Here is a 137,815-nt window from a genome sequence, read left to right as displayed (position 1 = left end):
TCCCGTGCCCTGCTCTCCTTCAGCTCCAGCAGGAGGGCGTTTAATGAGGTTTTGCAGCCCCGGTTATGTAGAGCTGGCAGCAGGGGAGGGGACCCAGTAACACACATCCTCAGCTCGCCCCAGGCTGCGCTCGCTGGTGATTCCTGCAAGGCACCGGGCAGGGATGGGGGGGACAGGGACGGTCTGCAGGCATCGCAGAGGTGACCCCATCGCTCAGCACAGGCTGGAGCATCCCCAGAGCCAGGGGACGATCGTTTTTCAGTGCCAGTTGCCCCACTGGTGAAGGAAGTTGTGCCCTCGCCGCTGAGGGATGCGTGAAACCAGAGGTGGCTCCGGTCACAAACCCAGCCCCGGGATGCCCCCCCTGGTCTGGGTCTGGTTTGGGCTGAAACCCCAACATTCAAGCACTTTGTCACTCTGCTTGTTTCATCCTGACAGCGTTCCCAAGCCTGATCTTCCCAAATCCAAGCTGCTGTCGCTTGCGTTTTGCTCTCCTCACCTCCGGCGTGGTGACTCCTCGCTGCTTTGCCCCACGCGTGCTGCAGCTGGAGGCGCACGTCGGCGGCTCGGTCCCCGAGAGCTTGGGTTACAAACGGAAAGCTCGGATGGCCGAGGGCTTACGTGTGCTGGAAACTGCAAGCTAGAGCAAGTCTGCTCCTATCGTCTTGGCTCCCAACCGGGCTGGTTTCACAGAGCCAACGCGATCTTTCCAGGGAAGCTGGGAGGGTGGCTTCGAGGGTTTGGACTCGCAGCCCGAGTCCAGCTCAGTGTTTTAACCCCCCGCCGTCCTTTCAGCTCTCTCCTGGGCAGTACAGTTTGTGTTTTTTGCTCGTGCTGAGCCCCCAGTTGTCACAGGGGCTCTGCCACAAAAGCGCTCAGCGACTCAGCAGGACCTGGAGCTCTTTGTGGCTTCTCCTCTTTTCTTGGTTGGTAGTTGGGAAAATTGCTGCTTGTACGGGCCGAGCCCGTGTTTCGTGTTTTGGTAGTCCCCAGAGGCTTTCCAAAGGTCAGCGTACTGCTTCAGTTCTTCTGTTTCTGTAGCTGGTGTTTTCCCAGTGTCCGTTATAATTTCGTTAATGTGCTTTTCCTGTGCAGATGTTGTCAAGAAAAAAAAAAATAAAATAAAATCACGGAGATCTTGACCTTGCCCTGGCACAGAGTCCAGGGAATGGAAACTCAAACTCAGCCTATATATTTTTTTTTCCTATTCCCCCGCTTCTCTGTTTTCCTTGGAGAAGGAGCGCTGACCATTTTCCACCTCTGTTAAGAGGAACATTTGGGTCCTTCCAGCGCAGCTGGATTGGAAACCCTGTGCCTCCGGAGACCCGCGTGTCTCATCTTTCCCCTCCTCTCCTGGTTGCCTGTACCCACACGCGGTGCCCCTTGGGGAGGCGTTTGGGGTTCCTGGGCAGCTCAGGGGCCCTCAGCACCCTGCTTGTTGCTGCCTGTGGGCTCCCTGCCCCACGTTAACCCCGTTTCTTGCCGCAGGTGCTCCAGTGGGTTCGACCGACACCGCGAGGAGTGGCTGTCCTACGGCTGCGGCCAGCAGGTAAGGCTGGGGCCGGGTGCTGGGAGCGGTGCTGAGCTCCAGGCAGCACCACGGCCACGTCCCAGCTCCAGCAGTGGGCTCTCAGCTCCGCTTGTCCCGTTCTGGATCAGATGGGGCATCCCGAGAGAGACGTAGGCGTTCCCGTTCCAGCAGGGCATCAATGGGGATGTCTCCTCCCTACCCATTGGGGTATCAGTAGGGATGTCTCCTCCCTGGGGCAGCCAAAAGGTGTCCCAGTCACACCAGCACCACTCCTCGCCTTGCTGGTCGGTGCTGGGTGCTCGGAGACCCCCCCCAGGATAACGCCCGGTGCAGCCGGAGCGCTCCGGGATCCTTTTTCTTCGCCTTCTGCAGTGGGACTCTTGCTCCCTCTGAAGCGTGAAGAAATCAGTCCTTGGGATTTTTTTTTTATTTATTAATTTTTCTGTCCTTGTTAGCACAACTGCCTCCACGTTGGATGAACTCCGTTCTTTGTCTCAGCGAGATCAGCTCGAACAAAACATCTGTTTCTGCTTTGGGGCTTTGTTGTTTTGGTTTGCTTTTTTTTTTTTTTTTCTTTTTCTCCCCGCTGAAAACTCATCTTTGTTCCCTGTTTACTGAGAGGGGGCTGAGCGAGGGAAAAGGAGGTCAGCGGCCCGATCCCCGTGTCCTGGGGTGTGAGGGGGTCAGACCGTGGGACCTTGCCATTGCCACCCCCTAACTCAGCGCTCCCCAAACTCTTCCTCCTGCCCTCCAGCCCCTTCCCCTCCAGTTCTGACACCCTCCACCACGTCCCCTTGTCCCACACCGGTATCCGAAGCCCAACCAGCCTTAGGGCTGGGGAGTCCGGACCTTACCGCTGGCACCCTGGTGCTCATGCGGGAGGATTTCTAGGGCCACCAGCCGCTCCGTTTCCCTTTCAGTCCGACGAGAAGAGCTGCGAGGATTTGGCAGAGGACGACCACTACTCGGCCCCCCCCAGCAGCTCGCTCTCACCGCCGGGGGAGGACGTCGCCGCCTCCACCTCCTCGCTCTTCGTTGACGGCCTCACAACAGAAGGTACGGGGTGAACCCCCGTGGCATGGACACCCCATCCCAGGGTTCCTCCATCCTCGTAGAGCCGGGCTACATCCACCCAAATCCCCTAAGGAGGCGTTTGTCCGAGCAAGGGGGAGGGCAGAGGTGGGTGCTGGCGGCGGTGGGATGGGGAAGGAGCAGCCCAGGAGGCGAGACCCCGATGGGGAAAGGGATGGGGCAGCCCCCATGCAGCGTTACGGGTGCGTCGCTGCCTTTTTGTGCTTCGTCAAGGTCTGAGGAGGCGACAGACCAAAGCCTAAGCCCCTGGTGGTTGGGTTCCCAGCACCATAACGGAGGTTAATGCTGCATACGGGGGGGGCTGGCTCACGTTTTTGATGTGCTTGGTTCTCGCTCAGGGCTGGCAGTCGCACAGCAGGGACGTGTGATTGCCCCCTGCTCACGAGCGGTGCTCGTCCCGGCATAGGAAGGCTCCAAATAAAGCCCCGTCCTCCCCCCCGGGACACCCCTGTTCTGAAGCTTGCTAATCCTATTAACGCAGGGCTCGCTCCTCGGGTCCTAGCGGCAGGTATCGCTTCAATTTCGCTGCTTAATAGTCCCCAACGCAAACTGCTAATTAGAATAAATAGAAAGGAACATTAGTAATTGTCCTTCAGCGATGGGAAGGAGCTGGCAGGGGGAACGGAGCGCCTGGCTGACGGGGCTGACTTTGAAAGGAGCAATTAAGGGAAGGGGGAGCGCGACACCACCGCGGAGATTATTTCCCAACTCATCGCCAATTCTTGGAAAAAGAACAAGAGGCTTTCTGTGACGTAGTCAAGCATGAAGTTAATTTGTAATCTTGGAAGGAAACAAACAGCCAGCTGCACCAGGCAGCGAACTTTTAGCTGGAGCAGCGCGGCGAAGGCAGAAGCCAAGTGGAGGCGTGGGTCCACCCCTCGAGGCCATCCCCATGCGTGCTGGGGATGCTCGTGGCCGTGCCAAGTGGCCGTGCCTCGTGGCCGTGCCTCGTGGCCACACCATGGCTGAGCCGAGCCCAGCAGTAACGGATCTGGCTTCGTCTGGACTCTCGAGGGCACAGCGGTGGGGAGCATCAAGACCCAAAGGCTTGTGCAGCACATCCAAGCCTTGTACGAGACATCCTGGTGCTTCTAGAGAGAGATCTAAAAAAAAAAAATGGAATTAAGGAAAAAAAAAAAAAAGGGAATTGGATTTTGGAGTCCCATGGAAGGCATCCACAGGGCAACATCCCCGTAATTTATTGGGGCTGTACTGGCAGCACGTGCTGTCGTCTGAACACGAAGTCATCCCTGACTATCCTGCCTTGCACACCAAGCATATTTAGGCTACTAAAGACTGTTAAAGACGTATCAAGCCTGTTTTCCTCAGATGTTTGTGCTCCTGGTGCCACCTTTGTGAAGGAAGATAAACCACAAGGCACGTGCTTACACCATGGTGCTTTTTTTTTGGGGTGCCTTTCCCTTCCACCATACTCCGAGGCTGAAAACTGGGTAAATGTGTAATTGCTGTGTAAACGCTGTGCCAAGAGGTGTGTGCTGGCAGCGTCCCTGTTACGGAGGGATAAAAGAGGGTGGGAAGCATGGAGAATACTTCAGAAGGCTCCTAACGTTTTTGCTGTTGCTTTCTTGCAGATGACACAAAGCTCAACCAGTACGCAGGGAGCGAAGGTAAGGCCCCGAGCTCCTCTTCAGCTGCTCCCGCTCCGTTCCAGGTGGGAACAGGGCACACTGAAATCAAATGCAGGGGAGAGTTGTGATCAGGTGAAAGTGAGATTGGAAAGATGTAATCAAGATAAGAATCCCACTGTCCTTACCTTAATGCCGTTTCAGGTTGTGAAACGTGAGGGTTGAGCCCAATCTGTCCTGCCCTGATGCTCTTTTTCCGCGTCTCCCACTTTTCTCAGTCATGCCAGGCAAACCACGATGAATTTCTCTCTCCATGCGCCTCCCTTTCTTTGCAATTTTTACATGAGCCCGAAGTCCTTTTGCATTTCTCCAGCTCTGCCAAAAAAGCACTCTGAAACTCAACTCCAAAACGTGTCCTTCCAAGCAACCAGCCAGCATGTAAAGAGTATGGGTCGAGGAAGGGGGTCCCTGCAAGGGGATTATCCAATCTTTCAGACCAGCTATTGGCATGAAAAGGGCTGCTGGAGCCCAGACAACAGCTCTCCGTGCCTCTTGCTCTCTTCCCCTCTTGCTGAGCAGCAGGCTGAGCGCTCAGCCCTGCACGCGGGGCTCTTGGCGCACGGTGCCTCGCTTTTCCTCTCTGTCCTTCCTTTCCCTGAGGTCTCAGCCCGGTTCCAGACCCTGATTCTTTTTGCAGGGGTGGGAAGCAGCCTCCCGGCCAAGGCCGCAGGCACCCCGGTTCACACCGGTACGATCGTGGGGATCGTCCTGGCCGTGTTGCTGATCGCAGCCATCATCCTCGCTGGGATTTACATCAACAGCCACCCCACCTCCAACGCCGCCCTGTTCTTCATCGAGGTGAGCAGAGAACCTTTCCCCAGCCCGTTTTCTCTTCCTCTGCCATCAGCACCAATGCTGCCCTTCCAGAGAAGGGCGATGAACAGCGAGGAGAGGGGATCTGTGATAGATCTCACGTCCAAGTTTCTTTCCGTGCCCCTACAGCCAGAGCCAATCTCCCAATTTCCAGCTGATGATGCTTCAAACTTAGGCTCCCTCCCTCCCACACTGTTTTATTTTGCACTCTTTCATCCCCTCCCTTTCACACCTTGCCTTCTCTCCCCGTACAACGTGAGACATTTCCACCTGCCACCACGAGCAGTTGTACACGGGGGGGGCTCACTTAACGGAGCTCGCTGCCTCTTGGATTGCCCAGCTGGATTTTGTTGACTAAAACTCTCAGATTTTGCTGATGGATGTCATGCCATCACCTACCGCGTAAGGCTCTAAATGGAAGAATTTAATTCTCGGAAGGATGGGGGGTGTCCGACAGCCTCCATCTGCTGCTAAAAGCTCGGTACCTGAGCCCCCGGCAGCGTTTGGTGCTTTTTTCCCAGCTGAGGCCGGGCAGTGCCACTGTCCCCATGCTGCTGGCAGAGGGGAGGCACAGAGGGGACGTGTGGTCACAGAGCCAGCCCGTGCCATCCCCAGCCCCCTTGTTCTGGGGCTGAAGCGAGCTTTTCCTTCACATTTCCCCTTCCACCCCCTTCCCCATCTCAACCCTCCCACTGGGTGAACTCAGCGCAACCGTAACGCGCTCTTTACAGCGCAAAATGATATTTTTTTCCCTTCGTTAACAAAAATCTGAGCTTCCACAAAGCCAGCACTATTTTGGGCTGAGCCACCCGTTACCAGTGGCTCCTGACGGCTCTGTTTGTGTCTCTCTGCCCGCAGCGGCGGCCTCACCGCTGGCCGGCCATGAAGTTCCGCACCCAGGGCCGCCACGCGACGTACGCCGAGGTGGAGGCGGCCGGCCACGAGAAGGAGGGCTTCGTGGAGGCAGAGCAGTGCTGAGCGCTGCCTTCCCCCCCACGGCCTCGCACCGCCCCGTCCCACGCCTTGGGGGTCCTCCGTTACCGCAAAGCCTTTCCCCTCCTGGAAAAGGAAGAGCGAAGTAGAGGGAAGCGAGCGAGTGGAGCACGAGAGGAAGGAGCCGGGGCCATGCGGGGATGGGAGCTGCTGGGATTCCTCACGAGATGGCAGAGCCCGAAGTGGTGTCGGGATTTTGGGGATCTGCCCGGCTCCGGAGCCCTTCACGTGTCGGTAGAAAAGAGCACGGCTCAGTTCTTAGCTTGGCTTGGGTTTTTGTCTCCTGGTTGGGTTTTTTGTCCCCTCTGTGTGGGGCTGAGCTCTCTGCTCCTCCGCCAGGACTCTGGATGTGGGCCACATCTTGGCAGAGCCCCCAATTTTTCCCCTGTTTGCTGCCCCCCGGCTCTGCCAGCACACAGGGAGGTGAGGCTGGGATGGGGCTGGTGGCGGCTGCAGGGCTGTAAGGCTGGCTCGCCAGGGCTCACCTCTGTCCCATCCCCTCTCCCCCAGCTCCCTTTCTCCTTTGCCTTCTTTTTAGGGGCAGTTTAATTTTTATTTTGGCTTCAGGGCTGAGAAGCCTCCTGGCCTCCTCTTCAGCCTGCACCTCCCTGGTTTCCATTCCCTGCCCTCCTCTCCTGTCCCAGCAACTGCTGCTTCTTCCCCCTGCTCCAGGATTAAGGGAAACCCGATGTATTTTAAGGGTAAAAACCCCGCTGAGGATTCACCGTCAGGATGTTTGTGAGCCAGAGGCTCTGATGCACTTTCTCGCATCCAATTAGTTTCCTCAATTACTCACTGCAACCTCTACCCTAAAGGACACAGAGGGTGAAAAAAAATATCTTCGATTCCTTCAAGACACATCTTTGCCGCACAGCTGCTAGTCCAGCAGGCGTGGAGTAGGTTTTAAAGGCAGAGGATGGGGACAGAGCCCGAGCAAAAGCCCCGTTCCCCCATGGGCTACAGCCCGAGGGAAACCCTCCTTCATGGGAGCATCCCATAAATAAAACACAACGGCCTTACATGCCTTGATCCATTGAAAATCTGGAAAATGCTTTGTTAACATCGTAGTATTCAGAGCCTCGAGTCAGTGGATTTTTAATTTTTATTTTTTATTGCGTCTGTGATAGGCCCTGGTCTGCATTGGTAGCGATACTGTGATCCCAGAATCTGACCCTACCTAAGGGCTTCAGCACCAGACCTCTCAGGGTTGTTCTGCTCCTTCTGTGCAATCAAATCCAAGACTAGTCTGCAGAAATGCTTATCCTACTTCCACAGCCCCCAGCCAGAGCAGGACTGGTCCCTAAGCTGAGGACAGATGGTATGAAAAAAGGCAGAGTCCAAAGTCCAGTGTCAGGTAAAGTTTATTCTTTTTTTCCACCCATCAAAAACAGGTGTTGGTTGTATGGGCTTTTTTTTTTTTTTTTTTTTTTTTTTTTTTCCCTCTTGATCCTCAGTTATTTATTCTGATATCATCTTTGGTGCATATTTTATCCACTGGCTGGTTCAGCTGTCACTGGTGGTGATTACTGCCAAAGGCAGGGTCTGTCTAATTAATGTCTTCCTTCTCATCTGCTGAATTTATATAGCCATTAAAGATAAATATGGATGCTTTGTGGCATTTAGACCCCAGATTATACTTTCTCATGTGTAGCCACTAGGGAGGCTTTTGCTGCATCTTATTACGGCGTAAAGGCACCAAAATGCTCTGACAGGGTAAGTCAGACCGAGCTGTGCCAAGCTGTTATGACCCAGACAGTCTCTCCTTAGATGTATTTTGAAGATAAAACTTATCCCCAAATAAAGCTTTCAACTGGAAAGTATTTTTTTTTCTTTTTTTCTCCTGTTTACCTGAAGAGCTCAAAGGAATGCTGTCTTTTTTTTTTTTGCCCTGGATCTGATCTTTGAAACGGTTATAAGCTGGCAAGGACTTTTCTCTGGATTTCAATCTTTTCAAAAAATGGCTTTGTTTTTCCTCTTTTTCTTGACGTGCATACACAATAACAGCAAGATTTTTAGGTACTCCTCTTCTTCTACAGCCCCCAGAAATGCTAGGTAACATCCAACACGTCTGAAACGCTGCAAATTGACAAGAAAACAGACTTTATATAGGAATTGAGCTGTATAAATCACTGCTGCGTTACTACGGCCAGAATCTTAAAAGAATTCAAAACAGGATCAGATCCTCAGGTGGAGGAAAACAACATCCAAGTGCCCTAGCACAGAAATGGCTGAGATGCATACAATATACCACAGGACAGATGCCAAATTTGGAGTGCCTGGAGTCAGAAAGGCTTTTTTATTATTTTTTTTTCCTTTTTTTTTTTTTTTTTCCTTGACACAAAGAAACAAAACAAAGCAGGTTCTTCCGTATTCTGTAGTTGTTCAGTAGATGTTTGTTCTACCTTCTCCTGAGGAGTGTGGTTGGGGGTAGTGTCAGGTTAGCAGCTCCCATTGATCCCCAGGTGAGGTTCGTGCCCCAAGCTGGATCCAGTCTGGATCCCCCAATCCAGGCTGCGTAACTGGGCAGTGCTCAGCTCCCCCTGCCTGCCCTGGAAAAGCAAGGCACTTGTGTCTCAAGGAGGAAGGAAAAATAAAATAAACATGTGTCCTACCTCTCATGAGGCCTGGCTCTGGGCGCAAGAGCTGGGAACAACCTCTTCCACCTTTTCCGTGCTCGTGTCCTTGTAGTGGAAGAGGCGGTCTATTAAATTCCAGAAAACCCAACTGTGGTGGTGCTGATGCCTAGAAGAAAATGAATCAAATGTCCTTACCACCACCAAGAGCTGCTCTGCTGTCAAAGGAAACAGGAGAGCAGCACCAAGCCAAGCACGCCCGGATCACCACTCCTCTCCTACCTGCACAGCTCCGATTTCAGGATGCCGGCTAATCTCGCTAGTCTCAAGGGCCAAAGCAGGAACACGATGGTGACAACTACGCCATAAAAAGGTTTTGGTTTTCTTTTTACTCACGGGGCTTCTCCAGCCACGTCCTGAGGCGTTCCTCTGGATTCCAGGGCTCCCAGCACTGGAGCTTCGAAGCAGACTGTGACGTACCCGTGTCCACGGAGCTGTCTGTTTTATTGCTGTCGTGGGCTGGGGCTGTCAAACACAACCAGCTGCTGCCTCCCAAACATGGTCCCTTGCAGCTCAGGCAAGGCAACTGCTGTCATCGGGCAGAAAACGACGTCGTGGGGGTGTCCTCGGCTGCTCAGCAGCTGTGAAAACACACCAGGGGCTTCGGCACCAAGCCAGGTCCTGCTTCTGCTCCCACTAGAGCTGGGGCATCAGCGCATCAAAAAGTTTTTGGCATCGATGGGAGCAGGACCCAGATCAAAAAAAAATATTCTCCCACTAAGTAAAAGCCTACTTTCCACATACTTGAATTTACAGCACAGTCGGACTGTTTGGGGGGACTACAGGCACTTTAACTGTCTTTTAATGCAATGTATTTACTATGGATAATCTGCATGGAATACAGTCTTAATATTAAAAAAAAAAATCTTCCTTTTTGGACTGCTTTGTTTTCAAAATAAAACCTGCAAAGGATTGCTGGTCATGTTATGCAAACTTCTAAGCACAGTGGGGATTATTTTCACCTTACATGCTTTTAATGGCCATTGTAAGTGTGCACAGATCTTTTTTAAAGCCATCCTTTGCTGGCTCAGTAATAACACATCTTATCAGGAGGTGTTCCCAGGACAGATCCAGGATAAAAAACTAACGTAATTGAGGCTTGAATCAAGACTATAATCTTCTTCTAATTTTATCTGCTCGGCTTATTTAGAATTTTAGCAGGCTTTTTCAATTTGAACAATGAAATTTGTTTTTTCCATTTGACTTTCTGAAAGCAGCTAAGGGTTTGGATCTCTGCCCGAGTCCCAAATTATTCCACACGTGCTCATTCCTGCCTCCTGGTGTAGGCTCCATCACTGTGGTCCGTTAGAAGTATGAACAGGTCAGCATGACAAAGTACCTGAGAGGAGGTTATGAGCCGTAGGAAAAGGCCCCTCTTGCACTTAGCTATGGATATCCAAAGATTAATTCCAGTGAGGGCTGTGATAGCCCCGCTTCCAGCTGTATTGCACCTTGATAAGGGCAGAGCCAGAGCTAAAGGCATCATTTCCTAAGCAACTTTGTCCTTCAGAAGCAAATGTCACCCTTTTTTGCACCCCCCTTTCAATGGCTACGACCATATTGCAGTATTGGTAAAGGAGCAATATATTTGCTGCTCCTCTGCTTTCCTTTCACCTTCCCAAGCCCCTCGCATCCTGATCATCCCCTCCCATCCTGATCATCCCCTCCTCTCCCAGAGTCTTTCCCAGGTCTGGGAGGAATGATGCTACCACAATACAGCTCCAAGTGAATTTAAACATGATCACATAATTCTACCGTCCCAGTTCTACTTATTTTTCTGAGCAGACAAGTAGGAGGTATATAATTAGAATGTATATGATATATATATATGTAAAGCAAATACTTCATAGTGTCTAAATAAGAAAAATGTAAAAAAGTCAGCTTTCATGAACAAGTAGTTTTTATAACAAGCATAATCCCTGAAACAGGTTAAAATAGGCTTTGTGCAAATAAACAAGGGGCTGTGTCCTGGAAATGCAACTGCAACATCAGGTCCACCAGCACGCTGAACGTAATTAATAGCTCTGAAAGCAAGCAGGGAGCAGATTGCTACAAAAGGGCCTGTGGGTGGTGGAAGAAAACCTCAAATAGATGCACTGCTCCGAATCTGCATTTTACAAGTGCTGCAGAATTAAGCTTTAGTTACAACTGGGAACAGGGAATTAGGGCTCCCAAAGTCCTTCCCTGGATCTATGTTAAACGTCTTAATGCCCTGGGTTTCCTCATCTAGAAAGGAGGGGTGGGAGTGATTTCCTTTCTCACACACAAATTGTAAGTCTGCTAATATTTGTAAAATACTTACAGCTGCTCAGGGGAAAGGCGTTTTCAAGGGGAAAAAAAAATAAAAAATACTTGCTTAGGTGACAGCAAGCAGCACACCCGTGTCCATCTCAGAAGCTGGTTGGGTCGTCCCTTACCTCGCACTCAGTGGGAGCTGCGAGTTTGGCGGTCGTGCCGGGCTTTTCATTACCTTTGGGAGAGGATTTTATAGTCTGCACAGAAGACATTTCCCTCTACTGGCTGCAAGAGACAGGTTTTGTTGTGCCCAGCCGTGGCACACCGCTGTTTTCCGTAGCAGAGGCTCACCCTCAGCTGACAGGCTGACTCTGAGGAGGCAGAAAACGCCTGCACGTTCCCATCCAGCTACCCACAAAGGAGTGAAGAAGAACCTGGCTGCCCAATTTATAGGCTGTAAAACATCCAAAGGATGGGCCTTATTTTTTCGCTTCTCTTCCTTTTTACACCTCAGACCCTGATTGTTTACCAAGCAGGTCAGAGCAGGCAGCAGACTGTCTTTTTCCTCAGAAAACCTGACCTACGTTTTGTTGACGCCCCCCCAGTCTGAAGTCAAAGTCACAAAAATCAGGCGGTTTTGTTACCTTTAGAATAAACCTGACAATCTTCAGCACGTGCTGGCGGAAGGCACGTTGAGCCCTTTTCCTCTGCACAAAATATGTAACTAATAGCACACCAGGGCTGCTTTGGTAAAGAAAAAAAGAAAGCCTTTTAAATGCGTTTTGTTTCTTTAAGTAGTGAAAAGAGCAGGTTTGCTATTCTCTTAAGAATAATGGTGGGCTCCGTGCCCCATGGCAAGCTGTGTGCTAGTACCTGCTGGCTGCCTGCTGCTGAGGGTTGGTGCAGCCTCTCCACCTCTCTGTACGAGGTTTTGTAACACCACCGGCACACAGACCCCTAGAACAATAAGCAAACCCACGGGGAGACTCTCTCACCTCTTCCCCTGCTGCTCCCTGACGCAGGTGGGGGTAACTCGAATGCTCTGCAACTCTGAAGAGCATTTGCATCTGATTTCGTGTGAACTTGGGTCTGTGGAGAATCGGGAAGCTTTTATCAAACAGATGTGAGACAGACGGGGTGAGTGGAGGAGGTGTTAAGAAATAATTCCTCTTCCCCTTATTAGGTGTTCCTAACCCAAAAATCTTTCAGGAATTCAGCTTTTTTTTTTTAAACCTCTATAAAATAAAAACAAAATGTTAAGCATGAAGATTAACATGCTGGCATTTGTAGGATTTGGTGTTTAATAAAGTAAATAATAAAATAAACAGTTAATCACCAAGGAGGCTGCCTTCTTGTAAACCTACATGCACATTTCCCCCTCTGCCACAAAAAAAATACTCCATCAGTGATCATTATGCTTTTGTTACATGTTTCACCCAGAAAGGTACCAGATTTCTGCCTCAGTAATGGTAAGGTGGCATCCTTCTGCTCAGTGAAACGCGCGGACTCCGAGGTGGAGCACAGCAGCACTAATTGCACACAGAGAGAGGAGACGATAATTTCATGTGGCAGCGACAGCAAATCTTCGGTGAAGACCAGGCCTAGGTGTGCAAAATGTAATTTTCCAGTATAAGGAGGAAAATTTGGGATTCACAGTCTGATTCTGGGTTAGCAAAAACATCTCTGCTCACTAAGAGCCAGTAAGTAGGGTCTCAGTTTCGCATTTCCAGGGAAAGGACGAGAGCAAACCAGGCTCCCAGCACCGTGCTACAACGATGAAGTGAAGCGAGTTGTCTGAGATGCCCTCCAGACCCCAGGCCAGCACTTTGTAAGGACAAAAGCAAAGGCTGCTCCTGGCTGATCCCATCCCCAGCTTCTTACAGAGCTGCACGAACAGCTGCTACCACAGAGACGTGATTGGAAAGCTCAGTTATTTATCACGGTCAGATCCCCGTGCTTTGATATAAGGCAAACCCAAATACCCAAGGAAGATCAATTGCTGATTCATAAATCATCAGTGAACTTTTCCCTATGGAAACAAGGTTTTTCTTGGTGTTTCTTCGAAGGAATAATAGGGCCTACCAATATGCTCAGCCTGAGCAAACTGATAAGATCATAAAGCAGAGCGGTATTGGCTGCAATAACTTCCTATCTGTTATGAAGCTTCCCATGGCTCAAACGGATAATTATCTCCATGTTGTGCTGACAGGTTCCCATCTGTTTAGGGCTGAATGTTGCATCTTAAAAAGAAACAGAAAGGAATAGCACCAGTTACACTCTGACAGGTTTGCTCAGCTCTTCAGAAAACCCGAGGAACTTGATTTGAGATGCTAATGAATTCTTAGTAATCCACTTTCTTTTTTTGTGCTGGTATCTATTTCCCTGCAAATCCAGAAGATGGAGAAACGCCGAAGACAGGAATAATATAAGGAATACTTCTAGGGAAGGAGCAGACTGGAAAACACAGAGACCAGATCCTCAGCGAGGATTTAGGAACTGCTGAGGAACTACTCTGACTTGAGGGGGACCCTAAATGTCTGGATACACGGAGCACAGACCCGTAACACCTGGGTGTCCTCTGTTGTCTCAGTTTTACATCTCCTTCAGCTCTGGACTCTGCCTCAGAGCTGCCACATAACTTCCAAGCAGCCTTGAGGCAGTCTCTCGGCTCCCTGCTCCAGCTTGGAGAGGCGAGGAGAAAAGGGCAAGTCCTGGCATTAAGCAGAAATGCTCCTCTTCCTCACATGCCCCCGACTAAGACACTTAGGATCCAGAGAGGAACAGGGACACTGGGAAGTTTTGTGTGGTAGTGAAGCCCCTGCCTTTATTTTCTGCAGCCCTGAGCTCAGTAGGATGCCACTTCGTGTTGGTATTGAAGTGAGCACGTGGACGATACAGCACCACAGAACTGCAGCAAGGACCAGAGCAGCCAGGCATTCAAGATATATATATATCTTGATCATTTAGAACATGGAATGTACTAAGTAATTACTTCACAATTTTTTACCTTGTTTGCCTATTTTTTGTTGGATTTTCAATTATCTTTTTTTTTTTTTTTTTTTTTTTTTTTTTCCCCCTATTAATTCCTTCAGCTGCACCTCATCCATATGGCTGCGTTCTGCAAGCAAAATAACATGAAAATTGGACTTTGCATTATCAAAATTCTGATCACTTTCTGAGCAGATCAAGCAGCTCCAGAGGTCTGGGTCAGGCCTCTGGCCGTATACATTCCTGTCCTTCTTAGACCTGTGCCATTCATCAGCCTTTCAGCAGCCCTTAAATAGAACCGCAAAGCAAAGAGGACATTTTATCCGGAGAATTCATTAAAAGGGATGATACAAAACAGAGCCTTAATTCGCTCCATGTCCTTGCACAAGGCATAGTAGAGCTCGCGCTGGATGAGTCAACAACGCCCCCCCCCCCCCATTAATTGTACACTTTTCTCATTTCGTAACGAGCCTTAAACTGCTCTCTTCGAGTATAAATGAAAGACTGCGTCGGAGCTCCTTAACAACATTTCAGAATTTCACTGAAACCTCAGGAGAGGAACACATTTGGCAAATGAGGAAAAATTAGATTTAAACAGAGTAAATACTGACGAAATTTTACTGCCTAAGACTGCATACAAAGTGACATGAAACTTGGAAGCGCTTTGTCTTCTGTGGTTTATTATTATTATTATTTCCATTTTGTAATGTTTACAGTGCAGTAGATGCTGTTCTTATTAGTGCTGGTCCTAGTGGTGCCATTTTTCCACTACTCTCTTTTGAGTCCCACCACATTTGGTGTTTTCTTTTAAAGCCCCAGCTTAATTCAAGAAACCACCAAAAAAAAGTGCCATCTTTCTGTCCATTGCTTAATAGCTTTCTAGTTATTTAGTCAGAATCTCGCCCCTGTGGAGGAAGGGAAAAATCAGAAGACATGAAGAATGTATATTCTAAACTAAAAAGCAAAAAGAACACCTTAAATAATAATATATAAAGCCAGTTTTGGGAGGTTGAACATAGTGGCTTGGCATTACTGTAACGTGCTTCCTGCCCTCAGAGTCTAAAATGTAAGAAGGCTGGCTTGAACGGGATGGGGGGAGCGAGACAGTCCTTCCCATACTCAAAACCCTGGCACCACTGGGGCTGGACAGGGCCCTGGGGGCCTCCCCTTCCCCACCCTGAAGCACAAAATTCTTCCTCTCTTTTCTGTTAAGGTACCCCTAACTAACCGGTCTTCTTTCCTATTTGCACCTAGTTATCCATTTAAATATAGCTGATGATCTTATCACAGGGCTCTTTTTTTTTTTTTTTTTTTTCCTTGAAAATGATGCATGTGTAATGAGTGAAAGCTGTGCTGTTTTAATACCAGTAACGATTTAGATCCTGCTACACGAGCATTGCTGCAGAATTTAATGCCGGGCTGGAGCATGGCTTCGGAGCATTCACGTTTACCCCGTAGCTTCCTATGAGTTTTAGATGCCTGACATGCCTGTGCCCCTCGGAAAATCTCACTAGCAGCTGTCTGCCATCTAAACCCTACATATTTGAAAAGCTGACTCCATCGAAGTCCCGCTCTTGTCATTTAAATGTGCTGCCACCGTTGCTATCATTGGCAGCAGCAGAGCACTCGAGACACAACCGGTATTTTTACCAGACTTACATAACTCTGCTCACACATACAGCGTAGGCAGGGCAAAGATAAATTGGGTGCACAAGACAAGGCCACTTATGCATAGAATAAGCAGTTAGCACTCGAGCAGAACCATTACCATAGTGTATAAAACTCAATTGTACTTTTTTCCTTATTAGCTTTCATCCTGTCATCCCAGAACAGTTTACAAACATTGGCTAGGATTACAGAACCTCAAATAAAAAACACAGCCGTGAGTCACTCATCCAATTTGAAACAAACATGAGATAATACTTTTACCACACAACACAATGTAATTGTCGAAGTTGGTGTCACTGTTACTATAATTAATTATGCCAATCATTAAGTAGTCGGACATATTTATGTAGGTTAGGTCCACCAGTACATGTTTAACACAGGAATCTTGATGTACCCCCACCTCAGGAACCCTTAATTCACTGTCAGGCTCCTGAAAGTTGTTCCAGGGGAAGCGTACTCCATATATGCTCCATTTTCCATTTCCATTACCTGGTCACTAGGTACCAGTGTTTCTAGCGAGATGAACAAGTAGAAAAGTGTGAAAGTCTTTACTCAGGAATCCCTAAAATGCATCTCTCTCCATGGGAACCCTGCAAGGCAAAACAGGAACGCATTCAGGAGGAAGAGGAGGATGATACCTTACTATGTGTGACAGAAATGCTGAAGGAGCTTACGGATGCAGAATGCAACCACTATGGAATTGCATTATTTTTGCACACTTGTCTAATTCACCTTTTCAAGGTGAATATTGCAGTCACGGTTACATCACCGTGGCATTCCCGCTCTCATTGTCGTTAATTTAAGCAGCAGTTAGCAGAGGATGCCATATTGTTATGTTTGGGTTTGACTCTTACTTGGTTTCTATTTCAGTTTTGCTAAGGCAATTTTTTCCTTCAATAAACTTACAGAGAAAAAAAAAAAAAAAAAAAACTGTGAAGAAAAGCCTACTGATGAAAAGTCCTTTAAGGCAGCTGCAGCCCTCTGCTGCCATCGTATGGGAAGTGCCTTAGGAGCAGCAAGAAAACCTCTCCCCAGGGGTTCTGCTACTATCCCCCAAAGCACTAGTTATTTAGAGAGCTGTTTCAGAAGCAGCAGTGAAAAGAAATAATAGTTCTAAAATCAGTTTTGTAGTGAATACGAACTGTTCGCTGCTCCAACTGACAATGGCAGCTCGCTGTATTTTTCCCTGATCATCCAGCACCCAAAACGATGATGCTGTGCCCCTCTCACAGTACAGTGTAACAGCACAGCAATCTGTAACCGCCCGTTGCAGCACAGCTTCCACGAGCAGTGTTTGCAGCTGGTCTTGTGCCATATTTTCATTTTACAGCACTACAGCTTTGCTCCAAGACATGCATTATGGCACCGTGCCTCGGCGCTGTGACATCTCTCTGCAGCATCATTAGTTTGCATGCAGGCTTCATGTCCTGTGTAACAAGCTTGTCCCAGAGCCTGCCTCCTTTGCTTGGGATCGGGTTTTTCCCCAGGAGACAGAGGACTGGGTTTGGTGGCCCTGGCCTCTGATGGGAACAACTTTGCACGGCACTGGGGCTATGCAGTAACACAAGTGAGAGGGAGCTGGGGGTCGGCCTCTTCTCACAGGTAACTGGTGATAGGAGTAGAGGGAATGGCCTCAGGTTGCACCAGGGGAGGTTCAGGTTTGAAATGAGGAGACATTTCTTCTCAGAAACAGCAGTCAGGTGTTGGGACGGGTTGCCCAGGGAGGTGGTGGAGTCACCGTCCCTGGGGGTGTTCAAGGAGAGGTTGGACATGGTGCTTGGGGACAGGGTTTGATGGGTGACATTGGTGGTAGGGGGGCAGTTGGACCAGATGATGTTGGGGGCCTTTTCCAACCCTAACACTTCTGTGATTCTATGATTCTGCAGGCCTCATGTCCCACAGCAGTTGAATATTCATGAGGGGGCATGGCCACATGACAGCCTGATTGAATATTCAAAAGGGGGCAGGGACAATGAGGCGGGAAACGCAAGCCCCGAGCCCGCTGCTTTCTGCTGACAGGGGCAGCAGGGAAAAAGGCGGGAAAGTAATTACTGCAAGCCAATTAGCGCAGTAATTTGTGCTAATAATTCCCACACAGGCAGGAAAGGAGGGATTATTATTAATACTTTTGAAATACAGCTGAAATGAAGTGATGCAGCAATTTGTTCCCTCCAAAACACCTGCTGCTGCAGCCATCGCCCTGTTGATAACCACCGCCCCGCTGATAACCACCACCCCGAAACTGATTCATTTAATGTTTGTTTGCAGTTTCTTTTCAAACTGTCTTCTCGCTGGGTGTACAAACAGTCCATCTCCCGACCAAAACACACAGCCAGAGGTGTGCCCCCGCCTGCGTGTGCATCTTGCTGTGTGCATAACCCTGCCCAGCCCCAGCTTTGAACTCAAGTAAAGGAGGTAGTGATGTTCGCCTTAAACCAGTCATGTTTTAAATATTAAATAAATAAATAAAATTAATTTTGGTGTTTTCTTTTCCCTCCAGGACACGCACAGTGCTCGCTGCAAGCGGCAGGGCCTGCTCACCCACCGCTGCCTGTGTCCCTCTGCCCGCTCCCCTCAGGCAGCCTGGCAGGCGGCCCGGCCCAGGGGTGCGTGTGGGGAAGGAATTTCCGTGAGGTAAAACAGAGCTCATAAAGTCCTGTCTGTGGGTAGGTACGGACTGCGTGGCCTTCTCTATTAACTGGACGTGGGTGTGGAGGTGCAGGTCGCTGTTTTCAGGCAGCTAACCCGCATTTTGGAGGGCAGCACCTGAGAGCGATGCAGGGAGCAGAGGGGAATGCGGCCTAGCGGGGTGCAGGGGGCTTGTCATTTGGCCTAAGGATCCCTCACACAATCTGACACAAAAGCACAGGTAAAAGGCCAAATATGACCCGTTCCATCCACCACTGCCGCCTGAGCAGCCTGGGCTGTGCCAAAAGAATCAGACGTTGGCATTTCCCCTCTGAGGAATTCCCGAAGGGATGAGGCCGAACCAGCAATCCCTCACAACACAGAGATCCCTGTCGCCATCAGCAGCGGGATCTGGGCTCCCTGAACTTTCTCATCACAGTTATTCACGGATCTAGATGTTTATGGGTCTGGTCTGAACTACCAGCTCAGTGTTAGAACCTTCAGCACAAATATAAATAAGTTTCCTGTAAATTGTCCGTGTAGGCCACGGGGTAACAAGTATTTATGTACCCCGTGGCTGTGCTGGGTGCCCTGAGGTTTGTCATTCCTCACTTGAACTTGTAGGTTTTTGTGTGTTTTGACGAGGAAAAACGGAAAATTCCTGTTAATATTTGAAGAGATTCGTTTATGCAGTTTGTGATGAGGAAAGGAAACAGAAATGCTCCAAACCAATCTCCAAAGTAAACAACCTTTTGTAATAAGTGTTTGCCAAATGCTAACACATACTCAGAAAAATACTGATCAGGACAAAAGTGCATCAATTAGCAGGAATTTAGCGACCGCTTAAGGATAAGAAACATTGTATAGAAGATTGGAAGTTGATGCTTTCTGGCTTGTAAACAAATCAGTTTATAGCAACAAATAAGATGACCCTTCCTGGCTAGTGTTATGGGTTCAGCTAGTTAAATATTTAACGTTTACCTTTCAATTTCCAGTCTCGATTAAGCAGTTCTCTAAACAAGTGGTGTCCCAGCAGCAGATGGAGGTGCACAGTCCATTGCACTGTTCTGGCTGAACTCCCTGAGAAATAAAAAACACATTAAGTCAGAGAGGAAGCAAATGGGAGCTTTCAGTAAAGTCTCTAAGCTTTGGCCTATGAAACTTCCTGCTTGTACTCATTTTTATTTACATTAATTTTATCTAGCCCTGCTCTAAGTTACAATAATGGTAGTCAATCCAACTTCAGTCGAGTTGAATAGAAACAGACTGGAATTGGCTGATTACTTCTGAAAACTTCCCTTGTGTTGAAGTATTCCCTCCCCCCTCACACACCATGCAGACCCAAGGCAAGCTTTTCAGAAAACACTTAAAGATGCCATAAATTCTTGTAGTATAGTCCTCTTAAAGACAGTAAGGGAAGCAGAGTAAGAAAGTAACACAGGATTACAATTTATTTCTAAAGTGAGAATCAGAAGTAGGTAGCAGATTTAGCCTATCTTGAACAAAATTTAGTGGTGCCCTGTTTCTATACAGGACTGGTGCTACTTTGCATATTTTACACAAGACCTGGAATTTAAGTTGTTTTGAATCCACAGTTGTATGTATAAAACGTTCACTGACTTTCAGACTGCGCTTTCTTTGCTTTTAAAAGATAAATATTATTACTATTTTTTTTTTCGTATAACTGCGTGTTTATCTATGGGTGATTTCTGGAAAGTTCTTAAAGGATTCTTGAAGGTTACATCAATTTTCTGTCTCTTGCTTAAGTAGCATAAAAGCCAAACGAAACAGTCATTCTAGGAGCAGTCGCATTTGCTCATGAGCAGTGGGAAATTTTAAAGTATAAGCTTCCTTAGCTAACTAGAATAATAACATACCTAAACTAAAAATGCTTCCTCCAAAGTACAACTTTCTAACATTTCAGTGTAAGGAATGCGCTTTATACAGTGCACAAGCACCAGTCAGCCAAACCAGTTTGTGACATGGGTGAGGAAATGCCCCATATTCTTCCAGTTGTCGGTTTAAACAGTGCTTCTATTGTGAATGTGGCGATTTTGTTCAGTGGCATATTAGAGAGGCCTGGCTTGCATGCTTTAGTAATAAATATGAAGGATGTTTGGAACTTGTTTTCTGTAATTTTTGTAAATTTTTAATCTTAGAAACAATGAGGTCTATTCTCCGAGTGTATTTCCCGCTGATAGTAACAGAGATGTTGTAGTGCAGCTTGGACAGATTCCAGTTGTGTTACTACCAGTGCTGCCAGCTCTTGTAATTATACTGCAGCACTCATTCTCTTTGGCATTTTCCCTGAAGCCTCAGCTGCTGGAATCAAAAAATAGTGTGAAAAATCCCAGTTAATTTTTTTAAGATGTACTGAGTCTTATTGTTGTTTGACAACGTGAAGTGTACCTACTCTAGAGACTCAGAAACCAGAAGGTAAATAATAAAAACGTATTTATTGTTCTTTTAAAACTCTTTACTTTTCAGACCTTCATTTGGGGAAAACTTGTGTCACTGAATTTTTTGAGATGATGATGTTGTATCATTTGTATATCACACATGTAGTTGTTATATGAAATTAAGCCATGTTAGGTGCTGCAGGAAAAAGTTTCTCTCTCTATTTTCTCTCCAGAATGAATTGAAGACACTAACAGAACAATGACATCCACTGCAAGGACCAGCTACACCTTGATTCCTAACCAGAAATACAGACGCAGTAACCGTCACTCCAGACAGCACTGCGACATCATGGATACAGATCCCCAATCTCTGTCAACACTTGGATATTTTAAAACATTGCCATTAGAGATATTTCAAATGCTATTGAATTATCTCTCAGGTGAGAATATAATAAGTCCACTAGAAATCTCTCAAATGCTATTGAATTATTTCTCAGGTGAGAATCTAGTAAGAAGGGTATTGTTTCCAATATCTGAAAATTACCATAAAAGTTTTCCATTTAGGAAAATACATTATTATTTTAAATGTTTTACCTTTTAGATAGGAGAGTCATTTTATGTGACTTATTCTCTGAATTTTTATGTATGAAGAACCACATGACCAAAAAATAATTTATAATTGCAGACTATGTGAAGTTCTTTTTGCCCATTATGTGAAAAGTATTCCTTAGATCTATACATTTATAATTTTCACCGTCTGCTGGCAAAGGAGATAAACAGTAACACTTTATTATTGTTATTATTTCTTGACCTATTTCTGAAGTAACATAAAGCTGTTGACTACTAATCAGCATGTTTCTTGCAGTAAAAATTTACATGCATACTGAATTTTGCTTTTTCAGTGAAGGACATCAGCATGCTGTGCATGGTGTCAAAAACCATCAGCAATCGCCTTATTACTTACATCTCAACCCCATCAGGAAACCGAAGGCTGTTACTGCAAGACTTTCATAACATTGAGCTACCTGGCAAGAGAGAAGGATCTTATATATTAGAGCACTACAAATCCCTAGGTGATCCTTTAATGCAAATGGTAACAATTACAGGAGAACCAAACTTGGTTAAAAGGTTTCTTCTGTTATATGCATTGATTGGTAAAATGCTGAGGATATGGCCCAAAACATTTGTGCAGCTCCCTCTAAGATTAAAGTTCCTCCCCCTGTCAAACAGCCTACTCAAATACCATTAAATCGGAGGGGAGTGGTATTGCTTGAAATGACTCCAAAACCTTTTAGTTTTGCAGAAAATAATGTATGTTCTGCCTCATCCATGTTTATTATTTTTTTTCATAGTAAATGGAAAGCAGGGTTTGAGCAGAGGAACTGGATCAGTTCTCAGTAGTAGGTTTTTCCAAATTTAGTTTATTTGGACACCACAACTGGAAACTGCAGCAGAAACCAAGACTCCCAGGCCCCACGCTAGCTAAGGAATTTGGCTGTTCAGACTGCCTTCATGTATCACTTTGGACTAGCTTGCATTCCTCAGTCTGGGAAATGTAGCTGCAGTACTTAAACGCAGTCTAGCTCTAAAATGACCAACAACCATTTCCATCAGAAAACCTGATAGCCTACTGGAGATGTATTGCAGATCACATTCCGCTTCTTAGAAAAGAAGCATGCTCATCATGAAAATGTTATCACAGTTGTCACTGATCAGCATTCCCCTTGGCAGCCATGTATCAGAGTTCAAATGCTGAAATAGGCATGGAGAACACATTCTCCTCTCACTCCTTGCTTATGTGGAAATGCCTGCGCTTTGGCTGTCATGGTATAACTCCTTCTGGACGGAAAGATTCAATTGTTCTCTTTCAGACCTCTTTTGGCACAACATAATAGAAACACAGAGCACAATAGCTTAGGGTTGGTGGTAATGAAGAACACTGTACATCTTCATATTCAAAATTGATTGCTTTCTGCTTTTTACTAATTTTTAAAAGACTGATTCTAACTCATTCAGCCCATCACTCAGAAAAGGAACATTCTTTCTAAAAGGCTGAATTTTTTTTTCACCCACTCACAATAAGCATTAATCAATCAGAAACTAAATTAAACCCTAATTTGATCCATATCAATTAACTGTTATCTAGCTGATTAAAAAACGCTGAGTTTATTTGACAGGGAAATAAAATGGTGCCATGGTTAGATGCAGAATTATAGGTAGAATTATGGTTTGAACTTGACATTAAATAAAGGTATACACAAAGTAGAGGAATACTGTTGCAGTCATTCAGACTATAAAGACATCTTATAAGCAATCCATGTAGGTTTTGGGCTATCTTAAAATAATTTTAGCATTTGTTTTGTTTTTAAAATTAAACCTGATACTTTGAAACTGTTTTTAAAAAAATCTAAGTTGATTCGGTCGTTGTAGTAACCACATATGAAATGATAACTTGTTATTTAAATATAAGTGTGAACCCATCACTGTAGTAGGCCTAGTAATAAAAAACATGACATATTTAGAATATATAGATCATTGGCAATATCTGTCTCATCAGTGGAAGGCTCAAGAAAATGTTTTTCTTAAGAGATCAGTTACAAAATCAATATTTACTTTAAAGCAGGAAAGACTGGACTCAATGGGAAAAAGTCATTCCTGTTCAGAGAGTCTGCACAGAGTCTATGTAATACATAAATCTCACTTAAACTTAGAGGAGTCTGGCTGCACTCTAGCGCATGGTAAAATCTTCCATTACTTGAAATGGGGTCAAAATTTCAGTCATTGTTTAAAATGGACTTGAGTTATAACTGATTGTGGCACTGACCTTCAGCACAGAGGGGATTTTGGTCTATAAAACCAGGGGCAGTACATTTTGCTCAACCCTTTTAACTCAGCATATTTTTTTCCCCAAACTGATGTCTGTATTCCTACTTGCAACGGCATTGTCTTAACAGTTTCAACTGTTCTTCAGGGAGTTCTCTCCAAAGTCTAACCTAGTCAACAGAAAATTGACTTTACTGAGCTTTGGACCATGTCCTAGGCTGATAAATAAATTATGTCTGTCATGGAAGAATGTGAACACACTTCTAAGGAAAGAGTCAATTTAGAACCACGGTAAATGTTTAAAGCACTTTTTGACATTGGAGAAGTCGTGTATTTCTGCAGAGACTGACAGTTCAGGAAGAAAAGTAGCAGCTTTTCTGTGGATTTGTTTGATTAATTAACAAGCTCTCTCTATACATTATCCTGGTAGAAGTTTTTGAAGAGCAAGCTGTTAACCCATTTTTGTAATAGTTTAGAAAAAAAACGCTTTTTAACAAACAGCTGTTCCACACTATAATGAACTCCAGACTTTGACGTCCTAAACACATACCATTTCAGCCCTGTATAGGAAAATAATTTTACCTCTTAGCTATGTTTTACATTAACAGAGTTTAGAATATTTGCTTTTTAGAGCATGTGGTTATGTTGAAAAAATTTTGGAAGCTCAGCTTTCCGTGATGTAAAGGAAAAGCGGATTTCCCTGGGGGACTGTTAAAAGAGGTGCAACAAGCAACATTTATTTCCAACATTTTTAACAGCTGTAACTCTAAAAGCAATATAGTTATTTTAATAGGGATTAGTTGTGACTAATGGGGACTCTAAGACAACATAACAAACAAACAATGCTGTAGGAAGCTTACATACTTCCTGACAGCATTCCTTTTGTCAAAGGTACCCCTGCTACAAAGCATACATCTCTTCTACAAAGCACAGCTTACTGTTACGTGCTACTCTTTTTGCCTCAGCATCTTCTTCTCAGTGGTGAGAAACGCATCACGTGCATGTGATGTGAATGCTTAAGGTAATTCAGAAGTGTACGTGCCGTGTATGTGTACTCATAGTTGTGTGTGTGTTCGTTTTGTTCACAGGATTGTTGCTTAAAAGATGCACACTTCTATTGCCTACAAAAGATAGGCTAAAGTATATACACAAGATACTCTCAGAAGTAAGTTCACATTCCTTTCACTAGAGCTTTGAACTGCCACTTGCATTTCTATAAGGTAATTTTTAGTGGAATTGTCTTTTACTGTCCCTTTGCTGGAGTTTATTAACACAGTATAATGAATTCATTGATTAGAAATCAGTCTCTTAATAATAATAATAATAATAATAAAGCCTAAACCAGCATATTGAACATGAGGCTGTTCTGGGATTTTTTTCTGAGAAGCAATGCTGATTTAAGCAGTTCCTACATCCCCTTCTGCCACTCTATAACAGATCTGTCCCTCTTCCCCCGTCTCAGTTGAGCTCAACAGGTTATTTGTGGTGCTACATGGTGAGTTACATCAGGGAATTGATGGAGGATGAAAATCTGGGGTGGGGAGGAGAGTTGGAGGTGATTCGTTACATCAATCTTAGCCCCAAATCTGCTGTCCCCAAATGTCTCAGCTGGGCTAATAAAAGATCTCACTTCTTCCCCAAAATATTTTCCACCTCATATTCCAAGATCAAATATTAACTTCTCTTCAGTTTGTGGATAACTTGAAATATTGTGGTGGAAGAGCCCAGCTCTGCATAGAAATCTAAGTCTCCTGCAAATAGCATTGCTCTTCTTAGACACCTTTTGGCCACCCATTTGACCCTGGTTTTGAAATTAAAGCTAAGCTCTCACATACGTACTGAACGCGTTGCCTTATAGAACAAGAGAAGGGACTCATTCTGAATGCCCATGATCAGTATTGATGTACACAAGGAGTACTGAGTATCTTCAGTCTCAGGAATTTCCTTATGGTCAGTTACAGTAAGTTACTAATATTCTGTGCTTATAGGTTTCCTGCTTTAAACTTAACGGCTGTCCAAGTCCTTTGCATTGTTTAGGATTACAGTGCTACGGGGTATTTTTACAGGTATGGTATCTTTCTGGAGAGAAGGCAAGTATCACAAATATAAAAGAAAATTAAAGTAGTTTTATAAATTAATTTGTGGTTTTGCAATATATTCAGAAGACTGTTTTAAGGTTTGGGGAGGGGGGAAGGGGTATTTATTCACTCAGTTCTCTGAATTTCCTTTGTGGTTGTTAAAGTTGCTGATTTGACTCTGGAGAATTCCTTGGTCTGGATTTCACTACCAAGCAGTCTGGATTTTGATTAGTGATTTATTATCTAAGAAGACATTGGAGAAGGGGCGCATTTTATTGCACAGCTTCGAATTCACAAACCAAGAGGAGAGATCACTTAGTTTAAAAGTAAAGGATAAGACAATTACTTGTGCCAGGACATTTGTCTTCGTAGCAAATACTATCGTGTACTTTTCCACATAAGATTCAAAAAATAAGATCTTGAGCCTGAATGTGGAACACTGTTAGAGGCTTTTGATTCTTAAGTACGACCTCTGGTACAACGTACAGCACCCCTGTAGCAGATAATGGTTTCCCTACACTCATCAGGGAGATGCTGTGCTGGCAGCCACACTCTAGGTATGCCATCTTGCCTTTCTATTCTTCTGATAAATTGTAGGACAGATTTAATTTATCTAATATGAGAAATTGCATTGTGATCTAAATCTATGGCTCAATCCATCTATTTTCCGCCTTTCTTTTGTAATGTTCAGATCCTAACAGCAGGCTGGGATGAACTGGAGTGTCACCGGGTTTTTAACTTCCTCTGTGAGCTGAGCAATTTACCCCGTAAAGTACAGACAGTTGTCAGCAGCAAACCAGGTAATCATCAAAGCAGACAAAGGTCTTACAAAATCAAACTGCACTGTCATGGAGAAGGCAGAAAATGGAGCTTGATTACTGCAAACAAGATGCATCTAGATTTGAGAACATTTTAGTTCAGCTGAGCCTTTTAATACTGCTCCTTTCCTGACTCATACGTATGTTGTTAGCTCCAGCATTATGCAGAAAGTGGCCCTTTTAAAGTAAATGCTTTGCTTTCATATAGATAAATACATTTTTTTCCCCCACCAGAAGCAAAGCTAAGTGCTTTTGCCTTTGACACATATCCTATAGTGAAGAAAGTTTTCTTGAGATCTTGTGTTTTGTTTTAAATCTTATTATTCCATTATCAAACCAGTGCATAAGTTATATATAGAGAGAACAGCAACATGGACTGGAATGTCTCCTGCTGTACAACACTGCCAGTGAATAAATGGGAAAGCAAAAAAAGATAGAAATGCAGTAAAAAGTTAGGTTTAATATTTCTGAAATACTACAGTGATGTGGCACATGCCTCTCAATAAATTCTTAAGTTAGCTAGCACAGAACCAGGCATTTCTGTGCAACACTTTATACTTGGCCATTCACACACTTCCTCCTATTGCCACTTACTGATGCCATCAAAGAGAAAAGATCAGAGTAACCGAAAAAACACAGCTGAGAGCCCTTGAATGCATACATGAGATGCTGCAGAAAGGTACCAGGGGGTGCATTGACAGAATCTATGGCCTGAATTACTGCAATGTATTCAAAAGAGCCAAACTCAGGAAGTAACAGCTGAGAATTTTATGAACCCCTCAGATGTTCTTGGGCAGCCTTAAGAAATCCCTTCTCTCTCTTCCTATAAAATGTTTATCTGTGTTGTACAAGGCTTAATGGAGCTATATCTACATTCTTTTTCCCCAGGAAGTGCCCGAAAGCTGGAGCTGCGGGTAAGGTTATTCTGTCGTAGTGTCTTGTTGAACCACTGGATTCATCGAAGTGATTCTGCATTTTGGTTGACTCGTATTTTAAAGCCATGGCCAATGGTTAACCAAGCTCGCCTGTTGTATATCATCTTTGGGCCAGTGTCCTCTCTTGACGGTGAGTAGCTTCAGGGATTCATTTTCAAAGTTTGTTCCTTGAGAATGAGATTTCCCTGTAGGATGCAGCATTTCTGAATACCGGACTTTATGCAAATAACCTGTAATTGTATTGCCTAGAAAAAAATACTGCTGGTTAACCAGACCTGACAAATATGTGTGTGCATATATATATGTATGCTTAAGATATATATCCCCTCTGTGTGCACACACACATATATATACACACTCATATACCAAAAAATAAATAAAGTTACAATTCAAGTGAAGAAATGGCACCTCTCTTCCTCTATTCTCCTGCATTTAGGGTAAAGTTAGCTTGAAAGCACCTCAAAGCAGTGTCTGCTTCTCCCAATAAAAGCACCTTTCTCACTTAACTGTTAAACCAGGGTTTCTTTAAATCACTCTGTGTTTCGTGCTGCAACTACTGTCCCTATTAAATGACAGATGGAAAAGAATCTCACTGTCACAAAGGCTGAGTTATGTTACCTGAATTCCCCTCCCCTGACTCTGCTTTAAGGCCCAGTTTAGCACCTTCCTTGCTTAAAAATATTACTTTGTCACTTAATAGCAGTTGTGATTAATATTGCTCAGGACATGTGGTTTGGCAGAAAATGATAGAAGGACCAACAGATGAGACCAGTCTGAAAGGTCTAGCAGATGCAATTAAACTGCTGTATGATACAGAAGCTAGAGAATGGACAGCAGACGATGTTATCAGTCTTGTGGATGAGCTGTCAGGTGTGTTTTTGCCTTTATCATTAATCCATAGGATTATATGCTCATGTCCTCCAAATCTGGCAATAATTGTGTTTCAGACACACGGGTGCCTTGGGAAACTGACTGCAATATTCCTTACAGTAGCTGAGGTGTGACTGGAAAAGTCATTACACTTGGAAGTCAGGCAGTAGCTGGGGAAGAAAGAAACCCAGCACTGGTTGTAAATTCAGGCTTTCCCCATTGTGAAGTATTTTAAGAATCTATGAAGAACCTTAAAATTCAAATCTTTTATAACCATTATGAAGGAAACATTGCCCAGGCTGGGTAAGGCAAACAATATTTGTTCTAATTGAAATTCTACAGAACAATGTTAACGTTTGCACTGAAAGTTTGTTTTGGGTGAGATCATATCACAGAAGCTATTGTGAAGAGCTCTAACTGTAGTGCTAGTAAGAATTGCTTGTGTAACTTCATTGCTCTGTATTTCAGAAAGTACCTCCTCACAAATTCTGGTTAGCTACCAAAGCCAATAATTTATAAATTCACATCTTCCAGAATGGTTTTTAATGGCACTCCTTCCTTTTTAAAAAATAGTAATTTAAAAAAAAAAAAAAGAGAGATTAATAAAATTCTCTCTATTTTATTGCAAAGTTGTTCCCCGGGAGTGGCTCATGGAGAACAATGCTCGGCTTCTTATTCTGAGTGGAAACAACATCTGCTTCACTTTCATGGCCAGCAAAGCTGTGAATGGAAGAGCATTTGAGTTAGCCAGACTTGTGGTCTTCCTGGCTTTGGTGAGTACTACTGAGCAGGGCCTTTTGTCTTTCTACACCCTGATTTGCTTTCTTAGACTTGAAAACTGTGTCGCTATCTATTCATACAAACCATGACTAGTCAAGCAAGAGTCTTCGTTCTCTTTCACCCTCTCCAACACATCTCTGCAAGGTAGCAAGCCTACTCCTGAGGAGAAGTGCCACTAGCAAAAGGCTGAGAAGTTCCTCCATTAGCATGCCAACAATGAAAAACAACCTGCATGTCCTCAAAACAAGCCTTAATTTTCCAGGGCATGCCTGCAACAAATTCAGTCATTCATTAGAATCAATAGTTAATTCTGAGATTTAATCTTGTCTTTTAAATTGTCATACTCATCACAAAGAGCATGTTCTAACATTTCTGGTGTGTGTCAGGTCTGTGAGAAGGATCTGTACTGCATGGACTGGGCAGTAAAAATGATGCAGAAGGTCTGCAAAGTTTTCAGCACTCCAGGGGAGAGAAACAACTTCCTGCAGAGTGTGGAGAACGCCTTTGCTCATATGATCATGGACATGCTACAGGCAGTACTGTCCGGTAAGCCTGCAGGACTTTAGTCAGGAGTTAGCACTGGCCAAGACATCAAGCAACACAGCTGATGTGGCATAACAACCTGCCCTCCATCCCTGTCCTTCCAAGTAGAATGATACTGGAGTGCTTGAAGTTTTTGACATCACATAGCAATCAATCAATTACTGTAATCAGGAAAGGCGTTTGTTTTATCTGCTCTTGTCACCTTAATCACAGTGTGCATCTTTCCAAGGGATGCTAAAAGCATCCCCTGGTGCAGTTTCAAGGCAGGCACTATTTTTAGAAATGAACGTGCAGGCAGCCAGCATGAACACTCACCCACAACTGCTAAAACAGGTAGATACACTTGGGGTGGGGATAAGTTGCAGAGACTCAAACTAAGAGAATCCTACAGCCACAGATGGTGAAACCAACAGTCCTTTAAAAATCCATCCCACCAGAGCACGGGGCCTGAGTCCTTTTGGGCTGCTCTAAACACAGGCTTTGAGCAGCTGCCAGCCAGCCTGTTCAACTCAACGAGCTGCAGTTGCTCCCTGTCCACAGCTTGTCAGCCCTGATAAGAACTCATGACTGATTACGCTGGCAATCTGTACAGCTCAGTTAGGACAGATTTTTGTCTTAATGCACAATTGGTCTTGTCCATCTTTGGACAAACTGATGAAGGAATTTTGGAGAGAGTCTCCTGTGTTATTCCACAGCTGTCCTACCATCAGGTGCAGTAGCTGATGCCTTGTAAATCTAAGCACAAGTTGCTGATTCAGCCTCTGTTTAAAACACTGAAGGAGTAAGATTTAGCTTCAAAGAAGCCATTTAGTTTCACTGACCATTCTTGACTGTTTCTGTTTGTGCTCGTAGGGGATCGTGATGAAGAGGACATCAGCTTTTTGAATTTGTTTCACCTCATAAATGCACAAGCTAACTTCCATAAGGAAATCCTGTACCTGACCATGAGAAGCAACAGCGTTTGATGCTCTGAATTGTACAGACTCTTGCTCTACTCCTGCTGGATGTCTTTTCCCTTTCTTTATTTTATTTTACTTTTTTACGTTTGCATAGCAGTGCCTGGTTATTTCTCTAATTTCTACCCCAGTAAGAGCTGGAGTGACAGCAGGAGAAGCTAGTGGCATACATGTCATAACAGCTGAATGAGCTCATGGAACGTACTGGGGGACTTCTAAGTGTTCAAAGCAGAGTTTCACACGTCAGGCTCCTCTGAGGCTGTGTTCAGACGCGCTGAGGAAGCGGGCTGGGGGCCTTCGGTTTGGGAACATAAACTGCATTCTTTTCCCACTGTGTATGTTTGCATACGCAATAAAAGTAACATGGTTTTCATATTTGATGCACATACACATAATAAAGAATGTTATCTTAGGTCAGAACCAAAAACATTTCGATCTTTTAATTTTGTTTTCTCTTGGGAATCCAAGGAGAAAAAAAAAAGAGACAGACGTAATTAGAGAAGCACAGCTACATTTTTTTCCAGTTTGCCTGGGTCTCTCTCTCACTAACTCTTCCATTCTGTAACAGAAGTGCTCCATAGATTGTACGTTCAGTTTTGGCAGAGAGTTGATTCGTGAAAGCAATTTAACTGTTTTGATTAAGTAGTTTGATTTTTCTTTTCCTTCAAGCTCCAGGTGCCTTTTAACCAATAAAGCGGAAGAAACTTCAAATCCCTCTCCCCGCCTACTGTAGTAACTGAACTGTTAACGTGTATTTGCCTTTCATAGGACCTAGCTAAGCTGAAGACAAGTTAAATAAATACACATAGGCCAAGGTCACCATTTCAGTAAAGTATATAAATGTTTGCTACTTACAAAAACCTTTGATTTTCTGCTATATTGCCTTCAAAACAAGAATACATAATATGTATTAAAACCCACTTAGTTTCCTGTGCATTGCTTACAACATGGTTATTTTCTTCATGTTATCAAATACTCTTCTTCTCCACCTGAACGACTTTCCAGATGTTTTAGCGTTCCTTTAGGACTGGATTTTAGCTGCAGATACCTATGATGAGCTTCTGAAAGCCTGGCTCCAACCGCAGGAAGCAGCTGAAGCGATACCAATTTATCTCTGCTGCCCTCACTTGATTTCGTCAGTAATGAGCTGCCAACAACCCTGTGATGATTTGCTGGGAAGTTTGAACGTTAAAAACTCCTACGACATTTTTTGAATAGACAATTACAGAGAGGATTTGTCTACATTCAGGAGTGGCTACGGGAAGTAAATCTGCTGAGGATCTTTGTGCTGTGCCGGTAGATGGCAGAGGTGAAACCTTTCCCTGAGTGCAGGCGTGCCTGCCAGCAGTTGCTCACAACATCCCTTTTTTCTAGCTGTTTGAAGGTTATGTGGGAGGGCACGCTGCAGTACCACGATTGTGCTGTAGCTACTCACAATTTGTGAAGTGAGCAAAATGCAAGAGTCTTTGTCTGAAACCCTCTCAGTGAACTGAGTGCCCCCAAACTGATCGCTAACGATCTCAAAATCCGAGGGAAAACAGACTTGCAGTGCACGTAGCCAAGAAGCAGCTGAGGCGGAATGCTCCAGCCCAGCTCGTTACCATCCCTCCCCTTGCAAGCAGCACTCGCTACCAATAAATAACCTCAGCAGATGAAATTCGGAATAATGGAGCAGAGCCTTCAGCCGCCGCATCTCCTCGGCCCATTGTGTTTCTCGTGTGTGATGCTGCTCTGCCGTGCAGCGACACAAAGAGCCGCAGGACGGGTGGGGGTTCCCTGTGTCCCTGCTCCTGGGGCCGATAAATTTCAGCCCATCACAAGGAGTGCCATTGTGCGAGCACAGCGATACGGGAAAAGTAAATTCTTTGATTCACTGGCAGCAGGCTGCACAGATGAAATGCCAGCTCTGCCGGCACTAGCTCACTCCTGCAGCAGATCCTCCAGGAATGCGAGTTCTGTGTAGCTGCCAAACATGAATTATTGATGGCTTTATTAGTTATTATTAATCACTGCTCTTTTTCTTACATACACAATAGCTCAGCAAGCGTTTGGCGTTAGCTTCGGATTTCTGCAGCGTTCATACATGCGCCAACGCTTCCACCAGACAAGGACTTTCCTTCCCCACGGATCAAAGCTCAGACCCACCGGAGCAGAGCTTCCCGAACCAGATTTGTCTGAACTGGAAAACGACCCCTGCAGCCTCACCACCTCGTCACCTCCTGCAATTAAACACCGCTGGGCTAAAGGCATCCAGGTGGGGAGCCCCCGGGCCGCACAGCTGGAGCGGTGACAGCGACACTGGAGAACCTGGTGCGTCCTCCTCCGCCGCCGATTTCTAACTGGAGTCAACAGCACCCCGCTGGGATGAGAAGCAAAATTCCCCCTGTGCTGTTGCTGCCCTGGTCAGACTGGGACCGATCCCGACTGCGGCTGGAGCCGTGGACTGGAGGACCAACCGTACCCGCACTGCTCCGGCTGTCCCACGTCTGTCGTGGCCGTCCGTCTGTCCGCAGGCACCTCTCCGGCCCTGCTCAGCCTCACACCTCGCAGAGCAGCTGCTGGTCCCCAGCACCGAGCTGGCTGATGTGGGGCGATCGTTATGCAGAGCTGGCTGGTTCGTAAGGCCCTCCGAGGCGAGCGGAGCGCTCAGAGGAAGAGAAAATTATTGTTCCTGGTTTCACACTCAGCTGAGTTTCCATTCCACGCATTCCTCCTTACTCACTCTCCCTTAATCACTGCAGATGTTGACATCAGATACAGGCTCACGGAGCGGAGCTTAGCGAGAACATGACTTATGTTTGAAGAAATTCCTCCCAGAATATTTCAGGCTTCTGATTTTCGACTATATTTGGTGTGGAGCGAGCAGAAGCCGCTCCAGCATTGCGGGGTGCCTGGGACTGAGGCTGCGGTGCCCAGACCGCCCTGGGAGCCGCAGGCAAAGTCCCCAACCTCGCGTTTCTCTGGGAGTTTTACCAAGAGGAAACCAGCTGGCAGCACCGACCTCATGCAGCGTTCCCGACCCCACAACCCCTCTCCTTTCTGTGGCTCATCCTCCCCAAAGTCTCGCCCACCAGCTCCAGCGCGCCCGTGGGTGCCTGCGCTGGGCCCTGTCCTCTGCCACCCACCCCTGTTGGTGCCGGGGGTGAGGGATGGGGCACTGGCAGCTGTCCCTGCTGGAGGTGTTTCAGGTGTTTATTACTTCCAAGGAAAAAGTGCTCTGGGACAGGCCAGGTCCCCGAAAACCTCATCCTCTAGGAGGCCGACACACACGGCCTACCAAGCGTCTGCGCGTCGTAGATGGCCTGAGGGCAGAGCTCGGTGCGGGGCTTCATAAAAGGACAGGAAAAAATCCTGTGGGTGCCCCGACACCTTCCCAGACCTCCCAAAGCTGGGGAAAATGCAGCTCTGTAATGGTCTTACTGCCCCACCGAGATTTCCATCGGATGAAAAATGTTTCTTTGGTGCACTGAGATGAACGGAGACCTCAGGGAGGTGTGGGGGGCACCCAAGGGAGGCTGAGCCCCCGTGCGGCTGCTCGGGCACCCTCCCGGCTGGGTCAGGGACCCCGATGCCTCCTCTGTGGCTGCCCTCACACCACGATTTTGCCACCTCCTCGTCCTCCCCGCAGGATGCCCGGCACCCCTCCGAGGAGCAGGGTTTGCCCCCCAGGGGCAGTGGGATGCACGTTCCGGCTCAGCACAGACACCACAGGTGCGCTCGCCCCCTCCCGTGTCATTCCTCCTTTTTATTTCATCTCTTTGAATGCTTTCCCCCCCCCCAAAAAAAAAAAAAAAAAAAAAAAGTGATTTCCAAAACAGAACTCAAATCCTGGACCTCGGAAGTGCTCATCCCAAGGGGCTAAGCCACATTGGGGGGGGGGGCAGGACCCTTCGCCTCCCTCCCGGCAGCACCCCTCAGTGGGGCAGCGGGCATGCGGTGTCCCCCCCCCCCCCCCATCTCCCCTCCGTCACCCCCCAGCAGTGCCGACCCCGCGCTGCTCCCTCCTCCGGCGTGGGGAGCCGCTCGCTTGCGAGGGCTGAGGCTTTTCCAGAAGGATCCGAGCGAGCTGAGCCGGGCAGCAGCTGCAGGAGAGAAAGGAGATGCTCGCGTGAGCTGCACCCCGGGACTGGGGGGGCAGCACGAGCGAGCACAGGCAGCAGCAGCCCCCCCCCCACGAGCACAGGGAGCCCCCTGGCTGATTATGGGGGGCACTGGGACCCCCCCAGCTCCTCTACGCTGATGCAACCCGGATAGCTCCTTGCGTCTCCCCAGCGCTGTTCCCTTTCTCCCCCTCGCGGGGACAAAAGCCGCAGGAGGGAAGGGGCCGAGGAGCCCCCGCGGGGCCTTGGAAACCCAACGCCGGTGCCCTGCTGCCAGCACCCAGCAGGGAAAGGCTGCGCTGGGGCCCGGCTGCTGCAGCCAGGCAGGGGGAGCAGGAGCTGACGGCAATAATAAATAAATTATAACCCCCCCCTTCTCCCCCTCAGCCACGTCCCTCCCCAGGAATCAAAGCCTGGCCTGGTGAGTCGCAGACATCTCACCTGCACCGTGGGCTTCTCCCCAGGCTGGTGCCGAGCCCCCTCTCCCCCGGCATCTCTCTAGAGCATGTAGATGATGTAGGAGAGGATCACCAGGCCGACGATGGCGAAAAACATCAGGATGAAAATATCCAGCATGGTGAGCAGGCAGCCGGCAGGGCGGGGGCTGCCGGGGGCTCCCTGCCAGGCGCAGCAGCAGGGGGATGCTCGGCACGGCCGCCACTGCCGCTCGCCCTTCCCCGGCCCCGCTCGGGGTGGAGATGACGCCGAGCTGCCCGAGGTGCTCGCCAGCAGCTGGGGAGGATGAGAAAGGATGAGAAAGGGACGAACGCGCGCGGTCAGATGGGGCTGCAGCCTTGCACGGGTGGAGGAGCGCTCACGCAGCGCGCAGCGGGCTCCCTGGAGGCAGCAGCTGCCTGCAGCAGGGTGGTTTCGCCCCTGCTCGCTGCTGCCCGAACCGCTGCTTCGTTGCTGGGGGTGCCCACAGGAACGTGACCAAAAAGGCCCAGGATTTGGGGGACAGAGCGACGAGGAGCCTCCATCTCCCAGAGCTGATGTCGGTCGCCTGGGACCGCGTTGAGCGCTCAGCTTTTGGAGCCCAGCACCCCCGGGCCAGGAGGCTGTAGCATCCTTGTAGCATCCTTTGCTCTGTGTCCGAACACCCGCGTCGGTGCTGTTTGAAGCGACGTGGCTGTCAGTGAGCAGCAGCAGCAGCCACGGAGCCTTAGTTTTATTCTTTCAGCTAGTGCTGTGGGTGTGCAGAGCATCCTTCACTCACCTTCAAGGGTTTTTTTTCTCCCACCTCCAAGCACCGATGCTGTTCAAAACCCCACCTGGGGAGGATGCAGCCGCTGAGCTGAGCTGTCGCCGGCTGCTCCTGTGCATGGGGCCTGGCGGAGCTGGGGGGGACCCAGTGCCACATCCCCATCCAGGCTCAGCCCTTCCACTCCAGCGGGGGCTTTCCCCTCCGTGGGGAAAGTGCTGGGGCCAGCCTGCAGCCCGCGTGCCTGCAGCTTCCCCAGGAGGGCAGGAGGAGCCCACAGGGGAGCTGTTTGCCCCCAGGTCCGGGCTCTGGGCTGAACCCAAACAGATCCCAGAGCCACGATGTAAGGGGGGCACTCGGCCTCTGATGGCAAGACCCCCAAAAGGGCTGGCATCTCTGCCCCAGGAGGGTTTCTCCCCACTGCCCTGCTTGCAGCTGTGCTTTCCCTGGCAGCAGTAGCCGGGGAATGTCGCCTTTGTGGGTCCCCATTGTGGCTCTGGGTGCTCTCCAGGTGGCATCTGACGGTCCCTGCAATCAGGGAGCCCCCCCAGACACCAAGCACACCCCTGGCCTCAAGAAACTGCACCCAGCGACAGCGGCACCCACCCCAGCCAGGCAGAGACGAGGACCCCGGCACCTGCAGCCCCCAGGCCTCCCCCCCCAAATGTCCTAAGGGGGCAAGAGAATGGGTAGAAAACAGAGAGCAAAGCAACCACAATTAAACTCCGGCACAATCGGCAGGTAAAAATTATACTTTTATTTTTGAGTAAACCAGGAAGGAGAATCAATTGGTCTGTTCCATTTGACAGCTCGCTTAAAAAGGCCAAATCATGTTTTATTCATGGATGCTCAACCCGAGGGGAAGGAGTACACAAGGACAAACCCCAATCAAGCAACGGATCCGGAAGAAAACACGTTCTAAGCTCAGCACCGAGATGCAACCGGGGAAGCAAAGATGGATGAGGTCTATTTTACACATGATGAGAAGCAATTTAGCTTTTAATTTTTTTTTTTTAATCATTTTATTTATTTATTTATTTTAAATACAGGTTTAGGTGCTTTTCAGCTATGAAAAAAGGCAAAAAAGTGCATAAGTTGAGAGAGAAGGCAGAAATCAAGCAGTAAGAGGTTTGTTTCCCATGGCTGGGGGAGAAAGGGGCAGGGCAGGGGCAGGGAGACTTAGGACAATGGTTTCCAGGTAGCATTAAAAAAAGGTCCGTATACCAAAACGGAATCGCCTGTGTTATTATTTGGTCCATTAAAAAACGGTTTATTCACATTGACACTTCCCCCCCCAAAGCTCCCAGACAAGGACGTGATTAAGAACAGGGTGAGCAGGGAGGGACGCGGGCTCCTCCGCTCCCTCTCCCCGACCCTCGGGCTCGCTCGTTTTAGCACCGACCGGGATTCCCATCCCGTTGAACCCACCCCGGCTGCCTCTGGGGTCCCCAAAGGGATGGATGGCAGTGCCAGGAACCCCGGCCACGCTTCTCCTCCCGTCGCAGCCGGCTGGGAAACGAGCCAGGAGCAAGATGCTCGCCTCTCCTGCTGGGGGGCTCTGGCCCCGCTGCGCCCCAAACCCCGTCTCCGGTCACCCCAACCCTGCAACCCGGTGTGCTTTGAGAAAGGGGACCGCAAGCAGGAGGCACGGGGTCCTCTCCCACTCCGTGAGGCCGTCCCCACGGACGTGGCCCCAGACGGAGCCAAGGAATGTCTGAATTTGGCCATTTTGGTCCCTCGGGGCAGGAGCTCCTCGCTCCTCCCTCCCCACGCGCAGGTTTCCAGTTATACCCGTCCCTGCTCAGCCCCGGGACCCCCGCAGCCCAAAGGAGAAGGGGACGGGGATGTGCTTTGAAATTTTGGTCCGTGATGCGATCCCAAGTCAGCGGTGGCCCCAAAAGCCACCACCGCTGGGGACCTGTGAGAGGTGGGGGGCAGTGTGGGGGCTCAGGGTGCCAAATCTCCGCTGAGGGGGGGGGACAGGCACCAGGACGCTCCCCAGCACGGTGGCAGAGGGGGAAGAGCTTCCACGCTCGGCCCAGAAGAAGCACAGGGATGGGGGCTGATCCTGCCACCTCCCCAGACCATCTGCCAGGCGGGTGGGGGGCTCAGGAGGGTCCCAAAAGCCCCGCAGCAGTGAGAGAAAAACAGGAAGGGTCCGACTTGAACCGCAAACGTTCTTCTGGTTCATCCATCCCGGTGTGAGGTGGGGGGATTTGGTCCCAGCAGAGGGTCTGCTGCTCCCTCTGCACCAGCTCCCAGCGACCCGGCTGCTTCCCCCAGCCCTGAACTGCCCGAGCACCGAGGAAGGGGGGTCCCCCGGCTGGCACGGGTGCCCCAGCCCCTCCGGAAGGCTAGAGAAGGGGGGGAGACTGAGGGAGAAGGAAAGCGACGGCCGTTTGGTCTCCTGAGCCCCCACCATCCCCTGCAGACAGTCCCTCAGTCCCGACAGAGCGAGAAGGAAGCTAAAATTGGCAAGAGGAACCAGAGGCGGCTGCAGAAACACAAAAGAAACCGAAATGTCGGCTCCGGCAGGGCACGCTGGAGAAGGGGGTGCTAGGGGGAGAGGGAGAGAGGAAGGGAGGGAGGGAGACGCACACACACACACGCACACACACACACACTGGGGCTGGCAGGGGGGGGCTTGCACGCCCCGTCCCCTCCCGCGGCTCAGATGGCCTCCACGTAGTTGGCGGGGAGCATGCCCGTGTCGCCCGTGCGCTCCACCGTGCCGTACATCCACCCGTCGTCGATCTGCTGCACGTTGATGATGGTGTCGCCGTCCTGGAAGGAGACCTCGTCTTCGTCGGCCGCGTTGTAGTCGTAGACGGCGCGGAAACGCTTCTGTGGGGAGAAGGAGGAGGGTGGGTGGGCACGGGGCTGGCTCCAGGAGGGTCCCACCGAGCACCTCCCCCCCCCCCGGGAGCTGTGCCGGAGCCAGGAGGTCCTCACTGGGCACCAGCGAGGGATGCTGGTGGCAGAAAGAGCCACGGAAAAAGCAAGAACCCGGCACCCACGGGCACTTTCTGAACTGCTCCTCCCCGGCACAGCCTGCGGGCACGGGGAGCAGCTTCCCAGCAGCAACCCCTGACCCTCAGGGGATGGAAAGCGGTGGCGGGGTGGGCGCGGTGGAGCCCTGGGGTGTACTCACCCCCCCTCCAGAAGGAGCGTTGCGCTGCGTGGAGGCTGGTGCCGCGGGCTCCTTGTAGCCGTAGGACTGAGACGACAGCTGCTGCTGCTGCTGCTGGTAGACTGGGAAGGAAGGATTGGAGCCGTCAGCCAGAGCTGTGGCTGGGTGCTGGGCTTCGGGGGGGCACACGAAGCCCCCCAGCGAGGTTGTGCAAGGCTCTAGCGGCCGACAGGGCTGGAGGGGAGCGGAACAGAGCTGCCAACCCTTGGCGGAGCCCTGCGCCCTACCTGGGTTGCTGGGCTGGACGTGATGAGACGGCTGCTGCTGCTGCTCTGCGGGTCTGCGGTAATTGGTGCTTTCCTGGGAGTTCCTGCGCTCCATCTCGGCACCCTCACTGGGGCTGGGGCCCATCCTGCTCCTCTCAAACTCTTCGTGGTACTTTATCTGCAGGGGCAGAAGGGACAGAAGAGGTCAGAGCGCAGCCTGGCCAGCTCTGCAGCGCTGCTCCTGTGCTGGCCTTGGTCCCCCAGTGACTGCAGCAGCTCCCAAAGCTTTTTGGGGCCAAGAGCATCCTTCAGCTGCTCCCAGCTCGCTGCTGTTTGCCTCTGAGGGCAGCACGGCTGGGTCAGCCTGAGCGCAGCGCTCCTCCTCGCCCCGACCAGGACGTGCACCAAGGTCTGAGGAGAGGAGCAGGCGGTCTGAGACCCCCGGAGGCTCCCCCTCTCTGCCCGGAGAAAGGAGCTTTCAGGATCCCCAGGGTGGGATATGTCAAGTTTTCAGGCGTGGGTGAGATTCAGGGCCAGGCTCCCAAGCCCCTACACCGCAGGAGCGTGGAGCTTTAGGAATTTCTCTCCGCACACACCGTGCCAGTTGTGCAAATCCCCAACCCACGGCCAGGTGCAGCCTGTGGCGCTCCTCAGACCTGCTCCCAGGTGGCTCTAACCAAAAACCCCCCAGGCTCTCCCAGTGCAGGAGGCCCAGCAGATCCCACCAGCTGCACCTCACCAAAAAAAAAAAGGAAAGGGTTAACCCACGGGCCTAGGAAACCAATTAATGGCCACGTGTGTTAATGAATACCCTGAATGCACTGCCCTGGAAAGCACCTGGAGCCCATTTGCCTGCTGGTTAAACAGTTACAGAAGGGCACCACGGGCTCCTGGTGCAGGGGGGAGCAAAGCCTGGAGGAGTTGCTCCCTGGGGAAGGGGAACGCTGCAGGGACACCTTTGGGACAGCACCTTCAGAGGCAGGGGCTCAGCCTTTGCACAGCCCCATTTCGAGGTTTCCCGACGTGCAGAGGGTGTCGTAGGGCACCGTGCTGCAGAGACGTTGGTGCTGCTGCCCCTGTGAGCCCTGCTGCTCGCTCACCCTTTGGATTAAAACCCTGCCCGCGGGGCCGGGCTTTGTGCAGGCAGCGGGGCTGTTCCCACGCCTGCGCTAAGTGGGTCACTGCCACCCCAGGCTGGCAGCCAGCAGCCCCTGGGGAAGCAGCTCAGGACGGCTCCGTGGCCGGGAGGGGGCCGAGCAGCCCCCTCGGGGTTCGAAGGGGGGGGTCTGAGGGCAGATAGCACCCTGCAGCTCCCCAGGGAGCGAGCACGGAGCTCGCCAGGGAACTGCACAATGAGATCAAAAGGCGAGGGAATAAACAACCCCCTCCCGCCCCGCCGGGCATTGCTGTGTTTGTGCACGCGTGGGGCTCCTTCGAGCGCGCTCCCTCGTGGGGCGCAGGCACAAAACCTTCCCTCTGTGCCCTGGTGCGAGCCCGGATCCTGCTTCCCCTGGGGGCAGCCAGCAGCTCCCACCATGGCCTTGTCCCCGAGGCAGGCACTTGGTAAGGATGGAGGAGCTCCCCGGGCTGCACCCCAGAGCCGGGGCAAAGGCAGAGCGCACGTCGTGCCCGGGGGGCTGCGGGGAAGGAGGAGGTGGGCTGGGTGCCGGGGCTGGGGGGAGCTCGGTGCCTGCCCCGCTTCCAAGCTCGGTCCCACCGGGTCCTGCTCTGGGCACCGCAGACCCCAAAGGGGGCAGGGAGCTCCTGTGGGGAAACCCAAACCCGAGAGGTTTCTCGTGCTCGGCTGCATCTCCGGGGGCAGGCTTTGAGCGAGGAGCCAGCTCCCAGCCCTGCCTGCTGCTAGGCCGGGTTTTGCAACAGCTCCCGGCGGTTTGATAAGGAACAAACTCGACTTTCACTATCAGGGAAAGGTGAATTAACCCTCGGCACGCTGCTGAAGGCTTCCGAGCTCCCTTGCCGCAACGCCTGCAGTACAGGGCTGAGCTTGGGAAGGGGAGAAGCTCCCAGCCTGAGGCAGCAGCTGCAGGAGCACATCCTCCTCTCCCCATGGCAGCATCCATCCCTCCATCCATCCATGTTCATGTTATCACCTGCCAAAGAACCAGCATCTGGAGGGTGCGGGATGCAGCACAACCTGTGGGGCCAGCTGCCCCCCACCTCGGACACGGGGCTGCTCCTTTCGGAAGGGAGCTGGGTCCCTCGCAGACCCAGGAGGGAGCTCAGCTTCCAGGAGGCCGAGCGAGGACGGAGATGCTGCCCTCAGAAACCCTCCCCCCGTGTCGGCACCAAGGCAGGAGGGTGACAGGAGGGGGACCTGCTGCTCTTTGCCACCAACACGTGAGCAGCCGGGTGGATGCGAAGGGCTTGGTACCTCTTTGGGTACGGCGACAGCCTCAGCCACCAGCTCCAGCCTTCGCAGGATGGAGGAGCTGGGAAATGTGTAAAAGGGATGCACGGAGCCCGGACGAGGCAGGCTTTAAGGTCGACACAGCCCCGTGTGCGTGCGAGCAGCTCCGTGCTCTACCCCCCCCCGTGCAGCTCCCCCCTGGTCTCCTCGGCAGCGGCGCCGGGCACGGAGCTCAGAGGCTACTCACGTTGCTGATCTGATCCTGAGTCTTTTTGATTCTCTGCAGCTCCGGGGTGTCAGCCACCACGCTGAAGCCTTTTCCCTTGTTCTTCTCAAACTCCTCCTTGTAGCGAATCTGGGTGGAACGGAGAAAAAAAAAACAACAGATTTAGCCATGGGGGAAACCCAGCGCACGCAGCAGCTGTGTTCAGCAGGACAGGACCTCACCGTGACCCACGCTCTTCGTGACAAGCAGCAGCTTTCTAGCTGGGCCTCTGGCTTGCTCTGGAGACCCCCTCACGTACCCAGTAAGAGCAAATCGGGGCACTGCCAGGAGCCGAGGCACACCAACAGCTCCCCATGCACCGACTGCTCTGCTTTCTCTTTCAGCAGGGGCCGGGCTGACTTGGATTTACGCCGAATTCCCCCCGTGGCCTCGCAGAGCACAAGTCGCACGGCACGGATCACCTCATCCGTGGCAATCCGCCTGCTTGGGAGCCCCAAGGATTTCGTGAGCTACGCCCATACGAGAGCAGCTCTGTGCCGGGGACGTTCGGCAGCCTCTGGAATAGACCCAGCACGGCTACAGCCGAGGCAGGGTGTGGGGACGGAGGCCAGCAGCACACAAACATCCTCCTTTCTGCCTGCCAGACACTGACGTCAGCATCTCTCCCATCACACCCAGGAGCCGAAAAGTCCCGTTTTTACTTGCTCCCCCCTTTTTTTTATATTTTATATTTATTTTAAACAGCTTTACACATCCTTAGGACCCAGGCTTCCAGCTGTCCTGCGGGACGGAGCCGACGCAGCGCCCCAGCCCCGGGTGTCGCTGCGCCCTCGCCCCACTGCTGCGGAAGCAGAAGCACCTTCTGCGGATGCCCAAACCCAACCGCTGCCTCGATTGCTCTGAAAGGGAAGGAAACGCCGAGCAGCTGCTTGGCCAGCTCCGACCAGCGGCTTTGCTGCCATCCAGCCCCCAGCAGCCGGGTGCTCGGCTCGCCCTGCGCGCCGCGGGTTGTCGCTGGAGCAGAAAGGTCACCTCCGCCTCCGGGGCAGGAGGAACAAACCTCTCGCCACCCGTGCAAGGGGAGCAGAGCAGCCTGGTGCTGTGTGCGTGATGCTGGGCTGAGATGAGGGCGCAGAGCCTGATGGAGAGGGCTGGGAGGGAGCAGAACCGCTGCTCCCCGGGCAAGTGCTGGTCCCAGTAGGGTCAGGCACCGACTGGTGTGTGTGGCCGGCTTCCTGCAAGCCTTCCCGTCCCGCAGGGGGATGGCTGCCTGCCACAGACAGATGGATGGACGGACAGACAGCCGGGAAGCCGGGCTGGCCCCACAAAGGAGTGTGTAGGAGCAGAGCCGAGCCTGCGGGTCAGCCCCGCAGGCACACGTGGCTCCGAGATAAGGCTGGGAGGCAGCGTCATGGGGGAGGCACGATAACGCTGATTTCTTCCCCAAAACGCTGCCACGGAGGCACTGCCCCAAGCCTCGCCGGGTCACATCCCGCTGGGTCTGGGGGCACCTTGCAGGAGAGGCTGCCAAGGGTTTTGTGTCGCCGTCTGCAGAAGCCAAAGGGCCACACCAGCTCCAGAGGGGACGCGCAGTTTCCACCCCTGTGGGGGGCACGGAGCGGGCCCCCACCCGGAGAGGGGGGCAAAACCAGGCAGGAGGCGAGGGAAAAGGAGATGCCAGGGAAAAGGAGACGCCGTGGTTTGTGTTTGGCAGAAGGGCTGGCGGTGGGAGCGGAGAGCTGCGTCCTTCCCACACCCACTGGCTCTGGAAGGAGGCAGAGGTGGCTCGGGGGCCACGGGGAGGCACAGGAACAGCTTTGTCCTGACTGTTTTAACAAGCCTGGTGTGGATAAGGCTTGGTACAGCCCCCCCTGGCCAGCACATGTTGCTGGATGCTTGCTTGCACTGAGGGCTAGCAAAAATCTCCCAAGAGCAGCCCTGGGACACAGGGCCCTCCCTCGTCCTGCCCCAGCCCCTGCTCCAGGGCACCAAACACATCCTTATCCCACAAGCCAGGAGAAATCAAAGCTTTGGAAGCTCGTCAGAGCCTCTGCCCCCGCTTCAGAGCCACAGCAGGGATGGTATGAGCCACGAGTCAGGTTAGATTTCCAGCTCAGAAGTGACGTTAGAAGGCAAAGGTTTAATGAACCGGGCTGCGGTGTCTACCCGGGGAGGATATTAATGAAACCAAGATGCCAAAGCACATCAGAGAGGAACGCAGGAGACTGATTTCAAGGCAGAAGCCTCTGCTGGCTCGAAGCAGCGAGAAGCGGAGAAAAACTTCCCTGGCTGGGGTGAGGAACCCATCTCGAACACGATGAGGTGGGAAGCAGCAGCACCACGGTGCTGAGCACCAGGCACAAGGAGCCAGAGGTTAAGGGAGCTGCTACAGAGCCCGGGGGACCCCCAGAGAGGGGGCAGGAGGGGCGAAGTCATCAGCCCCAGGGGGCTGTGTTTGTCCTTTATCTGTCCTGCTTTTCATCCAGGCTCTTTTTTTTGGGATCTCCGCAGCCTGCCCGTGGGATGCTGTCCCTGCCATCGTGCTGGGGATGCCGCTCAGAGCAGCCCCAACCCCCCAGCCCCCCCAGGAGGGGTCAGTGGGTGCCAGCACCGGCTGCAAACACACAAGCGATGAGCTTTCAGAAAGCCAAGCGAGAGCAAGAAGCTCCAGGCGAGAAGCTAAGCACAAGGCTAAGCACCTCCTTCGATGGGTTCCACGGATTTACCCTCCTAAATCTCACCCCATGCATCCTCCCTGGTTTTCTCCCTGTTTTCCCCCCTCTGTAGCACTCAGGACACGGCAGCCTGGCCCAACAAAGTGATGTACAGGGGGTGCCCGACTGCAGGGGGGAGCCCGATGCTGGTCCCCGGGGCAGGTTAACCCAAGAGCTGGGCTCCGTGCCACCAGGTCCGAGCACTGGGGACAGCACCAGGAGCAGGAGAGGAAAAGCAGGGGTCAGGGGGGAGCCACTGCCCTTCCTGGCTCTGCTGCAGCACGGCCAGGTCCTGCGGGGCCACAGCCACGGCCGGAAAGGAGGGAGGAAGTGCTCAGAAACGGCGATTTTCTGCTGCTCCCTGCCCTTATATGGGCAGCGGCGCTGTCTGCGCCGGGCTGGGCCAGATTTGGGCACCCGCAGGGCGCAGGGATGAGGGGCAGAGGGATCCCCCCTTAGCAGCCTGGCCACGGGTCCTCACCTCGCTCCTGTCCACGCAGAGCACGGCCACGTGTCTGGCATCCTGCTCCCCTCAATCCCTCAAAATCTCGAGCCCAAGTGACCCTGGGTGATGGAGGGAGATAAATGTAAGGGGCCGACCCCTCTGCGGGCTCCTGCTCGCTGCCAGCACCCCGGCTCAGAGCTGCCTTTCATCCAGGGGCTGTATTTAAGAGCCCAGTGACACAGACAGAGCCAGGACCACGAGATTTCCAGACCCACACCCACGCCTCGCCCCATAATAAAACAGGATCCATGCTAACATCCCTGTAGGAGCTAGGGGAAGCCTTCTTGCAGCCCCTCGTGGGTCCCAGCTCAAGCAAATTAAACCAGCGCCCACGTCCCCGTCGCTGCCAGCAGCTCCCCGAGGTGCCAGCCGTGCTGCTGCAGGAAGGAAACGCTGGGGACAGGAGGGGACAGGAGGGGACAGGAGAGCTACCTGCCTCCCACACCCCCGCAGCCTCCACCCTCGGGCAGGAAAAGCTGCCTCCGGAGCTCCCAATTTGAGGAGTTTGAGAGGAGCCACAGAACGGGAACCCTGCAATTTTCTTGCCGCACGTGGGCTGCGAGAGGAGGCTGCAGGCGTAAAAGCTGTCACTTTGGGGACTTATTTAGCTGCAGGAGGTATTATTATCCAGCGTCTGCCAGTGACCGGAACAGAAGACGCCCTCTCGGCACACAAACAGAGGGCACGGGGACGTGCACGAAGCTGCTCCAGCTCCACAAAGCTGTCCTGACACCACCCCGTGCGTGCGGTGGCTCCTCCAGCCCTACCAGGGTGGGACGGGAGCGTTTTGGGTGGATCGAGCTCCTTAGGGAAACCCGCAAGCACAGCAGCTCTGCAGGAAGGGCGAAGCTGCTGGGGAGCAGGGATTTTTTTTTTGCTCCTGCAATCAGAACCCTCTGTGGAGGACACAGCCCCACAAATTTCCTTACCCTAAAGCAGCTCCCAGCCACGGCAGCTCTGCAGGGATGCGATGAGGGCTGAGTTTGGCTGTAAATGCTGGCGTGAAGGCGAGGTGTGGCTGTTCACATAACCCTGACCTCGCTCCACGAGGGATTTTACCGCTACACCTGCCTGCAGAGCCCTTGCCTGCCCCAGCAGCGTTAGCCAGGATGCACTTTTGGGGGGGAATTTGAACCTCTGAGGTGGCATTTGAACCAGCAACCTGCAGCACAAAAGCCTCCCTGTGAGGCTGTCAGCACAGCACAGCCAGCAAGCTCTTCGCAAGCCTCTCCCCGTGTCAGCTAACAGCTCCAGTTCGCAGGGCTGAGCCCTGCTGCCTGCTCTGGAGGGGCTGGAGGTGACCTTTGCTGGTCCTGGAGGGTTTGCCCAGCTCCTGCAGTTACCACCGAGAGGCTGTCAGTGAAAGAGGAGCGGCTGCATTTTAGCTGGAGTGCTTCAAGAAACACAAAAACGTTTGCCTCTTGGAAAATAGGAGACTCCCTTTGTAGGCAGAACAAAGGCAGGGAGGAATTAAGATCTTATCTGGAGTGATTCAGGATCTCTCCTCCCTGGAGGGCTGAGGCAGTTTCCACCTGATTTGTCAGTGCCATCTCCCACTGTCACCTCCGTCCCTGTCCCCATCCCCTCCTCCTGGGCTGCCTGTGCCTGCTGCACAGCCTCCTCTCCCTCCTGCTCACACAAATCGTATTTTCAGCACATCCCCGCATGAGACCAGCACCGAAAAGGTGTGGTGCTGGTGTCTGAGGGGCTCCAACACCCTGCCTGCATCCCAGCCCCTCTGCTGTTCACATGCAGCCAGGTTCCTGAGCCCTGCTCCTGCCTGTGGCTTTGCCAGGCAGGTCGAGGGGAGCAGGGCCAGCAGCTGGCACCTCCTCGAGTGCTCTGGCACCTCCTGCAGCCGTGTCTCAGCCCCTTGGCCCCGTGGCAGTGTCCCCAAGGAGCCCATGCAGAGGGCTGTCCCCGTTACAGCGCTGCCGAGAGCCGTGCTTGGAGCTCTGCTGCACCTCCCACAAGGAACAGCAGTTGCCAAGCTCTTGGGATCTTGAAGTTGGTGTAAAATGTCTGTTCCAGCTCCCTCCTTTAAAAGGGGCCATGCAGACGATGCACTGGAAGCCGCCGTGCTGGTCGGTGTCCTTTTGGTGCTGTGTAGGATGGGGATGCAGCTCCATGGGGGCTCCCCCTGCTCAGGGCACTGTCCCTGGAACCTCCCCTGCTCCTGGGCGGCTGCTCCAGTCGGGCACGGATGTCTGGGTCTCTGCACGGCTCCCCAGACACTTGGTTAACAGGGAAATGGGGTGAATAAGACCCTGCAACAACCTCACGGAGAGGAGAGAAACCTAGTTTTGCTTCCAGCACAGCACGCACCGCAAGGAGCTGAAAGTCCCAGCAAGCTACAGAAAAGCCCCGGCAGTGCAGAGCATGCTCCCGCCCTCCCTGGGGTCTCCTTTAATAAGCAAGAACTAATGAAGAGCCTGAGTTCATTGTAAAAACAGCACTGGATACTCCAGAGCATTTGGTACAGCGTTATCTTGATTGTTACCATGGAAAAGCAGCCGTGTCCCCTTAGCAGCTCCGTGAAGCACAAAGCAAGCCCGGGGCTGAGCTCTGGCTCCCTGCTCGAGCCAAGCCACGTTTGTGCAAGCCAGGAGCTGTTGGGCAACCCGCTCCGAGGAGCAGAGCTTGCCAAAGCAGAGGTTTCAAAACTCGGCGCTGGCTGTGTGGGCACCGCCAGCTCCGGCTGCTAACAGGTGAGGTCCCGATTTCCCCCCTCCTCCAGCAGGAAGCACGCCCGAGCAGTTTGCTTTTTTTTTTTTTTTTCAGCTCCTGGCACTCCCAGGCTAATGGGGAAGAAAGGAAGGTCGCCGTGTCCTTCAGAGCACAGCCGGGAGAGGAACGCGCCGATCCCAGATGTCTGCTCACCCTGAGCCCACCGCCAGGGCAAATCCTGTGCCGTTCACCCTCTGTCCGGACCTTCTGTGGACTGGCACTGCTGGCACACCGAGCTGAGCCAACACGCCTTGCTGACAGCTCTCCGGGCAGTCTTTTTGCCCCTTCCCATTGAAGGAAAAATAATTAAATGGATTCCCAGAACGGTTGCCACATCCTGTGTTCTCCTCAGAGACTGTGACTCAAGCCAGAATTGCCCCCGGATGCGTTTTCTTCCACTGCAGCGCACTCCGAGCACACATCTGCAGCTGTACAACAAAGCTCACCACCACAGCTCAGGACCACGTCGGGTGCTTTGGGCTCAGCCGTGCCCCACGAACGCCAATTCTTGGTGCAGAGAAGTCTCACAAAGAGAGGCCATCCACCAAGGCCGCCTGTCCTGCGCTGATTTTGCCCTTCCAAGGCACAAAACTTCTTCACAGCAGCATCACTCGCAGCTCCCTCCCATATCCTCAGTGCCCTGGAGTAGGCAGGAAAGCAGATTGCTCCTGCGTCCCCCCAAGAGCCGAGCAGCTCCCCCTGCACCACCAGAAGTTATCAGGGTGAGCACCCAGCCCAGAGCCGTGCGTCAGGGCTGGGGACTTCTGCTGACCCAGGGACACCTCGAGGGTACAGAGCAGGACGCGCCTGGACAACACCCCTCTCAGACAGGCTCCTCTCTTCCCTCTGGAGAAAGAGATCTTGGTCTGTGCCAGTCCTTATCCCTTCTATCTGTTTATTTCTGCTTGCCAGCACTTTCCAGCCCTACAACACCTGGGTTTACCTGAAATACTCGCCTACGGAGCCTGTCCAGATGAGGCCATTTGCCATTTCACCTGATTGCGTTGCTGGGTGCCAGGAGGGAAAAAAAAAAAAACAGTGCAAGACATGGACGTGACCAGGAGAGGCAAACCGTGGGCCGGACCCTTCCCACCACCAGGGACGAACGAGAACAGCAAAAGCTCAGACGTGTGAGACACGAGAAGAGGAGCCCAGCCCCAAAATTGCTGTGCAAGGGCGTTGGGGAAGCACCAGCGCGCTCACCTGGCTCTGCAGCTCGCTCTGCTGCTTCAGGCGCAGGTTCTCGGGAGTGTCTGCCACCATGGTGAAGGACTGCTTCGGGTAGTGTCTGGGGAGGGAAAGCAGATCGTTAAAGCAGATCGTTAACCCACGGTGCTCCTGCAGGCCACCTCCACCCCCCCCCGGACCCCACAAGAGCTCCGACACAGGGCCATGGGACAGTGGCGACGCCACCGGGTGTGCTGCCCTGTACCCCAGAGCAGGCACATTTCTCACGATAACTGCAGCTAAAGTCCATCAGCAGCTTTATCAGGGAAAGGGGAAGGGGAGGATTTCCTCCCCTGCAGAGGGGGATGGCTTTCCAGGGCTGTACCCGTCTGGTTTCTGGACAGACCTAGCACATCTCCATCGAAACCTTCAATTTTTCATTAAACAGTCCTCAGGGTAACATCAGACCAAGTAAATGCTACGAACGCCCTGGTTTTACAACAAGACTTTGCTTCTGCTTCACCATTTCTGTCAGAAAGGGTCAGAGGGAGGAGGGTGACTCTTCACTTGCTGATTTTACCCAAGTCTCAGCCACGCAGACCTCACATCACGGCCTGCTGACTGCAGAGCATCACAGCCCCGGCATAAACCATGTCAGCACAACCGTGCCTGTCCCGGGGGCACGGGCTGTGCTTCTTATCTACTCCAGTTCTGCGTGCTCGGGGAACGCTCAGGGCATGCCTGAAATGGGAGCAGGAGGCAGGAGACCTCCGCCGCGGCCTGGCTGCGAGCCCAGCAGCGATTATTCTGAAGTGCCACGGAGCAGTTTCTGAAGAGCAGACACAGCCCTTGCTGCGGACATAAATCAGCAGTTGGAAGAACTCAGGGGCTGGCAGAAAGCAAAATATCTGATCCCAACGCTGGAGGTTGCTACGAGGCCCCTCCGAGCAGACCGGGAACCTTCACGTGGCCACCTCCAGACCCCTGGGAGGTGTGGAAAAAAAAAGCAGGAGGCAAAGCAGTGCTGCAAGAGGGGGTGTTCAGTGGGTGAAATCCCTCGTTAGGCTTGGAAAGAGCCTGGCAGCAGCTATCACTGGACCCTCATGCCTCCGAGAGGCAGCAGTGACAGCAGGATGCTTCGGCACGAGTGTCCTGCTGCTGGTCCTGCCCTTGGGGTGAGGCACACCACAGGATGCCCTCTCCCCACCGTCCTGCCCCATGCACAGCCCACGAGCGGCACGGAGGAAGCTTTACAGCACAGGAACACCCGCAGGATGCTCAGTGCTGGCCGCCCCCATGTCAAGCTCCGTGCACCAAGCCCCCCGGGAAGTGCCCACGGAGGAAACCCGACGCTGAACGGATGGAAACTGCTCTCGTGGGATGGAAAGGAAACCAAAGACGTCCCACGGCAGCACTTAGGGTTTGTAACTCAAGTAGCAGAGAGCAAGGAGGGGGGAAAACGGCCTTCACAAAGGGCCGGAGGTTTCCCTTTTGCACGATTTAAAGCAGGACTCCCGGCGTGGTGGCACAGAAAGGGTTTTAGGAAGCCAGTTCCTAGCACAGCGCCGTGGCTTTGAGGCACAGGCCGCAGCAGCCCTGGGTTGTGTTTACCACAGAGCTGTGTTTCAACCTGGTTTCACTTTCAAACATGCAAGAACTGGGCCAGAATCTCCTGAAAAGGGCAACCGAGCCATCGCCCACCACAGCGGCTCCTTGGGGCAACAGAGGCCTGCGGCTCCTCATGGCGGGGCACGGTGCCTGGCTCCCCACGGGGGTTTGAAGGCTTTTAGCACGGTGCTGACCCCAATCTCAGGGCTGTAACCCAGCCTGGGCAGCCTCCAGGTCCCACATCTCCACCAGCACAGCCCAAGTGGTGCCTGAACCAAGCTCTGCAGGGTTATGGAAGCTCCAGGAGCCACGGCTCCTGCCCCTTTCCAGGCCATGAAACGTTTTGTGGGTCTCAGGCCCTCGGGCTGCACTCCGGGAGCTTGTGTGCTGCAGCGTTAGCAATCAGCTATTTACAGAATCAGCATTAGCACCTCTGTCTGAGGCTAACCAAAATGTGGCCAGCTGAGGGTAAGTTAGCAGAAAGCCGGCTGCAGGGGGAGGAATCTGTCTGAAAACTGCTGGCCTCCGAGCAGGGCAGCAGCAGACACAGCCACAGACCTGCAAGAGCAGCACACACCTCATAAAGCAGCAATGCAGGAAGCTCGAGAATAAAAATAGACTCCTCCTGAGCCTCGCTGAAAAAATAAAGAGAACCCTCCATGTGCACACAGAAACCAAGCAGATGCAGATGTGGTTTGCAGAAAGGGGAAAAGACAACTCAGCAAGCAGCAGCTCGCTGCCTGCCCCCCTCTCCCCAGCCCTGCAGCGTCTGGGATAGCAGGGGACAGACCTGGGCAGCCTCCAAAAACACAGCACCACGGCAGCCCGGCTGTCCTGCCGGCCTCGGCGAGGTCCCAGCCAGCCCCCACTGAGCACCGTGCGGCCGGACCCGTGCCAAGTGAGCCCAAAGCAACCCTAACACAGCCCCCCGCAGACGTCTGGCGACAGGAGAGACCGAAAAGCACAAGAAGCAGCTTTAGACAGCAGATCACCGACTGCTTCGAGGATATACTTTAATCTCTGTTTAGATTAATCTGATTAGAGGGGATATAATACCGTGTGCTGGGGCTCCGTTCCTCACTACTGCTGGGAACTGCCACGGGAAGGCTTCACGCCGGGGTACGGTGTCAGGGCACAGACCTCTCCACGCTGCTTCCCGGGGAAATTTCGGCCTTGAGACTCCAGTAACAATAAAATCTGATCCTCCACGAGGGCCCAGTGCTCACCAGGAGCAACGGACACCGCAGAACCGGGTGTGTTTTCGCCATTTACTTAAGTGCTCACGTGGAAACGGAGCTCTTGCTGTTCTGGCCATCGCTTCTGCTCTCCCAGCAGCTAAAGCAAGCGGCGCGAACATCGGGGTGGGTGCTGCCCGGACCCACCCAAAGGCCCTGCTACGGCCACTGCTCAGAGCTGCACCCACGGACCACATTTTAGAAGCAGCAAATCAACCTCAGACGCGTTGGGACCAAATCCACGCCAGCTGCTGTCTGCTGCTAAGGGATGAGCAGCCTGGGGGGCTGAAAAGGAGGGGGGGGTGCCTGCGTACACGGCACCAGCCTGTGGTTAGCCAGCTCCTTGGCATAAAGGCTGCTGCAGTTGCACCAGTCACTGGGTGTAATGCTTGCAATACCTTGAAGAGATGGCATCGAGGGGAACGGGCCTTGGACCAGGGCACAGAGACAGCAGAAAGCTGGTTTTGTAACCCTACGGTGCTGGGGGAGGCTGCGCTCACCTCGCTGCTGTGGGAAGGAGGAGAGGCAACGAGCAGCAAACCTGCACGTGTGTGCAGTGCTGGGTGCCACCAGGCAGCTGCTGAGGGAGCCAGGGCTTAGTGACCAGCAGTGCCAGCCCCGTAAGGGCACTGTCTGCGCTCACGGGGCACCGGGGGACAGGGAGAGCCTCAGCTCGTTTCACTCCAGTTACTCACGTCCTGCAGCCCTCGCCTGGGTTTCTTGGAAGTCACCGCCTGACTCACACCGAGGTCAAAGAGAACAAAGCCACTTTTTAAGCACGAATGCAGCTAAACCCCTAACGCCCTCCCCGACGGCTAATTCTCCATTTGGCAAACGAGGTCTTGATGCCAGCAGGGCATCGGATCAGCCCCAGATATGCCGTGGGATGGAGCCACAGGCTGTCAGCACCGCCAGACAGTGGCACGGAGCTGCACAGCTCCCATGAAGGGCACACACGGTTCCAGTTGTGCACACCAGCGAGCCCGAGCTGCATTTACGGCTCAGCCACGGCCCGCGAGCTGCGTGCTGGCTGCTGGTGCTGCGAGCCTAAATCATCCCATTCCCATGGCAACCGCATCCGATGCTCCGGGCATGCCAATATCGCTCCGAAGGCGAGTCCGAGCAGCAGCCTCCAGGGCAGGAGGAGGGAAGCCCCAGTCACTGCAAGGGCTGGGCACCAAGTGACACAAATCCATCCCCGCGGAGCTCAGAGAAACCAAAAAGCCACAGCTGTAGGGCAAAAAAAAATAATAAAAAAAAATCAATCTTCTGCAAGACAGCCAACAGTGCTGCTGCTTCTTGCATTTCCAGGAGCGCTGTGCCCACAGCAGTCTGTGCCCTGCTGCAGGGCCTGGGGAGGGAGAGGAAGAGATAGGCACAGCCCGCAAGGACTACACCAGAATGAGGTTTCCTCCTCTGTCAGTGAGATTTTGAGGAACCCTCCTAAGGCTTGGGGCAGCCTTGAGCCCCTACAGACCGCTGTGGTGAGGCAGCAGCGACCTGTCCATGCGAGGCATGGGAAGGAACGCACACGTTGAACCATTTCCCTGAATATTAGGCATCGTTTTTCCCCAAAGCATGGCTCATGAGATCCGCCGGGTAAGGGAAAGGCATTTCAGTCCTCTGGGAATTTCAGGCCAGGAGCTGCTGATTCAGGAGCGGTGACGGCCCCCCCGCCAAAGCCAGCGCTTCCCACTGCTCAGCCAGCACAAACACAGCCGCCCATATCCCCGCAACACGCCGGAGAAGGGAAAGCCATCTCATATGCATGAGAATCAGCCCCAGAAATAGTCGGCAGTAAATTAAATCTTAATGAGAAAGCACCAAACGAGTTGCCTTGGGTTCGGGGAGAGCGCGGGAGGCAGCGGGCGTGTGGGAATCGGGCGCCTGTTCCCCTGGGATCCACGGGACTGGTGCTGAGGATGGGACTGGACGGGTCCTGCCCTCCCCAGGGGGGTGGTCTCACGCTGTCCTGCTTCTCCCCCTCCCCATCACCAGGTCCAAAAGGAGGGAGCAGAGCAAGGCGGGGGGGGTCCTTGCTGCTCTCCCCTAGGTGCCACCAACACGTCACCGCTCAGCCTGCCTCCAGGCGTGCACCAAAGGCGCATCCTCACGAGCAGGGACCAGCGAGGAAGGCACAAAATGGCTTTCAAAAAAAAATAAAAAAAACAAAAAAAAAAAAAAACAGGAACCAGGGGGAATTTCAGCAGCCCCAACGCCACCGGGCTCGGCGCCGCACGGAGGTTGCCGAGTCCTTGACGGAGGCGGCTTCTTGCCAGCCGCTGCAGGAGCTCGCCCAGCTGCTGCCAACAGCTCCACGCCAACACCACCACGTTCACGTCCTCCTCCAACACGTGCACGCCCGCCCCAATGCCCTTTGCTCCTCGCCTCTTCCCCAGAAGCTCATTCCCCAAGTTAAGCCAGCAGGCAGCGAAGCACGCAAGGAGCAAAAGTCACTCGAACCGACGCTGCAGCCAAGGCGACTGAGCCCTGAAGGGCCAGCAGAAAAACCCTCCGGGACTCCAGGGCCTCTGAACGCGACAATCAGACAAACCCAGTAGCCTTTCCAGAACAAATGGGGGCCAGGAAGAAACCACCACGGGAGCTAACGCAGAGGTGCCCGGCTGGCACAACCACAGCACCTGGTTTTTGCTCCTGGTTTGGCACAAGCAGGGGGCTGCTCTCCCTGCCCCAGGCTGCAGGTGCACAGGGAGGGGATGAAGCAACCGAGCCCCTGGTGAAGTCCTCCCAGCTCTGCCACGAGGCATTTTGTGCTGCATGGTTAAATCAGGTCAGGGGAGCCTTTGCGAGCCAGATCGAGCCGTCTGGCTCCTGCATTAGGGGCTGCTTGGGTGCGTTAGCTCCAAGGCACCTGGAAGCTCACCCCGCTGGTTGCAGCGGCTGTAGGATTACCATGGGATAAGGGTCCGTCTGCTCAGCAGCCCTCCCCCAGCTGGCTTTGCCATCTCTCCCCTGCCACTACAGGGCCCTCGTGCAGCCCGGGGAGACACAAAGCTCCCCTGGTTCTTCCCGAGAACCCCCCCAAAGAGCTGCACGAGCGAAGGCAGGGCTGAGCCAGGGAGCTCCTGGTGCAAGCACACCGGGCACAGCCTTTCCCACGCACTGACCAGCTCCAGCCCTGGCTTCCCGTGACCCCGAGGCAGAAAACCCCATCAGCAGCTTCCCCTTCCTGCACCCAGCACAGCAATGGGTGTGCCAGCGACCTCAGCTCCGGACCGGTGCAAAATTTGGGCTGCTGGCGTCCCCACCACATCCCAGTGCCTGGGAGCAGCCACCCCTAAAAGCTGCCCTCCATGAGAAGCTCTGCTCTGCTCCCTCCCTGCCAGCCAAAAAAAAAGTGGCAGGGCTTGAGCCTGGGGAGCTTCTTGGGAGCTGAGAAGCAGAGAGAAACTTCTCCAATTAAAACACCAAAGGACACAGCTGCAGGACCTCGTAAGCAGCGCTCTGGTTGTGCACAGTGCTCGACCACGAGCCCCCCCAGGTCTGAGAGCTGTGGGACACGGTTGTGCCACCTCCAGCAGGACTCAGACGTGTGTTTAGCCCCGCAGGGTGAGCAGGAGATGGCTGGGTGTCTACAAGAGCCTCCCTAGCTCCAAGAGTTGCTTTGTGGCTTGTGTTCAAGCGCAGGCACCACGCAAGTGCCCTCGGCAGACGTGCCGGGTGCTGCCCTGGGTGAGGCCGTGCAGCCCCTTCCCCACCCACAGACCTGCCCCCCCCCGGGGGCCACGGCCGCCTCCGTGCAGCTGCCTCGAGGTTTTGGGAAAGAAGAGTTAAACAAAGGAAGTAATAGACCCTGCCTTGCCAGAACGCTCTAAGTTCACATCCTGCCTTTCAAAGACTCGCCGATTCCTGGGGACGAGCTTAAAAAAAATATATAAACTTTTTCTTTTTTTTTTTTTTTTTTTTTTTTTTTAAAAAAAAGCAGCACCATGCCACTTCGCAGAAGGCTTGCAAACATCCCACCCATGAAAGAGAAGGGCGGCGCGGGGAGATTTCGGTTCCTCCCAGCACTTTCAGGGAGAGGCGCTGCCAAAATGGCTGGGTCCAGCTCTCCACGTGTGCAGCCGCCGCCTCCCCCCCAGCATCTGCTCGCAGCCTGCCCGAGGCGGGTGTGCGAGCTCAGCGCCACCCCACAGGGCTCTGCTGCTCCCATTCCCACCGTCCAGCTGCCAGGATGGGGGAGGCAGAAGGAAAAAAAGAAACAAAAAACAAAAAACCCTCGCCCCCAGCTCCCCTTGGCTGGCTGGGTGCTGAGCAGGGCGCCCAGGGGCTCTGCCAGCAGGTAGCAGAGGGTGCTGCAGAGCAGAAGGGAAAGCAGCTTGCTTCAGGAACCTGCTTCGAGCCACGAGGGAAAGGTTTCAAGTGAAAGCAGCAGCACACGGGGAAGCCAGCGGTCACTTTTGGAATCGGCCCCGCTCACCACGCTGCCCCCGTCCCGTCCCCGAGCCCCCAAAACAGAGCGGTGCCTGTCCAACCCCCCCCCCCCACACACACACACTACAGACAGGGCTCAGAGGAGCTGTTTATGGGAACGGGGCAGGCGTCACAACGGTGCTGTGTTTTTCCACAAGGTTTTTTGGCCCCAGGCGTGGATAAATAAGTTCGGATAAATAAGATCAGGGAAGTCAACAGCCAGCCACTGCCGCCCCCACCCCACGCGGCGAGGTCTGTGCCAGGCAGACCTTGGTGCAGCCTCAACCCAAACCCCCCCCCCAGGGCTCTGTGGGTGCTGCCCCCTGCCCAGGGCAGGGCAAGGGGCTCTGCTTGAGCCCCCCAGTGTGGGGTGAGCTGCGTTGCTGCTGCTGGGGGCACGGGGAAGCCGCCTGGGTTCTGCTGCCATGAGCAGGGAGACGGCGCCTGCTGCACGAGCAGGAGGACCCCGGATCACAGATGCCCTGAGCAAGGGGATCATGTTCCTCGGAGAACAAGCTCACCTGCCATCTGCTTTGTCCTAAACAACACGGCAGCGTCCTATTGACACTGCTCCTACCTGAGCTGGAGCACATCTCCCCCCCCTCCAGGCTCCAGGAGGCAGGGAGCCCACGTTCACCAGGTGGTGACAATGCCCTGGGATCTATTGAGAAGCAATCGGCAAGGCAGGGGGAGCCAGGAGGCACCGTGGGGTCTGCCCCCAGCTCCTGCTTCTGCAGAGGGTTTTGTGCACGGGGACATCGCTGTTTGATGTGAGCAAGGCAGGCACCGGCCACGGAGGAGGCACCAGCAGAGGATGGGGTGGGGGGAAGGTAGCAGGGCCCCTGGGGAGGGATTTTGGGTTTCCACCAACTGACCAGGAAGCCTGGAGCAATAGCACCAGCTGCCAGAGGTCCCTGCGTCGATCCCAAGTACACAGAGAGCACCTGGAGTCAGCTGCCCTTCCTAAATACTCCAGAAAGCAGACATCACACCCCAAAGGGGACAGATTTTGCACCCCAAAGAGGATTCACCAACATTTGGCACCAGGAGCCCCCCCTCTCCCCAGTCCTGGAGGCACCAGGACAACGCGCGGTGCCTGCTCGGAGCCCCACGGCGCACAAAGTGTGCGAGCCCAGACAGAAAGCCAGTTATTCTCATCCCGAAACTCGGCACAAATAAAGCGTCGGACAAACACCTGGACCGCGTCCCAGCAGCACAGTTGTTCCTCTTTCCCTTCCTGCACCCCCCCCTCCCTTAAACTCGGAGGATCACTTATTAGTGTGGTAGGCTGCTACCAGATGGAGCGGCGAGGAGTGCCAAGAACAGATCCCTGGCTCGCTGGGGAACTTGGAGCAGCTCTGCCCACCGCTCGCTAACTTTTTCCAAGCGAGAAGCGAGCCCCAGAGGTATCGGGAAGCTCGCTCCAAATGGAAAGGCCAGGATCGAGTTACTGGGGAGAAATCTGCCGGGGAGGCTCCTCGGGTCGCCACCAGGAGTTTGGGGCTCGTGCCCGAGCGATGCTCCTCGCTAGGTGAGCCGGGGGCTGGCAACGAGGCACATCAACCCCACGGCCCCGATCCCCTCGTCGTGGCCCCACAGCCCCGATCCCCCCCCCAGGACACGCTTGGCACGAGGAGGACAGCCACCGCCGGGTGTGGTTTATTGCAGGGAAAGGCATCTCCTCGCCGAGGAGACGCTGAAGTCACGCAAGCACAGCAGATGGAGGGAACGGGGACCCTGCTGACACACCTACGTGAGATATTTCTGGCAGCCTCGCGTTGCCTTTAGCCCCTTTGTGAGGAGAGGGGGGGAAAATAAAAAAATAATAATAAAAAAAAAAGCAGTTTTCCCCTTCCCCTGCCAACAAGGGGAGCAGCACAGCGCCTGCCTGCAGGGCTCTGCCCCAGATAGTGAGTGGGGCTAGGCGGAGGCGAGCAGGGTCTGGCCAGCAGCACGTGGCTGCGTGAGCCCCAGCAGAGGATGCCGGAGCTGTGCCAGGCTCCCAGGGGGCAGGGGAAGGCCACTTGCTCCCTGCCCACTCAAAATTCACACCCAGCCCCTCCGGCCAGCCCCATTTCACAGCAGCAGGATGCCAGCACGGAGACGCATTCAGAGCGATTGCTTTAAGTCCAGCAGGAATTCGTGGGAGCCCAGAGCTCTGCCGTGAAGTCCTGCCTTGTCTAGACGTCCTCTGGAGGGAGATGAGCAGAACAACCTCGTCACCGGGCACAGCAGAGGAACCTCCCCTGCCTCCACAGGACAGCAGCCTGGTGCCTGCAGCTGCAGATTTTTAAATCCTGTATGTATTGCTGCAGAAATTACATCCTGTATATGATGTGTATTTGGGAGCAGCCGGTCCCCTGGACACCCACACAGTCTCCCCTCCACTCTCAGAGGCCTCGCACTATCTGCACACAGCCCCACCTTGATCCAGAAAGAGGTGGAGGCAGAGGAACTCACATTAAAAGATGAGCCCAGCCTCAAATGCTGCTTCCAGGGAGCAGCCAGGCACCCCAGTACCCAGCTGAAGCCACAAGGGGAAGGCTGAGGACCTGCTCACATCCACCAGAGCTCCCCGAGGGGCACGGGGAGCTACCAGCCACCTCCCTGAAAGGCAGCACACAGATTTACTGCTGGGGCAGCGTCACACGGGGAGGAAGCCCAGCCCTCTTCCTCCTGCTCTCTTGAAGAAAGAAACTTTGGAATTTGGCAGCCGGCCACAGCTCGAACAGAGGAGACCCTGTGCTAGGGCACGTTCAGAAGAACAGCCTCCTCCCGGCCAGCACTAACGTTGCTTTTCCCCCCTCTCACTGCTGCTTGGGGACAGAAGATGTCGCCCCCCAGCCCCTGTGGGAAGGATGAGACCCTCGGGGGCAGCTCTGGGTTCACCTTGCCCAGCCCTTTCTTCCTCCCCAGGATATTCAAGGCCACCACGGGTCCCGGCTGGAGGGGCTGGGTGGTAGCAAGCCCTGTCCCTGCAGCTCCCTGCACCCTGCTATGGGTGCTGACCCCATGCAGCCCCCAGCCCGGGGGGCGAGGGCCGTGCCAGCAGCCCCCAGCCACTCTCAATTCCCTCCACGGCTAGGCACGGCCACGCCAAGCAGGAAAAAGAGAACCAAATTCAGATTTCCATGCGCCATCCGAGCACCTTGGGGGTAGCGGCGAGCCAGGCAGCTCCAGAGGGAGGCTGCTGAAGGGTTAAGGCAGCGAGCGGCATCAAAGGGAGCTCTGAGCAGAGGGGGGTGAGAAGCTGAGATGGGTCGGGGTTGCGCAGACTCCTTGGAATCTCAGGAATTTCCCATTATTATCCCACTTCCCTTGCAGCAGCGTGGAGGGAGAAAGCACTGGAGGGACCCCAGGGCCGTGCCTGTGGCCAGGCTCAGAGCTGCCAGCGCTGGCCTCGGGGTGCAGGGGAGGACAAGGAGGAGAGCTCGGGGGGCTCAGCTCCTGCACAGACCTGCTGCTCGCTGCAAACCAAGGCCCCCCAAGCTCTCAGATCCCAGCACAGCAGATTTGGGGACCTGCAGAGCCACAGAACAGGCGCTGGGGAGCCCCAGCAGCTCAGTCCCCCCCTCACCGTGCCATCACTGCAGGGGTTTTCCTTCCACCTTTAAGGCAGGAGTTCTGAGCTGGTGCCAGGGGCCCCCACTACAAGAATGAGGGTTATTTGCTGCTTCTCACACCACTGCCACTTCAGGTAGGGTCCCAGGACACAGCATTACCAGCAGATTTGGACGCTGCATGCCTCACCCCATCCAGTTTGCCCACCAGGGACGGGTCACAGCCACCACGAGCACGTGGTGCCAGCAGTAACCGAGCTGAAGGGGAAGTTTTTCTGCCAGAGCACCATTGGTTGGTGAACTTATGGCTTCTCCTTTCCATTCTTAGACATTAAGATGATTAATACCCATCTTACAAGGATGTTGTCAGGATTACAGTTTTTAAAGCACTCCGTGAACGGAACCTGCTGTACAAGAGCTTAGTGTCACATTATCTAATTTTCCTTCTCAGGCCTGTTAATATATAAGAAGCTGCTACAAAAACCTTACCGCAGAGGTGCTTCACCCACATTAACATGCACAGCAAGCACACTTTTACTTACCTACGGGCTGAGCAGGGACTAGCTGCCATGACCCAGCCCCAGGAACCCAGAGAGCTATCGCTGTTGGACTTCAACACACGAGCACGCTGGGTTACCACTTAAATCTCCTGACTCCAGTGATCATCCACTGCAGAGGAACTGACTAAGGAGAACTTTAAAAACCCGACACAAAGGCAGCATTGATGTTTTTATGCAAAGCTTCCTGCCTAAACAAACGGCGCGCTGCACATCCCATTTAAGACCTCCTCGAGTGAAAAACCAGCCTCAGAAGGGAGCGCTGGCTTGGAGTCACCCCTTAGTGCTCAGAAAGTCTTTGTCAGCGCTACCACGCACAGCCAAGGGTCTTCTCTTAAGAAAAAACAATCATGGGGACCAGCAAGCACCAAAGAGAAGCAGGGAGCTGAGGAGCGGTGCAGCCAGACACTCGTGCTGCTCCTGCCCCACACGCTGCTCCCAGGGCACGTGGCAGCAGGCGAGGGTGAAGGCACTGGGCTGTCACCCCCCACAGGCCGCAGTGACACCCCCGTGCCCCATTTCTCTGTCCCCAGGCACCTGCATTCCGCTGGGGGCACAAGCACCTTCTCGTTTCCTCCCCCTTTCCAGGGATGGAGGCTCACAGGTTAAGAGCAACTCCATGGAAATGCCTGCCTGCATCTGAATTTTATCCACCCTTGGTCTGGAACTCAGAGCAGAGGCCATCGGCTGGCATTTCTGGTGGCAAAGGTGGCTTAACGGGGCTTTAACCAGCCTGTGTCACCCCATCAAACCATCCTGCATCCCTCTGCAGTCAGAGCTTCATCTATACTTCCAGGAAACGCTGCAGAGCAGTGGGGAAAGACCCCTCCTGCTGAGCAAGGTTGGGGCTCCCCGTGTCCCACATTTCAGGGCATGAGGCCAAGTGTTTGAGAGGGAGGAGGGTCCAGCAACCCCCTCAGCACCCCCAGACCCAGCACAGCCCCAGGAGGCAGCGGATACTCACGCGTTGCAATACGGCTTCTTCTCGTAGCCCTTGTAGTTTTTCATGTTTAGGGTCATCTTGCAGATCTCGCAGTGGAAACATGCTTTATGCCAGAACTGCAAACAGATGAGAGAAGCATTAGCACGAGCGACTTGCTGTCCCGATGGGACGTGGCCCTGCTCTGCACAATTCAAACTCAGGGGCTCCTTCAGCTGAGATAGCGCTGACATCCCCGACCCCAGCAAGACCCAGGGACTGACAATTCTCTTAGCAGTTTAGGACAAAGCAGATCCCCCCCTCTGCCAACGTGTCTTATCTCACCAGGGCAGCAACACGTATGGCTTAGCATTACAGCAGCACGCTGCCTTATCTCCAGATCAGGAATTCACTGGGCTAGGCCAAATCCAAGAAGGGAGACCGTCAGCAGAGTTAACAGCTGTGGTTCGCAGGCTTCAAAGTTACCGCTTTGGGTTTTTCTGCTGATGTGAGCCAAGAGATAGCCAGAAGAGCAGGTCAGGTGAGGCTGCACAGAGATGCTGAGCCAAGGAAACGAAGATAGCGAAGGAAAGGTTCTCGTGAGAAGCAGGGGGACCAACGCAGGTGTCCCAAAAGTCCTCATCACCCTCCTGTGGGCTCAGTGGCTCACCCCAGCCCTCGCAGCCCCCCTGAGATGCTGGGTGACCCCATGCACGTCTCCCCAGGCAATAAGGTATTTGCCAGGCACCCCATGGGGAGAGCAGGCTGGGTCAGGAACAGGTTGAGTTCAGGAAAAGAGACTGGCAAGCAAGGAAAGGTGGTTTCTAAAGCAAAGCAGGCCTAGGGTTGTGTCACATCGCAGGTGAGGGAGCCACCACCAAACCACCATTACGTGCAGGTGACCAGAAGTGTAAAAAGGAAGAAGAAAGAGGAGGAGTTTTAATGAAAAAAGGAGGATGCTGTAGCACAGGAAAAACACAAAAACACAGCAGATGAGATGGGAGAGCCCGCCGAGACCCGCTCAGAGCTGCTTCATCAGGGAGCTCGGGGAGACAGCCAGGGCTCTGAGTCAGGCTACGCTCAGCACACACTGAGAACAGCTGGCAGCAGCTGCTGCGCTTTCCACCTTCAGCTTTTTCCACCCTCCAGCTTCTCAAAAGTCGTTTTCCAGCGCCAGCTGGGCGCTCTGCACAGAGCCCAGCCGAAGCCCTTGTGCCACCTAAGCCCAGGTACCACACCCCGAGCACAAACACGGCCGCGCTGGCGGGCGATGACTCAGCCGAGCAGGACAATTTGCTGCCTCGTTTCAGTTGCTCAGAGCAACATATTTGTTCTTTTCCTCCAGTCACACGAGTTCCTCCACAGCCTGCTGCTAGAGGGGCTCTCGCTGCATCGCTCTGTGCCAGCACCTTGCCCCTAGCTCGCATCCAGCCCCCATGGGATTTTTCTTCCCCCCTCCTCTCCAGGCTTTTGGACTGGACAGAGAAATCAACAGCTGCGTCCCCAGAGTTTTTGAGGCCTCTGGAAAGTTGCAGCCTTTCAGCTGTGTTATTGCCACCCCACAGGCAGCCCAGGGCCCTTCGGAGGCCGGGCCCTGAAGAGGCTGGGGTGCCCGGAGACCCCCCCAACCTCTGAGCCTCACTGCCTCTGAATTATCTCACCCCTAACAGCATCACCACCAGGTCCAGGAACCTCAACCAGCCCCGACGAGGAGGCTGTAGGGCTGCTGCAGCCAGCACAAGACCAGCACCCACAGAGGCTTCCCCTCCACCACCGCAGAGAAGGGGGACAAGCTTCAGAGAGCTTTCTGCAGGAACATCGACCCCTGCACTTCCAAATCCAAGCTTAAAATGCTCGGAGCACCTGGAGCAGGCCCCAGGTACGACCACACAGCTCGCCGTGCCCGCAGGCTGGGCTCCACCGGCACCAACCCGCTGCCATCTAGGCCGGGCGCTCTCCGGGCACGCAGAGCTTTGAGCACCGCCACTTGTGGCAGATAAGGGACAGGGCTCACAGCCAGGGTGTCCTGCACCTATTTCGCAGTCCTGCACCCATTTCGCAGTCCTGCACCCATTTCGCAGTCCTGCACCCATTTCGCAGCTCGTGCTGCAGCTGCAGAGCATCCTCCCGGCAGGCAAACCACAGCAGCACACCCGGGAGCAAGCTCAGGAGCCGGCACCACCCGAGAGGCGGAGGATTAAGACGCCATCAGGAGAGACTAACGGGGCTGGGGACACTCCTAACGAGGTTTTCGTAATGAGGTTTCACACATTAAGGGCAAAGTCTGGTTTCTGCTTGTTTTAAAGTCACCCAGCACAGCACCCGGTGGTGGGATGGGGTGCGGGGAAAAAGGACAGGCACTGCCCGGTGCCCGCACGGGGCCTTCACCCCTCGCAGGGTGTCGACATCGGAAGGGGAGAGGCAGAACTTCGCCCCACGCAGCCTCCCTTCGGCTGCCCCTTTTCTAAAGCCCAGCAGAGAAGCAACTTTTTCCGCATTTGCTGCGAGCCTGAGAGGAGAAGCTGGGAGCTGCCCTTCCTGATCTCGCTACCAGGACGCCGGGGAGAAAACCAAACATCTGCCCGTCACACACGCCAGCAGAGGCAGGGAAAGCCTCCGTGCAGCCTCGCACACCTCTCCTCCCAGGAGCCCTTCGCGCCTGCTGCCTTGGGTCCAACTCCAGCCTTGTGCAAACAGCCCCGGAGCTGCCCTTCAGACTTTGCTCGGGGCACAGCGAAGCAAGGGGGACATCCACGCTAATAAAACTGCTTGTCCTGGGCTCTCACGGGAGGCAGCCGGGCTTTTCGGCAGCCAGGGGTGCCCCGGGAAGGATTAACGGGGAGCTCAATGGGGGAGCTGCTTTGTTAGGGGGTGCTGTACGTCAGGAGGGGACTCGGAACAGAGGCCCCAAAAGCAAGGGGTGACTGCTACAGCTGGCTGCTTGCCCCCAAAAAAGCTAGAATACGTGGAGCGAGGACACGGTACGAGGACGCACATTACTCATGCCTTGATGGCAGAGCACAATTGCCAGCTCAGAAGTAGCACAGAAGCCAGAGGCTGCCTGCACAGGGAGAGGCGACGTGCCAGCCCCATTCCCTTCCAGTTATCCCCACCTCGGAGCCCCCCCCCGGGGACACTGGGCTGAGAGCGGAGCACGAAGCCCTTCCCAGCTCAAAGGGGGAGGGGGGGGGGGCAACATCATCCCTGAAAAATGCGAGGAATAGGGTCTGCCGAGCTGAGGAATGTCGCCGCTGAGATCTTTGCATTCTTGGAGTTACTTTTTTTAGTCCCCGTCTTGGATGGTCCCAAAAGCCCGGGGCAGGAGGAGGAGGAGGAAGAAGAGGAGGAGGAGGAGGAGAGCAGCTCCGCTCGCCGGGAGGGGGGTCCCGGGGTGGGGGGGGGCCACGGAGCCCCGTTGGCAGCCGGAGGACAGCGAGGGATCGAGGCTCGATCTCCTCTTCTTCCTCCTCCTCCTCTTCCTCCTCCAGGCTTGAGGCCAGACCCCGACAGCAACCAAGGGTGGGGGGGGGGGTGGTTTGTCGCGGTTAAAGCACCCCCACGGGGAACCCGGAGCCGGGAGGCAGCGAGCGGAACCGGAGACTTAAAATAAATAATTAAACAAATAAAAAAAATATATATATATATATATTTTTTTTTTAAAAAAAGCACATAAAATAGCAAAAAAAATCCGGCGTTAACGCGAACCAGATGCGGCTCCCGGGGGGCAGCCCCCGCTGCCGCTCCCCACCCGGCCGGGACTGCACCCCCCGGACCCCCCCCATCCAGATCGGACCCCCCCCATCCAGGTCGCCCCCCCCAGATCCAGATCGCCCCCTCCCCATCCCCAGATCGCCCCTCTCCAGTATCGGGAGCCCCGGGGGCGTCCAGCACGGAGCGTGGCTGAGCAGATACCCCCCCCCGGGACCCCCCCCTCTTGTGTCCCCCCCCCCCCGTGCCCACCTTGTCGAGGCAGTTGACCTTCTCGGTGGGGTACACGATCTTCCCGCAGCGGGCGCAGTTGGGGTTCATGGCCGGGGCTCCGCTGCCGCCCGCCGCCGCCGCCGCTTCTGGGCCGCCGCCCGCGCCCCGCTCCGATAAATAGGGGGGGGGGGGGGACGGGGGACGGAACGGGAAAAGGGAGGGGGAAAAGCATGGGAGGGGTTTTTTTTTTGGGGGGGGGGGGGGGGGGCGGAGCGGTAGAGCGCGCCCACCCACGCGCGCGCCCCCCTCCCTGCGCGCGCGCGCGCACACGTGGCCTTGCACGCGCGCCCCCCCCCCCAAAGTGAGCAAATCTGGGAGGGGGGGGGGGCACGCGCGGCACCACCCCCCCCCACCACACACACCCCACGAGGGGGGCTCCCCGCGTGCACGCGCGTGGTGCGCGGCCCCTTTGCACGGGCGCCCACGCGCGCCCCCCCCTTTGCCCCCCCCCGGGACCCCTGCGCGCCCCCCCACGCGTGGGGACTCAGCACGCACTTAGAGCACGCGGGGAAGCCCCAGCGGCAGCCGGGGGTATAGCTCAGTGGTAGAGCATTTGACTGCAGATCAAGAGGTCCCTGGTTCAAATCCGGGTGCCCCCTCGAGAATTTGCTTTATTTTATTTTATTTTATTTTATTTTATTTTATTTTATTTTATTTTATTTTATTTTATTTTATTTTATTTTGCTTTATTTTGCTTTATTTTATTTTGCTTTATTTTATTTTATTTTCACTTTACTTCATTTTTTCACTTTACTTCATTTTTTCACTTTACTTCATTTTTTCACTTCATTTTTAAAAATTCTTCTTAGTTTTTAATTTTACTTCATTTTACTTTACTTCATTTTACTTTACTTCATTTTACTTTACTTCATTTTACTTTATTTTATAAAATTCTTTTTAGTTTTTAATTTTACTTCCTTTTACTTCATTTTACTTCCACTCCCACACGTGTTTTCCCTCTCACCGTTTCGAGCACGGACACGCAGGGCGCAGCCGTGTGGCCCCCATGGGTGCCTCCCTGGGGTGCGTTGCAGAGCTTGGGGCCAGGCCGGCAGCATCAGATCCCGACCCCACAACCAAAGGCCGGGGCAGGGCAGGGCAGGGCAGGGCAGGTCGCTGTCCCTGCTCCTGTCCCTGCTCCCACCCAGGGGACAGCTGCACCCCAGATCCCTCCCTTATCTCATCCCAGAGCCTATCTCAAAAGAAGGAACCTCACAAAACCTCCTCGCAGGAGCCCTTTAATAACGCACACCCACACCAAACCCTCAGCTCTCTTCCCCCTTCTTCGTTTCAGGATGCGGCTTCAAATTGGTTTCCTTCACTTAAAAGCAGCTCACCCGCTCCTCTCGCAGGGCGCCCACTCCTTCCCTTTCTCGTACCTCACCCGGCACTTCCCACCCCCGCCAGCCGGCCTCCCACCCTTTCCTGGGCCATCTCGCCTTAAAATAAAGCACGTTTTCCTGCGCACCCAGCTCGCTGGGACGTCCCCGTGGGTGGTTTTTGCTCTCTCGGCTCGGGAGACGCCTCTGGGTGACAGACCCCGCTCGTCACCCGAGGGTTTTGGGAGGGCCTGCTCCCCACACGCCACAATTCGGCCCCACACGCCACAATTCGGCCTCACCCTGCCCGTGGTGAAGCTGCTGCTTCCCCGGGGCAGCCGAGGACGTGGCTCTGCCGGCTGCTGTCCCACCTACGGCTTGATTTAGCTTTGATTATTTTATTTATTTATTATTTTTTTTCCAGAGCTGCATCTTGCGTCTGGCACCCTCGGCCCGGCCCCACGCATCAGCTCGCCCTGGTGGGGTGGCTCTGGTGGTGGGTGGGAGCCGATGGCTTTTTGGGCTCGCAGAGCAGCACAGGGTGTTCGTGCTGGTACCCCAGGCGATGCTTTGGTACCTCCCTCATCACCAAAATCCGTGCGTTTCCCATCAGCGACCCAATTTACGGCTGTTAAAACCTGCATTATTTCCCCTTATTTGCTCTCGAAATAAAGCCAGCCCTGCGCAGAGCACTGGGGAGAGGTGGAACGTGGGGAGCTGCATGGCTTGTGCCTCCCCCTCGAAATTAAACGTGAAACCCCCCGAATAAATCAATTCCACGTCGCCCCCAGGCACAAATCTTCGTGCTGTGGGCGAACGGTGCAGGGTTTAGCACAGCTGCCAGGGCTGGAAAATCCTCGTGGGGGCAAAATTCGGGGGAAACCAAACCCTGGGGGCTGCCCAGGGGAGCCCCGGACCCCCCCTGCCCCATTCCAGACCCCTCCTGCCTCATTTTTGCCCCCCTAAACCACGGGTAAAAGGGGCTCGGAGGAGTGCTGGGGCAGCGCGGGGGTATAGCTCAGTGGCAGAGCATTTGACTGCAGATCAAGAGGTCCCCGGTTCAAATCCGGGTGCCCCCTCTTTTCGCATCCCCTTCATTAATTAATTTATTTACAGCCCCTTTCTTTCTATTATTAATTTTTTTCCCCCTTTTTCAGCAACAAAAAAAAAAACAAAAAGAAAGATTTTCACCCCAAATCCCCCCCCCCACCCCGCCTCGGTGCTCCCGGTACAGGCGCTGCGCCCCCGCCCCGCCGCCTCTAGGGGGCGCCCACGTGCCGCACCCTGCACGTGACAACCCCCCTCCACGTGACTCCCCCGCCACGTGATCCCGGAAGGGGGGCGGTGCCGCCCCATATCCCGGCGTGCCCCGCGCGCCTCCCTCTCTTCCGGCGCCAAGATGTCGAAGCGAGGTGAGGCGGGAGCAGGGCCCGGGCCCCATCCGCCGCCATCCGCCCCCATCCGGCTCCATCCGCAGCTCCTGGGGCCGGTGCCGGGTCGGGGGGATCCCGGGGGGAATCCCGGAGCCATCCCGGAGCGCCGCTGGGCCCGGGGATGCGGCCGGGAACTCGGATCCCGGAGGGGATCCCGGAGGAGGCCGCAGCCGGTGCCTGAGCCCCGGCGGCCCCGCGTAGGCCGCGGTGGCCTCACGCCTGTTCTCTGCCCGCAGGACGCGGAGGTTCCTCCGGAGCCAAGTTCCGCATCTCCCTCGGTCTGCCCGTGGGCGCCGTCATCAACTGCGCGGACAACACGGGTGAGCGGGGCCTGGGCCTGCTGCTGGGGGGTCAGGGAAGGGGAACCGGGGGTCAGGGAGGGGCTGTGTGGGCCCAAAACGCGGTTCTCTCCCTCCCCTAAACGCTGGGTCTTGCTGTGTTTTGATTAAGTCGTTGTGGGAGGGCCATGCAGTGGCGTTGCCTTGGTGCAGCCGGTGCTGTGAGCTGCAGTCGGTGTTTTGATAGGGTCCTGCAGGGGAGGTGGTGCTGTGCAGCGTGGTTGATGCTGAGCTTTTCTCTCCACAGGCGCCAAGAATCTGTACATCATCTCCGTGAAGGGCATCAAGGGGCGCCTGAACAGGCTGCCGGCGGCTGGCGTGGGTGACATGGTCATGGCGACCGTCAAGAAGGGCAAGCCAGAGCTGAGGAAGAAGGGTGAGTGTGGAGAACGGGGGCTGTGCCTGCAGAGCGCTTCTCAGCCTGAGCTGCAGCACCTCTGAGAGGTGTCCCTGTGAGCAGGGGGCTGCAGGCCTTCCCCTGCAGGGCACTGGGAGTCCTGGCCTTGCACGGCTGCAGGAGGCAGGTGCCCGCTGTCCGGAGCGCTTGCTCCACCCTTCTAAAAAGCACTTGTTGGGTCTGCGTCCAGTGGCTCAGTGAGTTGTCGTGGAAGGGCAGAGAAAAGCATCGCTTTTGGGTGAAGTGGCAGCTTGTGCTGTTTATTTCAATCAGTGGTGTGACAAACTCTGGGAGCTTGCTGCTGTCCTGGTGGGGAAGGAAGGGCTTCTTGCTGAGTATTGTCTGTAAATTGACAGATTTAGAAAGAGATGTGAAAAACAGTGACTTTTGGGAGTAGAGATGCAGTTGTCAGCTTTAAGCATACTGTTGTCTTCAAGATAGCTTCCCTTAGAACCAAGGAAAACACCACAGGCTATAGGACGTGAGACACAATGGCAGCTGGCACTTTTGTAACTGAGGTATGACTAAAACCCTTACATTTACACCCGTGTCTCTACACGAACTTGAAGCTTCATTCCAGTACAGCCAATGAGTTGACAGAGTACTCTCTTATCAAAGAGGTGAAGTTCCTATCAGATTTCCCAAGTTCTGTAAATGTGCAGTTGCAGCTGATCAGAACTGATCGGAGTGGAAAGAATGCTACTTCTTACAAGGGTGGTTTTAAAAAAAAGAAATTGGGGTAGAATAAATCAGAAGTTTACCCTGATGGCAATGTTGTAATTCAGCTCCCTGGTGAGGTAGCATAGATGGGGGATGTTTGGGGTTAAATGCTGCAGCAGAATTGCTCCTCTGGGGTGTCTGGTGCTGAGCAGGGTGCTCAGGGTCCTGAGTTTCCTGCCCCTTTCCCTCTGCAGTGCACCCAGCAGTGGTCATTCGGCAGCGGAAATCCTACCGGAGGAAAGACGGCGTGTTCCTGTACTTCGAGGACAACGCAGGAGTAATCGTAAACAATAAAGGGGAGATGAAAGGTACGGCCGGGAACCCTCCTGGCAGAGCTCGGCCAGCCTGGGCAGAAAGTTCTGGATTCTCCTCAGATTTGAGAGCGCAGCCAGGCTGACCTGCTGTGGGGGCAGGATGTCCCTTGTACTGTCACCCTGCAGGGCTCTCTAACGCGCTGTCTTGTCTCTCTCCTCGCCAGGTTCTGCAATCACAGGCCCCGTGGCTAAGGAGTGCGCGGATCTGTGGCCCAGGATAGCCTCCAACGCAGGGAGCATTGCGTGAACGCGCTCAGCTTTGCAGAGATGAAATAAAAAGTACTTGTACCAAACGCAGAGTGTCTGTCTTGCCATTGCTAAGCTCGAACTACACTCCTGTGCTGGGCATGATGGTGTTAAAACAATCTTACTGCAGGTCTGGGGAGCCTTTTCCACAACTTTGCGTGCAGGAGGGGGGGCCTGGTGGGTTACGATCCGGTGTTCAGCCTCTTTTGAGGCGGGTTGTTGTGTACTGGAACTCCTGCATCCAGAGGGTGCCTGCCCTGGAAGGACAGAGCTCCCCCAGCACCGACTGACTTCATCCAACATGGATAAAAACAGAGAGCTCCTTTGGAAACTGTTCTATAAAAACCATTTGTTCCAGAAAAACAATTTGTAAACTGTTCTATAAAAACCAGGTGTAAGAAGTCTTCCCGAATGGGCAGTTTTAACTGTTTAAGTCTGATTCTGCGTGGGGAAAATTCCTGCTCAGGTCAAACTGTGCCCAGCAGGCTGAGAAACGCTTCCTCAGACCTTGCTGACGACAGCGCAAGGACACAGCGAGCCCACTGCTGCCGGCTGAGGTCGTGGCTGCAGTTTGTGCCTCAAAACCTCGACCAGTGGTGAAACAGCCTTGGGGGGGGTCACTGCCAGTTTGGGGGGGACCTAAAGGGGCTCAGTGTGGGTTGTGGGGCGTTGCCTGGTGCTGTAAGAGCTCCGTCAGCGATGAGAAATCACTTGGGATGTTTTCTGGCTGAAGAAGAGCTGTGAGCGTGTTTCTGGAGCTAAATGCTTTGCTTGAGGAAGTGACAAAAAAGAGGTTGGATGTTTTGTGGTTTAGGCCAACATCTTGTGGCCTAAAAGTAGGTTTTTAGGCATTTCTGCTGGGAAGTGACAACATTCAGTTCCCCTGATGGTGCTGGAGCTGTAGGTGAGGCCGTGGGGAGAGCTGCAGGCACCTGCTGAGAAACAAGCACTAAAATCCAAGCGTTCTCCCTCAATCTGTCTTTTAACAGGCTGATTTACCAAGACTTTCTCCTAGGTAGCACACTGCCCGGCTGGAAGGCGGAGGCGAGGCTCTGGGTGTCGACGTTTCCCTTTCCTGCAGCCTCCCTGCGAGGTTTGGGTGCCCGGCTGGCAGGGCAGGCCCTGAGCACACGCAGGCTGCGTTTTTGAGGTGGGTGCTCCCAAATGTTGGGTTTTCCTCCTCCGTCACGGGGTTGCTGTAAGGGAAAGCCGAGTGGGAAGTGGTCGGCGTGTCCGTGTCCCCCAGGAGCCTGTGAGCAGGCGTGGAGCGAGGCCAGGAGGAGGCCAAGGAGAGAGGGAAGTCCACGGGGAGCCCAAGGGGAGGATGAATTCAGCAGGAGCCGTGCTGGAGGTGCTGCAAACAAAAACTCTGGAATGCAGCAGGGCTGCCCCAACTGCAGCCACAAGGAGCTTCCCAGGCAGGTATTACCCAGGTGGGGGTATAGCTCAGGGGTAGAGCATTTGACTGCAGATCAAGAGGTCCCCGGTTCAAATCCGGGTGCCCCCTCCCCTTTTTCTCCTCTTTTTGACCCCAAAAGGTCCATTTGGGGTTTGTCAGTTGCCAGCTTTCCCCTGAGCTCTCTGCAGGGAACGTCCTCTGGCAGATGCCACCAGGACTGATGAGAGGAGAGGACCGGCACCACGGATGCTGTGAGTAGAGAGATGAGTTTATCCTTAAGTGGTGCTTTCTGTGCTGGGAATACTTCACTGAATTGTGCTGGAATTGTTTGGAATGAGCAGAAAAATCCCATCCAGGAGGGGGCTGCCACAGGGGGTATAGCTCAGTGGCAGAGCATTTGACTGCAGATCAAGAGGTCCCTGGTTCAACTCCAGGTGCCCCCTGGGGGTGTCCCTCTCCTCAGAGTTTTTAAGGGGTCACAAGAACTGTAACAAGTGAAGGTTTGCAGTTTCATCTTCTCAGAATGTTGAAAAATGCCTCGGTTTAGGGGACATTTCTGGAATTGTCTTTCCAGTAGGGATTTTTCTGGTCTCCGAAGGGCTCCATCTAACACGAGGTCTTGGAGAGGAGCTCACCTTCCTCTTTCTTGTTTTTCACGTTAACAGAAACCTTAGAATGGTGGCCCAAACTAAAAACCACGAGGTAGTGCTTCTCTCTGCTAAGTTACAGAGCAGTAAACCAACACAGAGTAAAATCAGAAGAGGAAGCAGGCGTCACTGGAGAGGGATTGGGGAGGCTGCCTGGTAGGGAACAGAGAACCAGAGAGTGCGTCCTCTGAGGGAGGTTGGGGTCTCGGTATCTTGGCCCCTGTGATGTTTTAAGCTTGGATTAAAATCTTCCACAGCAGGATTTGCTGCATTTGATTCCTACTGGGGACAGGTAAAAAAATAGGGGAAGAACTTGGTTTAAATCGGTGTTTTATTTGTGTGTGCACTCAGCCAGAGGGAGGGGGTATAGCTCAGTGGTAGAGCATTTGACTGCAGATCAAGAGGTCCCTGGTTCAACTCCAGGTGCCCCCTTTTTTTCATGAAAATAAACGGGTTTTCATCACCTTTAACTTCCTTGTGCTTTGCCCAAAGGGCTGGTCTCTGAACTTGCATATCCAAGACACCCAGCACTCACCTGAAGATGTGTGGCCCAGGTCCCTCTCCTTGGTGGTGACTACCCAAAGCTGGTGGCTGCTGAACCCTGGGAGTTGTTCTGATCAAGGAGGAAACTTTTGGCAGCTCAGGGCTGTGTAAGTACACTGTGTTCATCTGTGATTGTGACTGAACTCGCTTTATCAGGTATGGTAAGGTCCAAAGGAGCCTGGCACATAAAAAAAAGGAGCAGAAACTATACAGATCTCTGTATTTGTGTTTTTTTCTGCTCCTTGTCTGGGTGTGAAGCCAAGGGGGTATAGCTCAGTGGTAGAGCATTTGACTGCAGATCAAGAGGTCCCTGGTTCAACTCCAGGTGCCCCCTTGCAATGGTGCTTTTTTCCTTTTTTAAGGAAAAAACGAACTCCCCACTTTTAGAAGCTGTGTGTTGCTGCATTGCCCAGAGGAGTGGGCTCTGAACTTGCATATTTAAGACATGAAAAACAGCCAGAAAATGTATGGCCCAAATCAATACCCTTGTCTGTGAGAAAGCAAAGGGGTACGTGAAGTGCCTGTGCCATGGAATCAGCTCCTTTTTTTCCGCTCCCCAGGCAGATACAAACCCAAGGGGGTACAGCTCAGTGGTAGAGCATTTGACTGCAGATCAAGAGGTCCCTGGTTCAACTCCAGGTGCCCCCTCTCTTCACCTCCTTTTCCAACCTTTCTTCTTTGTGGACAGAATAGGGAGAGAGCATCTTATGCTTCCCATGCTAGAAACCACTCCGTGTCCTTTTACCAGGAAGAAAACTGACTTTTTTTCCCCTTCGTTTTTGCTGAAGAAGGCATGGAAAAGCTACCAAGGTGCTGGTTTTGCAGTGGTGGGATGCAATTCCAGGCTTTCCTGCCCCAGTAACTGCCTTTAAGGATGGAGTACACGCCAACCACGGGGTCTTTTTTAAAAATCTGGACCTCCCCTGCAGCGTTTATTGCAGGAAAATGGGGTCGGTGCTGCAGGAATCAGCCCAGAACTGATCCCAAAAGGGAGCAGCCACAGCCGGGCGCTGCCTCCCCGCGGGGGTCTCGAACCCGGCCCCTCGGGCCCCGCGGGCGGCCGCGCTCCCCCTGCGCCACGCCCCGGGGCCGCGGCCGCGCCTTGGGGGGCCGCGCGTGGCTCCGGGGCAGGGCGCGGGGCTGGGAGCCCAAAGGACCCCGGTTCGAGGCCCACCAAGGGCGGAACCAACCCCGAGGGGGGGGTCGGGGGGTTTCCTCCGGTGCTCGGTGCTGCGGGCAGGCGGCTCCCCGTGTGTCTCGGCTCTGTGGGGGCTCCCCTTTATTTACCTGCGGTGCTGCTCGGAAAGATTTTGGGTTTCTTCCCTTGGGGGGGGGAACGGGGAGCCGTGAGGGGGGGGGGCAGCGGCCCCTGCTCCGCCACCCGCCTCCTTCCGCCATCTTGGCGGCGCGGCGGAAGTGACGTCATCACGCGGCGGTGAGGAGAGGGGGCGGAGGTCGGGGTCGGGGGTGGAGGTCGGGGCCGGGGGCTGCGCCCTGAGGGCCGGGACCGTGACCCGGTACCGGGCTCCGGTAACCGTCAACCACCCCCTTACCTGCCTCAGGAGCCGCTGTCGGGTGGGATCCGGCCGATACCGGGCTCTGGAGCGGGGCTGGGGGGGGGGCCCGGCCGTTAACGGGTGTTGGGTGAGGTGGGCCCGGCACCGGCTGCGTGGGCCTGTGGGGTGGGGGCGGGCACAGCTCGGTCTCCGCACCTACAGCTCGTTATCCCCGCTTATAATTCATTATCCCTTGGCTTCATTACCTTAATTACACGCCCCGGCGCTCCCTGCCTGTGGCGCGTTACCTCTGGGGTGAATTATTTTACCCCGCAGCCTTTGATGTCTGCCTGGTGCTAAATAAACCGTTTGCGCTCGTCCTCACAGGGCCCGGCCTGGCTGGAAGGCGGCGGCGAGGCTCCGGATGTCGGCGTCTCCCTGCCCTGCAGCCTCTGGACAGTCAGCGAGGAAGGCAGCGAGGCCGCGGGCAGCACTGGAGCTGCTCCCTGCGGGGTTTGGGTGAGGCCCTGAGCACACAGGGGCACGGCCGAGCGCCTTCGGAGGCCTCCTGAGGTGGGTGCTTCCAGGTGGTGTGTTTTTCTCCCCTGTTATGAGGTGCTGTAAGGGAAAGCAGAGTGGGGAGTGGTTGGCGTGTCCCCCAGGAGCCTGTGAGCGAGGCCTGGGGCTGGTGAGGCTGTGAGGAGGCCAAGGAGAGAGAATTCCTGCGGGAGCCGTGCCGCAGGTGCTGTGAGCACAAGGCCTGGAATGCAGCAGGTGCTGCCCAGGTGGGGGTATAGCTCAGGGGTAGAGCATTTGACTGCAGATCAAGAGGTCCCCGGTTCAAATCCGGGTGCCCCCTCCCCTTTTCCTCCTCTTTTTGCCCCCAAAAGGTCCATCTGGGGCTTCTCAGTTGCCAGCTTTCCCCTGAACTCGCTGCAGGGAACATCCTCTGGCAGACGTGGAGGTAGCCAGGCATGAAGAAGAAGATTGCCAAGAGAAAGAGGAGCGGCACCATGAAGGTTGTGAGCAGAGAGGTATTTCTGTCAGTGTTTTCTGTGCTGGGAGTACTTCACTAAATCGTGCTGGAATTGTTTGGAATGAGCAGAAAAATCCCATCCAGGAGGGGGCTGCCGCAGGGGGTATAGCTCAGTGGCAGAGCATTTGACTGCAGATCAAGAGGTCCCTGGTTCAACTCCAGGTGCCCCCTCTTTTTATTGTGCTTTTTCAGCCTGCTTTTGGCCCAGGAAAGCTCAGGGCTTCTGCTCTGAGTAGCTCTGCGCTGTTTTTTGTGTAAGTTTGTGATTTTCTGTAGTAACTCTTTGCAGAAATTACATCCATTGCCCTGTCCAGGCTGCTGCCAAGTTAATGAATCTTAACCCGTGGTCAGACACTGGCTGTGTGGAAGTGCTTTTAAAACCACCTCATGAAAGGGGTGTTTCAGGGGGTATAGCTCAGTGGCAGAGCATTTGACTGCAGATCAAGAGGTCCCTGGTTCAACTCCAGGTGCCCCCTACGGATTGTGCCTTTTTTCAGGAAAAAGGACGAGGCGTTTGCCTCATTTTTAGATCCTGGGAGCTACTGTTTGGCCAAAGGGGTGGTCTCTGAACCAAACCCAAGACCCAAACCCCAAATTAATCTAAAAACTCAGCCCAATTTGTATGCGTGTCAGTGACCAAGCAAAGGCACGATGCTGCCTTTGGGGCTGTAGGAGTCGTGGTTTTGATCAGCCCAGAGACCTCAGTGCTTCCACGCTTTGTGTCCTGTCTGGATGCTCTGAATACGCTTTGGTGTGCATTTTAATACGAAGGAGGCTGTCAAATAAATAAGAAAATCTACCCAGTGGGCATAAAATCTGGGCTCTGCATTTTTTTTCCTGCGCCTTTTCTGGTTGCAAACCCAAGGGGGTATAGCTCAGTGGCAGAGCATTTGACTGCAGATCAAGAGGTCCCTGGTTCAACTCCAGGTGCCCCCTCTCTTTACCTCCTTTTCCAACCTTTCTTCTTTGTGGACAGAATAGGGAGAGACCTTCTTAGGCTTCCCATTTCAGGAACCACTCTGTGTGCTTTTACCAGGAAGAAAACTGACTTTTTTTCCCCTTTTTTGTCCCTATAGAAACCTCCACTCCCTCTGTGTGCCTTTTAATGTTTCTCCCAGGCTGTGCCCCGTGTGTTTTGGGTTTTTGCAGGCAGTAAATCCTCCCTGGCAGCTCAAAGAAGCCGCCTTTCCCCATAACCCCAAGCGGGGGGAGCCCCCCCATAAACCCACTCAGGGGAAACCCCCCCCCCGATAACTGCAACCTGGGAGGAGCCCCCACCCCCTGACCCCAAAGTGGGGGAATCCCCTCCACTAACCCCAAAGTGTGGTGGGGGGAAATGCCCTAAATAACCCAAACAGGGGGAAAGCCCCCCCCAAATACTCCCAACATGGTCAGAGCTCCCCCCAAAACCCCACCTAGGGCATTGACACCCCCCCCACTTCATTGGGACTATTTTTCCCCATTCCCTATACTTTTACCCCAGAAGCCCCCTGCCCCCCCCCCCAACTTCCCAAAAGAGCATCTCCCCCTCCCTCTCCCTTTTCCCACCACCCCAAACTTCTCTGTCCCCCCCCCACAGGCCAGACACGAGGTTACAAATCCCAGAGCGAGGCTTTATTGGGCCCCACCAAGGGGGGGAAGGGGGGAAACATTTTTGGGCTGGGAGGGGGTCACAGAGCCCCCCCAGCCCCCAGTACCAACCCCGTTCCGGGGCTCAACACGCACAAGAGGACACGGAATAACTTAACCCCAGCTCCATCCACTGGGGGGGGGACACAGAGGAACCCCCCCTCCGGGGGGCTACAACTGAGGGGGGGGCAGCACCTCCCCAGCAGGAAAAGGCAGAAAAAGGGGGGGGGGGTGAAGGTGCAGAGTGAGCCCCCCCCCAGGACTGCTTGAGGCAGGGGGAGAAGGCACAAACCCCCCCAGCCCCACAGAGCACAAAGCTGGGGGGGGGCACAGCGCAAAAGAAGAATTTTGGGGGGGGGGGCAAGGACGTGCCCCCAGCTGGAGACCCATGGGGGGGGGAGGAGTGTCTGCACAGGCCCCCAGGGGCAGAAGGCACTCAGTGGGGGGAGGATGTGGCGTGGGGGGGGGCAGATTTCGCTTGGGGGGGTTGTTGTGTGTCCCCCCCCCCCCCCAAAGCGTGCAAAGCCAGCGCTGGGGGGGGGAAACAGGGAGCGAGGGGCTTGTGCAAAGTAAACCCAAGAAGTCCTGGCACTCCCCAAGAGCTGGGGGGGGGGTTAAAATTTGGGAGGGGGGGGGGTCAGTAGTACTTGTCTGGCTCCTGCCAGTTGGTCACCCAGTGCTTTTTGGGGCGGGGGGGGGGCCAGGAGGCCGGGGGCGGGGGGGTGGTGGCGGCGCTGCTCCTGCCGGATCCTCACGGCGTGGTACTTGGGCATCACCCGGTAGTAGCGAGTCCGCTGGAAGAAGTCGCACTGAGGGGGGGGAATTTAAAAAAAAATATTAAAAAAATATTAAAAATTTAAAGAAAATATTAAAAAAATAAAATTGGGGGGGGGGAAAGGGGTCAGCGAGGGGCTGGAAGAGGGAGAGGAGACGGCGGAGAGAGGCTGCGGAGGCAGCGCAGAGCCCCCAGCCTCCAGAGCAGGAGGTGCTGGAGGGGGGGGAGAAGATTTGGGGGGGTTCTGGGGGGGCTGCATGGAGCCCCCCCCACCCTCAAAGCCCCCCCCCCCGTGCCCTGCAGGGAAGAGCGGAGAGGCTGGAGAAGAGGAGGAAGATGAGGAAGAAGAGGAAGAGGAGGATGGCCGCAGCCACCCCGGGGGTGCGGGGGCATTACCGGGCGGGCGGCGCGGGTGCTGGGGGGGAGTGACGGGGGAAGGGGGGGGGGGCGCAGCGGGGTGGCTCCCCCCCCCCCCCGGGCTAGTAGTCATCCGTCAGCCGCTCGGTTTCCGACGGCTGGATCCGCATCTCCGCCTTCTGGCCCTTGGCTTCGTACATGGCCCGCGTGCTGGCCCGACGGAAGAAACCGCACTGCGGGGAGGAGGGCGACACGGCTCAGGGTACCTGCAGACCCCAAGGGGGGGGGGGCCACACACACCCAGGTAGCCCCCCCCCCACCCCAAAAATAAAAAGACCAAGGGGGTGCCGCGGCACCGGGTGATTTCGGCTCCCCGAATATTTGGTGGCGGGAGCAGCTCGCGCGGGTCCGTCCCGCGAGATGAAGCCACGGGGGCGATGCACGGCTCCTCCAACCCCCCCTATAAAAAGGGGGGGGGGTCCCGGGTGCGCCCCCCCTCACCTTCCACAGCAGCAGGATGATCAGCCCCAGCAGCAGCAGCCCGGCCGCCACGGCCACCAGCACCAGCCAGAGCGCGATCTCAGCCGGCTGCTCCTCCGTCAGCTCCGAGTCCACGTCCACGGAAAACTGGGAGAAACCCCCCGAAAAAAACCCAAAACTCAATTGGGGCAGGGTGGGGGGAAGCTCCAGTGTTCCCAGCACCCCCCCTAGGGCGAGGACTCACCCGCACCGTGTGGTTCTTCATGCTGATGCTGGGGACGTGGGTGCGGAGGAAGAGCGTGGCCGTGCCGTCCACCTTCACCCGGTCGAAGTCGCTGTAATCCTGAGGGGGGGGTGCAAGGATTTTTTTTGGGGGGGAATTGGGGCAGGGGACGGCGCCAGGGGGTTGAAAACCCCGAGGACTCGGTGCTGGGGGGGCTGTGGGGGGGGGGCACTGACCTCGATGAAGGTGCTGTTCCACACCCGGGCGCGCACGCGGAAGGTGGTGGGGCGCTGGGGGGCGAGCAGGGGGCACTCGAACCAGATGCAGCGAGCGGTGCCCTGGGAGCAGCTCTGGGGTTGGGGGGGGACATGGGGGGGACACAGGGGTGCTCAGTGGGGGGCACAGTGCCACAGACCCCAAGTGGGTATGGGTGAGTTGGGTGGGACTGCGGCAGGGGTCCCCCCAGTTTGGGGTCACCGCAGGCACACACATGTGGTTTGGGGTCACCACAGTTTGGGGTCACCGTGTGCAGTTTGGGGTTACTACACGCACACATGCACAGTTTGGGGTCACCACACATGCCGTTTAGGGTCACCATGCACAAGCACATGCCGTTTGGGGTCACCATGCGCACAATTTAGGGTCCCTGTACACACACATACGCAGTTTGGGGTCACCACACATGCAGTTCGGGGTCACCACATGCAGAATTTGGGGTCACTGTACATACACATGTGCAGTTTGGGGTCACTGTGTGCACAGTTTGGGGTCACCATACACACACATGCAGTTTGGGGTCACTACACATGCACAGTTTGGGGTTACAGCAGGCACACGTGTGGTTTGGGGTCAGCACACATGCAGTTTGAGGTCAGCCTGTGAACAGTTTGGGGTCACTGCACGCACACACGTGCACTTTGGGGTCACCATACATGCAATTTGGGGGCACTGCATGCACACGTGTGCAGATTGGGGTCACCACGTGCACAGTTTAGGGTCACTACACACACACGTGCAGTTTGGGGTCACCACATGTGCAATTTGGGGTCACTGCAGGCACACACGTGCAGTTTGGGATCACCACGCATGCAGTTTGGGGTCACCACGTGTAGAGTTTGGGGGTCACTACACACACACGTGCAGTTTGGGGTCACTGTGTGCACTTTGGGGTCACCACCTGCACACACCCAGCTGCACCCAGAGCACCCCCCCCCCTTCCCCTGCACCCACAGCCCCCCCCGCAGCCCCCGCTCACCAGCAGCACCTCCGACTTTGCCTTCTTGGCAGTGGCCAGGGTCAGGGGGGGCTCCGCGGGCTCGGCCGCCCCCAGCTCCCGCCTGCGCCGCGGGGGGGTCCCGTCCTCCAGCAGCTGCACAAAACCCCCCCAAAAAAACCCACAAACCCCCCGCATCAGAGCCCGCTTTGACATCTCCATCCGGGAGGGGGGCCGAGGGGTGGGATGAGGCCACCGACCGTGAGGTTGAGGGGGTTGATGACCCCCCCGGGGGGCCGGCAGGAGCCGTTGCCGTCGGTGAGGATCTCGGTGGGGTACAGGAGCCACTTCCCGTTGGGGACCTCGTAGGGCCACTCGAAACCCAGCAGGATGGTGCCCAAATCGCCCAGCGCCTCGCCCTTGGTGGACACCTGCAGGGCACGGGTGGCACCGGGGGATGGAGCTGTCCTATCACCCGACCCAAAATGTGCGTTTTTTCCCCCAAAATCTCACCTGGAAGTCGAAGGCGGGGCGCTGCCCACGTCCTGCTCGCTGCGCATCGCCGACTCGCCCACCACCACCCCGCTGAAGTGCGACTGGGCGTGCGAGGGGGCTCTGGGGACACGGGGTGGGGACACACGGGGGGTGTGAGGGAGGACCCCCGGGGTGGATTTGGGATGGGGATGAGGTGGGGGGGACAAGGGGGGGCTGCGCTCACACGGTCAGCGAGGACTGGATGCTGTAATCCACCAGCAGCTTGGCCAGCACGGGCTGCAGGTCGTCCTGGGTGCTCTGCCTGCCAAAACCGTGCCGGGGGGGGGGTCAGCAGCGTGGGGAGCCCCCCCTGCAATGCCCCCAGATTTGGGGTTCCCCATCCTGCCCAAAGAGCCCCTCCAAACCCCCTCCTGGAGCGCTGACGCCACGACACCGGTGCCACCAAGCCCCCCCCATCCCTCCCAGCTCCTTTTTCCAGGGCCATCCACCACGGGGGGGGCTCCACCAAGCCCAGGAGAAGCCCCCCCCCGTCCCCCCCAGCACCTTTCCCCCCCTCTCACCCCACAGACACTCACGTGGAGAGGTCGAGCCAGACCAGCACCTCCCTCGTGTCCAGCGCCATGCTGTTCACCTCGAAGGTGATGAGCAGCTCCACCTGCAACACCCAGGGCCATGGAGCAGCCATGAAGACCCCCCCCCAAAGACCCCAACCCGGGTTTTGAGAGGTTTGGGGGGGTGGGATACGAGGTGGGGGGGACGCTCACCCTCTGGTTCTTCTTGAAGGGGTTGCCCAGCTCGCACAGCACCGTCTCCTCCACGGAGGTGCAGGCACCGCTCTGCGGAGGAAAAAAAAACACAAAAACAGGCTCAGGACCCCCCCCCAGACCCAAAACCCTTGAGCTTTTTCCCCCCCCAGGATGCGAGGACGGCCCCGTACCGGGCGGACGGAGGAGAAGAGCAGGTTGGGGGGCACGGTGACGTTGAGCTGGGCTTCGTGGGCGTCCTCGCCGTTGGAGTCGGTGGTGGGCACGTTGGTGATGTTCACGCCCAGGTGGAGCTTGCGCAGGTCCCGGCTGTACTGCAGCACCTGCGTCCCGTTCAGCCTGCGGACACCAAACCCAGTAGGCACACAGGGGGGCCACCAACCCCCCCAAAACATCCCAGGTGGGACGGGGAACCCGGCACGGTCCAGGATTGGTGCTGGGACCCCGGTGCTCACCTGGGCAGGGACTGATTCTGCTCGTTGACGAAGGCGCTCTGCAGCTGCAGGTTGCTGTAGCACTTGTTGTCGGAGCCACACTCCTTCTGGAACTCGATCTGGGGGACGGGGACATCCCCATGTCACACCCCGTGCCCCCCTGGTCCCGTTCCCGAAGCCCGGTGGGCGCGGGCAGCCCACCTTGGTCTCGTTCTCGTGGGACTGGTCCTGGTTGAGGACTGGGAAGGCGTCGAGGGAGTGGGGACCCAGCCTGAATTCCCTGGGCTTCTCCACCAGCGAGTAGTTCATGGAGAGCACGATGGGGTGCAGCTTGTCCCGGATATTCTCCTGCAGGGAGAGGGACGGGGTGGGGGTCAACAAATCGCAGCAAAGCCCCGCCGTGAGACCCTAAAAACCCCACGGCCAACACATTTCCACCTCTCCTCCCCTCCTGCTCCCCCCCGTCCCCTCTGGCTCCAGCCCGCGCGCTCACCAGCAGCAGCAGCTCCTTGGATTCGCAGCGGGTGTCGGGCATGGCGAAGACGCCGCGGTAGGTGGCCGAGGGCGTCCCCAAAAACCTCACCCTGGGCGGGTGCCGCTCCTTGTCCGCCTCCAGGACGTACTCCAGGGCTGCGAGGGGAGCGGAGCCGAGCCGTGGGTGCCCCCTTGCACGCGCACGACGCCTCCAGCACCACCCCTGGGTGCACGCACACCCCCTGCGCACCCCCCACGTACCCGCACGGGTGTTTTAGTGCGTGCAACACACCCAAAACCCCTCCCCAAAATACACGTGCGTGCACACGCTCACCTCCAGGCACCCTTTCTGCACGCACCCTTGCACAAACACGCGTGCCCCCCCATGCGCACCCCCCCGTGCACTCACTGATCTGCTCCTTGTACTCAGGGTTGCCGGCACTCTGGTTGTAGGAGAAGCAGACGGTCACCGTGATGCTGGGGAGGGGGGGGAAAAAAAGGGGTGGATGAGTGGAGCCCCCCCCCCCCGGCACCGTGCCACCACCCCGGTGCCCGCCGTGCCCAGGGGGGGGGGCTCACCAGGAGCTGGGCGTGCAGCGGGCGGGATCCACCTTGCTGGGGGTGACGGTGAAGGTTTTGTCCAGGATGTTGAGCACGGGGCGAGCCCTGGGGGGGGGAGCAGGGGGCTGCTTGAGCATCCCAAATCGCTGGCTCCTGTACCTGTCCGGTCCCCGTCCCCCCCCCCCCCGCGCCCCTACTACCTGAGCAGGGCCACCCTCTCCTCCAAGCTGCCCACCAGGAGGTCGGGGTAGGAGTTGCCGTCCACGTCCATGCCCCCGCTGAGCGAGTACCCGAAGGTTTTCATGCTGGCGGGGCCCAGGTCCGAGCCGCTGACCACCTTGGGGAAGGAACCGGGGGGGGCACCGGCACCCCATCAACCCCACGGATTTGGGGGTCGAGCCCCCTGCGTCCCAGCCTTGGGGATGGGATGCTCAAAGGCAGCTCTGAGCTTCCTTTTTATTTTTTATTTTTTGGGGTGGGGGTCCGTACCTGGCTGGGTTTGTGCCGCAGCCCCCCTGCGCTGCTGTGGTAGATGTAGACCTTGCCCGCCCCCTCGAACGGAGCCCCCACGGCGATGTCTGGAGGGGGGGGGGGAAAGAGGGGTCAGCCCCTCCGATATGGGGTAGGGGCTGCCACAAAGCGCATTGACACCTCCTCACCCCCCTCTTTAATTCCCTCCCCGTGCCCAATTCCCACCCAGCCCCTCCAGAACCTCCCCCCCCCCCAAAAAAAAACACAAGACACCCCCACCCACAATGCCCCCATCCCCTTCTGCTCACCCCCAACCCCTCCGGAGCCCCCCAACCTCCCTCACCACCCCCCGAAGCGGGACCTCCCCATACCACAGGACCCCCGCACGTCCCCATAAGCAGCCCCAGCGCCCCCCCAGCCTGGTGCCCACCCCCCCACCTCACCCTGGAAGCCGTCCTGGTTGATGTCCCCGATGCTGGCGATGGTGAAGCCGAAGGCGGAGTAGCTGGGGCCGGTGAGCTGCTGGCTGTAGCTGGGCTGGAAGCCCCCCGCCTCGTTCATGTAGACGTAGACGGCTCCCCCCACCTCATCCTTGCGCTGGAAGTAGTAGGGGGCTCCCACCACGAGGTCCTGCCACCTGCAGGGACAAAGGGACTGGGATACAGGACGGTGCCACCCCCCCATACCCCTAACACCCCCCCACGGTGAAGAAGAACCCCCTCCAAAAGGGTTCAGAAGCCGCAGCAAGACGCCTCTCCCCAAAAAGACCCCAAAACCCAGGAACCCAAAGCAGCACCCCCCAACGCCGTGAGCTACAGAAACGCCTCAGATCCTTGGGGGCTGCCCCGAGACGGACCCCAAAACGCCCCCCCAAACCCCCCAGAAGGTCTCACCCGTCGTTATTGAGGTCCGCCAGGGCCACGGCGCTGCCGAAGTAGGAGCCGACCTGGTGGCCCTGCAGCACGAGGCTCCTCTCCAGCGTGTTCTCGGGGCTGGTGCTCAGCAGGTACACGGCGCCCGTGTGCTGGTACCGGGGGGCCCCCGCCACCACCGTCACCGCGTCCTTCTGCAGCACGCCGCTGCCCACCTCCGCCGTGTACCCTGCGGCCAAAACCCGTCGTCGGCCACCCCAAAATCCCAGACACCTTCCCCACCCCAACCCCGTGATGCCCACCGCACCCCGGCCCCCCTCACGGCATCCCTGGGGTCTCCAAGCCCCCCTAGACCCCACGGTGCTGTAGGAACCCCCCACGATTCCCCCCTCCTCCAGGCGCCAAACCAAACCCCAACCCCAAACCAAACCAAACCTCAACCCCAAACCCTTTCCAGCCCCACAAGGAACCGGGGGGGCCCCCACACCGCCCCCCACATTGCCCCCCACCTATGTAGGTGTTGCCGTTCTTCTCGTTGGGGTAGGAGAAGTCGTGCAGGTCCCACGTCTCCCGCATCAGCATGTAGTTGGTACCTGCAACGGGACGGGGTGGGGGCGATCAGGGGGCACCCTCTCCCCTCGCACGCCCACGTGTGCAAACGTGCGCGGAGATGCTTCCGTGCAGCGTTGCAGAGACACGCACACGATGCACCTTGCACAAGCACGTGCAGCTCAGCGCACGCGTGCAATTTTGCACGAGGATGTGCGCTCACGGGAATGCACGAGGAGATCCTCGCACGTCTCCAACCCCCCCCCCCAGCCCCGTGCACCTTGCCAGTTGTAGGCGCCGGGCGCCCCGAAATAAACGATGTTGGAGGTGAAGCCGGCGCTGGCGCCCATCTGGCACATGCCGGTCTCCTCCGCGTCCACGTTGGAGTTGCACATCTCGTTGTGGTAGGTCTGCCACTCGTCGCTCAGGTTGAGGCGCAGGTCGTTGCCCCGCACGTAGCAGCGCCCCACCATGCGCCTCTGGTCCTCACTGCCCGACCACAGCACCCGGGTGTAGCGGTGGGCGCAAGCCTGCAGGGATAACCCTAAAAATGAGCCTGGGGGGGGGGGGGGCAGGGGGTTCCTCCCCAAGCTTTGGGGGGGGGCCCTGGTTTGGTATAGGGTCGTGGGGTGTTGATATAGGGTCGTGGGGTGTTGATGTATGGGCAGCGCGGTGCCCCCGGTGCGCCATGGCAGAAGGATGGGGAGGGTGGTGGGGGGAGCACCCAGCTGCTGCCCCCCCCTGCCCTAAACCCTGGGGGAGAGCATCAGCCCGGTGCACCCCAAGGGGACGGGGGGCTGGGTGCCGGCACCCAAACCAGGGGGATGGGGGGAGGTGATGGGGAGCCCCTGCAGCATCTCCTGTGCCAGTGGGGAGGGGGGGGGCACGGTTTGGGATGCAGGAATCCCCCCCCCCCCAAACACTACAACTCCCAGCACGCTCTGCCACAGCAAGCAGCCTGCCCCCGAGCCCCCTTCTACTGCACTGCATGCTGGGAGCTGTAGTCCCAGCCCCACAACCCCCCCCCCCAAAAAAAATCCCAATGCACCCCAATATACCCAGCGGGCACCCCACCAGCTCCCGGGGGCCCCCAGCTCTTGCTCCCCCCCCACAACCACCCCCCAGTTGTACCCATTTCCCAGCACGGGGCTGGAACTGAGTTCATATGTGCAGGGAAATGGGGGTGCACATCATTTTATTTATTTTTTTTGGGGGGGGGGGAAATGGGGTGCACTCACCAGCACCCTCCCCGCCGGCTGCCGCTGGCTGGCCACCGTCACCCCCAGCCACATGTCCTCGATGATGTACTTGTCCGGCTCACCTGGCCGAGGGAAAATCAGCGTAATAAAAAGTGGGGGACCCCCCCCCGGGGAAAGGGAGGCTTTAGGGGGGTGTCCCGGGGTGGTTTTGGGGCGCTCACGTACTCTTGAGCTCGATGTCGAGCCGCTGGCAGTCGCCGGTGGAGGCGGAGAGGGGGCAGGCGTAGACGGCGCCCGTCCTGGTGCCGTTCTGGGGGTCCTCGTCTCGGGGTGCCCCAACCAGCAACCTGGGGGGGGGGCACAGCAAGGGGTTTGGGGGGGCTGGAGGTGGTAACGGGGCAGGGGGCAGCACACCCCAAATGGAGCAGGGGGCACCGAAAACCCCAAAGTTTGGGAACAAAGAGGACGCGGGAACGCAGGGCGCCCTCCTTTGCGCCCCCAAATTCCCATCTGACCCCCCCCCCCCCCCTCAGCATACGGGGGAACAGCTTGCGGCCCCCCCAGCCTGGCAGACAACCCCTTAGGAAAGGGGGAAGCCAAGGGGGGGCCCCATTTGGGTAAACAGCCGTAGCCCCCCCCCCCCCCCCCCTCAGCCACGGCACCACAGCTGTGTCCCATCCGACAGCCTCGCCTCGCCGCGCCCCCCCCCCGGCACTGCCAGCCCAGGAATGCTGCGATAAACACAGCCCAGCCAGGGAGGTGGGGGGGGGACACCACCACACACAACCCCCCCACAAAGCTCCCCAAGCCCAGCCCTTGCTTGCACGAGCCTGAGCTCGTCCCACCCCAAGCGGGGGTCCCGGGGGGTGCTTTTGGGGTGACTCAGCCCCCCCACTGCGGTGCCACGCCGGGGGGGGGGCACATTGGCATGCCACAGGATGGATGATGTGTGGTTAATAATAATGCAGAATAAAAGGGCCCCCCCAAACCCATCAGTGCCTAGGGAGGGGGGACACGGGGGTACCTGGGGGGGGGGGGGGACTTGGGGGACAGCAGGAGGACGGGGGGGGGGCTGCGGAAAGGCCAGGCCTTTCCGCCGGGAAGTCCCGAGGACAATGGCGAGGAGGAGGCACGGCCGTGGGTGCCAGGGCAGGAAACGGCGTCCCTGAGCCCATGGTGGGTGGGGGGGGGGACATATCCACGAGGGGGGGGGGACAGACAGCGGTGCCCAGGTACCCAGCGCATCCCATGGGGGCACCGATGCACCGAGCCGGGCCGTTCTCAGCATCCCCCCCCCCCAATGGCCATCCTGAGCAGATGGGGATGAATTTTTAATTTTTATATAATTTTTTTTTTTTTTTGGGGGTGGGGGGGACAGGAAAAGGGGCACGTGGCCCCCCCCCCCCAAAAAAAAAAGCTGGCACCGCAGCCGGCAGCGCGGGCGCGTCCGGGCTGAGTCAAAGCCCAAGCGCAGGAGGAATGCGGGGCCCCAGGCGGCCCCGGCCCCGGCACGCCGGGACAGGCACCGAGCCAGTGGGATCGGGGGGGGGGGGGGTAAAAAAAAAATTAAAAAAAAAAATAAAAAAAAAATGGGGGGGGAAGCTGCTCAGCTGCAGAATCCACCCCCCAAAAAAAAAAGGGATGGAAATGGGGCTGGGGGGCTGAGCATCCTTCCTGGGATGCTCCCTCCCCTGGGGACACAGAGGGTGGGGGGGTGTTTTAAGGAGCTTGGAGCCCTCATTTCTGCCCCCCCCCCCCCACGTTATTTTGGGAAGGGGGGGGTTGAAATAACAGGAGGGCACCTCTGCCCGCTGCTCACCTCCGAGGAAGTGACTCAGGGCTGTGAGTCAGGGAGCCCAGGAGGCTCCTGCCAGCACCGTGCCCCTCCTGGGGGGGGCACTGACCCCCCCCCCCCCCAAAAAAAAAAAAAGAAAAAAAAAAGGGGGGGGCAAAAAGCCAGCCCCCTGCCTCCAGCCCAGGCTCCCCTATAGCCGCCAGGGAAATGCTCAGAGCTGGGGGGGGGCCTGAGGATGCTGAGGGCTTCGGAGCCCCCCCCCCCCTAAAAAAAAAGGGGGGGGGGCACGGGGCTGGTTGTGGCAGCAGCCCAAGTAAAAATAAAGAAAAAAAAAAAAAAAAAAAAAAAGGGGGGGGGTCCCAGCCCAAGCGGGGGCCGGGATGGGGCTGAGCCAAGGCCTCGTGCTCGTCCTTTCCAGCCCATGGAGCAAGCTCGGGGGGGGGGGGGAATTGCTGGGGGGGGGGGGGGGGGATGGAGGAATGCTGGAGGCCATGCCCCCTCCTAATCCGCCCTGGAGGATGAAGGGGGGGGCCCCTTCGGACCCCACACCACAGCACCAACACCCCGGGGGGGGGGATCGGAGCCATATGGGGCTGAGCTCGGCCCCAAAGGGCTCAGCTCCCCCCTTGCCCCCCCCAAAAAAAAAAGCTGGCTATGTGCCATATACCCCTCCATACCCCCCCCCAAAAGCCTTGCTACTCCGGGCCAGCCCCAAATCCCCCCCCCCCCCATCACCCCATCCCCACCTCTGGTGCTGTTACGGGAGCATCAGGAAGGAGGGGGGGGCTTTTAAACTCCCCCCAGTGTCCCCCCCTCCAAAAAAAAGCCCTGCTCAGCCAAATCTGCTGATGCAGGCAGCACAGAGGAGGCGGGTGAGGGGGGGGGCAGCGGCTTCAGCCCCTGCCAAGGCGCCGCAGCCCCCGGCAGCTCCCGACAGGCCCCGGCTGGTGTGGGGGGGGGTTGTAGGAGGGGGGGGAGGAAAAAAAAAAATTAAAAAAATTAAAAAATTAAAAAAAAAATTAAAAAAAAAAATTAAAAAATTAAAAAATTAAAAAATTAAAAAATTAAAAAAAAAAAATAAAAAAATAAAAAAATTGGAGAATTCCCCCCCCCCGGCTGCCAGCTGGGAGCTGCTGCTGGAGGCTCTGCCCCCCCCCCCACTCCCTCAGGAGGGAAACTGAGGCACGGGGGGGGGGCAAATGGAGGGGCTGCCTTATCCCCCCCCCCCCCTTTCTCCGTGCCTCAGTTTCCCCGTGTTGTTCAGGCCCCCCCCCCCCCCACTCCGAGCCGTGTGAGCTGTGCTAACGAGGGAGCTGTGTTAATTAACCCCGCTAACGAGGGAGCTGTGCGGTTATCGCTGATAACGCCTCCACCTGGCCCCGGGAGCAAACAAACCTCAGCCGGGGGGGGGGGGGCACAAGGATCAAACCCCCCCCCCCCCAGCCACCTCTGTGGGTATGGGGACACCGTGGGGGTCCCCCTGGCCGCCCCCTCTCCCAATATAGGGTCCCCTAAGGATCAGTGGGGGTCTGCTGAAGGGGACGACGGGGGGCAGAGCACCCCGAAATTTTGCTGTGGGGGGGGGGGGAATGGGGCAGGAAGCGTCCCCCCCCCCTTCCTGTCCCCACCCTGCACACACCTGCACTTTGGAGCCAGCAAAGGGCACGGCTGGGGAGCCAACGCCCCAGTGCTACCCGGTACCGGGGGGGGGGTTTGGGGGGGGGGGTTTGGGGTGCCCCCCACCCTAATAAAGGGCTGTGCCCCCCCACACACACACCGCAGACACCCCAGGAGGAAGGGGGTGGCTGTCACCCCGCTGTCACCCCAACCACGCCGAGCAAAGGTCGGATCCTGCTGGGGGAAAGCCCGGGGGGGGGCAGCAGGAAGGTGGCACCCCCCCCCCCGATCAGGGAGTGGTTCTCAGGTTTGGGGTATTTCGCTCAAGTTGTAGGTTTCTGTAGGTTTCCTCCCCAAAACCTGCCCGCACTCGCCCCGAACGCCGCGGGGAAGCGGAGACGCGCGCCCGGCATCCCACAGCCCCCTCCTTGCTCCCAAGGGGGGTGGCAAACCCCCCCCCCCCAGGGCTTCAAAGCACCCCCCCCACATTAGGATTTCACACCCCAAACCTCAGGGGACCCCAAAACCAGGCTCCAGACCCAAGACGAGGGACCCCATTGGGGTCAAAGTGGCAGCCACCGACTTCGCACGAAGCCGCTCTGCCCCCACGTCCCCCCCCCACCTCACTTTTAGGGACCCCCCCCAGGGACCCCCACCTGTCCCGTTCCCCCAGGACAGCAACAGGGCCACCCTATAGCGGGTAAGAACCTAAATGCATCCCTGGCATGCGGAGCACGCGCCCCAGCTGCTCTGCCACCGGTGTCCCCCCACCCCAAAAAAAAATATTATAGGGTACAGGGAGCCCCTGGGTGCCACCCCATGGGTGCCCCCCGGCGAGGAAAACCCAAGCGGTGCTGGCTGCCTGCCCCCAAATGCCTGCAGCAAGGGGGCTGTCAGCAGGAGGGATTTGGGGACGGGTTTGGGGGTTTAGGGTTAGGGTTTGGGGTCGGATTTAGGGTTTGTTTGGGGTGCATTGGATAAAAGGGGGCTGCTGGGGGCTGAGCTATGGGGAATTGCAGCTCGTGGGTTCCCGCAGCGGGACGGGACCCGGTGCTGCTCCCTATGGGGTGGGGGGGTCAGGGAGGGGGCCGCAGGTAGGGTTGGGGAGGGGAGGGGGCAGCCCCTGCCCCATAGCACCGGGATGGGGCAGCAGCGGGTGCTCAGCACCCCAGGGTGCTGGTGGGACCGGGACACCCCCACCCTAACGAGCACAAAACCCCTGGGGGGGGGACAAACCCCTGGGGGGGCATTTTTAGTCCCCCACCCCTCCCAACTTCCCCTAATCTCAACGCTCTGCCCCCCCCAACACCTGAACCCTCCCCCAAACCACCCCAAACCCCCCCCCAGACCCCAAAATCTCTGCACCCCACTCCCCCTTCCCCCCCCCCCTTCGCACCTAGCCCCCCCCCAACACCTCCCCCACCCCCCCGGGACCCCCCAAAACCCTCTCGGGGACCTCCCCCAGGTGCACCCCAACCCCCCCACACCCCCCCAGACCCCCACCCTTACCCCCCCCCTATATAGAGCTGCCCCCCCCCCACTCACAGGTACCGCTCCTGCCGCTCGCTCTGCCGGTGCAGCGCCACGGAGAAGCCGAAGAAGCCGCTGCGGGCGGCGCCCTCCTTCAGCACCGGGAAAACGGTGTCGAGGTTAAAAGCGGCGGCGGCGGGGAGCAGCAGGGCGCCCAGCACCAGCACCCCGGGGAGCCGCGCCATGGCCCCCCCCCCCCCCCAAGAAAAAAAAAAAAATAAAAAAAAAAATATAAAAAAAAATAGGAAGCGGCCCCGGGATTCGAACCCGCGACCCCCCGGACCCCGACCCCCCGCTCCCGCCGCCGCCGCGCACGGTGCCGGTGCGCTGCGGGCGCGCGGGGCGGGGCAGGGCGGGGGCGTGGTCAGGAGGGGCGCGCGCGCGCGCCCTTCCGGGCGCTCCCCTTAAAGGGGCCGCGCGCCCCCCTCCTCCTCCTCCTCCTCCTCCTCCTCCCGGTACCTGCGGGGGGGGCACGGCGCATGCGCGAGGGTGGGGCGCGCGGGCACGGGGCGGGGCGCGAGGGGGGTGGGGAGGGCGCGCACCTGGGTGTGCAAGGGGGTGTGCAAAGGGGGGTGCTGGAGTGCACCTGGGTGTGCAAGCACGTGTGCAATAAGCAACCCTAGCGCCGTGCACCTGGGTGTGCACACGCGTGTGCAAGGGGTCACCCAAACCAGGATGCAGCTGGGCGTGCACACGCATGTGCAAGTCCATATCAGGATGCATCTGGATGTGCACACACACGTGTGCAAGTGAACACCTATACCAGCATGCACCTGGGCGTGCACACATGTGCAAGCAGCCAGCAGTACTGGCATGCACCTGGGCGTGCACACGCTTGTGCAAGCAGTCGCCCATACCAGGATGCACCTCAGCGTGCATACACGTGTGCAAGTGAACACCTACACCCGCTAGCACCTGGGCGTGCACACACGTGTGCAAGTGGCCAGCCGTAGCAGAATGCACCTGGGCGTGCACACGTGTGCAAGCACACAGCTACACTGGCATGCACTTGGGTGTGCAAGCAGCCAGCCATACAAACACACACGTGTGCAAGCAGCCACCCACCCAAGCACCCACCTGGGCGTGCACACGCTCGTGCAATTGCACGCCTGTGCACGCACCCCCCCCATGGGACCCCCCCAGGCTGAGCCCTCCAAGTCAGGACCTGCCCCCCCCCCCCCCAGGATAAGCCCCCTCCAGGCAGCACCAGGACCACCAATGCTGGGAGCCCCCCCGGAGTGGGGACCCCCCCCCAACCCCCAGCCTGGCCATGGGGCAGGAGCAGCAAAATTATGGGGTGGGGGCACCAAAATTATGGGGTGGGGGCACCCCTCCCTCAACCCCCCCCTCCAGGGTCCTGGGGGCTCCGCCGCAGCTTCAGGGGTGGGGGGGAAACTGAGGCAGGAGGGGTTGGGGGCTCAGCCTCTGCTGGGGGGTCCGAGGGGGCTTTGGGGGGGCTTTGGGGGGGGTTTGGGGGGGCCAAAAAAATCCCCGGCCTCCCACGGCGGCTCCCGGCTGCCCAGGAACGCCGGGAATGTGCCGGCTCCATGCCCGGGAGCCTCCCACCCATGGGGGCTGCGGCACCGGTTGTGGGGTGTGGGTGGGGGGGCACCCAAGGGACCTCCCCGCTCCCACAGCCTCGATACGGGGGTCTCATGGGGTTGGGGGGGGGTTTGCACAGCCCAATTTTGTCCCCCCCCAAGCCCCGAGGAGGCCAAACGGCGTAGGCCGCGTGGGGCCTCCAGGCGTGTTTGTGCCAAATTGAGGCCAAAATTCCTGCCGGGGAATTGCTCAACCTCCCCCCGACCCCCCCTTCAACCCCCCCTCAACCCCCCCCTTCAACCCCTCCCAACCCCACCCCAAGCACTTCCCGGTGTCACCCTAAAGGGTGACGGCACCGGGCACCGGCTGGCACCACGGCACTGCCAGCACCGTGCTCCCCCCCCCCCAAAAAAAAAATTCCCACCCCCCGGTCCCCCCTCCCCTGTCCCTTGTCCCCCCTCCCCGCCTTTGGGTCATTTTGGGGTGTGGCGGACCCAAAGGAGGGATGTTTGCACCCAAAGGGAGGGTGCTGGCACCCAAAGGGGGGGGGTGCTTATACCTGGAGGGGGGGGGGATTATCCTCCAGGGAAGGTGTTACGGCCCCTGGGGAGGGTGTTGAGTCTTGCGGGGGGGGTTCAGCACCCAAAAGGGGGTGTGAGCACCCAAAGGGGGGGGTGAGCACTCAAAGGGGGGGTGTCAGCACCCAAAGGGGGGGTCAGCACTCAAAGGGGGGGGTCAGCACACAAAGTTGGGGGTCAGCACCCAAAAAAGGGTGTCAGGACCGAAGGGGGTCTGTGAGCATCCAAAGGGGGGGGTGTCAGCACCCAAAGTTGGGGGTCAGCACCCAAAGGGGGGGGTGGACACCCAAAGGGGGGGTGTCAGCACCCAAAACGCCGCTAGATGGAGCCGTCCGACCGAGGATGCCGCTGGGAGTCCGACCAAGGATGCCCCCCCCCCCCCAGACGCTCCCCCCCCCGGCTCTGGGACAGGGACACCCCCCCTTTTCTAGGGACCCCCCCCGGTGCCCTAATTAAGCCGCTTCTAAGCCGCTTCCAATTAAGCCACCCACTTCTGCCACTTCTGGGCACCCCCCCCCACCCCCCCGTGTTATCCACGAGCTCCCCAGTTTGGGACTCCGGCAGGAGCAGCCTTGGGCAGCCGCAGGCACCAGTATCTCCCAGTCCCAAACTGGTTGGGGACCGAACAGACCTGCTCCCTGTTTGCCCCGTGCTCCCGAGCCGCTCTCCGAGCAGCTCCCCGACCGCCTCGTCCTGCCTCGGGACCCATTTTGGGGCACAAACCAGTCCCGCTGACCGGTCGGCTACTGGGACAACTGGGCCGGGGACCTGGGGACGTCCCAGCGGCTCCCCTGGGACCTTGGGAACCTCCCCAGGGAGGCCCTCGTGCAGCTCCCAGCAGGGCAGACGGCAGGGCCGGGCTCATCCCAAACATTTCTGTCCCCTCGGAATTAATCCCTCATTAATCCCAGATTAGGGTTCCCGTGCCGGGAGGGGAGCCCCTGCCCCCAGACACGGCCTCGGGGTCAGGCTTCTGCTCCCCCCCAGAGCTGCTCTCTGCTCCTCTTCTACCCTAGCTTGTGCTATTTCTAGGCCATTCTTCTGCATTTTACTTCTATTATACTCTTTCACTTCTATTTTAATATTTTACTTCTGTTTTAATGTTTTATTTCTAATGTTTTGCTTCTACGTCACCTGTACATCACCTCTACTCTATTCTATTCTATTCTATTCTATTCTATTCTATTCTATTCTATTCTATTCTATTCTATTCTATTCTATTCTATTCTATTCTATTCTATTCTATTCTTCTACTTCTATTTCTACTTATTTTCAAATCCTGTTCTAATCTTTTCAAATTCTATTTTATTCTATTAATTCTACTTCTATTCTCACCCCACCCCACCCCACCCCACCCCATCCCATCCCATCCCATCCCATCCCAAGTTATTCCGTCCCATCCCAAATTATTCCGTCCCCTTCCCAATTTCTATAATTTCACCAATTTTCTTCCCCCCCCCCCCCCCCAACCCCCCCACCCCGGTGGCGGCGGGGCCGGGATTCGAACCCGGGGCCCCCGGAGCGCGCAGTGCCCGCCGTGGCCGCCTGGTGGCGCCCTTGGACCGCGCTGCGCCGCCGGGGGGGGGGCACTTGGGGGCTGGGGGGGGGGCAATGCCTTTTGGGGGACACCCGGGGGGGGTTTTGGGGTGGCAAATATTTCATTGAACAACGCAAAAGCCCCAGCCAGGCTTCAGAATTCCCCCCCCCCCAAGCCCCCCCAGCCCCTTTTCTTAGGGTTAAGAACCTGCCAGGAGAGGTAGAGACCCCCCCACCGAAATAAAAGCCCCCCCCCCCCCAGTCCCATCCCCCATCTATTCCCCTTCTTGCTGGGGGGCTGGGGGGGGGGCTGGGGACAGCCCCGGGGGTGGGCAAGGGTGGCAGGGCCTCGCCTGGGGGGGCTGGGCTGGGTGACGCTGTGGGGGGGCTTTTAGGGCAGCGGGGGGGTCAGGACCCTGAGTGGGGCTGGAAGAGGGGCGCAGAGCCCTGAGGGGGGGCAGCCCTGGGGGGGGGTTTGGCAGCGAGGTCCCCATGGTGCAGGAGAGGTGGGTGGGGGGCGCACAGCAAATTTTGGGGTCTGGGGGGGCTGTGCCCTGGGGAGGGGGCTGTACTGGGAGCCACTGGGAGGAAGGTGGGAGCTGGGGAGGAGGTCTCACCCTGCAGCCCCCCCCAGCCCCAAACCCGAATCCATCCCACTCCCTAACCCCAAGCCTTCCTACACTGTGCCCCCCCGCTCCCTGTCCAAACCCCCCCCCCCTTAGCTCCAAGCACCCCCAGCACCACGACCCCTTCTCAACCCCCTCCCCAAATCACCTCCCGCTGCCCTGGGGGGGGGGGGTGCCCTGCCTGCCTGCCTCCCCCCCCCCTTTTCCTTTCCTTTCCTCCCCAGCTCCTGCAGCCTGCGATCTTTATTTATCCCTTCTCCCTCTTTCACCCACTCTTTGTTGTTTCTTGAGAGAGGGGGGAGAGAGAGAAAAAAAAAAAGAAAAAAAAAAAAAAAAAGAAAGAGAAGGGAAAAAAAAAAAAAAAACAGGAGGCAGGAGCCTGTTTTGCCTCCCAGGCAATATTTCTGGAGCCAATAGGAATGCGCACCCACCCTGCCCTGCTCCATAATTAAAGGCTTTAAGCAGGCGGCCGGGGCTGGAGGTTTGGGCACAGTCTCTCTCTTGCTCCCTCGCCAGAAGCCGTGCGTTTGGAGCCGGCTCTGGGCACGCCAGGCCCCCTGACGCGCGGGTAGCCGGGGGTCCCCAGCCGGGCTGGCACCCCCCCCTGCTCCAGCGATGAGCGGCTCCTTCGACAAGAAGCTCTCCAGCATCCTCACCGACCTGTCGGGCTCGCTGAGCTGCCATGCCGCCTCCAAGGACTCCCCCACTTTACCCGAGTCCTCCGTCACCGACCTGGGCTACTACACCGGCCAGCACGACTACTACCCGGGCCAGTCCTACAGCCAGCCCGTCGGCCACTACCCCTACCACCAGTTCAACCTCAACGGCATCGGGGCCGCCGGCACCTACTCGCCCAAATCCGACTATTCCTACAGCCCTTCCTACCGCCAGTACGGCCACTTCAGGGACCAGCAGCTCCCAGCCCAGGACGCAGGTAGGATGCCCGGGAAATTGGGGTCGTATCCTATCCCCCCCTTTGCTTGGGAGCTCAGTGAGGTTGTGCCCTCCCCTGAAAAAATTAAAAATTAAGTGTTTTTAACTTGGGGACGGAGCGGTTGTGGGGTTGCCGGTGCGTTGTTTGTTCCCAGCGGAGGACGGGGAGGTTTTGGGTTCATCCCCCTCCGGTGCTGCGGACCTCGGGTTGGGGAGGGGATTTCGGGGGCTGTTTTGGGACCTTTTCTCCAGCCCCGTCCTCACCTCTGTGCTCTGTGCCCAGTGTCGGTGAAGGAGGAGCCGGAGCCCGAGGTGCGGATGGTCAACGGGAAACCCAAGAAGATCCGCAAACCCCGCACCATCTACTCCAGCTACCAGCTGGCGGCTCTGCAACGCCGCTTCCAAAAAGCCCAGTACCTGGCGCTGCCCGAGCGCGCCGAGCTGGCCGCCCAGCTGGGGCTCACCCAGACCCAGGTAAGGGCTGAGACCCCCCCCCCAAAAAAAAAAATCCCAGCCACGGCACAGGGGGAGAGGCGGGAGGGGGAGATGGAGCTGTACCCCCGCTCCTTTTTGCAACCCCCGAGTCGGTGTGGGTTCGGCGCGGCTCCGGATGAAGCCGTCCCTTTGGGATGTGGGGAGGGATGGGGGGGTTTGGGGGACCCCAGGGGTGGTGCTGCCCGTTTGCAGGGTGCTGGGATTCCCTGCAGGGAGCAGATCCGTGGTGCCGAAGGGACGGGGGAGAGGAGGGCAAGAGCGGAGAGAGGGGATGGATCCCGGCCATGCCCCTATCCGAAATTTCGGGGTTTATCTCCGCAGCCAGCCCCAGCTCAGCCCCCACTCTGCCCGGTTACCCAGGAGGGGCCAAATCCTGCCCCGGTCCTTGGAAATGTCCTGGGTCAGCACCCGGCTTCCCAGGATGTGAAATCCCAGGCAGGACGGGGTGCTCGGGATGGGACACTCAGGACGGGGCGCTTGAGCTGGGTGCTGAGCACGGGGTGCTGCGGATGGGGTGCTTAGGACCCCACATCCTGGCTGATTTGCCCCAAATCCAGCCAAATCCAGCCCCTGCTCCTCCTGCCCGGGCTCCCCTTCTGTCTGTCCTCCTGGCACCCCAACTCCCAGCTCCTGTGGGAGACTGGAATTGGGGCCAGGAGCACCCAAAGGTGCCGTCGGGGGGCTGCCAGTTTTGGCTACACCCAACAAGAAGGGACAGGCAAGAGGGGCTCCTCCTTCCCCACGCTGCCTCCCAGCTTTGGGGCCAAACCTTCACTTTTGAGGCTTGTCGGGCGCGGGGACAACCCCAACCCGGTGTCCTTGCTGGCGTGACAGGCTGCCACCGCGGCACGGCCACCCCAAACCTGTGTCCCATCCCGTCCCCGTCCCGGTGCCCTCCCTGCCTGCGGGCCGGCGCCGGCGCCCTTGTGCCGCCCTTGGCGCGGCGCTCCCCGGCGCGGCCTTCCTCCTCCTCCCTTGGGCGATGAAGCAATCGGGGACACTCGGCAAAGGGCTGACGGAGCGCGTCACCCGCTCCCAGAGGGACATCCTGTTTGGGTGACAACCACCGCCTCCCCCCCAACCCCCCACGCCCCTTCCCCGGGGGCCAAGGGCGCCCAGCGCCGCGGCCTCACCCAGCGCCGGGGACGCTCCCGACGCGCGACGTGCCGGGCCGGTGTCCCGTGATGCATGGCGTGACGGGCGGCCCGCGACGCCCACGTCCCGGGTGGCTTGTCACCATGCACCGAGTGCCCGGGGTCCCCACGATACCCACACCGTCGGTGGCTTCCCATGGGGTGTTTGGGGTCCCCACGACACCCGCACCGTCGGTGGCTTCGTCTATGGTGCGTGGTGTGGGGGCTCTCCGTCACACCCGTGTCATCGGGGGCTTCCTATGGTGCACGGTGTGTCTGGGGTCCCCAAATACCCACAGCATAGGTGGCTCCCCATGGGGTGTCTGGGGTCCCTGTGACGCCTATAGGATAAGTGGTTTCCTGTGGGGTGTCTGAGGTCCCTAGAGCACCCATATCACAGGAGGCTTCCCATATTGTGTCTGGGGTCCCTATAGCACCCGTATCACGGGTGCTTCCCATATTGTGTCTGGGGTCCCCGTGACACCCATATCACAGGTGGCTTCCCATGGCGTGTCCGGTGTCCCTATAGCACCCATACCACAGGCGGCTCCCCACGGCACCTGCTGCGTGCCAGCTCCCCACAGCCCCCCTACCACAGGTGGCTTCCCACGATGTGCTGCGTGTCCGGGTTCCCCACAACCCCCCCCAAAAAAAAACCCCACAAAAAAACCAGGGGGGTGCCTTCCCACAACCCCACTGCAAGCCGACGCGGGGCACTCACCCCTTGTCCCTCCCTGCCAGGTGAAGATCTGGTTCCAGAACCGCCGCTCCAAGTTCAAGAAGCTCTACAAGAACGGCGAGGTGCCGCTGGAGCACAGCCCCAACAACAGCGACTCCATGGCCTGCAACTCCCCTCCTTCCCCGGCCGTCTGGGACAGTAACTCGCACGGCAGCGCGCCGGGCCGGACCCCGCTCCCGCAGCCGCTCCCCTACAGCTCTTCGCCCGGCTTCCTGGACGAGCACAACCCCTGGTACCACCCGCAGACCCTCAGCGGACCCCATTTACCCCACCAGCCGCCGCCGGCCGCCACGATGCATCACACCTCCCCGGGGCCTCCCCCCAACCCCGGCGCAGTCTACTAAGGGAACGAGAGACAGTGGCAGGACTCCTTTTCCTTCCTTTTTTTTTCCCCCCCACTTTTTTTTTTTTTCTTCTTCTTTTTTTTTTTTTTTGTTTTAAAGTGTTTCCAGGACACACATGTACACACACCCCTATGTATACACTTATATATCCTATACTCTCATCTCAGGAACAACAGGACCGCAAAGGGTTAAACTCGTTAGCTCCACGCCAAGGGGAGGCGAGGAAAAGGGGGCGAATCCTCCTCGTGTATTTTTCTTTTTCCATCACCCCCCCCAAAAAGCAACGGCCCCCCGGGAGCCGCGTTTTTCCCCACCGGCCGTGGTGCCCCCAACTTGGGGCGAGCCGTTTTGGGGGCGACTGCTCCGTGCCGGGGTCCCCGAGGAGCACCCGGAGCCCTGCTTGGGATGGAAACAACGGGGACCAAAGCCATGGCGAGGAGGAGGAGGAGGAGGAGGAAGCGAGACGGCTGGGGGGTGCCCAAGGAGTTGAGGGCACGGGACGCCTTTTGCCTTCACAGCACCCAAAATCCAGCGCCCAGCGGGGACCGGCACCGGGCTGCGGGACCGTGGGTGTCCCATGGGTGCCACCCGGCACCCCCAGCCCGGATTGGGGCTGTGGAGCCCCGGCAGCTTCATGGGGATCACCCGGGACAATGCTCAGACAACGAGGTGGTTATTTAAAAATTTAAAATAAAAATAAAACATAAAAATGGGGGAGGGAGGGGGGGAATATTTTAATATTTAAACTGTTCAGGAATGGCTTAAGTTATTTTTTAAAGAGAAAATTGTGCTAGTGTCTGTTTTCTAACAGTGCCTCCATCTGTCATTTAAGCTAACGGCGAAGCAGAATGCCTATTTTTTAAATAAGTCGACAACACATTTAAAAAAAACAAAAAAAAAAAAACACACAAAAAAACCTCTTTACTATTTTTTAAGAGAGTGATGCTATTTTTTTAAAAGCAGAAAGTGCAGTTTTAAGAAGTGTTCATATGTGTTGTACAGTCCCGAGGATCTTATTTATGTTGCCTTATATAAATAGGGGTGTATGGGGGAAAAAAAGAGAGTGTACATAAGGTTCGTTTGTATAAAGTTGATCAAAACCAAGTTGTTTCGTTCTGTGGTTTTTTTTTTTTTTTTTTTTTGTCGTTTGTTTGTGTTTTATTTTTTAAGACCAACCCGGCTGGTGACTGCTCCCTCCGAGGACGGGGGCTTCCTCCGAGCCCCCTTTGCTGCTTTCTTAGCAAGCAGAAGCTCATCCGCGAATGTTAATAAAAGTGCTTTGAATTTTAAGGCTGCCCCAGCGCTATTTTCGGGGTTGGTTTGCCAGCGAGCGGGGAGGACCCCGGCCGTGGAGGAGTTTTTTGGGATAGGGAATTTCGCTTTCAGTCCCGCGTCCCGTGTCCTGGGGACAGCTGGGGACGTGGGGTGACAGTGGCAAGGTGACGGGAACGTCCTCTTCTGGCTCCCCCTGACCACCTCTTTGTGGAAAGGGAACTTTTTTTTGGGGAAAAAAAATAATATTAAAAATTGTATTCCTGCTCTGCAGAGCCGCCTCCAAAATGCTGCGGAGCTGTGGCGCTTCCCTTCCACTGCGCTTACTGGGAACCAGTAGGCTCAGAACCGTGCAAACTGGGAGGGCAGCTGGGCTGTCCCAGTGTCCCCTTTGGGGTCACTGTGTGAGCAGGGGCTGGGGGGGACCCCTGCCCGCTGCCGTGCCGCTGTGGGACAGCCGTGCCCGCTGCCGTGCCGGCACCACCAGCCCCTTGAAGCCTCCGTGCGCCCGCCCTGGTCCCCGGTGGCCATGGATGGGGTCCCCCAAAGCCCCCCCTTCATCCCCCTAGGTCTGGTCCTTCTGCACCGTGGGCATGGCCAGGACGCAGCCAGCTTCCAGCGCACCCCCAGCGCTTCCCCACGTCCCCCTTGCAATGACCGAGGACACTCAGGGGCTGTCCCTGCACCTTGCGCCACCGGGGACTTCCCCAAGAGGGCTGCGAGGTCCCCAGCTCGTCCCCGTCACCTCGTCCCCATCACCTCGTCCCCTCTGCCACCCCAGCCGTGGCTGCAGAGGGACCTCGGGTGTCCCCAAACGGGCGTCTGCGTGTCCGGGCTGGCTGCGAAGGGTTAAGGGGAGCTGCCAGCCCCTGGTCCCCGAGCGCTTGGGGTTGGGGTTGGGGTTGGAGGCTGCGTGCAAACCCGACCCACAGCCGGCAGGCGGGCAGACACGCTGGAGACACTGCGTTTTATTAGGGGTAGGCTGCCAGCAAGAGCAAGGAGGCGGCGGGCGGGTTGGGAGAGGAGGAAACCGAGCGGCGTTGCCTGGAGTGAGAAGCATGTCATGAGCTGGCCCCTTTTTTTTTTTTTAATTTAGGGAAAAAAAAAAAAAAAAAAAGAAAAGAAAGAAGATTACATATCCGTGGATTATATAAAGGCTGGGCGCATCTCTGCCCGCGGACAGGCGCTAATCCTGCTCCCCTCCGGCGGCACTGCCTGCAAACCGGGCTCCTCCAGCCAGCCCCGACGGCCCGGGGATGGGCGCCCGGCAGGAATTTGGCTCGCAGAGGCTGTGCTCAAGCAGCCCCTCGTCCCTCCTGCCCTGCCCCGACACCCCAACCGCACAGCAGGTCCTGCATGGGGCTGGGGGTGCCCGTGTTGGGGGTGCTAGGAGCTGGAGCCCCTTTGGAAGCTGCCCGATGGAGCCAGGCACGGCGCCTCCTGGCTGCTTTCCCCCTTTTCCTCCCTGCAGAAAAGGGGGGGGGCACCACCAGCATCACCTGCAGCTCCACCAGCCTTGAGCCCAGAGGTGGCCAAGACCCCCGGATTCTCCCCAAAAGCAGCCTCAGGACCTGGATGTCTCTCTCCAGGGACAAATCCTCTCCTCCTGCCCCTGCGTCCTCCCAAAAGCAGAAGAGCGCAGGCAGGGACCCCATGGCCCCCCTCCCCACTCCTCCCAGCATCCATCACCCACTTTGGGCTCAAAGAACCCCTTTACCCCAGAAACCCCAACGTTTCTTATCCCAGTTCTCCCAGTTCTCCTCCTCCACCACCACAGGGGACGGAGAGCAGCACCGGAGGGTCCCGGGATGGGGATGCTGGGCAACCCCAACAACCCCACCGAGGGCATTTTGCCATCAGCCACGGGCACGACGAAGGCTCCGAGCTGGTTCCCAGCCATGGGGAGGGGGGGGTCCAAAGCTGTCGGGAGCAGGCTCGGGTGCCCGCCGGTGTCCCCGCGCGGCTCTGCCCCGTGCCCGCGCGCACAAGCCCCGGCGCGCAGCCCTCCCAGCGCGGCGCTCGTTTCCTGCCCCGTTGCAACACGCCGCTTCCAGCCGCTTGCGTCACGCCGCTGCCAGCACAAAGAGCGGGGGCAGCCGCCCGCCCACGGCCCGGCCTGGCATCCGCGATGTCTTCATCGCCTCCCCGGCTCTTGGCTAACCCGGCACGCGGCAGATGGAGAGCCGAAGGAGGACACGAGGCAGCCGCGGCATCGCCGCTGGCCGGGGCTCGGCCACCGTCGTTGGATGTGGAAAATAGGATGGAAATGGTCCCGGGTGGCTTCGAGGACATCTCGGTTGCCTTTGTGGCCTGGGTGAAGCACCGGCAGAGCCAGCATCGCCCTGCGTGGGTGGGGTTGGGGACAGAAAGGGGACACGAAGCTGCCCAAACATCCCCCGGCAATCCGAAGGGGGCAGGTTGGACACCCAGCCCGGGCTGGTGGAGGGAAGAGGGAACCAAACAAGCCCAGAGGCATCCCCATTCCCCAGGGCAGGGAATCTGGAGGGGATTTCTCCTCGTCAATGCCTTGATCCCTGCCAGAGCGGGACGTTCTCGGGCTCTTGGCCTTTTCAGAGCCTTCCCAAGCCAAGGATGCTCCTGGCTGATGAGAGGAGCACAGCCCAGCTTTAGCGATGCTGTGCTGGAAACGCTGCCCCTCTCCTGGTGCCCAGCAGCCAGCAGGGCCGTGGTCCTGTCCTAGTGCAGAGAAAAGGGCAGGAAAGCCCCCAGACCCCCCTCCTTGACTTGCAGACCCCATCCCTTTCTCTGCAGGAGCATCCCGAGCAGCACCAGGGCACGACCACCTTTTTGCACGGAAGGGGACATAAAACCACCACCGTTTCCCACCTAACACAAGTCGCCCGCACCCATGGGTGCCCTGAGCAGGCTGCGCCCCCCCCCAGGTGCCAGCGCAGCGGGGAGGGGATGGCTCTGCTCTGAGCGAGGCTCGGTGCAGGGCAGCCGTGAGCAGCGGGCGGGCAGGATCCCGGGAGCCAGAGCCTGCTGCAAGACGGGACCTGCGAGAGAGGCTCTGGCTGCAGGTCCTTGGCAGCACATCCGTCGGGAAAGCTGAGCGGGAGCCGCGGCCGCTGCCGCCCGCGTTCCCCCAGCCCGGGAACGGATATCAAAGAGGGGAAGCGGCAGCGCACGTCGTGGCACGGGGGCAGACCTCTCGGCCGGCCCGTACACGTCCCCGCGGGCAGGATCCTTCCCTTCCCGGGCACAGCAAGGTGCTGAGCTCCCTCCAACCCCACTGCCATCAGTGGGTTCCCCCCCCCACAAGTGCAAACGGATGGTGCTTGGTGACCCGAGCTGCCGGTGCAGCCGGTGCCGTGCTTCAGCCCCTTCCCATAGCCAGAAATAACCCCCAGAGGAAAATCACAGAGCTCCTGCCCGGGGACAATGCCACCCTGCGAGGGGCTGGGACTTCCCCAGTCCATGTATGAGAAATTGTCACCCCCCCGGTGACATTGTCCCCCCGTGCAGGAGGCACCGTGCATGGTCCCAGCCATGGGGGGTCCCAGCTGTGTGCTCCACGTCCCCCCAGTGCCACCCTTGCAGGGTGCTGGTGGCCGTCCCGGGGCACAAATTGGGGACAACTTGCACCCACGCTGGGGTTTGGAGCCCTGAGTCCCCACGGGGTCACCGGCACGTGGCTGCCAGCAGCCCAAATCCCCGGCACAGGAATCGATCCCGGTGCCCGGTGCTGTCCCAGGAGCTTTGGGGCACGCTGTCCCCGCGCTCAGGTCCCATCCCGACCTGCCCATCACTCACAAACCCAGCTCCTCGGGGTGGGAGCCAAGCGTTTTGGAAAAAAATCTGGCCCCAAGCGCTGCTGAATGCGTGGAGCAAACAGAGCCGTGCCTGGAGCTGTGCCGTCCCCAAACCTTGGCACCCCTGAACCGAAATGCTGCAGTGAAGAGGGGATGAAGGGTCGGGTAACACGGTCCTCGAGGCAGGCAGCGATGCTTTCAGCAGGGAAATTAAATTTGGGGCGATCGGGCACCCAGCCCACCTGTGCCACGCAGCAAACCCAGGTAGGGACGCGCCGCAGCCCCAAATCTCTGCTGGGCAGAGCCCCACTGCGGCTCCCGTCCATAAATAACCATAAAACCTTTTTTAGCCAGATCCTGGCCTCTGAAAAGGATAAAGGGAGAGGTGAAAGAAACCTGCAGCTGAAAAAGGTTTCCTCCCCCCCTGCTCCCAAAGTGTCGGGGCCAGGAGGAGCTGGGCAGTAACCCCGGGGTCCCCAACCTGCCCCGCGCCCCCCACCCTCCTTCTCCCACCCCTATTAAAGGGAGACGTCTTCAACAGCTGCAAATTGCCCGTAATTACCCCAAGGAGGCGGCGAGAAGCCCCTCGCTTAGGGGCCCCCAATTACTTTAATTGCGCCTCCAGTTCAGAGGAGCGGGGCTGGAAATAGCGGCGGGTCCCGCGCAGATGTGGAGCTGGGCGGGGGGAGCCCCAGACCCCTCCTTGGGTGCCCCCCACCCCACGGGGCCACTTCACCTGCAGACGGGAGCCTCCGAGGACAGGGATCGAAGTGTGTCCCCCCCCCAAAAAAAAGCAGGGACCCCCCCCAAACGTAGCAGCAGGTACTGAGGAGCAGTCTTTACTTTACAATCGTACAGCCCATTTGTAACGGGGGGCGCATACGGTAACGGACGGTGTTTATAAATAAAGCCAGGCTTTGTGTTTTTTGTTTTTTTTTTGGGGGGGGGGTGTCTGGGGACTCCCCACCCCTCCAGCCCCTCTTGGGGCCACCCCCGGGTGTCCATGACCAGAGGGGACCCGGGGCTGTGGCCAAGTCCTGTCCCGCCGGGCCGGGCGCACGGGGGCTTTGTGCCGGAGCCGTCTCGCTGCAGACCGCGACGGGGCGGGCGGTCCTCAGTTCCCTGCAGTCAGCGGTCACCTTCCTCCTCCTCCTCCTCTTCCTCTTCTTCATCCTCCATTCGCTGGGGTCCCCCAGGGCATCATCGCTGGGCTCCCCGGCCCCTCGGGGGAGGGTGGCGGCACGTCCCCCCTCCCCAATGCTGGCCCTCCTGGAGCCGCTGGGTGCTGGAGCCAGGGCGGCATCACATCATGGGACCCCGGGGCATCGCGTCCTGCGGGTGCGGCTGGTACCAGGCTCCGAAGCTGCTGATGTAGTTGCTGGGGGCTAAGGGGGGGCCCTTGCCCGGCACGGGGATGTCCCAGAGCGGGGGGATGTTGGGGGAGCAGGGGGAGAGCGAGGAGGAGGTGTGGAGGTGCTCCCCATCGGGCACGCTGGAGCCCTGCTTCATGATCTTCTTGTACTTGGAGCGCTTGTTCTGGAACCAGATCTTCACCTGCGGGAGAGAGCGGGGTGAGCAAGGGATGCAGGGAGCACAGCGTCGTCCCCCCATATATTTTGAGGCCCCCTCTACAGCCCTCATCTCCCCCACCTAAGACACCGCCTGCCCTTTCCCAGGGGCACAGCTGGCCCAGCGCGGGGGTCTTATGGGATGAGCCCAACCCTTTACAAGCCACTAGAGAATCCAGGAAGGAGGAGAACGTGGCTCTAAAACCAGGGCAGCCTGGTGATAAACGGAGAGCAACCCGAGAGCCTCCAGCCGTGCACGTCCACCTGTGTCCCCGCGTGTCCCCCCCCCGCCTCGGGCTGTGCCCCCACCAGCCCAACGCGGGTGCTGGGGCTGGGTTGGGGCGCGGCGGCGCGGTGGGGCCCCGCCGCGCGGCAGCTGGGGTGGTGGCCCCGCTCATTCCTCCCCGCGGTCCCCCCCGCGCTGCCGGCAGGTTCCCACTTGCCTCCTCTTCCCCGGCTTTATGAGCTCGCTTCGCCCCTGGCTCCGGGCTGCACCGCTGCCGCCTGCCTGTCTCTCCCCATCGCCTTCAAAAACCCACTCGCCCCGTCCCGCGGCTGCGGGGCCGCCCAGCGCCGGGCACGGCTGGGCCGGCAGCCAGGCTCCGGGGCTGGGAAAGTCCCGGTGCCGCTGGGAGGTGCGAGCAGGGGCGCCCCGGACCCGAGCCGCGGGGCCTGCCGGCGCCGGCTGCCCGCCGCGGCACGGCTCGGCTCGGCACGGCTCCAAGCGCACGGCCTTAATCCGGAGTCACTCCCGGAGCGGAGACGGGGGACGAGCCACGTGCGCCGCGCATCCCCCCCCTCACCGTGCCGTGCCCTGGCCACGCTGGCAGCAGGGTTTTGGGGATGCCACGGCTGTACCTGGGTCTGGGTGAGCCCCAGCTGGGCGGCCAGCTCGGCGCGCTCGGGCAGCGCCAGGTACTGGGTCTGCTGGAAGCGCTGGTTGAGGGCCTGCAGCTGCAGGCTGGAGTAGATGGTGCGGGGCTTGCGGAGCTTCTTCCCCTTGCCGTTGATGCGCAGCTCCCCGTTGGCGATGGCCGGCGGCTTGTCGTGCTCTTGGGGGAGGAGAGGAGCAGAGGGTTACAGCACCGCGGGAGGACAATAAAGCACCCCTCCCGCCCCGACCCCAGGGGGGTGCAGCGGGTCTTGGTTTTTTTTTTGGATGTATTTTTGGGGAGCGGTGGGACCTGCTTCTGCCCTGCTGCTTCGTTTAAGCCCCCACGTAAAGCGAAGGGGAACCAGGAGGCACGGTGATGTCTGCTCAGCACCCCAAAAGCGGGCAGGCTGCAGGGCCATGCACCCACCGGGGGGGCCATCAGGGCCCTGCGAGGTGGTGGGGGGCAGAGGTGATGGGGAGCAGGGGTGATGGGGGGCAGAGGCCGTGCTGTGGCCTTGCTGACCCCCCCCCAGGCAGCTCCTGGCCACAAGGTCTGTGCTGGCCAGCCCTGCTGTGGCTTTGAGCATCCCTGGGGGATTTTGGGGATGTGGGGGCCAAAACATGCCAGGCATGGAGATGGGGGACACTGAGGTGACACCGGGGACACCTGGGCTCAGTGGGACACCGGGCAAGCACAGGGCATCAGGTGTGTCTGCACAGCCCCATACACTGCCCCACTCCCACAGGGGAGGGCTGGGGGGGGGACAGGGCCGGGGTCTTGGGGGCTGAGCCATGCTCACGACCCCCCCGGGGTGAACCCAGGGGCCATTTCTCCCCGGGGTGGCTCAGCGGGCAGCGTCCTGCAGCAGCTTTGGGGGAAACCAGACCAGAGCAGGGCTGAAATGGGGCTGGGGGCTGCAGAGGGGACAAGCTGGAATTGGGGGGGGGGCCACAGGATCGGTGCAGCAGGGGGGGGCTGGAAAGGGACAGCGCAGGACCCGAACAGCGGGGGCTCTGCGCCCACCCCCCGGGGGGGTCCTGCAAGCACCCAGACGGGGCCAGCAGCAGGGGGGGCATCACCCCCAACCCCCTTTGGGTCTCCCTTGGTGGGGGGGCTCCCCTCCCACCTCTCCGAGCCCCCCCCATCCCCTCTTCCCACTGGGTGGCTGCGCGCTCCGGGCGCGCTTCCGACGGCGGCCGCTGCGCTCCCGGCGGCTCCGCGCTGGCTCGGCGGGGCCGGGACCGGGACGGGGACCGGGACCGGGACCGAGAAGGGGATCGGGACAGGGAGGGGGGATGCCAGGAACGGGTGCGTAGCGCCGAGCACCCCCGCGGCCGCCTTACCTGCGTCCTGCAGCCTGGCGCCGTGGGCCAGCCCGGCCGGGGGATGCTGGGCGCCGGCGGGCGGATAGGGCAGGTAGGGACCGCCGTGGGGAGGCGGGGGGGGGCCCCCGGTGTAAGGGTAGGACCCGGGCCGAGCGTAGGAAGCGAAAGGCGACGGGTCGTGCTGGGGGTGGCCGGCGGGGTGGAGGCCGTGCAGCGGGTAGTGCGGCGGCGAGGGGTGGCCGAGCTCCAGGAAAGAAGTTTTAGCAGGGTCGGAACCCAGCAAACTTTCGGCTACGGAGCTCATGGTCATGATGAACCGGAGCCGAGCCGAGCCGGGCCGGCCGGGCCTGGCCGGGCCTGGCCGGGCAACCCCCGGAGCCCGCAGCACCGCTCCGAGCCCCGCGCCCCCCCCCCTCGACGGGCTCCGCGCTGCCGCACCGCGGCCCCGCGCCCGGGGGATCCCCTGCCCGCCCCGCCCCGCCCCGATGAGCCCCGCCTCGTGACGTCACGCCCCCCCCCCCGGGGATGGGGGGCAGCCCCCTGGATGCCCCCTACCCCATCCCCTCGGGGGTACCCCCTCGGAGCCCCCCCCTGAAGCCGGGGTCCCCCCAACACGGCTGCGCGGCACCCAGTGGGGAAGGGGGAGCTGGGGGGGGGGGGGGAGGCACCGTGGTTCCCCCCCCCCAGTGTCCTGGCTGAGACCCCCGGGGGGGTCTTGTCATCAGTCTGCAGCGGGGAGGCACTGATTTTTTGGGGAGCCCCCTCCTTTGAGGGCGCAGGAGGTGGATGGCAGCACCCTGGGGGGGGGGGGGCGCACAGCCCCTTGGTGGGGCAGCGGGGCAGCCCTGGGCCCGCAGGGGATAAAGGGGAAAAGGAGCAGCTGGGGACATGGGGACACAGCAGGGCACGAGAGAAGGATGGATGGACAAGGGGACAGCTGGAAGGACAGACACCGGGCCGAGGGACGGACACGAGGCCCTGCACCTCCGTGTCCACCAGCTGCTGGGGAGGGCACCCAGGTGGGGCACCCAGGTGGGGGCCCCTTCCCGTGGCGCCGCAGAGCCCGGACCCCGCGGGGCCCCGCTCCTGGCTGCAGGCACCGACCTGCCCGGCCGCTCCCTGCCTCTGCCCCGGGGAGCCCTGACCCCAGCAGGGTGCACGGAGCCTCCACGGGGCCACCAGCCGAGGGGGGGCACAACCCCCAGCACCGTCACCTCCGCCACCGGGGACACCCCCGGTGCTTGGCAGCGAGGGTTTGCACCTCCCGAAATCCCAGGTCTCACGTCAAGCCCCACATGAGGGTCCGGGTCCCCCCCTGCCACCCCTGGCTGCGCTGTGGTGATGGGTTTGGGGACACAGCGGGTGACACAGCGGGGAGCCAGGTGGCCCACGCTGGTGTGCCACCGGTGTGCCAAATCTCAGCAGCTGCCCCATGTGGGGTTTGCCTGGGAGGGGCGGCCCCGGGGGAGCGGGGTGACAGCGGCCGGGGATGCTGGCAGGGAGGGTCCCCCGTCCCCACCCTCCCATTAGACCATCTTCAAAACATGTTTCCATCTCGCCAGCGCGCCGAGGCTGAGTCACCCTCGGTGCATGGGCCGGCAGCTCCGATATAAATAGCCGAGCTCCTCACTAACCCTCGGACACACTGGGACCGCTCTCCCATCCCCGACTCCAAATAAAACAACCCTGACCTGCGGCCGATCCTCTGATGGCCTCCTGCCATCTCTCCCCATCCCAAACATCTCCTTAAAGGCTCACCACCCCGCAGGGATCGGGGCCAGCACGGATGGACCCGCAGAGCAGCCCCTCAGTGCCGGGCAGGCTCTGGGGTCCCTGCACCTCTCCATCCCAGCACGGAGCTGGACCAAGTGCCCAAGGGAGATCCGGGCTCAAAATCCCCCCAAAAATCTCAATTTTGGCTCGGAGAGAGGCTGCTCTGACATCTCTACCCAGGCCACCAAAGTCTGGGGGCAAACGTGGAAAATCCTCCAACTCCACCCAGGCAAAAGCGGGGGCAAAGCAGCATTAAAAAAAATAATAATAATAAAAAAAGGCAAAATCCAGATGTTCACCAGCCCTGCCCGGCCGAGTCATCCGGGGGAGCCTGGCGTGGCCGGCACCGGGGACAAAGTGTGACCACTGTGAGTATCAAAGTGAACCTCGGCCGATCTGTGTCTGTCCCGTCCTGGCTCTGCACTTTCCCTGCCGGGGTGACTCAGATCTCCCGGGGACGGGTGCTGGCTTGCTGGGGTGCTCTACTGGTGGCTCCCCCCCAGTTCTCCATGCCCCGGTGCCGAGGACGGGAGGGAGCTGGAGGTGGAGGCTGCGTCCTCCCCGCTGCGGGAGGCTGTGCGTGGTGGCCGGGTGGCTCCCAGGGCTGGATGGGGGCACCAGGGGGGCTGAAGGCACCTGGAGCCCTTCCCACCCTTTTGCTTTGGTGTTTCCTAAGATGTTTTAGGGACAGATTTGGTCCCCTAGGGCTTCTGGGTGGCACGAGGGGACCACAAGAGCCTCGCACCCCAGCGTGGCTGCGCCCCGCCAGGTCCCAGGGAGTTCCCTGCACTGGGTGCTGGTCCCCCCATATGTGTTTTGGGGCAATATGTGGCTTCTGGGGGAAGGAGACCAAATCCCCACCTTGCACAAAGAGCAGGTTTCACCGGTGATGCCACGGGGGACGCTGCGCTGGGGTCCCAAACCACCGTGCCTGGTGGAAGGCGGATGGGTCCCCCCAGCCAGGGGGGACCACGGGGCAGCACCAAGGCTGAGGTGACACCGGTGCAGCCCATCTCCTCCTCCCTGGCAGCACCCAGCCTCCGCACCAGCCTCGCCCAGGTAGACTTTGGGGTTGGGCATCTGAAGGTGTCGATGATCGGAGCACCCCCGAGCCCCAGCCGCCAGCCCCACGGTCTCCATCCGGGGTGGGCGCACGGACAGCGCTTCCTGCACCTCCATCCCCTGGGAGATGGGGTAAGCAACCAGCCCCAACCCTTCGGGCTGTGACAAACGTCCCCACCGCCCCGCAGCCGGGTCTGGCTCCCAGCAGCTCCCGCAGCTCGAGGGCAGGAGCCGGTGGCACCCAGGCACCTGCCCACGGGGCAGCGCCGGGCGCACGTCCCCGGGTTAGACCCAGCCCCGGCGCTGGGCTCCGCGCGGGCTGGAAGGCGCAGCACATGCTGTTTGAGCAGGGTTTGGGGTTTGAGGGTAACCCGCTGCCAAAACAAATACATCGAGTCAACTCGTATTAAATTAAAAAAATAAATCAAGGCCGTGCTCGGAGACAATTAAAAGTCTCGGTCTCGGGGCTGGAAGGTGCTGACACATGCCGAGCCCCACGCCATTTGGGGGATGGGGGGGGTTGCGGCCACGTCCCCCTGCGGGTCCCTCTGCTGTTTCCCTGCCTGCTGAGGGGGCTTTGCTGTCCCCACGGGACACGGGACGAGCCTGGCTTCGTCGTGGCTGCCACCGCAAAGCCGAAACGTCGGAGGCTCCAGGATTTTACCTGCCGGCTCGCCGCCGCTGGCTGATGAAAGCAGGAAGGATTAAAGGGGTGCAGGGAGGGAGAAGGGTGCGCGGGGAGAGGTGGTGGTGCTGGTGGTGGTGTGGGGGGGGGGGGCAGGAAAGCATGTGCCAGGTACCAAACCTCCAAGATCGCCCGAGATAAAGGGAGATCCCAACAGCTGTAATTACGCGCTGGAGAGATAGAGCGGCGCGGGGAAAGCCTGAAGCCAAGTACAGGAATTGTGGGTTAATGGCAGCCCAAGGAGAAGTTAATAACAAGCCGAACAAAGTGGGAGCAGACAGCCTGGCGTCTGCCCTCCCACACGCCACCGCTGCCGCGCTAACGAACCAGCGCGCTATCTCCAGCCCCGCGCCGAGCCCTCCGTGGCCGAGGGGGACGGGCTGCTGGCTCTGCCTTTTCCTGGGGGGTTTTCGGCTTTTTTTTTTTTTTTTTTTTTTTTTTTTTTTAGGGAGAGATGCAACGGGCACCCTGTGAGGGGGTGAGGGGGATGAAGGTGCGGATGGTGAGGGGGCAAGGAGGATTCCCCAGGGCCTGATCCTGCCCCGCAGGGCAGTGCTGACACAGGGGGGGGAGCAGGGTTTGGAGCTGGGCAGTGTGAGGCATCCCCAAAACGGCCACGAGCTGCTCCCTGTGCAGGGAATCGTGGAGAGAGTGAGGGGAGATGGCAGGGGGTGATCCAAACACGTCCCCCTGGCCCCCCGAGGTGACAGTGACGTGGCTGTCACAGCGGGGCTGGGACCCGGCTTCGAGCAGGCAGCTTCGGAGGGACACGAGGGAAGAGAAAATTCGCATTCACCGCTTTTGTTTCCCCTTTTTACCTCTGCAGAGGGATCTCCAAAGGGTGGAGGATCTGAAGCAGCTTTCCTGCAAAGAAACAAACAAATGAAAAGATGCTGAGAGATTGCTTGTCCCAAATTTCGCAGCCCTCAGCCACTGCTCATGAAAGCTTCCATTGCTCCTCCTAACCAGGACAAATCACAGGCAGAAATGCTACGGAAATGCCCAGGATGCTGAAAACAAACCTTTTTTTTTTTTTCCTAAAATCATTGTAAAGCCCTCCCCAGCCTCCCTCCAGGAACAGGAGGTGATGGAAGGGTTTGTGCCCTGCTCCATCGCTGCTTAGAGCTGGGATGAAATCATATATACGGCAAAAACTCTGAAAACGAGTAATCCTCCCCTCCCTCCCACCCTTAATAAAGGAAAGGCAATGTTTTGGGGTTGAACCGAAAATGTTTTCCAGGACCTGGCTCCGCTCCGGGTTTGATTTTCGTAGGGATCGCTGGCTGGAAATCAAAATTCAGAAAGGTCCGGGCGATGTAAAGCAGCAGCGATGCTCCGAGGGGCATGCTGTGCCACTCATTTCCATCTCCTCAGCCCTCGGGCCCTCCCGAGACAGACAAAGGAGGGAGCAAACACCCGGGGACGTTTCCCTCCGTGGCACCCGGTCGGAGCAAGCAAAGCTGGCGCCGGCTTTGCTCCCCCATCAATGCACAAAGGGCTGAAAATCTCCACCGGCGTCGTGCCACGGGGTCACGGGAGCTGTTCCTGCCTGGCACCGAACCCAAAAGGGTCTTTCCCCGTTCCCGCTGTTCCTCGGTGAGTTTATGAAGTGCCTGGGATTAATTGTGGGAGCAATTTTCTGCTGTTGAAATTCCCCGTGTCACTCTTACCCCTCTTGCGCCCCGGCGTGTGAAGCCAGTTTGGGGGATAATTATGCCCCATCTGGAAACCTTTGGGGAAGGTGTGAACCTGCTAGGCAGAAATATGACATATTTAATCAATTATTCCATTCATTAGCCCCAGCCTCAGCGCCTTGCCCTGCTAATTTGACAAGAGCACCAGTTAAAGAGGCTTTTTAACCCTCATTCATTTCACATCACCCTGCACGCAGCGAGCTGGAGAGCGCTGGAGTCAGTGCATGGCTGGGCAGGGGACGGTGAAAATGATGTTTCCATCGTGATGTGTTTCATTTTTCTCCCTTTTTCCCCCAAACTGAAGAGTTAGTTAAAGGTTTGCTCACGCCACGCTCCTAAAATCGCGCTGCTTGATGCTCTTCCCCATCCCTGCTTTTGCTGGAGTGGTGCAGGATGCCTCTTTCTGGGTGGAGCAGATACAAAAGGACAACTGGAATTTATTGTGTTGCAAGCAGTGTTTAAATACTGAGCAATATTGATTTAGATATATATATATTTTTAAGATAGCTGTTTGGAGAGGTGATTTCCCTCCAAGGGTGCGCCTAAAAGCAAGCCCAATTAAGATCTGGCCCAGGCTTTCTGCAGTATTTCCAGGGGACTCTTCCTTGCAGAAATGGTCTTGTCCTTCCTCATCTCTGGCTCCTCGTTTGGGACGGTATCATTTTCCCCTTCGTGAGACCCATTAAGGATTTGTAACTTTAACAGCCTAACGAGGCAGCTAGTAATGGCTCGGCGCAGCCTTTAAACAAAGAGATAATCAAGTGCTGGCCTCTCCGTGGAGAACTTGATCCAATAAACCCTGATTAATTTGTTTTAAAATAATCTCTTGCAGGCACAGGTCTCTAAAGCAGACACTTTATGAACGTTGCATTTATAAATGTCCTCTACCACCTCAGCAGCATCCGGGCTGGCACACCGGGATGCGGAGGGGGATTTGATGCGGTGCCTTTGGAGACGTGGGGATGCCCCGACACCTACTGCTTCTGCTCCCAGCCATACCCACGGGCACCTGGCTGTCCCCTTGTCCTCCTCTTGCAGAGGCCAGAGATCCTGGTGTGGATCAGGACCCCATGGGGTGACACCACCCTGTTCCCCTTGGGAAATGCCCCACACTGGGGTAAAGGAGCCCAAACCCTTGTGTCCCCCCCGCGCATCCTGCTCCAGCCCGCTGGCTGCAGCCTATGTTGACATGTTTCTCTGGAAAGGGGCTTAGCCAAGGATGGAATTTAAAACCACAGATTTTGCTGTTGTTGTTATTCATTTTCTTTCTTTCTTTTCTTTTCTTTCTTTTTTTTTTTGGTTTGTTTTTCTAATGTCCTCGCTGGAGATTTGAAAGCTGTGGCTGAGACGTCCTCTGGCAGCACGGGGCTGGATCCCTGCGGGTGCCCCCACAGCAGAGCCACCGCCGGTGTCACACGCACCAGCACCACTCAGGCACCCAAAGGTGGCTCTGGGTGCTGGGTGCAGACCTGCTGGTGCTGGGGCGGTCACAGGAGGATGCTCCTAGGATGAGTGGGAGGAAAATTCTGAGAGGTGAACTGGTACAAGTAGGAGGGAGAGCTGGGCTTCTGGGAAAAAGAACCGCTGTGGACACTTCTTTGCACTGAAAAGATGTGAGTTTTGACTTTGAAAGCAACCTAGAAGAAAAAATAAAAATAAAAATAAAAATAAAAATAAAAATAAAAATAAAAATAAAAATAAAAATAAAAATCGATAAGTGGAATAAAACCCTTCCGTCTTCTTATTTTGTTGGGGCAGAAGGGCTGGGGGTGGCACCCCACCCGCAGGGTGTTTTTGTCCTGGTTTTCAAAGCATCAGGCAGAAGTGGCAGCGCTTCCCCCAAAACCTGGCCGCTGCTTGGGAGTAACACAGGAACTTGGGGGGGGGGGGATCAGGGGCTATGGTGGAACCAAGACCCACAGAGGAGCCCTTGCCCTTGGGGTTTGGTGCCGGGAAATGGCACAAAATGATCTGATCTCAGGTCGGGGCAAGCTGGCAGCAAACAGGGAGACTTTGGGGGGAGCGCACACTGGGGTTTCCCCAGCTGCTGGGGCAGCTTTCCCCATTCAGATGCCACAGGCTACAGCTAATGCCCCCATTTAGGGACCCCTGGGACCCCCAGCCTTGAAGAAGCTGCATTTGCAGGCGGACACATGCATGGGATGGGGAGAGCGTGGACGACCCCGCATCCTCCCCAGCCGGTGCGCGGTGCCGGCTGTGCCATGGGACACGCCAAGGGCTGTGTGTTTTGGGGAAGATTTCACTGAGCATTTAAAGAGCCGACAGGAAGGGCTCAAGCTTGCGGCTGAGCGTGCTTGGTCCTCATCAGGGAGCACTTTGCAGGGCTGATGACAGAAAATTGCTTTGTTGCCCAGGCTGAGGGGACCAAGCAGCAGGAAACCTGCGGTGCTCACTCCGACTGCCAAAAAGGACACCTGGGCAGAGGGGAGCCGAGCCCTCCCCATGCACCTTTTGCCGAAAATACACGAGCGATTTCCCTGTTCCCCTTCCCAGGGTTTGGGTTTATCAGAAAGTGCTTTCGGTGCAGCCATGGACCCGCAGTTTGTGGCCACGGGGGATGCTCGCTGCTTGGCCAAGCCAGAAACCACACCAGAGCCCCGCGGCGAACAGGTCCACGAGCAGGTGAACAGAAGAAGGGGGAAGACCGCTGGGACGTCTTACTGATGGAACAGAAACTTTCCAGCAAATACTTGGAGAGAAAAATATATATTCTGCTGACATTTCCCATATTTGGCGAAAACCCAAGCCTTCCACCAAAACCCCAAGCACACGCACGCACCAAGTCCCTCCGTGCTTTAACGAAGAGCAGCGCTCCAAAGCGTCCTTTGCTTTTTGGTGGTTAAGGCTCCGAAAAAAAAAAATGATTTCAGGAATTTTTAAGAGGGAAAAGAGCAATAAATCGGCAAAGCTTCAACATCTCCAGAGCAATGGGTGTTTTCCAAGCCATCCCAGCGCCTCGCTCCTGTGGGTTTGCTGCTGAAAGGTGCCAGAGACAGTGGCCGTGTGAGTCCTCGGGGGAATGAATGTCTCCAGCCCATCCCTCAGTATGGAGCACAGTGTTAGGGAGAAGCTCCCAGGGTCAGACCCACTGCATCCTCCGTATTCCAGCTCTGTATTTTAGCAGTGATGCCAAACACCACGCTAACAGCCTTCTCCTCCTTTGCTGCCCACGAGGAGCTTCATCGGGAGCAGGCTTGGGCCAAGCCTCAGACAAAACCAGCAGCAGCATCCTCCAAAAGAGGCAGCAGCACGGCAGATCCCAGATCCCAGAGCCCAGGCAGGGTTTGGAGCCCATCCTTCCCTCTCTGCCCCCTGACGCCGTGGCTCCAAAGGGGACCCTTGGAGGCTCCGCTCTGCGTGGTCACTCGCTGGCCCCAGCTGGGACGCGTGGGTTTGGAGAGGCATCAAGAGCATTATAGTCAGTGACCCCCACATTCTTGCTAATTAACAGAGAGAAAATTAGTGGTATAAGAAATTGTTCCTCTCGTATTGCTGTTTGCAGTTTGCTTGGGTTTTGGCTTGTTTTGGTGTGTTGGTTTTTTTTGCTGTTCTCCGAGTGTACCATCTAGAAAGAAATATTTAAGCCTCTGGGGCCAAATTCCCAGGCTCGACTTCAGCAAAAACTATCAGTGTGAGTTTTTGCCTAAAGAGGGAAGTTGGGGTCTTGCCCAGCTGCAGGAAAGGGCCCCGTCCTCCCCTCTGGTTCACAGCAGCCTGAGCCCGCGGCGCTCACTGGTGCCAGGAGATGCTCAGCTGAGCTGGGAAGCTCCAGCCTGCAGCAGAGGGCTTGGGTCCTGCAAAGGGCTCCAAGGGAAGGATGTGGCTTTGGAAGGTGACCTGAGAGTGCCACAAACGTCAGACATCGTATGGGGCACGCGGAGTGGCCCTGGTAGGGATGGCTAGCTCATGCCTAGGGCTAGCAGCCACCCGGTAGCATCATCCTGCTGCACAGCACCAACCCTGCTCCTCGGTCCCCATGCAGCACCTGGGCTCTCCTCATCTGTCCCCCGACAGCCGTGTCCCCAGGGCTTGGAGGCACAGCCGCTCGTCCCGGGCTCAGGGACACTGCTGCTGAGCCAGCCGGGGTGGTGTCACCCGGGGTGTCCCCACGCCACCGTCCTCCTCCCCAGCACACTCGCAGGTGGTCATTAGAGGAGCTGACAGTCCCCGCAGCACGCGCGGGGTATTTACGTCGCTGGGGAAGCTGAACTCAGGGGAGAGAGAGAGAGAGGGAGAAAAAAAAAATAAATGGTGATGGTAAATGTATAATTAGAGTCCTATTAAGAGGCGCCTCGGAGTCGCAGAGGGAGCAGGGTGGACGGGATCGCTGCCTCCCCGACGGCTCTCGGGCGCAAAAGTCCCCCTGGGCACAGCCAGGAGGGGCTGTGGGGAGCTGCCCCCAGGGGGATGTGGCATTGCTGGGGTCTCTGCGCTGCTGAGTCAGGCTCCAGCGTGGGAAGACCATCGTGTCTCATGCCATGCCGTGCCGTGCCATCCCGTCCATTCCCATCCCCTGCAGCCTGGCTCTAGGTCCCGCAGGGTCACCTTCTGGCACCCCAGCATCCAAACCCTCTGGGACTGGGCTGGAGCCAGGAGCTCGGAGGAGCAGAGGAGCCAGGCTTTGGGGCAGTGCCTGGCTGGAGCTGGGCAGCTAGGAAGAGCTGTTGGAGCCATCGTGTGCTTTAATGGGCAAGAAGAGGGAGCTGCCACTGCCTTTTAGCACCACCACGGGCTCCGGGTTTCACCATCTGCAATGCCCCGGCTACTCCCTTGCCATCTCACAGCTCTTTCTGTGTCTCACCCCACCCACCCTTGCTTCATCATCCTTGTCTTCCTCAGAGACCTGCCCTCATCCCTGCACCCCATTTTCAGGTTCCCTCCTTCCCTGTCCCCTCGCAGGCTCCGTGCCCAGCCTGGTTTTGTGACCCCGCTCAGCAATTCACCTGCACCGCAGGATGATTCCCCCTCCTCTTCAAAGCATCCCCACCACGGAGGTGACACAACCCCCCCGCTGCCATAAACTCTCCTTATGCTGCCCAAAACCGTCACCATCACCCCGGGTTCTCCCCGGGTGCTCTCATTCAAAGGTGAGAGCGAGCAGGTTTGTGGCCAGCGCTTGGAGGAAAAACCTCCTTGCGCAGGTGGCTTCCCCGTCCCAAGCCGCCCACCTCGCCTGCCCTTGCTCTTTGCAGCTCCCCTATTAGTCGTGCTTCAGCGGGCACTGAATGGGGACTGGAATTCCTTAATCCACCTGCGACCTGCCGAGGAGCTTTCCCACCCCAGCCCTGTAACCCAATCCCCCCCAGCACAAAGCCGGGGCGGCAGCGCCCGCTGAACCAGCAGCTGAAATCTCACCAGCTGCCTCAGCGCCTTGAGCTCAGCGCTGAGCAGTAAAAGGCACAGAAAGAGGGTTTGGAAGTGTTTTTTTTTCTTCTCTTTCTTTCTTTCTTTATTTTGGTTCATCTCACCGCATCTGGGAGGTGATGGAGTGGGGACCACGCTCCGCGTTCGGTGTTTGGCTGGTGCTGGATGCGGTCTTGTAGTTGTGTGGCCCCCGTCCCGCAGCTGATGGAGCTTCACGGACACTTCACGGACACGATGGGACAAGGGATGGGAGGAAGGGACATGGGGCTGCCCCGCTGCCCATGGGTACAATGCCGTGGGGCATGGAGACAAAGAACCAACCCCGCAGTGCCGTGCAGCTGGATTTACCCCCATGTGCAGAAAAAGAGTCTGAAAATCCTTGATGGCTCCAGGCTTGCATCCCCTGAGCCAGCCCAAATCCCCCAGAAGATGTATTTTCTGTAAAAATATATCAACGTATACCAAAAATAAAAATACGCCAAAAAGTACCAAAAAATGTACAAATAACCTGCAAACAACAGCCAGCTTCCCTAGTTTTGCTCTGGTCCTTCCCTGCCTGATCTGTTGCCATCCTCCTGGAAGCTCTGGGAATAGGTAGGAAAATCGAGCTTTTTCTAAAGGAGAAATTGTGAATTTTAACCCCAGAACTGGGTGCTCCGGGCAGCGTTTCGGGTGGGAAGCACCTCTCCCTCCAGCCCACGGGAGCTCCGTTGTGAAACCACGTGAAATAGTGGCACCATCACCTGAGTGTTCACTCGCCCAGCCCAGCCATCGCATTGCCATGGGGAAATTGGGATAAGAGCCCTGAATTTTGGTGATTTGGGGCAGGAAGACATCACTCCCTCCACAGCAGAGGATGGGGGTGCTGCATCCCGGGCAGGGGGTGCTGTGTGGGTGTGTGCACGCATGCACAGATGCGGGTATTTCTCCGGGGGGTGTGTGTCTGTGCACACAGGAGCCTGGTGGTGGCTTCGTGCCCAATGTCCCCTTGATGTCCCTGTCCCGGCTGTGGATGGAGCTGCACGCCGGGGTGGCCGGGGCGGCCGGCTGAGCTCAGCTCCAGCTGCAGCGATGGGAAGACAAGGCCAGCAGCAAGCGCCCACTTTCCATTTACTCCGACTTTCCGCCCCTGCATCCCCCCCGCATCATCCCCATGAGTAATAGGGAGCGGCCGTTCCCGTCTGGGCCAGCGGGGACGGGGCCACTCGGGGCCACCCTTGGCCCGGGAAGGCAGCTGGCCGGCGGTGAGGAGGAGGAGGAGGATGAGGAGGAAGGAGACTCTGGGCTTTCCTGTTCCTCTTGGCAGCCTGGCGTTGTTTGGGGTCCCGTCCTGACATCCCTGGGAGCCGGCCAGCTCTCTTAGTCATGCAGGGAGGCGTGGAGGCTGGAAAGACCTGCAGCCCCGCTGCCAGGGAGGGCAGAGCGGGCAGGGCCGCTTGGCCAAGCACAGCCACACTCTTCCCTGCAGAGGAGACACGAGGAGGCACCCAGGACTCGAGACCTCCGGGCCTCCAGGCACAATTTGGTGGCTCCATCCCTCAGCTCCCATCTCCTGGAAGGGTCCTTGGCAGCCTCTGCTCCATCCTCTCGGGCCACGTCCCACCCTTCCTGCGGGGTGGCAGTGGCATCTCTCCTGGCACCGATGGGTGCGTGGCATCCCACCCTCGGGGCTCCTCTGGGTGGCTGCAACCTTCAGGGCACGCTGGGTGAGGGTTTGTGGCCGGCGGAGCGTGGGCACTTTTGTGACAAAGGCTGCTTTCCAAACACGCAGTTCTGCGAGTTCAAAGGGCTGTGGGTGGGGAGGAACAAAAGCCCTAAAACCAGGAAGAAAAATAATACCAAGCACCTGGAGGCAGCGGGGACCGGGGGGACTTCAGGAGGGTGGGCAGAGCTCTGCTCCTGCCTCCCTCCCCAGCCCGGACCACCACGCTCCCCCCTCTCCAGGCTCTTGCCCCCTCTCACCGACCATCCTCCGGGGTTTATTTCACCTGCTGTATTTCTACGAGCTCCAGCTTAAGGCTCCCATAAATCTTTCCCCAGGTGTGCAGCAAATCCCCGTGCTGTTCAGGGCCGCTCTTCCAAACCACGCCATAGTTTCACTTCCTTGTGCTCTGTGTCCTCGGCGCGATGGCTAATTAATTAATTAGCACTCCCATTCAGGCCGGCTGGCTGCCTTGGGGAGCCATGCCGTGATGTTCTTGCATCCTCCTTATTTTAGGGGAGAGAGAGAAGCCTCACCACATGGGGAAACTGAGGCACAGAGGCACAGGCTTGAGGTCGGTAACTTCTGTGCACGCAGGGCGCCGTGCTGTGGGCTCTCAGCACCCTTTCTCCTGCCCTTCCAGGGGAACAAACCCAAGCCTCAGATGGGTTTCGCACTTGGCATTCTCACCTGAGCACGTTGAAAGCCCTTCATGTACCAGGGCTCAGCTAGGCGGGCAGCTGATATAATGCGGGCAGTGCTGGTAACGAAGGGAGCAAGGAACAGCACGGGTGTTCCCGGCAGGTTACGCGCTGTCACGCATTCCTGTGCCGCCTGGGTCAAAGCCAGCTTGACTTGGTCATGCCTACAGTCCCTCGCCGCAGTGAGATCAGGGCTCCCAAGCTCTGGGAGCAGCCCTGGGAAAGACTGACAGAAATTGGGATGGGCGCTGGAGGGTCTCAGCTTCCCTCTGCACCTGGACCTGAGCCTCCTCTTGGGAGGCATCCCTTAAAATTCAACCCCACCAGGCTTACGAGAGACAGTCTGGGCATTGCCTGAGCAATTCTGCGGGTAAGCAGAGTCTTCAGGGATGGAGACAGATGGAAGTGCAAGTGCTGTGCACCAAGTACGTGCGCCCTGGTGCTGTCACCCCTCTGCCGGCGGTGGGATGCTTCGTGGCGCTGCAGCCGGCGTGCTGCCGGAGGCAAAAGCAACGCCCTGGAATCGAGGCGATTTGCAATAACTCGCTGAGGGTCCCCCAGCAGCTTCCCCCCCACCCCGGGCAGCACCCCCAGCCCCGCTCGCATCCCCAGGAGAGGCGGCCAGGCTGCAGGTAACGTTGCCATCTAGTGGCTTCCCCTCCCCGAGCCGAGGGAAGGCATTTCGGGGGGAGATTTGGGAAGAGGATGACGGGGAGAAGCAGCAGCACGGATCCCAGCTGGTACCCGGGAAAACCGACACGGGACCCACACCTGGGGGCACCGACAGCACCGGGGCTTTGTTCATCCGAGGATGCGAAGGGCGAGCTTCAGCCTCTCCGCTCCGGGCAGCAGCATCCTGCCCTGCTCCCCTGTGGCTCCCACCCACAGCCGAATCCGTGCCCGTGCAGCTGGTCCCAGGGCGAGTGGTGGCAGCTCTGCTGGGGCCGTGACAATGCTAAGGCCTAGGAATTAGGCAGGCGGAGGAGCAGGGAGCCCTGAGCCTCTGCACACCACGGAAAGTAGCCTGCCTCCAGCCCCGGGGGCAGAAGGTGGAGGCTTGGCTCCAGCTTGGCAACACCTCAGCTCCTGGAGCTGTCAGGGCTTGGTCACGGCTGTGACATCGCAGCCGCCTATGGATGGTACCTGATGGGCGAGATTCCTGCCAAAGCATCTTTCTTGACAGAGCCGAAGATCAAAGGCTGACGGGCCGAGGACGTGTGCGGCTCGACTCCCGCGTTTGAACCGAACGCAGGATGGTCCCGGGAGCTCCCCGGCCAGGAGTGGAGCAGGACAGCATGCACGGGGGCGTAAATCCTCACGTAACACAGGGCTCGACCGAGTGCTCACTTCTGGTAAATAGAGTGAAGTTTTCCAGTGTCCTCAGCTCCACTCGGAGGCCAGAAGCAGGGCACAAGGAGCCTTCGCTGCTTTGCCAGCACCAGAGGCACAGGGTCCTGCCGAGCTGCCACCGCCGCTCTGCTCCCGAAAATGTCAGAGGGGAGAAGCAGGGCAGGGTTGGCACCCAGAGGGGAAAGCCCCCGGGTGGGAACGGGGCCATCTCCTGGAAGTGTCAGCCCCCCAGCCAGCATCACACACGGGCTCTGCAGGCTGGGGGCTTTTTGCCCGCTTTCCAGAGAAAACAAAGCTCGTGTGCTCCCTCCGCAGTTGCTGGCTCGTTTCCTCGCAGGGCTTGCAGGCTCGTTGGCCAACCTCACCCCCAGCTGACAGCCGACATCCTGACAACAAACTCCCTGCAAGTTTTGCACAAAAGCCTTTCCACCCTGCCCCAGGGAACCACGCTCTGCCTCGCTGGTACCAAGACCCCTTTCATCCCAGAGAAGCAAACAGATCCTTGCTCAGGCCGGGACAGAAATTCAGTATTATCTCAGAAGAGTCTTACAGAGGAGGAAAACTACTCCAGGATTAGATTCAGGATTCCTCCAGCTCCATCTCTGGAAACCCTAAAGGAAGTGGTTTGGGGATTACCTGTCCCTGCAGTAAGCTCCTGCCTGTCCCTTCATCCTCTTGCGCTCCCAAGCATTAAGATTTTATCTGTACCCAACTCCTTTATCGTTTTACAACTTACTATTTTAAAACCCTTCCCATCCCAATACCTCTCTAAAAGCTTTATTAGTCCTGCTAAGCTGTCAGCAGCAACAGTGTCTGGTGGCAATGAGTTTTGCAGATTAACCGGCACCACTTCCACGTTGTTTCATCCAGGTTGGAGATGCTGAGGCTGACCCTTCCTCTTGCCCTCTAGCTGCCAGTGTGGTGGCTGTGCTAGCAAAAGCTCGGCAGCAAAGGCATTTTGCAGCTGCCCTTCTATCTGCTCTCTGCATCTCACATGCACGGAGCCTGTGCCTGCATTCCTCACAACCTAGTCACCTTGTTTGGCTGGTGTCTGATCCCTCTTGGTTTCTCCCCTGCTCTGGAAAACACACCCACAGGAAGGCGGCCACCTCCCCTTTCCCCCCCTGCCATCTCCCTGCTCCCCACGGTGCACGCAGCGGGTGGCAACGCTCGGTGGTTTGATTGGGGAAGAGGACGCAAGGGCAGGGTGTTCGCCCCTGAGTGCCCAGGATCTTTATCTTCTCTAGGGAGAGGGGGAGGCGAGCGCAGAGGATTTCGATCAGGAGCTTAAAATTAGCTGAGGAACACGATTATCTCTGCGCAGCCTTGGGTATCAATCGCTTCATCTGCCCTAATCCTCCTGGCCTGCATCCTGCAGGGCGCTCCTGGTGGTACCCAGGCATCCTCCTGGGGATGCTGTGGGCTGTCCCCATCCGAGGTCCAAGCATCTCCTCTCCCCAAGCCCTGGGGCCCAAGGAGCTCATCACGTGAAGGTACCACACATCCCTTGGGCTTTGCAAACCACCTGCTCCAGCTCCCTGCCACCAAAGGCACATAGAAAACAACCAACTCTCCCCTGTCCCTGCTAACTTCTGCTTCTCCCCGCTCAGTCAGCCTCGAGCTGGTGGAAATCACCACGTCTCCTCAGCCCCATGTCCATGGCATCTTTTTTTCCCACTGCATGCCGTATCCTTCGCAGTCTGGGGTGCTTTCAGTGCCCCTGCATGCAGGAGCAGCGCGGGTGAGCGCCGGGTGTGACATCCAGGAGGGCTCGGGGCCTCGTGTGTAGGCTGCTGGACGGGGCACGGGCAGGGTGCTGCAATCCCTGCCCTGCTCTGCCGTGTTTACTTCCCCTCCCAGCTTTTTTTGCAAGCTCCTTGGGGCAGTGCCTGTTTCTCAACACAGAGCCTCGCTCTCTCCTGGGGCTTCCTTCTGCAACTGCCAGCGAATGCTTTTGCCAGAGATGATGCCCAAAATTAAACAGTCTGGGCTCTAACCCCGCTCGAGCCAGGATCCTGCTGATCTCTCAGAGCGCTTCTGCACGTGGAGACTCCGGGAAACCCCTGACCGAATGGCACGCTCTGGGTGAAACCAAGCCTTCCCAACCCTGGAGCATCGCCGAAAAGACCTCTCAGCACACACAGGAAGGCGGCACAAGCCGAGCAGCCCAGCCCAGCCTCTCTGCTCCTTCCCCAAGCTCAGCTCAGCGCCAGCCCATGCCCCAGCAGTGGCTGAAGCTCATGAAAGGATCCTCGCTTCCACCCAGCCTCAGTTTTGGCTCCCGATCCTCATTCTCTGAGGGTACAAGCACAGCCCATGCGGATCTGTCACCAGCATACAAGCAATTCCCAAGTGGCATCTCCGGGTGCCAGCCCCCTCTGCACAGCCTTACCCCCGCTGCCTAAAACCTTCCCAGGGAGGCCAGTGAGCCTCTGGAGCTGACAGCTCCTAATCACGCAACCACCATCATTGTCCCAAGGTTTCCTCAGACTCCCTAGGAGGCACCCACTCGTTTTTCTCATTTTCTACCAGGCTGCAACACTCTAGGAGCAGAACTCGTTTCGTGCTGCTCGCACGGTGCCTATAGCAGGATGCTGGCTCGTACCAGGGACTCCCAGCAACTCAGATAAATCCAGGAGGTTTTTTAGCTACACGTGATGGCACCTTCCGCTATGCCTCTATGGCACCTACAGCTGACCTTGGCTGTGGCTGGGAACCCAAAGAAATAAAAATGGAAATGGCACGTCCACAAAGGCCGAGAGCCAAGGCAGCTTGGCTGTAAGATAACCAGAAGAGTCCGAGACAAACAACTGTGACACGGTCACGCTTTCCACGCAGGCCCGGCTGTGATTAATCCCCGAAGCCTGCCAGGGAAGCGCGCAGCTAAGCAAACGCGGCCTTTGATGTGCAGCTTGGGGATTGATGAAACCGGAGCACGTTTACGGCAGCGTAGCTCTAGGGTGGCCGGAGGAGAGCAAGGGGGAGGAGCGGGCAGATAGTCAACCTGTCTATTCAGCGTGTTATACAACTCGCCCCGATGGACTCAGAGCAATGCCTAAGGTATAGAATAATAATATTAATAATAATAATAAAAAAGATGCTCCCCAAATTTAATTTAATTTAATTAAAAAAAAAAAAAAAGAAAGAAAAAACACACCGGCCGATGAGAAGAAAGGGAAAAAAGGGCTGTCCCAGGAAACTTCCCCTTGCCCAAGGGAGGTAGCGTGGCCCTACAGGTGGCAAGCTTGCCCAGAGATTTGGGATTTACTCCAAGCAAGGTTGCTAGCCCCTGAGTGGTCTTGGTCAAGTTCCCTTTTGCTGTCCCTCTGCCTCGGTGGACATCAGCCTGCAGCGAGTGCTGCTGGAGAGCTGTCTGCAGCAAAGGCTTGGCAGCTCGGAGCCTGCTGCATAGAGGGGTGCTGATCCCCATGGACCTGAGGCTTGCAGGGGGTAAAATGATCAGCTGGCACGGGCTTAAGGTTTACAGGAGCACTGTCTGCCCCACAGGGCAGAGGGAAGGTGGCGGAGGGATGGAGCTGGACAGGGAATGCAAGAGGTCACCTTGCCCATCACGAGCCCTGAGGCACGGACGACTCCGCCTGCATCATCCTTGACATTTTTTCTAAAGCCTCGTGGGCTGCCAATGATGGAGTTTCCATGGTCTTGCTACAAAATGGACCTTTTCCCATCCAAAGTCAAATGGCTCCGACTTCTAAACACAGTTCCTCAAGGGAGAAAGGTGGGACATGGAAACTCTTTCTGAAGCAATGCAAATCTGGGCATTTTTCCACCCTGGCTTGCAATGCTTGAGGGGCAGGACTCAGCAGGACTCAGCCCCCTGTGCTGAGCCTCTGGATCGGATCCTGCTGCTGGGCCCAATTCACTTTTTTCTGGATTTATCCAAGCTCAGACAGGGGATCAGAGACTGGTTAAAGGTGGGAAGGGACCTCTGGAGGGTCAGAAGCTGAGCGCAGAGGATGACCTGAGCTGGGGATTTCCTCTGACTTAACCTCACGCAAGGAATTGCAGCAACTCTGTGATTAAGGCTTAGCAAAGATAAATCAGGGAAAGTAAACTCTACCTGCACTTTGCAGGGAGCTGACGTTAAATCCAGGTGCAGCTCTGTGGTTTTGATCTTTCTCCTGATGTGCCCCAGCACTCTTCACCTGGCTGCCTCAGTTTTCCTGGTGTGATGCCCTTGAATCTTCAAAATAAAAAGAAAACCTAGACTGTGAGGACTCAAATCCCAAAGAAAGCACACAGAAAATGGCTACTGGATCTTCATGGTCCCAAAACCAGAGGATCAGCATGCATTCGATGGAATAAAATGTATGCTGTTGAATGTCTACAAGTGCAACAGTTCACCTCTCAAGTTCTTAGTCTGTCTCTCCCCAGCCCAATGCTGATTTCTCATGCTCCAGCAGGGACAACGGCAGAGAAGGATCCTCCATGGGCTTTGGAGACCGAGGTGACCTGATCTGAAGGGTTTTCCCCTTGGCTGTTTTTCTGTGGTTTGCTTTTATTTGGCTATGAATGTCTGTTGCAACAAAAGTGATCCCCAGAAGGTGCAGGCAACCTTCAACTTGCCTTGGTAAAAAGCACACGTTTCCTGATGTAAATGGTCTGATTAAACCGTTTTCAAGCCTTTTCCTCTTCCTAAAGTGAAATGCTCCCATGCAGTCCCCTCCCCACAACCACACAATTTTCCAGCTGGTCTGCCCATGGCCCTTAGCCTCACACAGCCCCGTACCCTCTAGTAAAAGGGACTGACAAAACCTCCTTGTGTGAGAGCGCAAAGGAGGATGTGCCCTCCGCGGCAATGTTATTCCATCCTCCCACCCACCTCTGACCCTCTGGGGGCTCCAGAATAATCCATTGCACAAGGAGACTCCATCCGAGCCTCCTGAAGCATCCCAAGACCGCTCACATGGCAGGAGAGCGCTGCAGAGCCATGACTCATCTCTCCATAAGACAAAAATCAACTCTTCTCTTTTGGGGGGCATACTTACGAGCTGGGATGCTGCAAACTGGTTCAAGAAAAGACGTTTGCTCACCCCATCAGCACTTGGAGCCTATGCCTATTTCCAAAACAGAGCCTTTGTGGTTCTACAAAGGCTAGATGTCCTCTTAATTTCAAACGTTCTTCCAGTTTTCTTCCAGGACCAACAGGAAATGTGCTGAAACACCGTGAGAAAGCTTGTTCTTGTGGTTATGTCTGGCCCTAACCAGAAACAGAAGCGCCAGGAGGTGGGATGAGAGTGCTTGAAATCCCTCCAACTTCCCGTTACAAACGCTAAAGGTCTGCATGCTTCAGATGAACTCTTGGATGCTCCCATCAAGCTTTTGATGTCTGCCCTTCCCTCACAAGTCGCTGAGAACAGCAAAGCATCGGCAAGTGAAAGAGTCTCGAGCAGCATTCCCCAAGGAGACCGCGGGGGACCCTTGTCCATGCGTGTGCCGCAGAGCCCGTCAGTCCCCAGCAACATCTGCGGCTGCTCAGCTCAGCCTCCAACAGCCCCAGCTCGCTTCCCTGCACGCTGGCCCAAGAGGAAATCTGCTGGAAGAGCTCCTAGGATTGCTGCATCGTGCCTCAACCTGAGCATTTGCAGCAGCTGCATGTCTGATGGGAATCTCACCATGCTCCAGCAGGGATGATGTTCAGATATCACTCATCTTTCCACCCCTAGGATCTAGAGTACCTCCCCTCCTTAGATCCAGTTCTCCAAGAGATTCAGGCAAGAGATTCGTCTTTAATCTGATGAGGAAGAAGGGGAAGGAAACCCAAGCGGAGAAGGGAACTGCAGATGTTGGAGACCATCTCTTTCACACCTTCCCTGGTTCCCTTATCCAGCCCCCTGCATCACAAGATACTGCAAGAGCCGCATGGCAAGGAGAGGCCAAGGGCCTCACGGGTGGCTCCAGAAGCCCAAGCCATGCAGGTATTTCGGCATCTCGCTCTTATGTAAGCACCGGGGCAAGATTTCATGCCAGATAATTCAAAGCACCAGCAGCTCCCTCTATGGGCTGCAGAAAGAAAGAGAGGCGGCCTCGGCCAAGGAGGGTGGTTGAGAGCCTAAGCGCAATGAGTCACCTTTTGGAATGCCGGCTCTCTCCATCTGCTCAAGAGGAAGGCTCTGGTGACCATCCTTCCCTTGGCACCTCCAGCACTCAAGCTTGTAGGCTGAGCCCTGGCCCCAAATCCCATAGGGCTCCTGAGAGCAAGGAAGGTCAGCACCTTTGTGGATTTAACCCCAAAAACCTCAAGTAATGACGCTGTCCCTAGAGCAAAAGGACTATCAACGCTCTTGGAATTTTCTCGTTCAAAACAATGCGTCACAGCCGGAGCGGGAGAAGGACCAGCTCTAAGTGACTCGTCACCTGCCCAACACCCCTGGGCAAAGGTGGAGTGGCTACCAGTGGTCCGTCCCTCGGCTTCCTGTTTGCTCTGCCCACAGCACGCTCCCGGAGCACCCGGAATGGCCGGCAGTGCCCTTTCCTGCGCACCCAGGTGTCTTGTTTGATTAGGAACGGGTTACCTGGATACGACGCTTCATCAAAGGGAATCCTGCGTTGATGGCATCCCATAGATGCTTGGGTAATTGCAGGTTCCTGCCTGGTTGGAGCCAGTTCAACCCCTGCCTCGGCTCTGCTGGGAGTTGTTATGCCGGAGAGGAGCGCTGCATGCAAAGCGCAAGGGGAAGAGCAGCGAGCTTCCCTGAGCTTCCACGGAAGAGATGCTATCATTAAAATATTGTAAATAGGCGGCCCCAAAACCCACTTTTCCTCTTGAATCCACGCAGTTGCCTAGCCAAGAGAACAGGGAAGAGGGCAGAAAAGGCAGCATTGTCCAGCTGATGGAGCCAGGAGACCTGAGGTCTCCTTCTGGCTTTTCCACCGCTTTGCTGCACAGCCCTGGCCAAACCACCCCCCCTTTCTGCTTGCACTGCTCCTGGTCCCCAAAGCGAGCAGGTCTCCAGCTTGTACGGCACCTTGCAGAACGGGGCTGCCAAGCATTTTGATAACCTGCCGGGTGGTTTGGCTTACTGGCTCTAATTCACCAGTCAGAGGCTTTCCCAAGTGACCCCTCCTCCTCCTGAATATTACTGGACACATTACAAGAAAAGAAAGTGAAATTAATCAGACTTCACAATTTGGAACAGCTCATACAGCCTCGTCTAATTTTACTCTTTCCCAGGCCAAACCTACCCTGTCGAAGTACTTATTTAATTACTGTATTTTCTATAATCATCCACTAGCAGCCCATAAATGCAAGTAAGACAGCAGGCTCCAGTTAGCAGTCACCAGGGAATTATGATGTGCTTGAAATAAAGAATCACTTAAGACCAGGATGGCTGGCACCCTTGAGACATCAGCTATTATCTAATTTTCACCTCTTTGGTAATAACCTCAACCTTTTCTACGAATGCAGAGAAAGCCCTAATGCTTGAGGTGTGAGACACTAATAGCTTGATTCGCCTCTTCTTTACACCAGTATAAACGAGAAGCAGCTCCGTGGAAGTCCACGGGGACAAAAAACACGGGGTCAGAAGCAGCTCTGGTATCTGGCTCTGCTGCGCTGCCCTGTGCGGTGCTGGGAACTGCAGCTTTTGGCAGATGAGCCAGGGGAATGGGATGTTCTTTTCGGCAGGGACAGGTTTACCAGCTGACAGCGGGAGCGAGCCCTACTTAGGGAGAAGCTGCTGGAAGTGGCCCTTTCCAGCACCTGGGGATCAGCGCGATCCCGGCACGTCACACCCTCCGTGTAACTCATCGGGAGGGCGGAGGTAGGAACAGAAAGAGTTGAGCAATACCCAGCTGTTTCATTTTGGGAAGAGTTTCAGGATTTTGAAATTTCTAACTCTTTCAGAAAGGAAAGAAAACAAAAAATGATGTTGACGTTTCCCACAATCCCAGGCTGAGTAAACAGCAAAGAAGAAATCTCTCTCCTAACCCCCTGTAGGAACCCAGATGCTCAAAGGCTGTCAGAATATTCCTTTTCTGCAGAGTTTGTCCAAATTCAATGCCTGTCTCCTTCTACCTTGTTTTGTTTTCTTTTCTAGAACAATTTCTTCTCAAAGGTCATCTAGTTTTGAAAAAACATTTCATTTTCAGCTTCTCAGCACTTTTTGCATCATGAGGCTCTTAAAGACCTAGAGTTGGCTGAATCCTATTGATTTTCCTCAAGTTGTTGGGTAACTCTTGAGATAAGGCTTTCCACCCGAAGAGAGAAGCCGTCCAGGCACATGGCTTAGGTCAGAAAGACTGAAGGTTTCAGGCTGGGCTGGATAGCAATTGCCTCCAGCAGAGAGAAACATCTGAGCGCATTATTCAGCCCCGGGATGACCATGAGTTGCCAATGCGGTGCGGCAGCGTGCACGCACGTGCGTAATATAACCCTAGGATCATCACGCTCAACATTTCCACCAGGAGCATTCCCTCGTATTGGGTTTACGTGGCGAGGGTTTGGTGCGGGGGGTGGCCGCAGGGGTGGTCTGTGGGAAAAGAACCAGCTGCAGCCCCCGCGGGGTATTGTGGCAGAGCAGATCTCCATGCTGCAGCCCGTGGAGAGGAGCCCATGTAGGAGCAGGGGGTCTGGGGGGGCTGCTGCCCGTGGGGGACCTGTGCTGGAGGAGCTTGCTCCTTGGGGATGGATGGACCCTGTGGTATGGAGCCGTGTTGGAGCAGTTCATGAAGAGCTGTTGCCTGGGGGAAGCCCACATAGGATGGATTTGGGAAGGATGACATCCCATAGGAGGGACCCCACACGGAGCAATGACCATGGAGCTGCAGCTGACGACGTGTTGTGGGCTGACCGCAGCCCCCATTCCCCTCTGCCACTCGGGGAGAGGAGGTGGATGGAGGGGAAGATGTTTTAAGCTTGCTTTTAGTTTCTCTGCTTCTCTAGCCTGATAGCAACAGGCAATAAATCATATTTATCTCCCTCCAGTGAGTCTGTTTTGCCCATGATGGCAACTGGTGAGCAACATCCCTGTCCTCATATCAACCCTCAAGCCCTTTTGCCTCGTATTTTCTCCCTCTCTTCCTCTGAGGGCGGGGGACTGAGAGCTCAGTGTGGTGGAGTTGAGCTGCCCAGCAGGGTGAAACCATCCCATCTCTCAATAAGGCTTTGAGGGATCTCATTGGGAATACAGTACGTTACTTTAATCACCCTTGATCAAGAAACCAGGGGTGGAGAAGCAGCACTAGGCCAACCCGAGGAATGGAGAGCCCTTCTCACAAGGAAGAGGCCAGAAGACCTCGGCTTTCAGAGATAAAAGGGCACGGTCTTGTTCTGTCTGGAGGCACTGCCTAAATAGCCAGGGGGTGGAAAAGCGACATGGAATTGAAGGACACTCTTGCTACAAGGACACATTTGTATAAATTGGACATTAATAAATTTAGGCTAGAAACTAGCAGGTTCCTTATCAGCCACTTTGCCTTTAATGTATGTGAGAAATGTGAAGGGTGGTGGTTGTTTCACCCAGCTTTAGATGTTCAGAGGAGGGACGTCTGCATCTGGGAGCGGAGCACCTGGGGCTCTGTCTACAGTCCAGAGAGAGAAATGGGCTCCGGTAATTCCTCCAGCCTAATGCAGGCGCCCTGCCTAGGGAGAGCTGAAACCCTGCAAATGCTGATCCCTCGCAGCTGCCTCCAAAGGCAGGCAGGGTGACTCGCTGGGATGCAGAGACACGCAAAAGAAGGGAGGTGAATCCAGGCCTGGTGTCTCCCAGCAGGTGATGGGAAGGAGCTGGAGGAAAAGCCCAGCCCATTCATTTGCCCCATGCTTTTCTCTGCTAAGCCCAGCTGTCTTAAGCATATGCCAAGCAGGCAAATATGCTGGGGACGTAACAAATATAAAATAACAGCTGCCAAATGATGGTAAATTAAGTTGCTGGGGAAAGATGGAAGTTGTAGCACCCTCCTGCCAGCAGAGCTTCTTCACGTCATCTCTCCCTTTTTCAGGGCACATTCCCACTGCCAGCATCCCCCTCTGGATCTCCAAGCAATGGTACACATGCACAAGGCACAAGCAAACAGCATCACAAGCTCCTCTGTGCCCACTGCTGAGGTGTCCCTGGGAGACACCCCTGGTCTATGACAAACATCGCTTTAGAGGGAAAAGGCCATCAGGACAAACCAGGTCCAAACATGGCCTGGTGATGCTGAGCTGAAAGAGGAGGCCTTTTGTTGGCTTTTTAAGGAGAAAAAGGAAGGGCTCAGAGTAAGGACACAAAACCCTGAGGTGTGCAGGACATTAGCTCAGCAGACCTGTCTTCTTCCTAGCCAGAGCACTGGAAAAATTGCAGATTAACTGAGACTTGGGAAGCTTTCTTCCAAACCCTTGCAGGTGAATGGAAAAAGTCCCCAAAGCTTTGCAGAGACTGCCGGGACCCCACTGGGTGCTGCCTGGTGCCAGGATGTGGCACGAACCCTCGCCTCCCTTTTCCTGAGCCCACGGTGACCAGCCGTCCCCAGAGAAGTGCCACATTGCACACAAGCAGGTGTCACCGAGCCACTTCATCCTGTGCAGAACGAGTTTAGGGGCTTGATGCAATCTCCAGCGGGCGATCCATCCGTGGCAGCATTCCTGGGCACGGAGTCACTGGGTGCTCACACGAGGCCATTGGGAGAGGGCACTCGGCGTGGGTGAGCGCGCGTGTGCTGGGGATTGGAGCCTCGCACACCTGTACACAGGTGCCAGAGAGGGTGTGTGTGTGCCTGTGCTTCTCTCACACCTGCAATCGGATGCATAACATCCTCCCTCTTTAGAGAAAGGCACTGGTTGAGAAGGCTCTGGATGACTTAGGGGAAGGGTGCCTGGTCCAGCTCCATCCCCAGGTACTTGGGTGATCCCAGAAGCATCGTTCGTGCTGCCTAACACAAGCACCGCATGTGGAGAGTGAGGCAGGAACACACTTTCTTGCATGCTTCCCCCCAAACCCTTCTGCAGTCAACCATGGGAAATCAGAGGAAACTCCCATTTCACAAAGTGAACAGCAGCCAAGAGGGTTTTAAAGAGGCGGGAGACATTAACATGGTCACAATTTCATAGCCCGTTGTATCATCCCATTCCTAAGAATCTGAATTTGGCCCCTAATTCACCCAGCTCACGCAGGATTCCCAAGGGTGTTACTGAAGCTGTATCCCTGGATGCCACCACAGAGCTGAATCCAACCCATAAACCGTTCACCTAGTTAAGTGCAACAATCTCTCTACCTGGCTTTGTTAATAACAGCCCACTTGGTGACCCCTCTGCAGATGGGCAAAGCTGCCTGCAGAAGTTAATTTACTGAGAGCAACACGAAACAGTGGGCTAGGGCAGCGAATTTAACACCAGCTTGTGAGGCCAGCACATTAATTTTATGCCCATGCACTTGCCACCATTTCATTCTGCACGATCATCGGGTCCCCAGGTTTTTAGGAAGGTTGGTTCCCTTGGTTCCCACTAAGGTTTTGAAGAAGTAGCTGCAATTCATCAGGTGCATTTTGAAAAACATGATGGGAGTTGCCAGGACCCAAGCTCTTTGGAAAACCTGGTCCCACCTTGAAAAACCAGCTCCGATCTCCTGAAAATCTGGTCCACACAAAGCAGCGATGGCTTTTCCCCTTGCAAGGCGCTCCGTGGCGAAGCAGACTGTCTGGCCCCCTGCGTCTCCCTGCCAGAATTAAGCCTTCAAAGTTGATCTAAAAAAGTAATTTCTAGGCTGACAGATAAGGAGTGTGAAAATGCCACAGGGAATGATTGGCATATGCCTGGTGTCTCCACTGGAGCGAGGTGAGCTTTAATTACAGGCTGGCCTGGTGGCAGTACCTGTCAGATGACTCACTTCCATCACATCCCGCGAGGTTTCTCCTTTTCTCTCTCCCCTTGCACCTCTCTCCACTGGGCTCTTTCATCAGATGCTGGCTTGCTGGCTTCCTTACAAGCCCTGAGGCATTGAGTCACCTGTCATCAGGCAGGAACCTGGCGAAAAGCAGCTCCTGGTCCACCTGACACCAGTGGCATGCACCCATTCGGCTCCGTCAGTGGAAGAGTCCCTGATGGGGACCACTGAGGAAACAGAGAAAATGAAAAAAAGGGGAAGGAGGAAAATGAAAAAAGGGGAAGGAGCCTGCAATCTTTACCAAAGCAACTAGAGGGGCTTCTTGCTTGAAATAATTCAATACGCAGGTCAAAGGGGCAAAAACATACTTGGGGTTGTTGGGAAAGCTCCAGGAAGCATCCTCATGTTGTCAGTTCATGGCTTCCTCCTCCTCTTTCTGCCTAAGAAGCACTGAAAATCACTGAGGCTTTGTTTGTGCAAGACTTGTAGAGAACCTAATACTACTGCTTTTTTAAAAAATATTAATATATATGTGTGGTTTTCCCCCTCAAATTCTTCCTATTATGGCCCCTGGCTATGGCAATACGAGTTGGTATTTTAGGAAGGAAGAGAAGTTCCTGTCTTGAAAACAATCACTGCTTGTGCTATAAAGGGATGAAGCTCTTATTTCCTCATGGGGAATTGCATGAAAGTGCGTAGGGAAAAGGCTTAGATCTGCTTGGATAATCCTGCCCAGCCACCTCAAAGAAGTGGTTTAGGAATAAGCAGGGACTTCTATACATGCACAAAGAGAACAGCTGGGAGGAAATTCTGCTTAGGAGGTCGGGAAGAACAGGGATTTTGAGAACTGGCAAGTGGGAAGCAGAGTTAGGCCTTGCAGAGAAGAAATAGCAAGGAGATTCTGCAGGCATATCATGGATTTATTTTTTTATTTTTTAAAAAGAGAAAGAAAGAAAAACACTTCAATAAAGTGGAATCACAGCACAAAGAGGAACAGCAGAGAATTCAGGTCTTACACCTATTAGAAGTCATTAAGTTACATCAGGAAAGCATTAAACAAATTAATACTGTGAAGAAAAAAAAAAGTGAATGGATATATGGAGATGGAAGCAATATTCAGTTTGTGACTCTTATTTCAGAAGGAATAAAATCCATTAATGGGGGCAAACACTAGCCTACTATCAGAAGAATAATCCAAGACAGCATAAGAAATGGAAATTGGAATAAAACGCGACAGGGGAAGATGGTGCCAGATTTACCAGAAAGCTTTGATAAAAATCACAAACTCTAGGCAAAGGAAATGCAGACGAGCTCTCATAGACCACAGTGAGTAGGGCAATAATTGCCACATGGCTTTGCACCAGCTGAGTCAAAGACGGGGATTAGCACAGGAATCCTGCCATGGACCTGGAAGTGGCCAGAAGTGAGACAACAGGGAGTGGTGGGGAAGGAGTCTCAGGCTGAGGGCTGGGCAGGGAGCTCCTCAGGAAGACATTTTGGGAGAAATCCTCTCTAATCTATCGTTATTAATGGCAAGGAAAAAAAAAAAGTTGATAGCACCATGGCTTGTATGGGAAGAGAAAACTTGGCATCAGAGATGGGAGTTCAGACCAGGACACGTAAGGAGAAAGAACATGGAGACTTGGCCATACAGGACAAAGCTAGACCAGCTTGGTTTTCTGACCTGAGCAAAGCAAAAGTCAAAGGAGGACATGCTACAAAGCAGGTCAAAGTTTCGAAGAGTGAAGATGCTCAGAGAGGGAATTATTTAATTTTGAGCAGCTAGGAAGTTAGACCAAAGAAGGGTGCAAGTCAAGGGAGCTTCTCTTGGTGTGGAAGTTTATTAAAAGAAATGGGGAAAGTCTCCATTATCCAGGATATTTTCAAGAGAGACTGAAAATGATGCAAAGGATCAACCAGGAAAGAATGGCTTCGATATAGGAGAGAATGTTGTGTGTTTTTTTTTTTTTTTTCCTTTCAACAGTTTCTCATTTTGCTATTTATTTCATTTCATACATCAAAAATCAGCCTCAGTTAAACATCTCAAATTTGTTGAACAAAGGTTGCTTTCACTGAGCCAAAATTTTTTCTGCAATTTTGTTTTTACAACAAGAGATTTTAGACTTTTTTTTATTTATTATTATTCTAGGAGTATTATTCAGAGAGAAAATCCAATTCCCGTGGAGATCCTCTCCAGGACCCCATTTGTTGTGCTAACAGACATCCCAGGAGAATTTTTCACCTTCAGAAAGGGAGAGGGTTTTATCCTATCATCCTATGTTCCAGCTATAGGTGGGACTAATCCAGCATCTCAATAAGCTGCGAATGCCATGGTATCCAGTCCTACCAGTGCCCCAGATGAAGTCAGACTTTTTTCCTCCCTGTTCCAGCTGAGAGTTCTTCTTTTCTAGGTTGAACCATGGTTCTGTTGAAGCTCATGGGATGTTTGCCACGGACCTCAGCAGCACTAGTTTGGCCAGCTATTTCTTTTGTTTTTCTCCTTCTTCTGAAGGGTCAAGAGTCAATGGGAAACAGATCCCCTTGGCGCACAGCATGGAACAAAAATTAGAAGCACATGTTTCCCGCTCCCAAAGAGGTACACATGGCACTGCTCCCTTCGAAGAGTTCGCCTCCTCTGTTCCTCCCAATGAAGGAATGGCAAATTCCTTTGAGACTGACCCTCCTTCGCACACTCCCATCGCTGTCCCCAATCTCCCTTTCCATCTGTCTTCCCTCTTGTCCCCGGACTGGAGCTTAAGGGCAGCTCGGCTCCAATTTATGTCCCCTAAGTGGCTAGCTCTTCTAGAAAGCTCACTCTTGGAGTCCAAGCACTTTGGAAGAAGCTGGCATTCCTCCTTGACAGCTGGGTTTGCAGGCTCCTAAGTGGGAACTGAGCCCTGGAAAACTTCTTGGTTGCGACTGCTAACTACTGGCACTGCCACTCATCCCCTAACTCATCTCTGACACTGCCAAACTGCAGAGCAGTTTGTGGGATTCTCCTACATCCTTAGCCATGGAATTAAACAACCGTGCAAGCCTGTGCACTGCAAAGTCATCCAGCCCCTGCACAGTTTCATTAAACATGTAACAATCCCCTTCCCACTACAGCTGACAGCAAAACGTCTACTGTCATGGAAGAAGCAGAGCCAAGGCCAAAGCATCAGATCTAAATTGAGATTAATTAACATCTCTCCGGTGACGGCTTTGTCCAAGACTAGGGAGACCCTGTGTGGAGACACGGAGCAGCACAAGCTATGCAGGTCCATGTGGGTGGAGAGGAGAACCACAAGACTCACCTGCAAGCAACTGCCTGCTGAAGGATGCTCTGAGGGTTTTGCACAGCTGAAAAGAGCTGGCTGGAATTTTTGGTTTAAAACCTCTGGTTAAAATTTAAAAAGAAGAGAGAAAAAAATCTAAAAGTGTTTTCGGTTGAAATTTCTGTTTAAAATGTGACAAACCAGAATTTGAACTTCTTAACTTTGACTTTTTCTTCCTGTTTCAACTTTATCACTAAAATCACAGCAGAGATGGGAAATGGAGGAAAGGGGGAACAGTAAAGAGACACTAGCTGCTGGTACTAAAATATTTGGTTTCAGTTAAAAAAAATGGATAAATTGCATTTTACTTATATTTTTCAAACATTATACACTTGTGGAAAAGTGTCATCTTAATAGACCATCAAAGCTAGTTTTGAGTGCAAGAAACATATCAAAGACTGGCATCAAATAAAACCACTTTTTTCTCCATTCCACCAAAACTAAAAATTATGAAAGGGGAAAAAAAAAAAAAAAGAAAAAAAGAGGAGATTCTCAGATGATGTTATGATTTGTATTATGCCAGAAATTGGAGGACTTTCAGCAAAGCCACCAAACTTTGTCAGGGTCTCCGACAGCCCAGTGAGAGGCAAAACCACGGAGAATTGGGGCAAACTTTGGTGCCATTTTATCACTGCAGCCCCGGAGCAACTGCTACAGGATCCACCGGGAGGCAAATGCTTTACAGGCAATACTTTTCAAAGGCGTTATGCTTTCATGCTGCCTCCTGCCTGTCCCTTCAGAAGCTGCCTAAATGATTAAACCAGATTCCTGAAAAGGTGAGTCAGGCTCACAGGACCGCAGATGAATGTTATGGGGGAAGCACCATCATTTTTCTCCTTTTGTGCCTCCACTCTGAAGAGCTCCGGTGCTGCTTTGGAGGTGAAGAGCACGACCCGTCCAAAGGGGAAGCCTGCAGAAGCAGCAGGTGATGGGTCAGCACTCTGGCATCTCCTCGCAGATTGCATTTAGGAATGCTTTAAGCCAACACAGTGACACAGATCACAAAGTACCTGACCTATTTCCCCTCAGGGCCACTGTCAGAATCGCCTAAGGAACCAATGGAGATGTTTAACCTGAATAGCTTTGGCAATACCCACCAAACACCTGATCTTAAGTGGGTCGCATCCTC

General features: G+C 56.0%; 7 protein-coding genes across 7 annotated transcripts in view; 4 read left to right on the top strand and 3 right to left on the bottom strand.

Annotated features, from left to right (window-relative positions):
- PLXDC1 (plexin domain containing 1) overlaps positions 1 to 6,292 on the top strand; it is a 12,733-nt gene extending 6,441 nt beyond the window's left edge. The window contains exons 10-14 of the mRNA XM_084301017.1: positions 1,489 to 1,549; positions 2,452 to 2,587; positions 4,216 to 4,251; positions 4,907 to 5,067; positions 5,941 to 6,292. Of these exons, the coding sequence (XP_084157143.1) occupies positions 1,489 to 1,549; positions 2,452 to 2,587; positions 4,216 to 4,251; positions 4,907 to 5,067; positions 5,941 to 6,060 (514 nt within the window). The 3' untranslated portion in view covers positions 6,061 to 6,292. The remainder of the gene's footprint in view (positions 1 to 1,488; positions 1,550 to 2,451; positions 2,588 to 4,215; positions 4,252 to 4,906; positions 5,068 to 5,940) is intronic.
- Positions 6,293 to 20,885: 14,593 nt separating this feature from the next.
- FBXO47 (F-box protein 47) lies at positions 20,886 to 30,438 on the top strand (the record flags this gene model as incomplete). Its single annotated transcript, XM_084301101.1, has 10 exons — positions 20,886 to 21,066; positions 21,529 to 21,699; positions 24,538 to 24,614; positions 25,438 to 25,515; positions 26,219 to 26,327; positions 27,234 to 27,410; positions 28,004 to 28,150; positions 28,781 to 28,923; positions 29,317 to 29,476; positions 30,326 to 30,438. The coding sequence occupies 10 exons, from the start codon at positions 20,886 to 20,888 to the stop codon at positions 30,436 to 30,438; spliced, it is 1,356 nt and encodes a 451-aa protein (XP_084157227.1).
- Positions 30,439 to 36,507: 6,069 nt separating this feature from the next.
- On the bottom strand, positions 36,508 to 65,234 carry LASP1 (LIM and SH3 protein 1). The gene is made up of 7 exons (XM_084300946.1): positions 65,107 to 65,234; positions 61,192 to 61,286; positions 48,870 to 48,954; positions 41,742 to 41,849; positions 39,148 to 39,304; positions 38,882 to 38,982; positions 36,508 to 38,574 (listed from the first exon to the last, which is right to left on the bottom strand). The coding sequence occupies exons 1-7, from the start codon at positions 65,173 to 65,175 to the stop codon at positions 38,401 to 38,403; spliced, it is 789 nt and encodes a 262-aa protein (XP_084157072.1). The 5' UTR covers positions 65,176 to 65,234; the 3' UTR covers positions 36,508 to 38,400.
- A 2,550-nt stretch (positions 65,235 to 67,784) lies between these two features.
- RPL23 (ribosomal protein L23) lies at positions 67,785 to 69,941 on the top strand. Its single transcript, XM_084301303.1, has 5 exons — positions 67,785 to 67,858; positions 68,116 to 68,199; positions 68,465 to 68,593; positions 69,529 to 69,642; positions 69,813 to 69,941. The coding sequence occupies exons 1-5, from the start codon at positions 67,846 to 67,848 to the stop codon at positions 69,893 to 69,895; spliced, it is 423 nt and encodes a 140-aa protein (XP_084157429.1). The 5' UTR covers positions 67,785 to 67,845; the 3' UTR covers positions 69,896 to 69,941.
- Positions 69,942 to 77,281: 7,340 nt separating this feature from the next.
- ITGA3 (integrin subunit alpha 3) lies at positions 77,282 to 90,638 on the bottom strand (the record flags this gene model as incomplete). Its single annotated transcript, XM_084301100.1, is given in 27 exon segments — positions 77,282 to 77,341; positions 77,343 to 77,453; positions 78,278 to 78,403; positions 78,501 to 78,599; positions 78,716 to 78,829; positions 79,735 to 79,848; positions 79,953 to 80,123; positions 80,206 to 80,222; positions 80,225 to 80,307; positions 80,411 to 80,488; positions 80,763 to 80,842; positions 80,952 to 81,023; positions 81,125 to 81,290; positions 81,407 to 81,504; positions 81,587 to 81,733; positions 81,879 to 82,015; positions 82,269 to 82,336; positions 82,439 to 82,525; positions 82,621 to 82,757; positions 82,910 to 82,998; positions 83,335 to 83,528; positions 83,785 to 83,992; positions 84,273 to 84,356; positions 84,593 to 84,842; positions 85,551 to 85,633; positions 85,737 to 85,858; positions 90,469 to 90,638. Coding segments are annotated over 27 exon segments (3,165 nt in total).
- A 4,712-nt stretch (positions 90,639 to 95,350) lies between these two features.
- Positions 95,351 to 98,379, top strand: DLX3 (distal-less homeobox 3; the record flags this gene model as incomplete). Its single annotated transcript, XM_084301304.1, has 3 exons — positions 95,351 to 95,669; positions 95,952 to 96,142; positions 98,038 to 98,379. The coding sequence occupies 3 exons, from the start codon at positions 95,351 to 95,353 to the stop codon at positions 98,377 to 98,379; spliced, it is 852 nt and encodes a 283-aa protein (XP_084157430.1).
- A 6,347-nt stretch (positions 98,380 to 104,726) lies between these two features.
- DLX4 (distal-less homeobox 4) lies at positions 104,727 to 107,502 on the bottom strand (the record flags this gene model as incomplete). The annotated part of the gene is made up of 3 exons (XM_084301306.1): positions 104,727 to 104,978; positions 105,851 to 106,044; positions 107,211 to 107,502. The coding sequence occupies 3 exons, from the start codon at positions 107,500 to 107,502 to the stop codon at positions 104,727 to 104,729; spliced, it is 738 nt and encodes a 245-aa protein (XP_084157432.1).
- Positions 107,503 to 137,815: the final 30,313 nt, after the last annotated feature.

The sequence above is a fragment of the Netta rufina genome, assembly GCF_964035555.1.
Source record: "Netta rufina genome assembly, chromosome: 24".
Taxonomy (NCBI): Eukaryota; Metazoa; Chordata; class Aves; order Anseriformes; family Anatidae; genus Netta; species Netta rufina.
This window is presented reverse-complemented; position numbering and strand designations above follow the sequence as displayed.

Excerpts from the sequence above, each read along its gene's own strand:
- LASP1 (XM_084300946.1), bottom strand. The coding sequence starts at position 65,175 with ATGAACCCCAACTGCGCCCGCTGCGGGAAGATCGTGTACCCCACCGAG. Across the intron at positions 61,287-65,106 it reads AGGTCAACTGCCTCGACAAG|TTCTGGCATAAAGCATGTTT; the intron begins GTGGGCACGGGG and ends ATCTGTTTGCAG. Across the intron at positions 48,955-61,191 it reads AAGAAGCCGTATTGCAACGC|ACACTACCCGAAGCAGTCCT; the intron begins GTGAGTATCCGC and ends TTCCCTCCCCAG.
- RPL23 (XM_084301303.1), top strand. Across the intron at positions 68,200-68,464 it reads CAACTGCGCGGACAACACGG|GCGCCAAGAATCTGTACATC; the intron begins GTGAGCGGGGCC and ends TTCTCTCCACAG. Across the intron at positions 68,594-69,528 it reads GCCAGAGCTGAGGAAGAAGG|TGCACCCAGCAGTGGTCATT; the intron begins GTGAGTGTGGAG and ends TTCCCTCTGCAG.